This window comes from Mercenaria mercenaria, chromosome 6 (assembly GCF_021730395.1).
Source record: "Mercenaria mercenaria strain notata chromosome 6, MADL_Memer_1, whole genome shotgun sequence".
In the NCBI taxonomy this organism is placed as follows: domain Eukaryota; kingdom Metazoa; phylum Mollusca; class Bivalvia; order Venerida; family Veneridae; genus Mercenaria; species Mercenaria mercenaria.
The window spans coordinates 52,606,132-52,718,516 of record NC_069366.1 but is presented as its reverse complement, the minus strand read 5'-3'; the positions used below and the strand labels follow the sequence as shown (position 1 = coordinate 52,718,516).

The window sequence follows — 112,385 nt, the reverse complement described above, 5'->3', positions numbered from 1 at the left end:
ATATATTCTATGGCGTAAACTTTAAAAATTGTTCTACCCAACCTTTAGTTCAGAGTATATTTTAAGTTATTACATGACTCCTTATAAAAGTCGTCGGTCCATAGTGTGAACTGTTGCTGGGGCTACAATTCAACATTATAGTTTGTTGGGCTATAGTAAAAACTTGAAGAACATAACTGTGAAAAGGTAGATCTAGATCTATTTCTGATGTTATGTAATAAAATCTTCGGACCTCGGACAACAGTTTTGACTATTAACCGAGAAGTTATACAATAAACTCCTTTGTAACAAAATTGCAAAGGAAAGATTCCTGTAATCCAGGTGAATCAACCGAAGCGAGCACAATGACTGTGACGTCACTACCTTGTGTCAGCGCAATAAAAATTCGTTAAGGTCTCACCAAATTTAAATGTTGTTCAAATACTTTTTCAGAAACACATATTTTTGCTTGCACTCGCACCATTGATAAAAAACTAGTGAAATTAAAATTTTGTTGATGTGCTGCCTTTTACGGCCGTCACAATTTGTACGATTATAATTCCAGCATAGTGTGTGTTACATGCACTTGTAATTAAATTCAATTTTCCATTTTAAGACTTCAGTCTACAGTGGACATTCTGGCTTTTTATTCTGGAAATATGTAATCAGGTTTTCAAAAATCTCCTTTTTTTCTTGCAAGTTCTTGCCAATTATATCGATGACCTGTCAACTTTTTTTTTCATGTTTTAAATGTACCGATTGGGCGTTATGTGGTCATTGAATTTTCCTTCTATAGGGGTCAGTATATTCACACATGCAATACTGTAATCAATTACACATTGGAACAGTCTATGTGTGTACACCAAACTAGTCCAGCGAAAGAACCTGAGATATTTACAACCGATTCGTTCAGGGTACGATGTGTGCCTACGGTCATTTAAGAAAAAGAAAACATTGCTTTGTAGTTTTTGATTGCATAAAGATTACATGACTATCTGTTACGGCCGATTTTGATTTTAAGTTGTTGTAAGAATGTTCAACTGAAATATTATTAGTTGAACTTGATTGAAATAAATCTGATTCAACGATGGAAAAAAATCTTTAGATGTGTAGATACCACACTGGTCGTAGCTTTATTAGATCGGATGGTTGAGTGATGATTTTTAGGCAGAACGAGTTGACGAAATGGCACATATCCGGTCTTGTAAGCATGAATTTAGGCAATTTGTACCTGTTTATGTACCAAATAATGTAAAAACGATAGGAGCACCTTGAACGCAAACGATTCGCGCATGTGCTCATACAGCTGAGATTTGTGCCGTTTTCTCTAATACTTTTATACCGTCGGGGGAAGGGGACTTTTTCAGGGTTTTTGTTTTTGAGAATATCGCGTTATATAAAGTGCTTATCAATATAGAAAAACAATTGAAACAGTTCATATTCAAAGAGCCTCTTAAAACGAAGCATGCGTATATCCATATAAGTATTCGGGTTTGTATCTTAAATATCGTCCGACGTTGGCCCAAGGAAATATAGTTCACATCAACTCGGAGAAATATCAGACATACATTGATTGTTGTTTTGAACGACTTTACTGTCAGTTTTCTTTTTGAGTGACATTGTTTACAAAATAAAAATAAAAAGTAGAATCCGAGGCACTGAACGCAACAATAAATCAAACATATAAAAACGACAGATAAAGAAACGAGTTTTGTAATTTGGAAAAGAAACCGCTGAAGGTTCAGAGGTCGAGTTAATGCATTTGTGGTAAGCCAACCTCGCACTTATTATAATTTCAGCTTGTGTAGCGAGACCGCATAAATTACAGCTGTATTCGAGAAGAAAACCTTCGTTTGATAAATATGATTGGCTTATAAGTTTACAAATAGATACAAAAGAGACATTATACAATGTCTGTATATTGCCTCCCTTTCAACATTTTATTTTTACAGTTTGGGCTTTTTCACAAGAAACTGAATACTACATATAGTACACAACATATGTGTTTGACAAGAGGTCCGTGAGCTGATATATCATAAATGGTAACAGAATACTAAATTCTATATCAGTTTATAATACAACAGTAAAATAAGCAACAACGAGCTTAGATACTCTGCCGTCATGCCAGCATGAGGCTGATACTTTGTTTTAAAAATAGTATTTATAAGTCGTGTATGGCACATTAGATTTTAGTTTTATACACAGCGGTTGGCATATTCTGTAATATTGTGACTATTTTGCAATAATACTTTATCAAAAGAACTGTACCTTGTTGTGATATTATATACTAAATGCATGAGTCAAACGTTTGAATCATTCTTTATCCTGTTTAACAGAAGTCTGCAACAACGAAAAAGAAACAACAATGATTAAGACATAAACACTTCGTATATTAATACTTATATAGTCTATACTGTATAAAGGTACAGTTTATTTAGTTTAATAAATCTCCCACCAAGCAAAAACAAACTTTAAAAGCATTGACAGTTACTGCTGTATATGTAGAGAGCTACCATCCACATATCACACCTTTGTTTTCTAAAATCTAGTATCAAAGAGCAAACAGGGAACATTAGTCAAAAATAAGAAATGATAAATTTAAAAAAACCTAAAAATTGTACATTGCAAACATACTGAAAATCCATGCACTATTACATGAGAAAGTGGGCATTTAAAAACTTTTAGTGGTCTCCGTGGCCGAGTGGTTAAGATTGCTGACTTCGAATTACTTGTCCCTTATCGATGTGGGTTCGAAACATCACATGGAGTGTAAAATTCTTCATGTGAGGAAACCATCCTGTTGGCTTACAGAAGGTCGGTTGTTCTATCAAAGTGTCCGCCCACGTTTAAAACAACGGGCAACTTCCGTCTTCCTTTACCATCGAAAGCTTGTAAAGTCGCCATATGATTACATTTTGTCGGCGTGATTCTCTCAACCCAACAAAAATACCCTTAAAAACTTCAAAGTTTGATTTCAAAGGAAATATGAAAATCTTAAAACAATTTGACTCCCATCAAACTTAAAACTGTGCTGAAGTAGCTTGATTGATGGTGATGGAAACTCACATTAATATGTACACAGTATATATCACTAAAATAATCAAAAAAGAGAACAATTCATTGCATTAACTAAAAACCATTCTCTGACAAGATCAAAAAGGTCAGCTCAACGTAACAAATAAAATGAAAAACACAAATTAAATCATTTGCCGTTCTAAGACGATGGCGTATCAAAAACAGGAAGTAAGCTTTATAAGAGACTCATCAGTTGCGACTATTTTGTGATTATTGAAGGGCAGCTCTAATCTTATTCCTAAGAAGTATTTTGCTTCAGTCATGTAATACAGAACTATGATCATAATAATCTTTATAGAAAAAAAGTAGTTCTGTTAAAAATTCCACTATTATTAACAAACCTATAGATTTATCTTTTATTTGTGCCTTAATTACTAACTAAATTTGTCCCTTTAGAAAGTCCTAAAATGTCATGATATACAAATGTACAAACAATTAAGGGAGAGCAGTACCTGTGAATGACCCTTTGCGTAATTCATTTTTCTCTTTACAGAAAATTTTGATACCTAGCTACATTCATGTTACTATCATATATGTCCTGAGATGCCTTTTTGTATGATTAATAATTTGTAACATCTTTCAGTATGGATTATACGGTGGTGGTGCTGTAGGAGTAGCAGTTTGCTGGAATCCATAAGAAGGCTGCTGTTGCCCCATGCCAAAGGTTTGGGAAACTGGATAGTGAGGCGGATTTGAACTTGAATTGAATCCTCCAGTGCTATAATTAGCTGTAAATACCGCTGGCTGCCCATATGCGGTTTGGCCTTGATTGTACTGTGTTGTTCCAACCGTTGTTGGGTACGTCTGGTTCATTCCCTCTTTACATTCTTGGCATTCTTGACTCATGCAGCATGTACCCATCGAACAAAAAGAAGGAATTGTGGCGAATAAAAGCAAGACTATTCCCGCTATGATACATGCAGCAAGTATGATATGTATCTTAAGCTCTGTGTCTTCACCAACAAGAAAAATTACAGCCATCATGATTCCAGATATTGCCAACATAAACAATACATATCCAAGGATCATCTGCGCAAGCGCCTGCAAAATACAACAATATCACGTGACAATCATGATGCTTCCTGCTACTGTCAACCATATACAGATTTTTGTTTTTCTTAATAATTTTGAAATTATTTACAAAGTTTGGCCATTAGTTGCTTATACCAATTTTTTTAAACTCTTCTCACTGATAAGATACATATTTGACATTTTATTATTTCTCTTATTGAGTTTTACAAATAATTTATGTAGAAGACTTTTTTTTTCGTTTCAGTGCTAGGTCAAACGTGTAAACAACAGATAGTAAAATCTGATCTTAAATGTGCGACAGTTTCTTTTCATCTTGCCATTTCAATTTTATCAATTTTTCCCGCCTTTAAGCCAGACAAGGCAATATCAATGTATCCCATCTATACCTTGCAATATTTAGAATAATTAGACACTGTGTATGTATTGAAAGCTGATGTATAGAGACATATTCTCAAAACATGAGTATTATTCGGCATGTTAAGTTCAAGATATAGTCCATCCGTCCACCATCTACTCTTATAATTTCAAAATTGCCCAAGTCAAGACAATAACGATATATGCATAGTTAATACTTTCCTTTTAGTATCACAAAAATAAAAGTATAAAGGTACTTTATCATGTAAGATATTTTTGGAAGAACCATTGAAAGCAATCAAGCGAAATAACGGTAGAGTAACCGTTTGATTGCGTCTGTTCATGAGAGGTGAGTACAGCGGAACTCAAATATTCAAAGATTGTATGTAATTCATGATTCCAAACTAAGTAACACAAGACTTTTGCTGCTGTGAAAAGATCCTTTATAGAAGGCAACTAAGCTACATAATAACAGACTAAATTTAATTGAGCCTATTCACGAGAGGTAATAAAATGTGCAACAACTCTAACACCAATATTACCAGCTTAAGAGAAATTCTATTATAGTAAAAGTTTAAGACTGCTGTTGTTATCTTTAATGAAACCTATGACTCTTCGGAAGATCCTTTGGATGCAAATGTGACAAAAAAAAACCAAAACAAATAAAAAATCATCCTTTTTATTTAATAAAAACACATTAAAATTAGCCCTTCATTGTTTGCGTTAGACGTGTTTAAGTCTGAAATTTTCGGCAAAAAGAAATGAAAATCTAACAGAAATACTTTACTTATTGAAAAGTAATTATCACATTCTGGAATTATTGTTTTAAAGCTTCTATGGAAAGTATCATTAATAATACATTACCGTGCATCGCAATTGTTTTTGAAGATTAGATACGTCATCGCCGTCGTAAGAGGAGGCTTTAGTTGACGTGTATAACCCTAAAATGCCCGCTACCGCACCCTTGAAAAAGGAAATAACGAATTAATTAAAACATGGTTGTCTTCATATTCAAATGGCATGTCAAACTACACCGTGTATAAAAACAGTTACAATATGTCATATTCAATGTGTTCATTATAGAAACTCAGTACATAAAATATGTCTTTCATAGACAAGATGTGCAGTCAATCTAGTCAATCTATAGTCAATATGTCAATATGATTATGTCATAATATTAGAATATACAGAGTGACGAACAGTCAGGCATAAAGGCAGAAAGACAGTCAGCCAGACAATATATTACCAATACTCCACACGTAAAGCCACCAATAAAATATGTATAATATTCATCCTCTTCCTGTTTTACGACTGCTACAATTGCGCACACGAATAAACCGACTCCCAGTAAAAGTTGTGCCGCAGAAGCATACTTCAGTATCTCAGTGGTCTTCTTCCTCTCAGACTTTTCTGTATTATACATGTAACATCATAATCAGTTTAACATAAACAATTTGCATGTTATTCTCAGATGCTCGTGCATGAGATTTTTTTCCGTAGCGGTGGTTATAATGGACCAATCTCTTAAATTAACAAGTGAATGAAGTATTGCCATGCAATACAAACTCCCCTACTGGAAGGCACATAATTATTGTTATTTATAGTAACAACAAAGGGAAGTTAATCCTAAAAAAATCTATATAATATAAGTCCACAGATGACTCTTTACCAGGTAGAGATAAGCCAAAATACACATAAAAATTGGATATAACATGCATGTTGTATCATAGAAAAGTGGTCTCGATTTTTCCCTACAGCCAGTAATAAAAAAAGTTACAATATAAGCTACTTATACTAACAACAAAGGGAAGTAATTCTAAAAACAAGGGTGCCTCATGGTGAACATTTTTGCCAAGTTACATCAAAGTCCCTCCATGCATGAAGAAGAAATGCTCCGAACAAAGTCATTCTTGAATTTGACCTTTGACCTCTTAGTGTGACCATGACCTTAGACCTAGGGATCTGGTCCTTGCGCAAGACAATCCCTCACATGGTGATAAACATTTGTGCTAAGTTACATCAAAATCTCTCCACGCATGAAGAAGAAATGCTCCGGACAAAGTCATTCTTGTATCTGATATTTGGTCTCTAAGTGTGCCCTTGACCTTAGACTTAGGGACCTGCTTCTTGCGCATGACATTCCGTCTCATGGTGGTGAACATCTGTGTCAAGTAATATTAAAATCCTTTAAGGATTGTTGAGTTACAGACTGGACAGGAAAAAACCCTTTTAGCCTTTGACTTCCAAGTCTGACCTTGACCTTTCAGCCATGGGCCCGGGTTTGCGCATGACATGTTGTCTCATCCAGGGGAATATTTGTGTCAACTGATATCTAAATCCTGTTTTGCATAACAAAGTTGTAGACCGAACAAGAAAAAAATTATATTGACATTTGATCTCCATGTGTGACCTTGAACTTTAAGCTAGGGTTCTGGGTGTTTTACATGACACATCATCTCATCATGGGGAACATTTACGCCAAGTAATACCGGTATTATAATCCCTTAACGAATGACAGAGTTATTGACCGGACATGAAAAAAAACCCTGTTGACATTAGACCTCCTATTGTGACCTTGACCTTTAAGCTAGAGGTCCGGATCTTGCGCACGACACGTCATCTAATCATGGGGAATATTTGTGCCAAGTTATACTAAAAGCCCTTAATGAATGTCAGAGTTATGGGCCGGACACGAAACAGACCATGTTTATGCCATGTAAACATTTGACTGCACAGTGTGACACTGACCTTTGAGCTAGGGATCTGAAAGTTGTGCACGACACATTGTCTTATTATGAGGTATATTTTTGCCAAGTAATATTAAAATCCCTTCATGGATGGCAGAGTTATGGACCGGACAGGAAAAAGCCCTGTTGACATTTGACCTCCAATTGTGACCTTCACCTTTGAGCCAGGGGTCCAACTTGAAAGGTCTCATTCCATGAAGTTTCCTGAATTTGTTTTTACGATAATAAGCGAGTGCTCCTGGTTCTATCATACATTCACAATATTGGAGAAATCAACATGTATTTACCCAAAATGTTTTCCTGATAGTAACTTCTGTCGAGCTAAGCTGTGATGAATAGGTTTAGGTTTTAAACACAACAGACGTGATCAGTGTTAAAAACAAAACAAAAAGCTTACCTGCAGAAAACATTGCCCTTTTCCGCGAAAAATCACCTTCAAAACTGCCGGAAATATAACATGACACGAATTTTCTTTGCGAACTGGATGTAAAATACTAAACTGTAGTCTTTCGCAATACCACTTTATATTGATCTTAAGCTATTCTTCTTGATTCCTTTGTAAGTAATTCGAACTCTGTGTAAGCCGATAACATAAAGAACAATAGGCTTTGACGATATAATACCTATTGTTTATATTTTCTTTTATCTAAATAACACGTGATATCAATATTTATAAATTAATTGCTGTTTTAGAATATCATTCAAGGTTCTAAGGTTAGAAAGGGTGACAATGTTATAGTTGTTCTGCACGTTAATAAATCGGAAGTATTGGCGAAACGGCATTTATCCAGATAACTCAAAGCCTGGATTCGTCATACGGAAATGAAAATCATTTTGGTGGCAACCCGTGTGTAAATTTAATAAACGGCAACGTTACTATATTTTTAAAGATAATACATGATACTAAAACGTTTAACACGTCCAAATATTCTCTAAAAAGTTAGCTTGAAAAATGAGGATCTCTTTTAGGTAGTTCTGCACGTTTGATAAACCGGAAGTGATGGCGTAACGTCATTTATCCCGAAAACGTAAATAATGCCTGGATTCGGCGTACGGAAACGAAAATCATTTTATGAATTAAGGGAAACCCGTGAGTAAATGTATTGAAATGGCACTGTTACTATCTTTCTAAAGTTGAAATATGATATCAAAACATCTTACACGTTAAATAATTCAAAATAATGTCTTAAAATTAGCTTGAAATAGGCGGTTCACTTTAATCGTAGCCAAATATCTCAAAAATAAGCACACGGACCTATACATTTTATTTCACCATATTATAGGCCATATGTTTTATACGAAAATTGTTATTTTCCCATATTTTGAAAACTTGTGTGAGGTTACTGTTTTTCAAAACAGAGTAGTAAAATATCAAGTCATGACCCTTATTTTTTTCTTTGCCGAATTTTCATAGTAGGCCCTATATTCCGAAGTTTTGAAAAATCAGGGTTTGATAAAATTCTATATCGTAGAAAAAAAGTTTGGTCCAAACATGTAGAAGTACCTAAAAGGGGAGAAGTTAAGATGCGGTCACGGTGTGTCAAAATTGGTTCATATTATAATGTTTTGTTTGGTATTTCTTGTCAAAATGTGTTATTGTGCATACTAAGGTAAATTATGCATTTGCGCAAGATTTTATATTGCATTCTATTATTATATGATTCCTAATTAAACGTTATATCAAATACTGTAGTTTTTCATGTTGCCTACGTCTATGTTTCATGTTACCATAGATTTACATTTTTCAATATTATGTCAGATTTTAAAATTTCCTTAATCATTTATTTTGGGTGTCACAAAAACACATGTTAAGTACATTGCACATATTTTGAGACAAAATAACATATGAGCCGTGCCACGAGAATACCAACATAGTGGGTTTGCGACCAGCAGTCTGGTCAGGATCCATGCTGTTCGCTTTCAAAGCCTATAGTAATTAGAGAACCTGTTAGCGAACAGCATGGATCCTGACCAGACTGCGCGGATCCGCAGGCTGGTCTGGATCCATGCTGGTCGCAAAGCCACTATGTTGGTTTTCCCATGGCACGGCTCATATGTTTATATATCAAGGTTCTACAAGACTGGAATGATGCATTTTAGGCCGGTTTTATGGTGTCTGCAAGCAGATGTTTTACATCTTGTAATGATTGAGTTTTGATAAAGTAACATGTGTTATCTCATGTTACATATTCTTCTGGCACATTCTTTATATGAATGTCAAAGGTTCTAAATATTAAGTGACACATAGTTTACTAATAGGCCGCACGCGCACACGTGCACACACGTATACATAGGCATGAAAATAATACTTAATATAGTGTATGTTATTGATACTACGATTATTATACTCGATATGGTTATTAAGCACTACTCCGTTGTTCTTTAAAATAATGTATAAAACATTTACCTTCTCTTGATAATGCGCCTGCGTAAGATGTAGCGGATATGTTGATAATGTGTCAGTCAGTCATGTTTCAATTTTGTATCATATTTATATGGTCAATGGCATTTTATGTGTATTGATGCCTCAGCCGAGCTGAGTTTAGCTGAGTTGAGTTGAGTTGAGCTGATTTTAGACAGCCATTAACCCATGTTAATGCAACTGCTTTGGGAAAAAAGTGAATCAATACATGGTAAACTATGGGTGAAGAATGGGAGTCTATAGTAACCAGGGGACTAACATGGTTTATGGAATTTATTAGATAGAAAATTACTGGGTTTGTTTCTCATAGACGGTAATTAAGGTAATAGAGTATCTCCTTTTTGAAGAGTATTCAATTCCTACCATAAACCTACTTTGACTGCAATTTTCAGGGGGGCGTAGGTTCAAACCCCATTGGGACCAAATTTTTTTTCCCATGTTTTCCTTTTCTTCTTGTAAGGTTTTACTTCTTTCAAGACTTATTATGGATGTATTGTACAAGAGTGGAAAATTTTCATTTTATAAGCGATTTTTTGCTGTTCAATGTGAATTTACCTCTGAATCAGGAGGGGTAGAGTTAGACATCTTTAAAAATACTGAGTTACGTGCGGTAAAAGCTCTCTATTTTGCCTTCATTCTTTAGATTACATATTGTGGAAGAAATGCAGGTAGGTTTTACTATTGCCCAAAGGTTATTTTTGAATGAAGTGAGCAAAATTCAAAACAGACCTACAGGATTCGACCTTAATTTTTCAATGTTGGAGTTAGAATTATGTCTCATTAAATATGTTTACTTGAGGCACCCTAGAAAAAAAATGATTTTTACAGTTTTATTTTGTGTTTTATAATTGTTTAACAGTAGTTTGGTGTTTCTTTTATCAAAATTAATGCTGTAATGAATTCTCTGCAGACGTTTTAGATAGTGGCCATCACACTGAATTTTGTCTCTTCTTGAGCGTGTGGAAATACCATAAATTATACAAAATTTACAAAAAACGGCACTGTAAAAGTTGTTTAAAATTTGCAACACAGTGTGAAACATGGTCAACTTTAAGAATATACCAAGCAAAAGCCATTTTTTAAACATTACTATTAGGGGTCCAATACCTTAATTCCCTTTTACCATTTTTTTTTTGTTTTTGGTTATTCAAAATATTGAAAGACTGCCAGTTCTTGTATGAATTCACGTTATCATTTTTACCCCAGTTTTCGCATTTCAATATATTTTAGCAAGCATGCCTTTAATTAAACAGTATACATTTCTGGAACAGTCTGTAAATAAAACAAACAAGAAAATACCTTTATTTTTAAAAATATACTAGAATGAATTCTAAGGGTTCATAGTACCTCTTGTTTGACCATGTCTTTCAATAAGAAGAAGGCAACAACCTTCTCACAAACATAAATTCGCACGTACTGGATGTACGCACACACTGAGAGTATAGATATATCTTGACTAAGGGTTAGGGTTAGGTTTAAGCTAGGTTCATAGTGTATATTCAATTCGTATGTACGTTGAATGTGGGACCATCCGTAGAACGCTGTGTATACAACGTTCTCTCAATTCTAACAACTGTTGAAGATTTATCTTGTTATCACACCGACACAATTATAGGTCATATGGCGACTTTCCAGCTTTGATGGTGGAGGAAGACCTCAGGTGCCCTTCCATGCATTATTTCATTACGAGCGGTCACGTGGGTAGAACCGCCGACCTTCTGTAAATTATCTGGATGGCTTCCTCACATGAAGTATTTAACGGGGGCCCCGCGTGAGGCTCGAACCCACATCGACGAGGTGCAAGTGATTTGAAGTCAGCGACCTTAACCGCTCGGCCACGGAAGAAGTATTAAAAAAGCATTATTAAATTGTGATAATAGTACACAGTAAACAGTATGCAAATTATGCAAACAAACAATTTCAGCACGTATAGTATAAACGTACACGTACAGTAATGGGAGTGATATTACAGTAATCAGCTTGAATACATGTAAGGAAATTCTTACTATTTTACCCGACTTAAAGTCATCATTATGCCTTGATTTTATTTTCAATCTTGTACATTTTTTATTTAAATATTTCTTTTAATCGTTGTAATTTGAGAAGGCAACACTGGCTACTTCTCTTGAAAGGAAAAAGAAAGGATATAGATACATTCTACAGACTGCCAATTAAAAGAATTTATTTTTCCTTTCAAGAGAAGTAGCTAGTTTTATCTTCGCAAATTACGGTTCGTCTGTTTTAATTCAACTGGGCAAGCTATTGATTATACATTATATACAGAATAACGAAGGAGTCTTATTACCTTTCTCCTTTAAATCGATAGTGCAGAAACAAACACATAAACTGTATTTAATAATTAGAATCCGCGTAACAGCGTCAAGACTGGGAAATGAATCCAGTATTCTTCAATGCTGCGATTTAGATATCCGACAAATTAAAATAAGGACTAGAAAACTGTGGTCATATTTTGGTCAGAAAAAGTGCGGTGTCCAAGACCTCTTGACCTTACCATACACTTTTGCCACATTTGACTAAGTTTGGAATACGGGTAACAAATTTAAAAATAAATACCCAAAGAAGAGGTCAATAATTAATTTCAGTTTTGACCCATCCTAAAATAGGACGATGAAAACTATAAACACACTCGCCAGTTGTATTAAACTGGCGAGTTACCCAGACAACGAAATAACTAAACAAAAAATGCCAAGATAATTCTGTTATTTGCCATTTACCAAGCTGATAGAACAGCGGAGCATGCAATTTACGTATTATCAAGATAACGTTTAGTTTAAACATTCTATTGCTCTTTCATATTAATACGTATACTAGTACACGTCTATAATGACTCATAATGCATATGCATGTATGTAATTCAAAAATGGCAAAAAAATTTAACCATAGGTTCAAACAATTTAATATTCACAGGTTTAAATAAATAGGAAATATAGCACGGTGAACAGGAACAAAATCTATTAGTAAGATAATTTTCCCCTCGTGAACTTGAGAATAGTTACTGTGCACCTCAGAAATATGCAAAACGCTTAAATTATACCAAGTACATGTACAATAAAGCTACAGCTCGTAGAAGTAAATGCAGCTTATGTGCACCCCAAACCTTAATAATGTTGGAAGAACATTTTTAATACAACGTTGGAATAAATTAAAACGATGGCAAAGTCAGGCACATGTATTGATGGGTTTGTTATTTCAAAAACATGTATAATTTGAAAGAAGCATCCATTTCTTAAGGCCAACAATGTTCCTGTAATACTGGACCCTTACCCTATTAAACGACAGAGGGTATATATTAGCATTTAGAACATTTAGACTTTATCCACTAAGGGTAGATGATCTGTACTCAAAACAAAATAGTAATTACAAGTTACTACTGCTGTCGCATTAAGACAGCTTGTTTTTTGTTTTGCACAAAGCGATAGTATATAAATCGGCATAAATTTGCATTCTACAAATGCTACTATTTGGTTTTAGGCGTTCGCACTATATTCATAAATTGTATATGAATTGCTGGTAAAGTCTGTACCAAAACAAACCACTAACTACAAAAATAGATTTTAAGACTTTCCCTTCGCAAGGAATATAATAACAATACTGTTTAATTGAATATCATATTATCTGAAGCATGTAATCAATATTATAATAAAGTTCTATCAAGCGTTAGCAACAACTTAATAGTTCTCTAAACATGCTTTGGATATCGTTTATCTGAATTTTACTACATAACGTTGCTAAGAAACATTATTGACAATATAGCCATATAAATGTAATAAGATACTAAGGAATATCAAAAGGCAATAAGCGTATCATACACTGAAAGATAACCGATACGTTAATAAGTTAATAAAGAGTATATTTTTGAGAGCTACGTAGGAAGTAGCACGTATACTCCATGCTTTTGTGATCAAAATATGAAGAGAGAGAGAGAGAGAGAGAGTTTCTATATTAACCTTATTTCTATAACACAAAAGTACATGTACGAAAGCAAAATCAAAAGGTATTAAATATTGATAGGTATAGATATTTCCTTTTTAATTAAGTCTCAAAAGTAAACCAGACAATGAACCTTTGTTTAAATCTAATATTGTTCCGACTTTGTTTCTTACCGAAACACAAACACCACTCTTAAAGCAATAAGAGCTTAATGCCAAAATACTAAAAGATATAAAGTGTTCGGAATAGCAAAATTGCAGAAAACTGACATCACCAGCACCAGACCGTCAACTTATTTTCAAACGCTTTTATGGAGGGCATAAATATTTTATTTACACTCACACAGTTTATATTTCAAAATATCTATATTGAAAACTGTTGAAAGCTCTAGTTATAAACAGAAATATTATAAAATAGTAAATTGCCACGGACACAGTTCTAAGTGGCCGCGATATGAAACGTTATGTTACAAATATTGAGATAGACAAGTAGAGGGAGAAATACTAGAAAATGCATTCAGAAACTGGTGTCTTTTCAGATAATGGACAAAAAAGTGTTAAGCTACTAGTTACATTTTTGGGTATTACCAGGGGCGATTCAATTAACTATACAATTTTGTAACTGAAGTTTAAAATTGAGACATACCTTTAACAGCATGAACGGCTTGGTTCTCGGCAATATCGTCTTATTTTGTATTCCCTGGGTAGCTTTGCAGCAAACAGACAATCGAACATATGTTGAATTGATGTTGTTCACGGCATCTAAAAATACGAACCACTGAAGTGTCGTGCTTGCAGAGTCGATTTTATAACCAGGCAACATTATTTCATCTTTCTCCATTCCTAGTTACGAAAAAGTACGGAATTCTAGAGTTAAAGTTTAAATGATATTACAAATTTACTGGAAAAAAAAAACAACATACTATTAACAATTGATGGAAATATATTCGTATAAGTAAAAAGCATATCTGTTATGTACTTTATAGAATATAAGTTCGACAAGGCATTTCCAGCTTTTGGCAAATCGCGTCTATTTCACGGGAACGAAAATTTGTAGAAACATTACTTCGGTTACATACTTTACTATCCTCAACTTATACCTCATAGGCTTGTGAATCACGAGTTACTTTATTTACGCAGTTTCATTATCTTTTAGTCAGTAAATTGCACAATTTCTTCAGTAAAAGCAATATCTGCTTGATTTAAATGAAATTTCGTCAGAGGACATACCTTGTGGACAGGGGTGTTGTTTATAAATACAATATTTTCCTTGCGGCCACTTTGCAACCGTCATGTCCGTTTGCTGTCGTCGTTTCGCACAGAAGTTAAATGTAACATTTCTTTTGTGGAACGGTCCTCGAAAATGAGGCAAGTCTGGCCAGTTCTGTCTTCCATCTGGCATGAAGTTATCCTGTATAACCAGATTCACTTCCAAGCGCGTCCAACTGACAGTCGTGCGTTCAGGACAACCAAAAACCGTCTCCGGTAGGGCGAAATCGTCATCTGGCCATTCAGAGTAAGAATCTGTGACAAAAATTAAGTAGAGCATTTAATAGGTACGGAGAAACTTGACTTACATCATAAGAGGATGGAGGAAAACGTTAATAAATGCATTTTACGTCTATCTCTGAACTGTTTGATAATAACGTATACAGAAGCAGCCAATAAAACGTCAAATAAATTCTCTTTATATACATGTACATACACAAATAAAGTCGGTTGTCTGCGAAAAAAAAATAATAAAAATAAAAATGGTACGTATTTTATTCTTATCTTTTCTGTGCTATTCCAAACTATGTCTGTCTTTGAATTATGTATCAATTTTTTATATTTAATTCAGTGAGTAAATGCATTTCAATGAATAGCAGAAAACAACTGCCATATAAAATTAAAGTGGAATGCTTGCAAAAGAAACATTGTTTAAAAAGTGATAAATTTCATTAAATGTAGAATCTAATTTCTTTATAAAAACTATTATGTTATTTTGGAAACGCTGAAAGCATCTTACCGAGTTCGCATTCAAATCCTCTCTTGCCTGATGGACAATTGCACGTGCACGTAGTCGTGTTCAGTGTTGCATTATTTCTACAGAATACTCCGAAACATTCTGTAATAAATACAGAGTTTAAGAAATAACTGTGTATTAGTGTGCTATTTCGATATTTTCTGTTTTATTGTTATTAATTAGTAGTGGTCAATGTTATTCTTTGCGATAATGTTAGTCGTGTTATGAACTACCTTCTGAATTTTGATTCATTCATATTTATTCATTAGTATATATATTATGTTTAAGTATTAGCTATAGCAACTCCTATCCCCAGCAAATTCCAAATACATGAATATCTGTTAAGTAACTCGAAGCTCTCTACCTGTGTCCATATTCATCATATTCGAAGTTAAAACTTTTAATCATTGCCATAACTTCCTTTGTGGTGTATCATTTAGCTGAACATTAGCTTTCTGCTGTAGTATATACTGTACTTATGCCATGTCTCATGGAAATCCATTAAGATTTACAATTTTAGAGCAAACAGTAATAAAGCATTTCAAAGTCTTAATCCTTAGCCTGCTGGCGGCAAGTGATTCTGCCTTTGCGACCAGTGAAGACCAAGATTAGCCTTGCAGGCTGATCATGGTCTTCACTGTTCACTATTCAGTCAGTACATTTTCTGTGAACACCTTAATTAATACGTGGTCCTGTAGGCAAATAATACCCTTTGCTGAACTATTTAGCACATATAAAAGTGACATAGGGAGGACTTACCTGGAAACAGATCTGTTTGATGAAATTTAGCATCAATGACTGTGCCACAGAGCAAGAAACAAACAAAAATTAGCATACTGTTTGTACTTCCTCGAAGCCCTCTATCACAAGAATGAACAGGTCTTCGATATACTTGCAGACTAAAGTCAAGGGGCGTGGCTGCTGGAAGCAGACTGAGTTTCAAAAGTTACCGAGAAAAGTCATAAAGTGTAAGCTCAAATTGCAAACGTGTATCATTTTAGTAAAATCACTCCGCGTAAACATTATAGCATTAAAACGGTAATTAATGTGTGCGTTGGTATATTATGTTTAAACAACATGATCGTTTAATAACAGTGATAAAAAGTATTTTTGTCCAAGTAGGCAATAAACAAATGGTTTGACATTTTCTAAATTGTTCAACGTGTAAATCATACGCTTACAGAAACAGGTCATTTGCTTTCAGCTAAGATTTCTTCGTACAAGCTTGCACAGGTTCCAGAATCCAGAGTGGATGGTTTCGGCAAAACACATTTCAAACACTTAAAATTATAGCTTTAACCACTGCATATACAATGAAGCTACTATCCAGGTAAAATTTTAAAAAAATGAACTGTTAGATCTAGTTTTAGGCAATTCTTTGTAGAAAAAAAATCATCCCCAAACAATGTCATGTATGTTAGAAATGTATTTTGACTTGGTATTGGACGGGTATTTCGTATCATTATTATTTTAGATGGAGAATTTCAATTCATGAAACCCAATGACTTTCGTATACAAAGTCACAGAAATGCATACGTATTAAAAATGATTTCAACGAATAAGCGTTTTCATAAACACTGAACTGAAATATTTGAATATAAACTTCTTGTTAGCTAAATTCTAAGTAAATTGAACTCCGTACATGTCTATGGTGTCTATATTATCGTGGTTTGTTCTTCAAATTCTTAGCTGCATTCATTCCTTACTAACATGTACAGGTGGGATCTATGCAAGCACTTGGTCATCTGAAAACTGTGATCAGTTATTGCATGTTTCATTATCTGTATCTATAGGAAAACACTTGAAACATCTGGAGAAATTAAAAGTTCATTTTTCATGCCTCTATCATACTTTTTTCTGCCACATGCATACCATCGGATTAAATAGCAAACGACAGCGTTGAAATGCTGCACACTGAATGACTTGTAAATGGGTGGGTATACGTAAATGCATTCACTAATGTTGATGGTAACGGGGGCACATACTCAGTATATGTATACATGTCTTCGAATAACTTATGATAAACCAGGATTTAGCGTTATATATACTCCTCATCATGTTTGTATGTTTCCTAAACAGTTACATGTATTTTCTGTTTTCTACCCTGTCAAGAATGGATTCGGTGCGGGACTCAACCAACTATGGTTGAGGTAGTCTCCGCCGTTTGGGGATTTTTTTTTATTTAACATTGGGACGTGGGCATATGTTACCTATTTACATTTAGATAAAACACACACAAACACATTTAAAACACATTTACCATGTAACAAATCTTAAACTTGCACCACTGACGTCGAGAGGGCTAAGACGCTTTCCTACGGAGGTGAAGGCACCGGGTTCGATTCCTCGCTACTCCCATTGCGGTGTGTCCTTGGGCAAAGCACTTTATCACTATTGCCTCAGTAGACCCAGCTGTAAATGGGTACCGGCACATTGCTGGGGTAAGGTATAATTGGTTTTAATTGTTCTTAATATAGGGTCGCTCTAAAAGCTCTGCAGAGCTTATGTTCATTGTTTCACAGAGCGACGGTAAATAAAATTTACCTTTATCTTTACTCCTCCCACAAGCTTGGTCACATAACAGGTTTGTGATGATACCACTAGTATTTTAAAACTTATTCTCGGCAACCACCAAGAACTATCCTCCACTGAGTAACTGCGTATTCTAGTGTTTTCATGATGGTAATTATATATGTTTTGCATTAAATAATTGAGAAAATTTAGTAACTACACAAGACTTTACGAAAACATCCAACGTGTTGAGTGATGAATTTGAAGATGCTGAAAATATGATTATGCAAGGATACGTTGAGTTTACTTACATTTAGACAGCTTATGCCAATGCTTCTAAATGAGGACGATAATTTAGAAAAGTTTTTCAGGCCATGAGCTGATGATGTAAAACAGCCGTGTGTTACAGTACAATATTTTATTCATTTTTGCAACAGTGAATAAACGATAATTGAATACAGGGTTCATTATAAGATAAATGGAAACTGATACAAATAGATTGTTTGTGGCCGTTAATGACAGTACTGTGTACTAAAAGAAATGTCAAGGCAACTGGAAACACTAAGGAGGCAATTGAAACTACGACAGGGACAACTAAGTGTAAAAGTAAGGTAAAGAATAATTAATGTACCAAAGAGATATGCAAAAGGAGATAATAACTAGAGGATGCGTTTGTAGAAAAGCGCATGTCTCCCCCAATGCATAATAGTAATAGGCAAGAAGTCAATAGGGGACAGGAGCGAAAGTCAAAGAGACACTGATGGTTGGCTGCAATAGAGATCATCTACTCGGCATGTCCAATCATCCCACGAAGTCTCAACATTCTTAGCTTAGTGGTTCTTAAGTTATGGATTGGATACGGTTTTCCATGTTCTGGCCCCTGTGACCTTGATCTTTCATCGAGTGACCCCAAAATCAGTAGGGGTCATCTACTCTGCATGTCTAATCATCCTATGAAGTTTCAACATTCTGGGTCAAGTGGTTCTCATGTTATTGATCGGAAAGAGCTTTCCATGTTCAGGCCCCTGTGACCTTGACCTGTACTCAAGTGATCGCAAAAACGACAAGGGTCACCTACTTTGTAAGTCCTATCATCCTGTAAAGTTTGAAGGTACTGGGTCAAATGGTTCTCTAGTTATTGATCGGAAACGGTTTTCCATGTTCTGGCCCCTTTGACCTTGACCTTTGATCAAGTGATCCAAAAATCAATAGAAGTTATCTAATCTACATGTCCAATCATCCTATTAAGTTTCAACATTCTGGGTCAAGTGGTTCTCAAGTTATTTATTAGAAACAGTTTTCCATGTTCAGGCCAATGACTATGACCTTGACATTTGATCGAGTAACCCCAAAAATAATAGGGGTCATTTACATATAAGCCCTATCATCCTATGAGGTTTTAAGGTTCTAGGTCAAATGGTTCTCCAGTTATTGATCGAAAATGAAGTGTGACGGAGGAATAGCCCCAGATGACATCCAGGTGCCCGCTCGTGATGAAATGAGGGGCACATGGGGTCTTCCTCCACCATCAAAGCTGGAAAGTCGCCATATGACCTATAATTGTGTCGTTGCGACGTTAAACCCAACAAAATAAAATAAATAACCTTTGACATCCAAGTGTGACCCTGATCTTTTAGCTATATACATTGTCTTATTAAGGGCAACATTTCTGCCAAGTAATGTTGAAATCCCTTAGTGGACGACACAGTTACGGACCGGACGCGGAAGTACAAACAGGCGGAAAGAATGATGGACGGATGGGAAAACGCAATCCTATAGTCCCAGCTGGGGACTAATAAACTACACTAAAACTAAACCAAGTCGCTCACCTGGATGGGACCTTGACCTTTTGACTCTGCTTTTGATATATTTGAACACACATTAAGCAGATTATTAGAAGTAATCACAAAATTACTTTGATTATAATCATTTTTCTTTCGTTACCATGACCCGAAAATGACCATTCATTTGGCAAAACTTGGTAAAGGTCCAACTGATGGCGCTACAGATCAAGTGTGGTGATTTGTTCCATCAAGTGAGTAAGGAGAGGAAGTCGTTTAATAGTTTTTTTTTCTTCTTTTAGCCTGTAAATCCCTTAAAAGGAATAAACTGGAACATTCTGAACAAAACTGAGAGGTCCCTGCAAGGATGCTACAGGCAAATTTTGGTTAAGGTCTAAGCAACAGTTCAGGAGATCAACTTATTTTGTTTTTAACCCTAGTGACCCATAAAACGGGTTAAGCGGATCTACTTTCAAGAACATACTGGAGCAAAGATAATGCAGATAGCTACATACCAAGATTTGTGACGATCCATCGGACATGGGTTATTGAAAGTTGTTTTTTACTTTTAGCTCTGTTGGACCCTAAAAGGGACCAAATGGAACCATTTGAATAACCTGGTGAGATGTCCATACAATGATGCTACGGCGATCCATCAAGAGGTTCATGGCGAGTTTTTTAAAAGGATTTTCTATTTCCAGCGACGCTGGACCACGCCCCCAAAAGGGATCAAGCGGAACCATTTGAACAAACTGGAGTGGCCAGATGCCAAGTTTGGCGACAATCAATGAAATGGTTTACGAGATGTTGTTTCAAAGGTTTTATACTTTTAGCTATGGTTGCTTCTTGGAAGGACCACATTGTTCAGAAGTAGTTCATTTTTTTTAAATATTGAACTCTAGCGGCCTTTAGGTCAAAGCTGAAACATTCGGACAACTCTAGAGAGGATCAGACACGGAGTTTACAGACCAAGAGATCAATCGAGTGGTCCATGAGAAAAAGTGGTTAAAGATCTTTCTATTTTTAGCTTTGGCAAAGCATAACCAGTTGATGAAGCTCCAGAGTTCCACTTCAGTATACTTATGAAAAGGCCTGGTATAATTCTTACCTATGCTTCAGAGATGTTTAACATTTCACGCAGGATGTCGGATGCAGGACGATAGACCATAAATCTTTAGATCACTCTGAACAGTTCAGGTCAGCTAAAAAAATAAAACTAGGGGTTTGGGTAGGGGATTCTATGTAGGCTTGACCTGTTATCAAGTGATCCCAAAATCAACAGGGATTATCCTTAATGGGTACCTAGTCATTTTCAGTGTCCAGGTCACTGTGTCCTTGACCTCTGGCATATTGACCCTAAAAACAAAAAATAAGTGAAATGTTAATGATGGACGATGGAGGGCCAACAATCCACCTATATTAGTACCTCAAGGTTAAGGTGGGCTAAAAACGAAACATAAATATGTTTCAAGAAATACAAAGAAAAGAATTTTGAGTGATACATTTTATTTACAGCCATTTTTTGTAAAACACTTTGCCATTATAATATGAGTCTTAACAAAATCTTATGACCCACTTAATATATAATAATGCAAGACAACCTTTCAAATCCTTTTTAGTACAAAAAGTAAATTTTGGTCCAGACCAATGATAAAGGTTTTTAAAAACATTTGCCATTAACAAAAACAGATGGTTGTCACAAAATGCATGTTTTTATTAAAAATCACTGGGACATTTGAATATGGTAAGCAATACATGTATGACTACAGGTCTTGTGGTTTCTTAACACTCATTTCATTACACTGTAACGTAGCATTTGAATTATTGTTGAAAGTGGGTTCCTGTGTTTATGTGCACAACCTATTAAACTAATTGTTACTTTGCACAAAAAGTTCATCCTATTGTTATTGGTGTTTTGCACAAATATCCCATCACACTGTAGATTCACAGTAAGTTCATCCTATTGTTGATACTGCACAACATAATTATGTCTATTGTTCATTTACAACACAGTAAATTCATTGTGATGTTGATAATATATCATATTTGAATTTTGTTGTTAATTTCAACAATAATTAATTAAAGTTCATCCCAATGTTGATAATGCAAACTATATTAATTCTATTGTTCATTTACACAGCTAGTATTTCAATTTTATTGTTCAATTCAACATGAATTAGAACTAATTTGCACACACACACACACACACACACACACACACACACACACACACACACATCTAAGCACACTGGAAAATTGCATAGTTAATCCCATTGTTAAAATGCACAACAAGTTCATGTTAAATTTACAAAATAACTCCATCCCATTGTTACTCTGTATCAACCTTTAGCACACTGAGTTTCATCTCAAAAGTGAGTATTTTGCAGGCTAATTCTCAGCTTAAAAACAGTTGAACTTGACTTATGATATTATACAACAAGAGGACCATGATGGTCCTGAATCGCTCACCTCTTCCCACATGACCCAGTTTTGAGTATGACATCGTTTTTTCTATTATTTGACATAGTGACCTAGTTTTTGAGCTCATGTGACCCAGTTTTGAACTTGACCTAGATATTATCAAGATAAAAATTCTGACCAATTTTCATGAAGATCCATTGAAAAATATGGTCTCTAGAGAGGTCACAAAGTTTTTCTATTACTTGACCTATGGACCTAGTTTTCGAAGGTACGTGACCCTGTTTTGAACTTTATCTAGATATCATCAAGGTGAACATTCTCACTAATTTTCATGAAAATCTCATGAAAAATATGGCCTCTAGAGAGGTCACAAGGTTTTTCTATTTTTATACCTACTGGCCTAGTTTTTGACCGCACGTGACCCAGTTTCGAAACTGACCTAGATATCATCAAGATGAACATTCAGATCAATTTTCATGAAGATCCATTGAAAAATATGGCCTCTAGGGAGGTCAAAAGATTTTAATAATTTTAGACCTACTGACCTAGTTTTTGACTGCAGTTGACCCAGTTTCAAACTTGACCTAGATATCATCAAGATGAACATTCAGACCAACTTTCATACAGATCCCATGAAAAGTATGGCCTCTAGAGAGGTCACAAGGTTTTTTTATTATTTGACCTACTGACCTAGTTTTTTAAGGCACATGACCCAGTTTCAAACTTGACCTAGATATCATCAAGGCGAACATTCTGACCAATTTTCATGAAGATCCATTCAAGGGTATGGCCTCTAGAGAGGTAACAAGGTTTTTCTATTTTAAGACCTACTGCCCTAGTTTTTGATCGCAGTTGATCCATATTCAAACTTGACCTATATATCATCAAGATAAACATCCAGACCAACTTTCATACAGATCACGTGAAAAATATGGCCTCTAGAGAGGTCACAACGTTTATTCATTATTTGACCTACTGACCTACTTTTTAAAGGCACGTGGCCCACTTTCAAACTTGACCTAGATATCATCAAGATGAACATTCAGACCAACTTTCATACAGATCCCATGAAAAATATGGCCTCTAGAGAGGTCACAAGGTTTTCCTATTATTTGACCTACTGACCTAGTTTTTGAAGGCACATGACCCACTTTCGAACTTGACCTAGATATCATCAAGGTGAAAATTCTGACCAATTTTCATGAAGATCTCATGAAATATATGGCCTCTAGACAGGTCACAAGGTTTTTCTATTTTTAGATCTACTGACCTAGTTTTTGACCACATGTGACCCAGTTTCGAACTTGACCTAGATATCATCAAGATGAACATTCAGACCAACTTTCATACAGATCCCATGAAAAATATGGCCTTTAGAGAGGTCACAAGGTTTTTCTATTATTTGACCTACTGACCTAGTTTTTGAAGGCACGTGACCCACTTTCGAACTTGACATAGATATCATCAAGGTGAACGTTCTGACCAATTTTCATGAAGATCTTATGAAATATATGGCCTCTAGAGAGGTCACAAGGTTTTTCTATTTTTAGACCTACTGACCTAGTTTTTGAAGGCACGTGACCCAGTTTCGAACTTTACCTAGATATCATCAAGGTGAACATTCTGACCAATTTTCATGAAGATCTTTTGAAATATATGGCCTCTAGAGAGGTCACAAGGTTTTTCTATTTTAAGACCTACTGACCTAGTTTTTGAAGGCACGTGACCCAGTTTCGAACCTGACCTATATATCATCAAGGTGAACATTCTGACCAATTTTCATGAAGATCTTGTGAAAAATATGGCCTCTAGAGAGGTCACAAGGTTTTTCTATTTTTAGAACTACTAACCTAGTTTTTGAAGGCACGTGACCCAGTTTCGAACTTGACCTAGATATCATCAAGATGAACATTCTGACCAACTTTCATAAAGATCCCATGAAAAATGTGACCTCTAGAGTGGTCACAAGCAAAAGTTTACGGACGGATGCACCGACGACGGACACCGCGCGATCACAAAAGCTCACCTTGTCACTTTGTGACAGGTGAGCTAAAAATCAAACAACCATTTTCTACTTACAATAAAAATCAATAACTGTACTATCTATATCATCACTGTATAAAAATTCAATAATTCATTATAATCATGTCTAAAATTTTTTTATTATAAACAGTCAAACTACATATGTAATCCCCCTTGTGTATTTCATCCAATGCAAACAAAATCCCACTTCCCTTTTTTTCACCAAACATCCCAATTTTCAGATCACTTGAAATTCGATAATTATCATATTTAAAATTAGTTTTCAATATATGTTGATGCAAATTGAGCAACGGGGATTTATTCTACTTTGCATACCTTCTTTTCATATTGCAGCTCACGAACATGTTTAATGTTACATGAAAAAGGCCCAGATTGGTTATATATATGAGGGAAGTTTTAACTACAAATGCTCAAGTCATACACATCATGACAAAAAAACTTTCTATGATTATACTCAGAAATATCCCTGAAACAAATACATAAAGAAGCTTATATTGTTGGCATGCAGTAATACGCCTCCGGGCTTAACATATACTGGCACAAGGGCCACGTAAGGCACAGCACAGCTGTTTAATCAGCTATTTGTTATATACCTAAAATTTTAAGTGCAGATAACTCTTTCAATACTGGTGACCTATGACTTTTATTGCATATCTTTGTTTCTTAGATGACTGTCCTTCAATACCCAAAATTTGAAGAAATTTTATTATCGGGAAAAATTTTGCCCATCTCATATACATGATATACAGAGACTCTAGCGTACGCCTTTAAATGTGCACACTTCCTGTGACTCCCTAGCATAGTAAACAGGAAGTTGTCATGTACAATTTATGGTAAGGCATGTACCAGTAATAACTTCATTTGTAATTACTTCCCCTGCGTCAAGATTTACTATACACAACACACAAAACACATACACCAGTTCACACTATATAAACCTGTATTATACTTAAAAACTCAAAAGTCATTCTTGGTTAAACACAAAGACACACAAACAATCAATTCATTTAGTACCAAACCATATAAAAATACATGCATAAATATTAAAGTGTACTGAAGTAATTATTTCACGTTAAATTATATATTAACATTTCATTTTCTCAACTCCTTTTCTACTGAAGCCAATTAATAGACAAAATTGAGATTTTCGATGAAAGCGACTAGATTTAAAGTCATGGACATTTTTAAAATATTTTTTTTTACATATTTTATGTGCTAGAGTTTAACTATTCTCAAACCTATCAATTCAGTTGTAAGCACTATAAAAAAAAATCTGTTTCAAGGTTCACATATAATAAATGCATAAAATTAAGAAAGGTACTGCCTCCAATATCAAAATAGTAAAGATTTCAGTAAATTAACATCGAACTGTTTTTGGACATCATATTCATAAATGAGTCCTCTGCATGTATGTCCTTAAGAGTACAAATTTATCGAATAAATTTAGGAAAAACTTTAATTACTTCATTAAAACTTGAGTTGGATTCTTTGTTCTTGTTTAAAATCACATGAATGCTGTTTATTTCTTTTTCTGATCCTGTAAGAACATGAAAGCCGATGAGAAGTCCTTGCCACCATATCCGTGATTTGTCATAGTTCTGTACATCTGATGGGCCAGGGATCCCATTGGTGTCGGGGATTTCATTGCCGTAGCAGCATTCTGGGCTAAACCCAGGTCCTAGTATGAAAAAAGAAAAATATCAAAATCAGCTTTTGCGTAAAAAAAATGAAGACGTGTACATTGTCACAGCAAGTAAATGCACTGAATGAATGGAAAATTGCATATTGTCACATGAAGTAACTAAGTGCACTGAATGAATGGAAAATTGCAGATTGTCACATGAAGTAACTAAGTGCACTGAATGAATGGAAAATTGCAGACTGTCACATGAAGTAACTAAGTGCACTGAATGAATGGAAAATTGCATATTGTCACATGAAGTAACTAAGTGCACTGAATGAATGGAGAACTGCATATTGTCACATGAAGTAACTAAGTGCACCGAATGCATGGAAAATTGCATATTGTCACATGAAGTAACTACCGGTAAGTGCACTGAATAGATGGAGAATTGTATATTGTCACAGTAAGCGAATAAGTGCATTTAAATAAATGGAGAATTTCATATTGTCACAGAAAGTGAATTAGTGCACTGAATGAAAGAACTGCATTTTTTAATTACCACAATAGGCAAATAAGTGCAATGAATGATTGAAGAATTGCATATTGTCACAGTAAATGAACAAGTGCACTGAATGAATGGAAAATTGCACACTGTCACATGATGCAACTAAGTACACTGAATGAATGGAAAATTGCATATATAATTGTCACATGAAGTAACTAAGTGCATTGAATGAATGGAGAATTGCATATTGTCACATGAAGTAACTAAGTGCACTGAATGAATGGAAAATTGCATATTGTCACATGATGTAACTAAGTACACTGAATGAATGGAAAATTGCATATATAATTGTCACATGAAGTAACTAAGTGCACTGAATGAATGGAGAATTGCATATTGTCACATGATGTAACTAAGTACACTGAATGAATGGAAAATTGCATATATAATTGTCACATGAAGTAACTAAGTGCACTGAATGAATGGAAAATTGCACACTGTCACATGATGCAACTAAGTACACTGAATGAATGGAAAATTGCATATATAATTGTCACATGAAGTAACTAAGTGCACTGAATGAATGGAGAATTGCATATTGTCACATGAAGTAACTAAGTGCACTGAATGAATGGAAAATTGCATATTGTCACATGATGTAACTAAGTGCACTGAATGAAAGAACTGCATTTTTTAATTACCACAAGAGGCAAATAAGTGCAATGAATGATTGAAGAATTGCAATTTGCATATTGTCACAGTAAATGAACGAGTTCACTGAATGAAGGGAGTGCTGCATATTGTCAAAGTATGCAAATACTTGAACTGAATGAATGAAGAAATGCATATTGTCGTTAACACAATCATAGTTTCATATCTTCAGCTCATTGTTCAAGAATGTAAGTAAATTTATCCAGTATGTATGTTAAGTTCTTTTATATTCTCATTCAAGTAACAAAATATCAACTGAACTACCCAGATGAACAATTAATACAATTAATTAATCAATTAATACATATATACCCAAATCCTGAGTTTCCGAATCACATTTTTTACTTTTGAATACAATAACCCAAATCAACAATCCCTGAAATGCTCAAACTTGATACCTTTGTCATGAGCGCCGTTCCAAACCCACCCTTGTAGTCATTACTGGATGGCACACCTTCCAATACTCCAGGGCATGGGTTATATACCTCTGATGACCAACATCGCCCAGAGCTCATATTCAATATTTTTGCCAGAAGTTTTGGGTCCAGCCCTAACCTACAATTACAAACAATACATTTATGCAATGGTCCTAGATACACATGTTGGTACATAACTAGAGTTCAACAAACTTGGCTGAAAATATTTCTTAAATTATGAAGTCATTTTCTTTTATTTCTCACAAACACTGACTTCAAGAAAAATCCTGGAAAATACTGTTGAAATGTTCTGTCTCATACAAAAATAACACCCCCTTAGCACTGCCTCCAGTCAATGTATGTAAAACCAACAGCACCGCAATGTGGAGCAATATACATCCGAAGATATGACCTTTGACCCCTAAGTGTGACCTTGACCTTGAAGCGAGGCATCTGAAACAAGCACTCTGCATGTCGTCTGGATGTGGTGAACATCTGAGTCAAGTTTCTTGAAGTTTAAAATCCTTCAAGCAGTTTAAGAGTTACAGAGTGGACACAAAACAAAGTCACATGACCTTTGACCTTAGACCAATTTTCATAAAGATCCCATGAAAAATGTGACCTCTAGAGTGGTCACAAGCGAAAGTTTACGGACAGACGCACACACGGATGGACGGACGCCACGCAATCACAAAAGCTCACCTTGTCACTCTGACAGGTGAGCTAAAAACAGGGACATAAATCTGAAAGCATGTCCCTTGAAGATACACTGTATTCACAGTGTAATGAATGCTACAAGTATATAAAGGACATTTAATTTCATACTCACTTCATTCCGAGATTCATTGTTTCTGAAGTTCCGATCATAGAAATGCCCAGTAACATGTTGTTACAAATCTTTGCTGCCTGAAAAAAATATAACTGCCTATTTATTCTTCACTTAGCACACTATAATTGTTAGTGAAAAACTGCCTAGAATTGCTATAACTAGAACTCTAGACCCAGTTTACACTGCCTACAGTACATATACTTGAAAAAGTAGTTCGTCAGTTGCATCGACGGTATAAACCTCCATTGACTGAATAAACCACAAATTTACATGGCAGGCAGATATCGCCCTGATAAATGCATGGTGGTTGGATAAAATAAAATCAGCTAGTTTTTGAATTTCTCTCAATTTTACCACTAAGTAAGTAAGTTTTGACCCTATTTTTACAACTTAACAATTCTGTCAAATATTTTGATGATAAAATGATTTCTTTCTGTTTCCTTAAACTGAATATAGAGGCCCATAAAGACAGTCCACAATTTCTGTTTGATTATGTATTTTACGAATGCAATTTCAACATTTTCCTCCTGACAGATATGGAAATCCATGTGTTCGTGACTGCTAAAAAATGCCAAATTGGGATACAGAGAATACTTATTTGCACGGAAATTGCTGAGTCCACTACCTAAAGTGGAGGCCCAATCTGTGCAAAGTGTGCATTGTGTTCTATTTTTTTTTCAAAACTGGGTGACAGCTTCTAGACAAAACACACTGTGGTGCTTGTGGCTTGCTATATCTGCAAACCTACAGCAATTGGAGCAGATTTATTTTAGCAAAATCTCTAGATGGTCAGTCATAGAATGCAGCCTTGCAATTTGGCAATTTTAAGTTTGAGCTCAGAGGTAATTAATCACAAGGTTTGGGATCATGAGTCCATTCAGTTTTACTATAGTAGTTCTACTTAAGGTTAGTGCTAGAGGAGCGTGAGGGGTGTTTCATGTTTTAGACTCAAACTAGAGCTGCTTTTGAGAAAAGTGCATGTCTCCCACAACTGCCTAATCATCTGAATAGTTGTGTATCTGAGTCAATCATGCACCAATACATGTATCACTGGCATCTATGTACGGTGTGATTTTTGATAATTCAAGGGCCATAATTCTTAAGTGCCTGGGCCAATCTGGCTACTTATTGAACGTGGCCGAGGAGTTATTGGCAAACACATTTTGTTCAAGTTTGGTGAAGATCGGATGAAAAATGTTTGACTCAGAGTGCAGACAAGTGTGCACAGAGCGATTTTCGGTAATTCAAGGGCCATAATTCTTAAGTGCCTGGGCCAATTCGGCCAGTGCTCCAGATAAGCTTTTTGTGCAATTGGGTATTTACCCTCACTTTTTGTCTGAACTGGGTATTGGAAATTTGAACTGGGTAAAAATAATATCATTACCCAGCCTTTTCAGAAGTAATTGGGTATTTGCTAAAACCAATTGGGTATTTTACCAATCTCGCACTAACAATTGAGTATCTTTTGCTTACAGTATACATGGTATATATCATTAAACAGGATTGACTAAGTACCTAAGTACTTTAATGGTGCCCTTCAATGTTTAACACAAAAATGTATTTAAAATTATAATGAATGTTCCATACTGTTGTTTTCTTTTTCACTTTTAATGCAGTCGGAGATCAGTTCATCCACAATAACCCTAACGATATAGTCACCGCAATATGCATTCTCCCAAAAGATGTCATCCAGTATTGGTGACACCACATCGTCACAAACAGATAACTATCATTGTTGAACAGCAAAATATCGCACTAATTTGTTTGTTTGTGCTGCAACAATGCTTTTTCTGCAAGCTCTTTTACATTTTATCAGCATAAAATTGTTTACAAAGCGTCCAAATAACACAGATCAGCTGACTGAATGGTCCTGTGATTTTTCCGATAAATTGCAACCTGTTCTGCGGTAACGTATAACCAGTCAGTCAAATCTAGCGTTAAAGTGTCGTACCTGTTCTAGTAATAAGGAAAATGCGATACGCAAGCGATTTTTTATGAATTGGGTATTAGGAATTTTACTTGCGTTTCAGTATGCACACTATGAATTCAATTGTGTTTTCTGCAATTTTAATTGCGTAAATACGCAAATATGCGGCTTATCTGAGCCAAGGATCTGCTTGGCCAAGGACTTATTGACAAACACATTTTGTTAAAGTTTGGTGAAGATCGGATGAGAAATGTTCGACTTTAGAGTATGGACAAGTGTGTAGAGTGATTTTCGGTAATTCAAGGGCCATAATTCTGAAGTGCCTGGGCCAATTTGGCTAGTTATCGAACCTGGCCTAGGACTTATTGGCAAACACATTTTGTTCAAGTTTGGTGAAGATCGGATGAGAAATGTTCAACTTAGAGTACAGACAAGATTTGTGACAGACACATGGACACACACACAGACAGGAGTAAATCAATGTCTCCCACACCACTGTTTGGTGGGAGACATAATTAAACTGAGTCTGCTATTATATCAATCATGTTTATTAATCAGACAAAGACTGGTTAAATGGTACAAAAAACATCAAAAGGTTTGAAGGAAAACTCATTTTTCATTAAATAAAGGAAGTACAACAGATTTCCATTCAATCCTCAAGATTTAGTAGTGATAACTTTCTCTAATTAAAGCAATGCAACTGTGAAAACTTGTCAATAAATTAATCAAGGGTCTGATTAAATGTTTACCTGTCCTGTGCCCACTGCCCCACAGTGCACAACATTTTTCCCCATTAAACTGAGATATTCACTGGCTTCTTTGTACGCCGACTCTGGACCACCAACCATAAATGTAAGTAAGGCATCTCGTGCAGCATTCACACCTGAAAAATATCCAACATTTTAACCTTTAGCCTACTGTCAGTAAGTGGTTCTGCCTTTGCGACCAGTGCAGACCAAGATCAGCCTGCACATCTGTGCAGGCTGATCATGGTCTGCACTGTTCGCTATTCGGTCTGTAAATTTTCAATGAACACACCTTTGAATAATAAATGGTACTGCCCAAATTGAATGGTAGACCAGTCCATTTAAGAAATTTAGCAGGGAAAAGGTTTAAGTAGTTGGCTTCAGATTTATGTTAATTTTCTCAGATTTCCATTAATTTTGAAATTTCGTCACACTGGCATTAATTTTTGAATTCTTTTTCCAGATTTCCAATAATTTCTGAAATTTTGTCAGATTTCCATTAACTTTTTTGAAAATTTGCCAGATTTACAACATCTTTATAAAAAATTTGTCAGAACTTTGTGGAAAGTAATCTTCTGAAGACTGGGAATATACCGGTAATCTAATATTGTCTTAAAAATTCACTGCAAAAACCAAAAACTTAGCTGAGTACACAACAGAAAGACTGCTTTACCTCCTGACACAGGTGCATCCACAAAGGAAGAACCCTTTTCCTCTGCTATTCCTGCCATAGACTGTGACACAGATGGATCTATGGTACTACAGTCCATAAGAAGACTGTTTTTCTGCAAGGTGCTAAAAATGAGATATTTGACGTTAACTAACGTAGCACAGGACTGAGAATGGAACAGATCATCTAACAGATACTACAAGTAAACTGCAATTTTGGATTTAAAAATATGGTAACCAGACATATGTCATTTGTAATTTGTTCTTTTTGTAAAAAGATATTTCGATATCCCAATATCCCATGAATATGGGTGCCCCCACTTCCTGTCACTGCAAATGGTTTAATGTCTCTAGGTGAAATATTTTCTAAGACAATCAGCCTATAAGGATTGCCAGGCTGTAGGCCAAAGCATTTTCTAGTTACTGATATGAAACCAATATGGTACCAATAGACAGACAGACAGAGATATACAAAAACACAAAGGCAATGAGCAAAACAGTATACACCTCTTCTCCTACTTTGAGCACAAAAATCATTTAATCTAAAATGCTGACAATATACAAATTTAGCCTTGGTAATAAACTGACCTACAAAGATTAAAATATCAGAAGAGTAATTAAGAAAAAAACTTTTTGACAGAAACATAATTACTACACCTTAGTACCACTAAGATTGGCACATAAACTCAGGAAAAAAACTTTTAATATTCACCAAGACTGTTGTGGATTATAATGTGAACAAAATACTCCGAAAGATTACCTGAAAATGCCATTGTCTCCTGTATATACTGTCTGTACATGAGCACTTTCTGGTAACATGGTTACAACCTTGGTGGCTTCTGAGGCAACCTCTGCTGGTGAGCCGGCTGCTGCAGCACCTGGAATCAATAAATCAGATCAATGTTATTCTTGGGTTTTGGGAAAAGGAAGGGATATGTAGTGAGAATACAAAAGCAGAGATTTGTTGCTATGCAATTATTTCTTTAATTATTTTTTAATTTAACATCACACCGACACAGTGATATGTCATACCGGAGTTGGGTAGAAAGACTCTAGGCACTTTTTTCATGCATGGCAGGCACTCAATCCTCGATCCTTTATAAACCAGCTGGGTGGTTTTCTCACATGAAAGAATTCTACACCACAACAAGATTTCTAACCCTAATCGGCAACCAGCGAGTGGCAAGTGGTTCGGAGAATGCACATATCAAACAGTAAAATCTCACCCGATTCCTTTAAACTGTTGACAAGATCTTTGGAAACGTCATACACAACCAATTTATGGCCTTTCTTTATCAAGTTTCTGGCCATATGACCACCCATATTGCCAAGCCCAATAAATCCAACCTTTCCTGGTGCCTAAAAGCACAAAGAAAATCCAAAATTATGTTTATAATAATTGAACCTAAGCTAATTTAAAAGGCACATCCAAAATACACTTTACTATAATTGAATCTAAGCTAACTGAGTAATATGACCTGGAAAAAAATCAAGCTACAACAAAATCATTTGGAAAAGAAACTAACTTTTTTCAACCTTTAGCCTGCTGGCGGCAAGTGATTATGCCTTTGCGGCCAGTGCAGACTAAGATCTGACTGATCATGGTCTGCATTGTTCGCTATTCAGTCAGTAAATTTTCAATGTACACCCCTTTGAATAATAAATGGTATTGCCCAAACTAAATAATAGACCAGTCCATTTTAGAAATTTAGTAGACTAAAGTTAAAGAAGGAAATTCAGTAATTAAAAGGTCAACTGACAGCATTTGCCAATTCCATTTTACTCTTTCACAGTATTGATAAGTTTGTAAAAGCTGAACATAGGTGACAGTTATAGGTGATTATCTATGGGACATTAACCAACTGGAAGGGATCTGCTATATTACAAGTAGCTTGTTACCCCAGTAGATGGCTATGTAACCAATGAAATTATTAGGTGGGCCGGTGGTCTAGTAGTAACATGCTTGACTATCAATCCAGAGGTCCATGGTTTGAATCCCGGTCCAGGCACTGGAAATTTCTGAGATGCTCTTGAGTGTCTCCCACCTAATTTAGAGGCCTGTACTGGTTCTTCCCAAGAAAGATGGCTTCGTGGGTATCGGTGCTATATGCTGGTCACGTTAAAGAACCAGACTGTCTATTCACAAAGAGCTAGGCTAAGTTAGCCGGACAAGTCTGTATCTAAAAAGGATTTCTCTCTATCTGTTCTGGGGTCTTTATCTCGATCTGTCCCTCTGGTCAGATCACTCTGTGTCTGTACTAGTAAAGGATGAATTTCGCGCCCTGTGTGGCTGTATTTGCTATATGTAAAGCGCCTTTGAACGTGTTTATCATGAACAGGGCGCTATATAAATCTGGTATAATAATAATAACCACATGTGCATGGCTTATTAAGACAAGAGACATGCTATCTATAGACAGAGATTGACCATACTATCAGTGAAATATTACCCATTAAAAAGTGAATGGTTATGTCACAAGCCAGATGTTACCCTAAAGACAGGGAATGGCCATATAACCAAGGGAAGATTTCCCAATTATGGACAATGACAAGTAATATTACCAGTGTGATGTTACTCTAAAAACCATGACTGGCTACATTACAACTGGCATGTTACCTTACAGTGACTAGCTACATAACCAGCAGGATGTTACCCTATGGACAATTATTGACTATTTCTCAAGTGGGATGTTTCCTTTACACAGTGACAGTTACCTTTGCGACAATAATTATAGGTTAGTAGCTTTAACGGGGAATAGAAACGAGTATGTAATAATCATCAATACTACAGGTGGGATGTTTGACAGTGAATAGCTCTATTACAAGTGGAATTTTACCCATATAACCCTATAGACAATTTGTTGACATAGTAGAACTTTGTATATAGTCAATGATTGTAGTTACCCTTATGACAGTGATTGACAATATTTAATACAAACGAGACATTATCATGTAAACAGTGCCTAGGTATATTACAAGTAAGACGTTGCCCTTAACACACTGACCGGCTATATAACCAACAGAATGTTACCGTACAGATACTAAGATGGTGACTGGTTATATAAAACTGGGATGTTACCCTATCGACACTGGCTGGTTGTTTTTCAGGTGGAAGGTAATCCTACAGACTGTACGTAACAGTATGTACTTAGGTATGATGTAACGTAACAAGGCAGATGTTACCCTATTTAAAGTGGTTTATCTATGTTTTCAAGCATAAATAACTAGAGAGATAAAAACATCTTACCATTACTTTGGAAGAACCTGAAAGACAAGACAAAAATACTAAATAATTACTATAATCATGAATTCTGAAATGTCTAAGTTGTAACAGAAACATTTAAAGGTATCTTAACATATCAAAAACATATCTTTCTAATAGATTTTTGCCTCCAGACCAATGTTATTTTTTTCCAAACTTTAATAAGGTCTTTCCTAATTTTACAAAAAAATTAACAACAGCTGTCAGAAGAAACAGAAGTGTCAACAATTACAGTGTTGGATAGTGATTCCAATAGGGCATACCTAAGGAAACTATAGTCCCGACCCGTGACTCCAACTACCTCCCACAAAGTCACATGCAATGGCTTATAAAAACTGGCATAACTCAGGTACCAGTGTCTTTCCAACCATGATTTTTAACATAATGATGATTTAATGGAGGAAAGAAAAACATTTCCAAAAGGCAGTGGCTAGTGAACCATCACCGGTGCAGCAGACCCGAGGTCTAGTGCACCGTCATTTTTGTTATATATAAAATATAGCCTTTCTTTAAAGTATAATTATAACATCTTATCACCAGTAATATGTATGACCATTATTAAAAGGATGAAGTAAGATAAACCTTGATTTACCTTTTAATTTACTGATTTACCTCAATCTTCACTCTTCGGCAATATTATTATTATTATTATTATTATTATTATACCACATTTATATAGCACTCTTTTCATGCACTTGTACACGTTCAAAAGTGCTTTACAGAATAAATTGCAAAAATACAAACAAATACGTATACAAAGATAATGCATTCCACTTTAACAAAAATCATGAATGAAAACAAGTATAATTTAAAAAACAAGATAAAAAAATAAATGTATCGGTCAGTTAACAAAATATTGTACAAAGAAGTGGGTTTTGAGCAGGCTTTTGAAAGCAGCTAGCGTGTCAGCTTCCCTGATTTTGACAGGAAGAGAGTTCCAAAGCTTTGGAGCAGCGCACGAAAAGCTGCGATTGCCATACATCATGGTATTAGAAGATTATTATTTCAGATTCACTATCTCATGATCAGAGCTGCCACCACAAAAGACAAACACTCCCAATCCAATCATTAAATAACTTTAACAAGCAATCCAACAACGCCTATATTTGTAGACCTTCATTCATTGTCTTAATTTAATCTTTATTGCCTTTCACAGTTTTAGTCATGGTTTCGTGAGATGCAGCTATTGTGATCAATAATATAACAAATATTGAAATTATAAACAGTTTTCACCGTGCATGTACATTATAAAATATTTGCTTGCAAGATATCAATATTTCCGAATTTACGGTCCCATGACATAATAAATCTGAAATTAAGATTGAATTTCAATTTTGATATGTATACTTACATATAATTATATCCAAATACAGACAATAATTACTTTTATTTATTCGACTTAAATTGACAAAAATATATGGTTTTCATGAAATTTAAAAAAAAATCAAAGAAATTCATTCTGTCATTCGGAAATATCTTAATAAATTAGGACTACTAACATTGCCAAAGAACGAAGATCAGCGCTTGAGATAAAGCCATAAATTAACAAGTAAGTCAAGGTTTATCTTATTTCATTCTTTTAATTATGTTCTTGCTTATTACTAGTGAAAATATCTTTAAATTAAACTTTACATAAAGGCTATGTTATATATATATTAAAAATGACGGTGCACTAGACCTCGGGTCTGATGCACCGGTGACGGTGCACTAGACCATGGGTCTGCTGCACCGGTGACAGTTCACTAGCCACTGCCTTTCCAAAAAGCAAATTTTCTCTTGTGTATAGTTTTGTGCAACACCTGACATGTCACATCATGAGCATTTCGAAGTACCTGAAGTAAGACTAAGTCATCCACTAACCTAATGTATGTTGTAAATGAAAACAAAGGACAGACTTTGAAATGTCTGAACTCATCTTGGGACCTTAAACTTTGACCTAGCAATCAAGTTCTTGTGCTCTCATAGACAAGCTTGAATTCAGTTCTTTGAATGTTTATTAAGTTATGCTCTGAACTAAAGATATGATGGAATTGTCTCTGCTGTAACCTTGACCTTTGACCATTAATTGCAATCAAATTAAAGAAGTAATTATGCATAACCCTGAATATCTGGGGGAAAAGGTGTCCTCAAAGATATTCCAGAATAGGCTTGTTTTTATTATTGTTATTGCACTAGACACTTCCTTTTATATATTTTGCATTCCGAGATATTATCGACAGAATTAAGGTGACTTTGCTTAAACTAATAAGATGTACCTTAATTAGTAAATTAGGCTAAATTGTCATTGTTGAAGTGAACTACAAAGGTGACCCAATAAAAATAAATCAAATACAGTGCTTTAGGGTATAGCGGATTTTAGGGTATAGAGGATAGGTTGATAAATTTTATATTTAGACTTGAATTATTGTATAAATTTTCATATCATTCTTTTACTGGCATGCAAACAGACATTCTGACATACATTTTAAATATTTGCTCGTTGTGTTATTTTTCATATGTCATCAAATGTAAAATAAAGCTATCCCCTATAGACTAAATCAGTGTATATGTAATAAACGTCAGTGAATGAAAAGTATTTGATAGAAATTTAAAAAGCTGAATGTTTTTGAAAAGAGAATACATTATTATTCTGATTTATAGTAAAGAAGTCTTGGAAAGTTTGTTAAGATGTGGATTTTAAACTAATAATGTAAAAAATGACCAAAGCTATCCTGTACACCCTAAATCAGCTCATATGTAAACAATGGCGTGGAGAGAAAAAACACATGAATTTCTATGAAAAGCTGACTGTTTTAAGAAGAATAGATGTTTTCTGTCTGATATACTAAAAAAAAACTATTATTGTCATTTCTTTGAATTGGAATGCAGGAAAAATTAGTTAGCTATCCGCTATACCCTAAAGCACTGTAAGTAAATCAATTAGTTGACAAGTACTGCTTTTGTATCAGATTAAAAATTAAATGTATTATCTACACTATGCATACTAGAAAATGTTTTATTGCAGCTACTTCTTGAAGCAATTCGTGCTGGAACTGCAGATAGCACAACTTTTCTTCCAATCGCTGCCATGGCTGAAATTGATGGTACCTTAATTTTGTGTACACATTAATTGTAAAGCGAAAAATACTGGGAACCAGCCGCCACGGTCCAATGCACTCTTTAATTTTCGTACCATTAACAGTTCGCTACAAGATTTCTTCGGAGTCAATATTTTCGTACATTCATTATTTATCTGTCCCTTTTACATATCGGCTGCTTGTTCTCAGACAACAAAAACGTGTAAAACTGCGATTTAACAATTTGCAGGCTACCGGACTATTTAGTTAAACGAGGAGTATACATAGATCCAGTAGTATAGAGAAAACACAGAAAGCAACTAGTCTGTCACACTGATCTGTCTAGCAATACAGAATAAACGTGTGGAAGAGTCTAAGAAAGCGACAACAACATGAGTAAAGGTAACACAAAATCCGGACAGGGTGTGAAATTGTTTACGAACCTTGTACAAGTGACAGAAATGGTTGGGAAACTGACAAAAAAAGACGTAAAACGTGTAAATATACTCACCTGCGGTTGTTTTTCTCTGAATGTCAAATGCACCTGTCAATATTTTGCCCGCCCAGGGGGGCGGCGGGCCGACCCGGGGGAATTTGACATTTCAAAAATTTTGTTGTCTAAATCCCCACCCTAGGGACAACCTTTTTTGTCTAAATCCCACCCTAGAGCCTGGTTGGTACATCAAATGTTTGTCAAATTCCCGCCTGTCGGGAATGGTCTTCTGTCTAAAGTCCCGTGTATGCCCGCCGCTCCCCCGGGCGGGCAAAATATTGACAGGTGCAAAATAACAGTGGGTTTTTACGTTATTTTGAATTCTGTGAATTAGTTGCGTGTGCATGCCTCAGGTGTGTGCATGCATCTATCTGCATTTACCGGTACTCTATTTTCGTATCTTTCGAATTGGTGAAGTTATTGACGGTATTAAATGGTCATGTCTTTGTTTTAACAGTTCATCGACGCAATTTTAGCCGTTATAAAAGTATCACTGGAATTACAAGAAACATATCATATCTTCACTCCGGTAGGCCCCCTACTTTCGAAACCGGCGATACCAACGCATCTTACAAAAGACGTGTCTGGAATTATAATAATGCTAATTACGAGTCTTTAAACGAGTCCATACGTAACACTGACTGGTCTTTCCTTAGTTTAATCATATTTTATTGTAATCATCACACAAGACATTATGGTAATGTACATCAAGACACTATTATACAGATACATATGTAAATATATATATACAATAGCAAACTATCATTATACAAGACATATATATTACTACTGTACATTAGGAAGTATTCAGTAACTTTGCGAATGTGCGATAATACAAAAGGGTTGGACCACAAGTTTTACCAACATTAGAAATCGGTCCGTCCCTGGCTGTCAAATTAATGTTAGATTAAACTAAATGGCGGGTTTTTTGTTTGGTCTGGAATGGAAAAAATATATATGCTTAACAAAATATAATTTTAAGTTATAAACTTACTTATATAGAAGAAGAGTTAAGACAGTAAATTTAATAGAAGAAAAGCAGGGAAAAAACAATCGAAAGAAAAAAAAAACAACAACAATAAAACTAACACAGACAAGCGTAAAATCAATCAGTGCACCTCATCGCATCCGCTGCAGAATACCCACATCCAGCCCAGCCCAGAGCCTTCTAAACAGATATATAGTCAAAAGATCAGGAGGCAGTGCTAGTGAAACGACGTGTATTTTTTATATAACTTTGTACTTCTAAAAACAAAGATTTGTTCTCCTCAATAGTAAGTGAATCAATTCCATGAAGTAATTTGTGAGTACTAAGAGGATGAAATCTTCGAGTATTGATAAATAACAATCGACGAGCATCGGCATAATGGCTACATTTAAAAAAGAAATGTTCCGCATCTTCAATACCATGTCCACAAGAGCAATCGGGATAGTCTCGTAAATGGTTATAAAATAAATCATTGTTTAAGTTGCTGCATCGGTTTCTAATACGAGTTTGAACTACATTATAGAATCGTTCTCCTATTAGATAAAAAGACGGAACAATTGGAGATTTAAATTTACTCTTCAATTTGCTCTTAAAAGATGTAAGTGTGTTAGCATTGCGTGTCGGGAGGTCAAGGTTATTCCATAGTTTTACTGAATCGGGTATAACTGATTTTGAGTAAATTTCGAGACGTCTAGGCAATGTTACAAAATTAGTGTTGTTTCTAAGTTCGTAGTTGTTAGAATTGTGAACTGTTGGAGGAAAAATGTCTATAAGGTAATCTGGAAGCAGTCCGTTATTTCCTTTATAAGCTAATATTAATTTCTGCATAATTCTACGGTCTGCAAGAGAAACCCAGCCAACTTCAGTTAATAAATTTTGAATGGAAACGGAACGAGTCAAACCAGTAACAATGCGAGCTGCTTCATATTGAAGTTTTTCTATAGTGTCCTTTTCATATTGAGTACAGCTATCCCATACAACTGAAGCATACTCGAGTAGAGGTCTTAGATACGATAAATAAATGTTGTTAAGAGTAGACCTTTTAACTTTGAATTTTAACATTCTCATCGAGCCGAGTACTTTTGAAGCTGAGGAAGTGATATTGTTTATATGGGTGTGCCAAGAGCCATCATGACTTATTGTAAGACCTAGATGTTTGTGATCGTCAACGAAGTTTAGAGGGGTATTATCAAAGGTTAACGAAGGTTGAGCTATATCTCTAAAGAGAAAAACATGACTTCAGTTTTAGAAGGATTGAATTTTACAAGCCATTGACTTGCCCAACTGGAAATTTTTTCTAGATCTGAATTTAAAACAGTTTCCATATAAACGGAGTCTGGTGAAGATATAGCAAGTGAGCTATCATCGCGAATAGTCTAGCGGTACTTATAACAGAATCAGCAATATATTTACGTATACAAGAAATAAAAGAGGGCCCAAGACCGATCCTTGAGGTACGCCTGCAGTTAATAACCTATTATTTGAAAACGATTGCCCTACAAATACTTTTTGCGATCTATTTTCCAGGTAATCTGTTATCCAATTGACCAAGTTTCCTGAAATACCATACTGCTTCAGTTTAAATATAAGGCCTTTATGCCAAACTCGGTCGAAAGCTTTCGATATATCACAGAAAACCATACAGGTTGCTTTCTTCTCGTCTAAAGATGTACAGATCTTGTTATATATATCTACAAGTTGGTATACAGTGGAGTGTCCAGGAAGAAATCCTGACTGATTTTTATATATAAGATTATTGGGTGTTTAGATGATTGTACAAATACTTAAAAATCACTCGTTCCATTACTTTACCTACGCAACTGATCAAAGAAATTGGTCTATAGTTAGATGGTAAAGATTTTTCTCCTTTCTTATAAAGCGGCATTACATTAGCAATTTTCCATGAAGACGGGTATTTATTTACGATGAGAGATCTATTGAATAAAGTACAAAGTGGCTTAGCTATGGTTTTCGAACATCCCTTTAACATTTTATGACTAATACCATCAGGCCCACAGGCTTTGTTGACAACTAAGTTATCTAAAACGTCAATTACGTCTTGCTCAGAAATAGTAAAGTGGGAAAGAGTTGTATTAGACTTTGCAACAAACTCAGGTAGAACAGAATTGGAATCGTCGAGAGTTGATACTGATACGAAGTAATCGTTTAAAAATGTAGCTTTATCTACGTCAGAAATAGCTGTGTCATGATTTTCGTTTTCAAGGGGCGGAATTTCTTCTTCGGCTTTAGAATTTTCTTTGACTAGCATTTTTACTGTTTTCCAGTACTGTTTAGGATTTGTAGAACTTAAATCATTCATGGAAAATTCAAGAGTATTATAAAATTGTTCGCGTAGGTGTTTTTTCATATTATTGACACGATTTCTTATTTTCTTGTAACATTGCCAATCTGATGGTTTCCCAGACTGGATAGCAATTCGCTTTAAACGATCACGTTTCCTAGATGTAGTACGAATAAATGAATTATACCAAGGTCTGTCGTTGGGGCGGATTTGTATAATTTTAGTAGGAATGCATGTTTTAGCTAGATCTAAAAATGTTTTTTCAAAAAAAGATGTGGCTACGTCTAGAGAGTCTGAGTTAAGAGCTGACCAATCAGTGGTGTTTATCGAGTTATTTAACTTTTCAAAATCGGCTTGGTGGTAGTTCCACACTCGGCGGGTGTAACATGTCCTGGCCTGGAAACTGCTTTTTACATAAACATAAGTAGCAAAGTGATCGCTTATATTTGACGGCGTTTCAAAACTCCAGAATCCAGCGGTATTACAGTATTTGTTAATGCAATTACATCAATTAAGGTGCTTGTACTGTGTGTTATTCGAGTTGGTGTATTGATTACATTTGTCATATATTAAGAATAAGTATGTCTCTAAATTTACGATTTGTTACATTTAACTGATCTTCGTTTATATCGCCAACTAAAATAATATTATCTGATATTTCTAAGGCCTGGTCAACAAGAACATCACATCTTTGCCAGAAGTCGATAGCAGAGTTTGGTGGCCTATAGACTGTAGCAATAATAAAGTTTTTATTATGATCTTTTATTTTAATACACAGAGATTCCGGTAAAAATAGTTTCAAGGTCATTTAATCGTTTTGGTTGTAATCCTGAATTACAATATACTAGGATACCACCTGAGTGTGATGAAACATCTTTCCGAAACATATTTCCTAATCCTTCAAGTTTCATCTGCAAGTCAGAAATATTTTGCGATAAGTGAGTTTCGGTAAAACAGATAACATCGAAGTCAAGAAAATTGTCTTTGATATAATCTAATTTGTTGCGAATACTCCTTATATTCTGATGTAGTACAGAAAAACAACCATTGGATTCTAGACTAGGCCCAGGATTGGGATGGACATCACCAGACAAAAAAATAATTAATCGCGTGATCATTGCATAATGAATATTGTCTAAGATCAAGTATAGGGGGTACATTTTTAAATTAACAAAATCATCAATATTTGAACGAGCAGAAGTGTCAATCAAAGACACGTACATGAAAATGAAAGCAATAGAGCTATATGAAAATTTCAAACTCGAGTTACATACAAGTTGGGTTACAAGGTGTAACTTAATAATGATGTCTCGATAGAGAAAATGCAGGTATTTCGCAAAAAACGAACATAAATTGTAACTAAAAAATGCAGCTTTTATACAAGCACGCCCCCTAAAGTAATGCAATCCGATCGCCATTCTCCAGGCTCCTAATTCGTTACCTACGAGGATACAATGTCAGGGTAGTGAGGTCGAAGAATGACGAACGGATGCATAGAATGGTTAACAGAAAACAACCGAGACAGACCAGGACGCGGGGACACATAGATGCAGCAGGAGTACATGAGGGACAGCACGATTCAAGAACGCTTGTTACACAGTTCATTGCAATATTAACTATTGAATTAGAAAGAAATAAGAGAAGACAAACATTAACCCGAAATGAGAGAAAAAAGGATTGAAATATCATCAACTGGAAATAAATTATCTTTTTACTATTTGGATATTTCTTACACTTATCATTACTTTTAAACCTTAAATTAATACTAAATGGTAGTTTTTATATTTTTTAGTTTTAGTTTTTTTAAAAAAAAAATCTACTAAGTTGAATCTTGCTCAGGTATTACACGTAAAATTCATCAACTGTTACAAAAAAATATAAAGAACAATCCATCACATACTTATACAACGAATAAAATAAATAAATATAAATAGTACATGTTTAAAAATCATATCATTCTGAGTATATAGTATATAATATACGCCAGCCGTATCAGGCGAGAAAAAAACATAATAAAAAAAATAATTAATCGCGTGATCATTGCATAATGAATATTGTCTAAGATCAAGTATAGGGGGAACATTTTTAAATTAACAAAATCATCAATATTCTCAGTCAAGTACCCTTTTCTTTACTTATCTCCATTCGATTTCAAAATTATTAATCTGCAAATCGAAATAGCAAGCAAAGACAAAATAAAAATATACAGTACAGTTCATTATATCAAGATAGATAAGCCTACCAAGCATAAGTTGGCATTTTTGTCCTAATAATCTCCCTTCCAATCAATTTATTTCATAATCCTTTCATTAACCTACAACTGAATATTTAAAAAGAATATCTCACCAAGTACGCATGAGAAACAAATCTAAACAAACAGAAACAAAGCGGTATTTCTCTGTACGATTTGGGCAATATTATAGTCAATTCCTTCGCGTTTTTACAAGCATACCATTTTTTTAATTGAAGGTAGATATTCGATACTTTTACAGAGAGAAATAATAAAGTAGAATTTTAGTATCACTCCGTATTTTATATACGGATAGAATTATACAACACATTGCCACTTATTGTATTACATACATTCCTACCTGTAACTCTGGTATGATTAATAATAATACTAATTCAATACTAACTTGTTTTGGTTATCAAGTTATAGTAACTGGTTTAGGACTTTCCAGTTGTATATTTATAGTATTTCTCATGAATATTGGAAATCCAAATTCTATTATAACACTATAACTGTATCAGTGTACATAAATAGCAACGTAATTTCGGGAGTACATAACATGTATTCATAATGGTATAAATACGAACTATCACATTTTATGATAAATTGTTGTCATGATTTATAATAGTAATATGGCATATGGAGTGATACCACCTCGGGTCGTAGACAATAACAAATGTATAGGTGAGAAAAAAAAAACGAAGCAAAAAATGTAGACGTGGACTACGGATCATAAATAATAACTAGTGAATTTACAAAAACTGTTTGAATGAATGTAGAGCATAGCCGAAACAAAAAGCTAGATCTGCATAGATTTACAATACGGATAGGAGAAAAAGTAAACAAAAAAGTGCAGTTTTACATATATGGAAAACAATGTACATGTAAGTATATACACAACAGATGCCGTCCGCTACGACGACCGATTATCATACATTTCTGATCTAAAAATTAGCAAAAAGTGCGTTGCCTGTGCATGGAAAATAATGTACATAGGCGTAGGAGCAGGGGGGGCCAGCGGGGGCCAGGCCCCCCCAAAGCTAGGAGAGGGGGGGCCAAAGTATAGTTTGGCCCCCCGAATATTTTGGAAAAGAGATATAAATTGCAGTCTAATATAACATTTACTTAGCATCATATAATTCTTTTCAACCTGATTTCTGATTTGCATTTGGCCTTCCCTTGTATTCTGACTAAAAATGTCTCTTTCCGTAGTGTGAGTACTGAAATCTGTACGCGCCACGCCAAGAATCTTTTACATTTTATAAAAATAATATATCATTGAGCGCAATCATTACAGTTCCGGTTTGAGCGTCTGCAAAATCAATGTAGGCCTAACTATTAAGCCTGTTTACGCATGTAAACGTTATGTATTTTTTTGTTTTTCATTGTCCATTCAAGGGAAATAATATTTCCACAACTTTATACCACAATTAGACAAATGCAGTGCTAATTGATTGTATGTCCAGGGCTTCAACAGAAGAATGTAAAAAAATGGCACACTTAATTAGAACAATACATAATATGACTGATTAAGACAGTTCAGTGCCTAGTTGTATGTGTATCATCAGAATAACTCAATGATTGCTAAAACATAAAGGTTTGAGGGGCCTATGGCCCAATTAATCCCTGTACAAGGCTTTGAGGCTTTGTCACGAATAATGCACTGAGGATACCTTGCCGCTAACCCCCCCCCCCCCCCCCCCCCCCCCCCCCCCCCCACAAACCGCCGGTCGAAAAGGTTTGGCCCCCCCATAGTTAAACTCGCTCCTACGCCCATGATGTAAATACATTGCTCAACGTAAGTCACTAATGTCGACTGCTACAACGACCTAAAAATAATATTGTCGTCTGTTAAGATCTGCTACTGGATAACAAAAACTACATACATATTACTAATTACAAATAGTGAAAAGTGTAGTTGAACATGGAATACTATGTAAATGTATGTCACCAATGAATTGAAAAAGTGAAAAATGCTGTTGAACATGAAAAACTATATGAATGTATGTCACCATTGTCGTCTGCTACAACGACCGTTTATCGTCTGATACTGGGAAAAAAAAGATTATGCAGAACAAGAACTATATAATTTATGATCATAGGAGTGCAGTTTTTTTTTTATTTGCTTGAACATAGACACATTGTATATACACTAATATTGTCGTCTGCTACAATGACCGTTTATGAGACACTGGACTATTTTCACTTACAGATTACAGGTAAGTTGATTAGTTTTATATAACGGTATTTTTCATAATAGAAAAGGCGAGTTTTGATAATACCTTATTCAACATATAAATATAGGTCAGACTATTGTGGAATGTAAGCAAAAGCGATGAATACCTTCTTCGGCATAAAAATATAGGTCAGACTATTGATGAATGTAAACAAAAATACAAGGTATCACTGTACTCAGTCCCATGTGTTTATTGCTTAATACAGTTAATACGTACTTATTTAGAGTGTGCTGGAAGTGGCTTTCCTTCTTGAATGCACTGGATATCGTACATGTCTCTGATAATACACTTGCATTTTTATTTGGAAGCTGGGCTTTTACTCTACATCCAGCTATCCATGTTTTTTCTAGTACCTTTGCTCGTACAAGTTGTCGTGCTTCGTATGCTAATTTCTCACGCAAAGGAGTCAGGTTTTCCATCACGAATATTCCGCTACCGAAGGATTTTCTTGCCTTGAAAACACGATCTCTTGCATCAGAGTTTGTGAATTTTATTATAACTTTGCGGTTATAGTTATCTTTTGGTTTGCCCTTTCTGTGGCATTTGTCGATGTCCTCACTACTTAGACGCACATTGCATGTCGCAGCATGGTTCAAGATTTTCCTTGTTACATCTTCTGTTATTTCACCTGTGTCCCCTGGGATGCCTGAGATGTCGAGGTTCATTCTGCGACCGTATTGCTGGAGTTCATCTAGTTCTCTTTTTGTTTCATTAAGTTCGTTTGTCAGGGATACATTTGCAGCGTGTAAAGTTTGAATATCCTCATTCAACTTTGAGGTTTCTGCCTTGATCATAATGTGAACCTCTTTCGTAAGTTCATCTTTAAGCTTTTTAACTAGCACTGGAATTATTCTGTCAGCCAGCGCTTCTATATCAGTTTGAGACAATGAACTCATGTTTGGTACTGATGAAGAAGTAACGGGTGTTTCAGTATCAATATCGGTATCAGGATAGTCAAATGGTTCAAAATACTCAGAATCCTCCCCACTGTCACTTCCACTTGCAACTCTGTATTTTTTACTGGTTTTAAGGTGACCAGGAGAGGATTTATTGCGCCTTCGTTTGTTGTTCTGTTTGCGCGGCATTAATTCCCGATAACAGTTATACAGTTATTGTATTTTTCGTGATAAATGATCACCGTCAAATGATTAATTTCCAGTCACTATAAATATTCTCAACATATTGTGCACATTATATCCTTGATATCTGACTCAATTCGGGTTAAATTCCAAAAAATCTACATTTTTCTTTGTTGGTTTACAAAAATGCCGCCATATTGTTTACAACCGGAAGTGCTGTCTTTCCTATATACGCAGTGAAGATATAAATTCGGCTACTTTGAAATTTACCCAAACGTTCTGCGCCGCGAACTTATCTGGCGTCGCCATTTTTTAAATTTTAATCCTGTGAGATGTATATGCCGCTTCTTTCTGTAGTAGGAAAACTGAGCGTGCGCCAACTAGCACTGACTGTCGTCCATTATTTGAAAAATACTCAAATAATATGACAGATATTTAATTTTAAACTCTATAGATCTAGTCCTGTCGAGTGTACATTGAAATAACATCAGTAAAAATAACTATCTGATGCGTCGCTTATTTTCGAAATAGTAAAAAAAGTTCGCGATTTTCTGGGACAACCCTCGTAATTCGCTGCTAGATTTCTTCGAATTCTTTTCGTATATTCATTTAATTACTTAGCTGTCTTTTTTTTATTTGCAGTGCTGGAACAAAACACTAGTAAATATTGCGGTTATATAGGCTACCAGACTGTTAGATGAGAAGGTAGGTGAAAAATCGGACAACAAATGTTTGGACAGGGAGGTGAGGGGTGGGGGCAATTTAAAGATCTATCTTTGCCGAGTTGGTATCAGGGTGTGTGCAACGTACATACTCGTGCATTTGATATTTGGTTTACTATTTTTTTTACATATTTTAAGTGACTGGAACGGAAACTACGAGTTTAAGATAAGAGGCCTAGTTTGCAAGTCATACAATTTCAACTGGCACGTTGATTCGGTACCTTTCTAAACAAACTTTGACTAGCAAACAAATTGTCTGTCTTAATAAATCCCTATATAATAACCTACATAATATATATTGAATATCCAATGTATATGTCATATATTTAAAAATAAATACGACCGACCTTCGTACATGAACTTTTTGTAAATACTGGCATCGTATTGAGATATCGGAACTCTTATCTAGATTCACCCCTGTATGTAAAGACCATACTTGAGAAAGCCGTAACAGTGGTTTTAATGTTAAGATGGCCTTTATCCACAGGTTAAAAACAAACTGCAAATGTGACATTGGAAATAAAACAAGTGGTCATTAATGAGAGCCGGATTGTCTTTGCTCACAAAATGGTCTGTATCCCAGGAATAATGTTTTTTAAGGTATTGTGGACCCGTAATGACAGTAGGCAATTTCCGTGTAATAACGTATTCTAGTCTGCAATATGTGGTATTCTTCGGTCGTAAATATAGCTCAACGCACATAAAGCTTTCCGTAAAAAGCCGAAGAATGCCGAAATCACATACGGATAATACCGAATTTGCCGATTGTCATTACGGGTCCACTACCTTAATTTCATATTTATTTCAAATCTCTTTCAAGGTTTCAAATTGTCTTTGTTAAGGACCTTTGCCAGGAGAATGTATTGAATGTTTTGTTGATTATTATAATAAATATTTATTTTTGTCACGAAAAATGTACATCGGACACCACAATACAGTGACTAGTCATCAACTGATACCTCAAAACATTGCACACAACTTTGAGATTTATTGTTTTCAGTATTCAGTCGGTAAAAATCACCAAAATAATTGGAAAAATACTATATATGTTAGTGAGTTCTTAAAATAAAGCATCGATTTTTTGGAGTACCGTTGGCTAACAAAAGTGTCTGTAAATATCAATTAAAGTTAGACTATATTGTGCAAGATGGCTGATGGAACAGGAAGCCGAGGATCACAGTCCGATGCCAGTAAAACAGGTAAAATTTTACGGTCCTTAAAGAATTGCATATTAATTTAGACCACTGTAGTATTCTTGCGCCAAATTGAAAGGCGTTTTGTGTATTTTTATAAGTTCGATTTATTCTTTATGCAAACTTTCAAATTAGTTTGAACAGACTGCACATTTTTCTTGCAACAGTAACAACAAAATAACAACAACAAATAAGACAATTTTTTTTTTAATTTATACATAGCAGGAGTAATATCACGAATATTTTCTAGACCATGCTGACCAGCTTTGACATCCCCTTAATCTTGTTTTTATATACGTTACCTTACATTCACATTCCTCACTTTCATTTCCTCTCCCTTAGTCTAAGAGGAATTCTTTTATTTCAGATAAATGGCTTTCTTTTTACTTGCAATAATATGAACAAATTTACTATATTTACTAACGACGGTAATGCGCCCGTTTACAGACATCGGGATAGAGTTGCATCGGTGGTTCTATAAAACCGTTACGTTTTGGATTTTCCACATGGGTGTTTACAGTAACATCCTGTCAACGTTTGCCTTTGATGTCCCAAAATTCTTATAGAATTTAATTATAAAGCAAACGATTATTTTTGTTGGAAATATAACTGTATTTTCATGCTGAATACAATTTGTGCCGAGATATTCACAAATGGAACCAGTGTTTGTTAAAAAAAAATAAGAATCATAAAAACACCTTCCCTATACCTTTTGTAACACAGCTTAAAATGAATGAAATTTCGTATGATAAAATCCAGCGCGTGTTTAATCCATATATAAAACCATTAAATTTCTTCAATTACATCTTTAATAGCGGTTCATAAAACTTAAATGTCATCAATACTTCTACAGTATCAAAGCCTTTTCCCAGATCAACGTGTGCTTTTACACACGACTTAAGTTTTCAAATAAACATAAATTGTATATAGGACATTATACCCATCAATACGTATCCGTGACAGTTTTGGAGCCGTTTACAGACTGAATCTCAGTTTTCAGCCCATGGTATTAAGACTAAACATACAACCCACCCTTCTACCTCACTAAAAACAAGTTCCAAAATTGCAAGTTCCCTCCATAAAACACCAGTTTCCACTATGTCTATGCAGATATACCTTAGACATACATATAAATCAACTAAAATTAGCTTCAGCAATATCAAAGATTGAAATAATTACAAAAAAAGTTTAATCCATGAATGTGGCGGATGAATTATGAATGATAAAGTAGTGCAGCTAATGGTTACATCACTAGTTAATTGTATTAAGCTATCTAGATTACATGTATGCAAGTTCCTGTTTCATCTGAAATCGCACAACTTTCAATTTTGATCTAAGTACATCTGTTTCCCTCTATAAGTAGTCTTTTTCATGTTTTCCGATCGGTGTTCTGTTTGGACAATCGTGACTTTTTATTGAATCCTAAACCGCGATGTACGATGGTACGATGACGAAAATGCGATGGTGCGATGGCACGATGATGAAACAACGATGGTACGATGGTGAAAACGCGATGGCACGATGATGAAAACGCGATGGCACGATGATGAAATCGCGATGATGCGATGGTGAAATGTCGATGTAATATCGCGTTTTCATCATCGTACCATCGCGTTTTCACCATCGTATCATCGCGTTTTCACCATCGTACAATCGCGTTATCACCGTCGTACCATCGCATTTTCACCATCGTACCATCGCCTTCCGGTGGTCATGCGCAGTGGTACAGTATATGTGTCAGTAATACAGGCTTGATACAATCTCATTTTCACATTGCATTATGTACCTTCTACATCCTAACAAGAATAAGCTGAGTTTGAATAATATCATGTGACTATTACACCCAGCTTTTTATTTACTTTCATGCATACATAAAATACAAAGGACGTGGCCTTGAAGATTTTACACAGTTTTAATGAGTTGAGCACTGAACATTTTGTAAAACATTTTACAAAACAGCGGAATCTAAATGGTAAATTTCTTCTCACAAAGTACATTGGGATACATTCATCTATTGTTGACAAAAATTCAAGTGCAGGGAACTACGCATTTCTAACCGGAAGGCAATGGTGCGATGGTGAAACCGCGATGATACGATGGTGAAAACGCGATGGTACGATGGTGAAACCGCGATGGCACGATGGTGAAAACGCGATGGTACGATGGTGATAACGCGATGGCACGATGGTGAAAACGCGATGGCACGATGGTGAAAACGCGATGGTACGATGGTGAAAACGCGATGGTACGATGGTGATAACGCGATGTTACGATGGTGAAAACGCGATGGTACGATGATGAAAACGCGATATTACATCGACATTTCACCATCGTACCATCGCACCATCGCGATTTCATCATCGTGCCATCGCGTTTTCACCATCGTACCATCGTTGTTTCATCATCGTGCCATCGCGCCATCGCGGTTTCGTCATCGTACCATCTCGCATCGCGGATTAGTATTAAATAAAAAGTCACGATTGTCCAAACAGACACCGTATCGAACAGACGACTTTATACGGGTTCGTATAATATTCGTACGCTAATTTTAGCAGACATTTCATTACCTCTAATAAACAGTCTGCAGTTTTGTACTTAGCTGCGTTGTGCTTGTCCATTTTTCCAAATATTTGAAGTGGGTCCTCGCTTCATTTTCACAGCAGTATACATGAACCCAGTAAAATTAATACAAAATATTGAGTTGCCTTTCTGAATCATATTCAAAGGAAATTACAAACTTGAATCGATCAAATAAAATTCAAAACTGAATAGCTGTATTATTTATTATAAAAATACCACCAACTACAGATTACAGGGATCAATATCCCTTGGTAAAGAATTTAGAAGCCACGATTTATGTCAACTGGTAATTGGACCATATTTGTTTATGATTAAAGTACACTAAATATTCATGGACGGTTAGTTACATTCAAAATTAATTTAAGTTGCTAATTTATGAACCAGATATTGTTTTTTTTCCATACGTACCATTGTAACAATATAAAAAAGAAAAGGAAAAGAAAAAGGAAAAACAAAACGGTAAAACAAATCATTTTCACAGTTAACCATCAGAATTGAACTGTTTCAAGAGGAAATCAGCGGTTTCTTATCTTTATTTTTATTTGGTCTGGAAAGGGGACAGGGGATTGTTTCACATTTTTACAAAGGGTGAGACTGAAAACTGGTTTGTAAGTAGAAACGAGTTTAAAGTACATTGCACGTGGCTCAAATACACGGGTCGTCAACATTTTAAGACTGTATAAAGACCACTCGGAACTGATGATAGTGTTTAATGTAAAATGCTTTCAAAGATAAGTGAAAACGATCATAAATTTAAAAACACCGAATCTGTCGTCCAACCAAATCTTAACAATAACTGACTTCCCAATGAATAGATGCAAACCAGATAACGGTATTCTTTGGTAACTTTAACATTACAGTAGCTGTATTTTTGTTTATACATTTTTAAAACCGTTTAATTCTTGTGTTTACTTCCCGTCAAACGCAGGTATTTAAAAATCGAAGGTCAATATCGACTAAGCTTAAATCATCTCTACCTATGTAAAACTGAATTGGCTATTTGCGTCTTTGGCTAAACATTTAATTTTGTAGAGAGGATGGAAATGAATCAATTTTGATCTGTAAAGAAAATTTAAATGCAAGATATAGATCTGGACAAAATGTAAGGAGATATAGTAGTCAATGTTTAAAGGATAAAAAGGAGATACCTTTCACACAATAAAACGTTTAAAATCCGAAGTGAATTATGGATTAAATGTACATGATATTCTATTAAATAAATCACAGGGTAAGATTTACATTTCTTTCAGATTTATACTGCGATATTTTTCATTAAACGTTATTTGTATCTTATATAAGATTTCTCAGTGAGTTTATGATATATTAGCGATCTTCGGTGTCGATGTCCACCTGTCACTTTCACTGTGACCATATGATGTTTCTGTTTAAGAATCCATACAATAAATTACTGACGAAGTGAAATTTAGCATTATAATGATAAGCAACTAAATTCAAACATACGTCTAGGCTAAAAAAGCAAGGAAAATATCTAGTAGGAAAAAAAGTATCTTTTCAGGAGTCAGCCTCCTAAAGTCGCAACGCTATTATAAAAGTATTTGTATGGATTTATACATGATTAACATGTATACAAAATTAAAACATAGAGACAACGAGAACAAAAAAACAACAAAATACAAACAAATACAGGAATACAATGGGACATCGTCTTTGAAGGGTCAGAGAAAAAACACTGCTTTGGAAATTAAACTGGTTTGTGATGCTCACATAGCCGGAGTCTTTACTGCAAACTTGTTCCAATGTCACTGGGCAGAATAGATAAAAGTTGTCCCGGCAGGTGAATACCAAAGAACATAAAACTGCTCTCGCAAGCGGACCTAAGGAACCATACATGCATGTTTGCGGAAGACAGAGCATCAAAAGAAGCACCATCAGGGCCCAGTGAAAGAGGCCAGAAGACAGATTTCAAAGTAACTCAGGCGGGCGACATAAAATATCAGATATTTAGCGTATATCTACATCGTTAATAATTATATCAAAAGAACAACTGAATCTGTATAAGTGATAGTATAACAATCAATTAAGTGACAAACATAAAAAGAAGCTTGTTTTTATTTATAGGAATACTTCTAGTTATCGACATGAAGACGGAATTCGGTGCACCGCAGCACCAATTAAGGGATCTGAAGCTAAATATATCATGAGAATCGTTCCAGGCCTACTGTTGGCTGCCGACATGATAAACAAAAATTGCATAAAAACTCGAGAACACCGTATTATAAAGTTATATGTATATGAATCGTTTTAGAGCTGCCGTTAGCTTTAGACCTGAAGATGGATTTTGGTGAGAAGAGCAAGGTTATGGAGGTGCTGAATAGAGCGTTTGCAGGCTCTGTAGTGGATAAACATGTGGCTTCAGCGGCTATTCGGGAATTTGAAGGTATATATATAAAGATCACGTATAAGTTATAAAGTCAAAATGTCGCAGTTTTGCGAATAAAACAACCTTGAAAGACATAGATCTATTTTTGATTAAGTTTATGCCAAACATTAATGTTATCAGCTAAATACCAGTATTTGTTTTCGTATGGGTAAATTTGAACAGAATTACTTAAGCAAATGTGAAATGTCATATAAGAACCTTTACAATTACCATATAATTTCAAACTCGTATTCTGTCAGTAGATTTCATATATTTAAACTGAAGACTTCAATGCTCAAATATGTCAATAAAATGCTGAAATAGGACTGTTGGACGACTTATATAATCGACCTCCAAAGTGGGAGATGGTTACAATGAGAAGGGCTGAAGTAGAAAATATGAGAGAAATCATCAAGTATCAGGACAAGAAAATACGGGACATAACTGAACGGTACGTATTTAAGTTCTGTAACTTTTACAAAATAAGGATCTGATATAAATATAGCAACTTTTACAAACCAAAACGGAGGGTACAAAATATAGTAGAAACCTTCAAGTACCAAAACAATATTTTCTTCTCGATCTTTTTTTAATTATATACATACATGAGCTGCATGTACAGCTGCGGCGTTAATGAGTGGTACATATTCAAATACTGCAAAGTTTAACTTAGAACTTGCAAAATATAATGAACTTTATTTACGCAAGTTTTTATATACCTGTGTAAACTTTTAGAAGCTTTTGAATAAGTTCTAGGTACGTTGAACTCTCATGCAATTTCACTCACAAATATGTCCAGAACGGGCGTTTCATTAGCCTAAAGGTCAAGTGAAAAGACCTGATCTTAGGTAACAAAGTCAAAAGTATTTCAGCTGAGAAAACATAAACAAAATGTATGAGTTAACATGATATCATGCAAAACTCGCACTTAACTCGCACTAATAATCATTTCATGACATCTAATCGGGGAAAATTGCGTTTTAAAGAGCGTTCAAAGAACGTGATTGTTTCAGCATTTTTGTTAAAACTAAAATGGTTATTTAGTATTATCGAATAAATAGAAGAAATATGTTTCATCTTTTGAGCAGGGTGAATCAGATGAACCGTGGAGAGACACCTAAACATCCATTGCTTACTGACAAAGAGAAAATGGATATGACAAAAAGGTTTGATCTAGCGGATAAGTTCAACTCAATATTTGACAATGAGTGGAAAGCCGCATTTTCTGAACTTCAATCAAACATGAGATGGAGAGATCTGGAGTGTGTCTATTCGCTTATGAGAGTTGTTCGAGTAAGTATAATGTGCTTGATATTTGCCCGGATCGGCTTTCCATATGAATTTCGTACATTAAGGAGGTAGGTTACCTTGTTACAAGGGTAAATTCAAATTAGTTGAACCGCAGCATTCGTTTGTATTTCGTGTAATATGAAGTTTTAACTGCTACAATCTCAATTTCGTTTGTCTTTGTCCCTTCAAGTTCATTTTTTATCCAGGTTTGAAGAGCATACCCTCCAAAGGTATTTCATATTGAAAGAAGAAGGAAAATACGGATATTTAACACTTTTCAGTGTATTTTAATTTCATTGATATCCGTAGAAGTCTGCATAATTGATAATTTTACTAATATGCACGTTAGCTTTCTAATATAAGCTTAAAATGTATATGTCGCGGGGCTCGTGTTTCCATGGTAACGCATTTTCTCTCATTTTTAAACAACTATGTATAAAAATAGGGGTTTTCGACGGCTTCAGTGACATTCTGTTAATGACCAACATGGAATATTTGGGTAATATTATTAGCAAAATACCAAGCCCTTTACATGGTACCCTATTTTTCTTAAAGTTTAAAGTAACCATGGCAACAAAGATGTTTAAAATAGCTTATATCTTGCTTTTTGTCGTAATTTCTTATAAAAAGTATTGAATAAGATTATCTTTCTAGTTGATGTAGCTTTAAAGCATATTATTTCTAACGTAAGTTATATTTTCGTGTTATCTGCATTTATTCAAACAAATTTCACGGCTTAGAATACTTACAGCAGTACCCCTCGTCTGGAATTTTTCATGGAAAAATCGTTCAGCATGCTGCTATTATTCTAATGGATATTGTTGAAATGAAAATAAAAAGCCAAAGCTGTGTTTCTTAAATAGACCAGTGTCAACGCTTTTAAATTTTACATTTAGATACATAGGTCACGGGCTTCGTTTCCATGGTAACATCAATTCAATTCAAGAAACCACAATTTTCTACTGAAATTTGAACAATTTTAGATCTTAGTTTTAGTACATAAGTAACAAATTATCAACGGAACCTGAAAAATAGGTATTACAAATCAAATTGCTAGATTTTCTATTTGAAAATGGCCGTAACAAGTAACCTTTCACCCAACTATATTCCAAATAACATTGCTTATCATCATCCATTTTCTTACATTCCGCATAACATTTCAATATAACTACATAAAAGAAGCAAAATATTAATTATTATTCAGAGCAAAAGACTCATAAAAAATATTTCAGCAAATAATGGTTATTTGAAAATAGTTAAAATAAAGAAAATGCACAGAATTACGTACTTTCAAGATAAAAGCTAACAATTTTGCGCGGTAACTGACACGTAACGTCATGACGTCAATGACGTCATTTTAAGGCAACATTGTTTTGAAGCGTTTCTGCGGCAATTTATACATTATTTCTGCATTATTAAACCATAAAGCATCAGATCGAAGACAGGTTCATGATTTGCTTTCAGAAGAATGAATATACAAACACATTTAGTTTGTCGTAAACGTCGTCGTAAATCGTCACGTTAGCTTCCGGTTGGACATGCGCACATACAAATATAAAGGTAACCTACCTCCTTAAGATGATCATAACATATTTACACAGAAGGCTGGTATAAAAAAGTGTTTAAATAATGTCCACGTTCTGTGCCAGTACTAATAGTGTTTTATGGTTTCGTCCGGAAAAGAGTCGAGTCAAAAAACTGGGACATTACAATAACCAGTGATCAGTTCCACTGCACTATTATGTAATTCTATTTTATTGTTAAAAGCTGCTGGAATGTCATGTCTGGGGTCATCTCCAGAAAATTAAGTAGTCATATATTTGCTAAACCTGTAGTTATAATATATTACTTTAAACACAGAATGATACTGATACTGAAGGTTTCAAAGTACGATACGATTACACCTTTATAAGATTGTTATGTTTTAGCAAAGAAATCATTTTGTTACAGAATGCATGTGATTTGTGTATCAACCTTGCTGAAGACCAGATGGACAAAATGCTGTTGAGCATGGAGGAGAGCGTGATAGATCCCCTCAATGGAAACGGAGGAAAATTGAAAAAAGTAATGGAGGACCATCATGAGATGATACAGTGGTGTAAACCAGTTAAAATATCTAAACAAAGACAAATGTATACATTCTTAAGTCTTTGACAGTTATTTTCAAAATCTATCTAAACATATTTCCTGCATTTAGTAGTATTTTTCCAACAGTTTGGCTGAGCGGCGTTCAAACAGCATGTTGGTCTTAATAGCTGGATTTTTTTATATATTAAACCTGATTTACTCACCAGAGTGTCTAGATCTTTTATCGTTATGTTTCTTAATTCTAGGGTCTTGGGAAGTTTCAGTCAGCAAAGGTATACATTACATATTTTCATCAATAATTTCATGGTAAACATTTATTGTTCTAGATATTTCAGGACCACATGGGTGTTTATTCTGACGGCATGAAGGTGGCAGAAAAATATGCACTTAAATACAGAATAGAAAGAGCAGAAGCATCGGTGCCAGCAGTTATTGAAGTAATATTATGTTTCCGTGTTAAATCTTAGACTAGTCATAGCTTCTATTCCGTCTAAACAGCTGATCGCATGTACTGACATGCTGCCGTTTGACTGAGGCCCGATAGGGATAGCCGAATTCAGAGCTCTATGTCTAAATCTAATCTTAGAGCAGTTTACTGATTGGTCAAACTCTTGGTAGTAGATTGAAGTTTAAGAGATGGGTATCTCGCGGTTCTCGTTGTTTAAGTTTATTTAATTATACGTACTTCTTCGATTACGCAAAGCAATTCCTTACCTTGTTCTGTGTTAACTCTGTTCATCAATCTACTCCTGTAGGGTTTAATTAACCAACATATCAGTCGTAGTGTAAATAAAGAGACAGCTCATGTCTGTCCACTGCCGCCTTTCTGTTAATAGGATAACTTGATTTTTGTTTTCATATAACGTTGAAGCTTTTTTAAATAGCTCTTTTTTGACTGTGAGGAAGTTTACCAAGCTTTAGATAAAACACGCATGTTTATTACTTACCTTTCAGCTGTTTATGGATTCAAAATTGCGGGCAATAATTGACCCAAGTCAACTTCGAAGAGACATGAGGCGATATATACAGAAGATTGTAGAACTTGTTTGGCTAATGACAACATTAGATCCGCCGATGCGACTTTATTGGCAACAACAAACGGAAAGAGTCAATATTGATTTCTTTGACGTTTATGACAGGAAAGGTGATTTTGTGAATCAGACTGTTTGGCCAGCGGTTTTTATGCACAACACTGGGAAGATAATTTACAAAGGACAAGTTTTAGCGATGTAATTTGGTCAGTGGATCTTGTAGTTATGGAGGACAGGATTTTAATGGACGTAGCATTTAGGCACTTAAAGTTGTGATTTAGATATATGTGGTCAAAATAAATATGATTGTTGTCCGCCGAACGTTTTTCTCCCATATTGTCCATCTTCGATTACTTTGTAAGTTTCAAGCTATTTGTAAGGACAGTTTAAATAACTTTCTTAACGTCGAAGTAGAACGGTTATATTCCTAATTTTCTTTTGGTATATTAACTGTCTTTGTTCACAAATGGAGCTGAAATGTCACCCAATACCCACAGACTGAAGAAGCAGTATGTGACACAGACTAGTGAAAACAACATTCTCTGTAAAATAACTTAAATGGATTGGACATCACATATGATATTTTCACATGTGGCGTCACAAATTAAATCGAGGAAACAATTTTCGCACAGGTGACACAATCACATCTTCTTTCGCTTCGTGTAAACATTTAGCAGGCAACATTATACCTAATATTGTTTAAAAATATCAATTGTTTGTAGTGGTATATACGTATTTTATTACAGACCCGTTCCTATTCCCCGTTAAGTTACACTGGTACCGGAAACGTCAATATTTTTCCATACACTGACGCTTGAATTTCATATCGGGTGCGTGACGTAATTCTGTGTTTGTTGTTGCACTATTTTTTTCTATTTAGTACAGTATTGTCAATCCTATTCAGGCTATTGAACAAATATATGATATTTCCTTTATATTTATACGTGTAGATGCGTATGTAATAAAAAGGTTATTATCTTTGCATAGGGAAATATGCACTCGTTCTTCAGCGGAAGAATATTGCGCTCCTAAAGTCGCGCAATATTTCCGCTGAAGAACTCGTGCATATTTCCCGATACAATATATCGTTAGTTTACGTGGGTATAGTATATAATCTATCGTAAGTTTATTAGGAAATAATCTACCGTATAGATATATTTCTGGCCCTTTGGAATCATTGAGTCCAAGCAATATTCCGCTTAGACTTTACGTGAAGAGTGTTGTACATTTGAGCTGCACCATGAGAAAACCAACTGAGTGCATTTGCGACCAGCATGGATCCAAACCAGCCTGCACGGATCCATGCTGTTTGCTAACGGTTTCTCTAATTGTAATAGTCTTTGAAAGTGAACAGCAGGGAACCTGACCAGACTGCGCGGATGCGCAGGCTGGTCTGGATCCGTTCTGTTCGCAAATGCTCTATGTTGGTTTTCTTATGGTGCAGCTCATTTCATAACCTCTCATAACGCAGTCAAACTGAGTCTGCTATCATGTTGCTAAGATCTTCTTACAAATTTGATTTTATTTACAAGGATATAACCTATCGTATATTTACTAGGGTACGTATATTTAGTTTACAACCATCGTAAATTTGTTGGGACATAATATATCGTAAGGATATTGGGGTATAATAAATCGTTCTTTTCTGTCAACCAATAAAAAATATAAAATAATTGTTATCCTAATTATATGCAAGTAACTCTTCCTTTCTCATCACCAAATCAACTCATCGGCTGCAAAATCTTTGCTATGTAGTTTCTGTATATGTAATTATATGTTTTGACAACAACATTTATGTTAAACAGATATGTCTTTGAGTACTTTCCGTGTCTCTTGGAAACATAACTGTATTTGTTACATAAGTTTATATTTATCATGTTAGTATATGTATATATGTATATATAATAAATAAAGCTATATTTCCCACATTTGCAACGTTCTTTCAACCTGTCTAATATTCATTGTTCATGACAGCCTTTGCAATTACTTAAGAAAGCACACCTGTAATATTTTTGTTTTGTTTTCTCTATTGAGTTACTGAAACGATGCAGTCGAATTACCGACAGTCCACTTGAAGAATGAACACTATGGGTGTTAGAAATTTCAAAATAAGTCAAACATTTCAATATTCCTGAACTGCCAAAACAGAATAATCTGTGTTCTAGGCGTAAGTCACGGTCTTAAAAAATTAATTTTACAGATAGGCCAGATTTATATACACTGTAATTATAAAATCCGAGAACAAAGAGTGGGTCAGGCCTTGTTCATACGATGATAGTAAATGTTGATTAGAATGCAAGTGCTAATTCTACGGAAGCGTGAAAGTGCTATTTATATACGTTTCATTTGTGTTTCGGAAATAAGCAGATTTCGAAGATTGAATAAAGAAAGAAAAACCTTTGTCAAGGAGTCGGTAGTGTTTTCGTGTATAACGCATTCATTAACTGACTTTGCATGCCAACCCCTAGTTTTGGGACAGTGTCATACTGAAATAGTGATAAAACAGGGTATATCGGTATGTAGGGAGACAGTAATTTTTGCTAAACGCTTAAGCATTATTAAATACGAATAAAATGATGTTCAAAACTAACACAAAGCCTAACAGTTTGAATTTATAGTACTTACTTGTGGCTTACAAACCAATTTTGTGATTTTACTATGTGTGTTTCAATCTGAATACTAGTACTTACAGCTCATTCATTTATACAGATTACTATTTACCTACTGTCGCTTAGTGCAAAAATATTATTTTCTTATTGTTTTTAGCTACGTTACCTTAGAAAGTAGTAACAGGATCATTTTCTACTTAAATGGCATGTACGTGCAAATGGCATGTACGTGCATCTAATCAATTCACTGCCTGTAAAATGAAGCTATGCATTTTAAAGAAAAGCATTCTCGTTTTTCCCTTTATTGTACTCAGTATTTGTCTTTATTATTGACCTGACGGTGATGATTTGTATTGCAATGACCACCTGTGACATTAATTAAAGAATACACCGTGTGTCGAGCCTGCATATATATGTTTTATAGTGTTTTCATGTATTCATATATTGGACGTTAATGGTAAAAATATGGATGGAGTTTAAAAACGTTATGACGAATGTTAACATATGTATATATTTTAAAACAAAAATAAAAGACACATTCTTCAAAATGACGATCTGTTTTATACATGACACAATTATCAACGTTAGAATAAATCATTAATATGTAATTGCTAATAAGATTTGTCTGCTAATCGTGGATCATTTATGCAGTTAATAGAACTATACATGTGGTAAGAACATTTAGAATTCCTAGAAATCTATGTATTTTAGTGGAATGAACTAGATTGTCAACACATTTCTTTTCAAATTTTGAACATTATATGGTTATTGTATATTGTTATTCTAACACTTTTAAGATTTTCTTTTATATTAACAAAGAAGGGTGTTACCGTGTATTGTCTTGTCGATTAAAACACGTTTCGCAAAATGACATACTTTTGGCTGTTCCGGTGTACTCCGTCCATTTACGCCTAAAAGAGATTCCAGATTAGTATCCCTCCTTGGTGTAATTCGAACGTGTTAGAATGGAAATAGATTTTAGTTTTGCGTGCTTTGTTGGGAAATAAAATACGTTGTTTTTTTTTCCGTTCAGATGCGTCGTAATTTGATAGATTACTATATGTCGTAATTAGACAGATTACTACGCATCTGGCCCCGTGTTCACAAAACATTTCAGTCTCAGCTGAATTTGATAATGAAACTTCATTTGTCATTTATATCTAAATAGCGTGATTAAAACTAAATTTTAAGTTAATAACGATTTTCAAACGACTTTTCAGTAATGATGGTCAGTTTCAGTTGGAATTTTACCTTGAAGTTTTAGTAAAGCTGATATTAAAATTTCAAACTCAAACTCAGCTGAGACCGAAAAATGTTTTGTGAACACGGGACCAGAATTCAAAACCGTGTTTTATTTGCCAACAAAGCACACAAAACTAAAATCTACTTCCCAATTATAATCGACTGCGAATATTTCAAATTTTTTGGGCATATTTTGTAAAGGGTCTGCAAAAGTTGTCTTTCCTATGGTTATTGTTACCACGAGCCAGATATTTCCAGTGATATATTCTTTTTCACAGAATACTTCAAATAATGAAATAAAAAAATAAAAAAAAACAGATTGTTTTCTTTTAAGTAATATTTTATTATAGTAGCTTATGATTTTTTTGCACGTGAGCCATTATACCCCGTGGTGTAAGACACGGTTTTCCAGCATAGAAAAAAAAACACGGAGAAATCCTGCCTGCATAAAAGTTTCTGTTTTTGGGCTGTTTATCTTTTGTTCCTTCGAAAAATCAACTATCAACATTTCCTGAATTTATGCTGGTGCAAAGTACCTTTAAATGATAATTCTGCTTAAATTCTTATTGCCATATCTTTAACTTCTCGACGAAGTGCTTAAAACTATGTCACTTAAAAATATAAGTGCCACACTGCAGTTGCCCATTGCCACACTACCGCAATAAACCATATAAGGTGGCGCAGTATGTCAGCCACAAGGCCTATTGTCGCTTCCGGCATAGTGGGTTGTAGCACAGCATTCTGTTCGTTAACTTCCGTATTCTGTTGTCGGCTATTTCCGGCGTGACGTCGACGTCATGACGACACAATTAACCCTATAACAACCGAAACAAAAGAACTGCAACAGAGTATGATCGGAATCTGAACAATATTCATGGAAAAATCTTCGGATGGTTTACCGATATCATCTCGAAATTCATCAGCTACAAGGTAAAATTATTTACAAGCATTCGCGTTAAAACAACAAACAAACAAAAAAGCAAAAACAACAACATCATTTAATTTGAACCGTGCGAAACAGAACACTTAAAACATGATATGAATGTGGCGGCATGTTCTGATGCTTTGTATTCTTTACTTTTAATTAACATATTTTTAGGTAAGGGTTTGATGTGCTAAGTCCACAATTCCATCATTATGAAAATTAATTCATCTCTTCTAAGAATGAACAGGCAAAAATCATAGCACACTGCAGCAAGTTTTAGCCATTCTTCAATAATAATGTCTTTGCAGCGGATTTTATCGAGTACATCGATTAAACCTGAAGTTCTAAGTGTCAAAAATCATCAAAAATCCTTGTTATTTCGTTGTATTTACTATAAAAATCATTTTTAACATCTTAACCTCGCAGTATATATTTATAAAAAACAGATAAGTAGTACCCGTAAATATCTTCAGATATATCTGTGAATGTGTTTTTTTCTCAAGAATTTTATTGTTATCTTTATTACTATTATTATTATTATTATTATCACCACCATCATCATCATCATCATCATCATTATTTCTATCATAAGTTAGAGTGAGAGATGCATGAAAAACAGTGTTTAATCATTGTTATTTTAGTCAAGGGATGGGGGTGAGGGAGGGGGTTGTGCGTATGTGCGGGTTAAGAGGGAATCTAATATTAATGTGAAAAAATGAAAGGGGTGTAGCATGGGTTTTTTAGTGTGTGGGGTGGTGGGGGAGGGGACGGGCTATCGGGAATACTAAGAATCCATCTGAGATGTAAGTAACTTCGAGTGATGTAAAAGTTTTTTGTTGTTGTTGTTTTTGGAAGACGGGCGCATGGTGGGATCTGGAGTGGGGTTAGATGTAGCGGGTGGGTGATGCGGGATACTAAACCAACCTATACACAAATAATATTTACATATTTAATATATACATTAAGAGTAAGAATAAAGTAAAAACGCTTTATATGAGAGGGGATAGAAATTGTGCAGGAGGTAGGTCAGTAGGATGCGAGGGTGCGGGGGTAGAAAAAGTGGAGGTAGGGGTTAGAAGAAAGTGATGGATGCCGGATTAAGAAACAATATGAGTTATAAGTCAAATTGAGAGGAGAGCCGTAAAACTTCCAGTAGTCAAGCTAACATGTTCTGTACAGTCAAGTTTAATAATAATAAGTAGCGCAGACATTTAAAAATAAGAAACATTATATTCAATAAGTATGGCAGACCGGTTTGCCATGCTAAGTGCTAAATGCTAAGTTTATAAAATCACATAAAATGACAAATGTATATTGAATGCAAGATGATTACTGCTCATTGTGAAACAGTAAATCCAATATTCTTTGTGGTTATTTTAGTAAGAGCTCAAAATATCACAGTTCTGCGAAGATGGATGAATCATCTCTTAAATGGTCCCTGGCCTTGCACAACAGCTTTGTCTCTTTAGAAACGTTTCTGTCTTTCGTACTTATGACCAGTAGAATCATTTTTTTTTTTTTTTTTTTTTTTTTGCTCCGTATAAGACTGATAGAACTTGATAATTATGTTTATTAATATTGGAGTTTACAAGCATTTACATTTTTTTTAAAGAATTCGGCAATAGGTATTTGGCATTTATATTCCGCATTTAGCATTAGATATTGACATTTATCATTCCGCAGTTAAAAGAATCTAGCATTTAACATTTAGCACTTCCGTACAAAATTTAGCGTTTTCCAATACATTTTTCACATGTTGACGTCATTGGAGTGAAATAAAGCCATTTCATAATTTTATCATACCCCACTCATTATTTCAATTGAATTTTAGAGCTGTCCTTGTCTATAATAGGTAAACATATAGAAGAGATTTTGGTGTTCTAGCAGGAAATCTAACATGTGAGAAAAATTTTACATAGAGGATATTTGTTTGTTTCAGTGTGAGGTCAGTGAAAGTATCTTTCACGAGTAAACATGTAAAAATGTAAGATATATGGTGCTCATAAGTGAAAGATACTTTGATCTTACACGTAAAACAGACAGTTTTTTATTTCATGTTTCGACTAAAGCTACTGAATTTATAGTTTCTTGCCAATGATAAATATCTTTGATATTTTTCACTGTGTAAATGCCAGATATATTACACTCCAAAATTTCGATAATTTACTGAAAAACATGTAATAAATATTTTTATTATATACCTATATAATTTCTTTCAAAAATGCAGCTTATATTTAACAAGTGAAATTGAACAGGCAGAAAACAATCCGTATTGTTCATTTTGTATTGTGTGTTGTCGGACTATTTCCATTTTTAAATATGCATGAACAGATACAGGTCTATAAAAAGTGCACACAAAATCTAAATGCATTTCTATTTCAACATCGACAAACATTTAAGATTTGTTGATTATAAAACAACAAACAAAAAGGTGGAGGTATATAATAAAAGGTTCATTCAGCTCGATTTGGGATCTTGTATCGGCTCTCGTGAATTTTGTCAGATCGGATCACACTCGATCGTGACATCCGATCTAACAAAATCCACTCGAATCGAATACAGCATCCCAGATAGAGCTACTATAATGATAACCTGTACTAGATTGAATGATGTTTCTAAAACATCAATATTTCATAATAAGATATCTATCACATAAAATGAATTTTAAAACAAATATTCTAAATAAAATAAATTTATAAAAAAAATATTGGGTATACATGTAGAATAGTGCTATGACTGAAATTTAACTTTTTTGATCCTGTATAATTGATCTAGTGCGGACCCTCACAGACCCGAGACCGATGCAACATGTCCTGATGTTTTGCTTTTACCGTCTCCACAAACTGGAGCTGGGATCCCTGCATTATCTTCGACCTCTGCAAAAGACTTGCATGTTCCTGGTATGTCTTACTTTCTTTTATATCTGTGATTCAACCATTTGAACTTAATTGTAAGCATTGTGATATTTATAGATTCATATAAAAATGAAGCAGCAGAATTATCAATTAAACAATTTAAATAAGTTTATGTTCATATGCAAACTTGTATTCAGTACGGCTCATTCTAATATAAACACATTTTAATTTAAATATACCCTAAGTTTTCCAAAGTTATTTAAGAATAACGTGAATATCATTGTTATCATACCTTGGTCAGCTACCCTTCAATTGAAATATATGTATACATTTTCTTCGAACAATTCCAGTATGTTTTCAATATTAAAGCAAGAAAATTAGTGGTCATTGAATTATAAGTCTATGTTTACAACTGCTGTATAGTGGAAAGATGACTATTTATAACAATATAGGAACGCATCATGATTTTTATTAATAATATTCGAAACAAGATTTTTTAAAAATAAAAATGAAAACGAACTGACGTTTTGTTCTTCAGGATCAGACAGTTCTGGCTGTGAATGCATAGCAGACGGCATGGCACGTGGCGTCAAACGGAAATATGATGAATATAAAAACGAGACACTTACATACACACGACAAAAAGCATGCTGTTATACGCATACTGCAATTCCTCGTGGAGTAAAACGTAAATTTGCTTCTGATCATTCAGAGCAACCAAGAAAAAGATTTAAAGCGGCACCACCGGAAGTGAAAATCGTGCAACCTGAAACTGAAAATGAACCTTCGGTTTCAAACAGCACTTCTGGTGATGGCAGCAAAAGCAATGACAGTTCTGACACTGCAGAGTCTAAAGACATTTCACATTCGCAGCCTGGAGAGGGCGCTTCAAAAGATATATCAGACGAGGAGTCATGTGACGCACAAAACGAGCAATCTGACGACGAGATTTCATGTCCAAGATCCTGCGTTTGTAACATCGGCTACAGCAGGATGCCCGAACCGATTGAACGCGATCTTCCGACAGCAATACCCTTATACCGATGCTTGCTTATCCGCCGTTTATACAGCCTGTCCAATATGAAATACACGTGCTGTCAGTCTCGATGTGTAAGAAGGTACCCACGAGAAAGCGCCATGCGCGTCAGTTTGCGTCATATGACCGAGGACTATTATGATTCAGATCTACGCGTCACCAGATATTCGTGGGGTGAGTGGAAGGAGTGACCTGGGAGTTCATTATTTAAGTCGACAATTGATATTTTTGTTTACTTCATGATAAACACTTGTGAAGAAAGCGACAAGATAAAAAAATTAAATGAAAAGAAATAATCATTTCATTAGTATTTCCAAGAAAGATGTAATACCAAACATATTGCCAAGTTTCATCGTGAAATTTTGAGATTTTGGAGTAAATTAAAACGTTTAATAGAAGCCACCCCCTACCCATTTACAGGGCTAAATTTTGCCCTTATGGACCCTTTATTGTATATTTGGGTCAAAGTTTCACCTTTTTTGCATCATTTCTCACTGGAATTCTGAAATATCATTCATTCCGTCATGAATAAGAACCAGAAGGATGCATTTTGTGCATTTTCTGACATGCTGGAGACAAAGTATTGGCTTTAAAATCCCAGAAATCGCTGCTGAAATAGGCGCATATTTGCTCTCCTCCGCGCAATAAACATCTACTTCCGGTTTCGATCTGCAATTTTCCTTCCTTTTCAAAACAGACCAAGTATTGCATGAATACTGTCTGTACTTTTAATCTAATTGCCAATTTCTAATGTTAAGGAGTGGCCTGAAATTTTATTGTTTTAAGTGACAATTCATATTTTCTGTGAAGAAGATCATTGCTCCAGATATTTTTCTATAAATTATGATGACTTATTCAGGAAAACGCCTGAAAGTGCTGAATAATGATTATTTCGCCGTAGTGATTTTCCATGTACTTTCCTTTTCAAAATAGACCCATATGCCATCTTGTGAAAGTACTGTTCACATAGGGAGACACGACACGAAATATTAAAAAGTGTTAAATACTTATGTCAATTTCAAGTGTAAATTATCACTTTAAAAACAATAAAACATGGGATCTCCCATATAGTGTTGTCGTTCTTCCACTTCCGCTTTAGAAGGCAAGGAGGGCATGTTGGGTAGAGATTGTAAAAACGTTGTCACACCTGTATCTGTTCTCCCCTTTGATATATAGAATGACATTTCCACTAATAAATACAGCTATGGTTTTAAGTTTAAACCTATATCCAAGTCAGTCAAGATAAGAAAACAACTGTCATGAACAATACATGCCAATGTGTACAATCAATACACATCTGTAATGACTGACTGATCTGTTGGTACTTAAATAATTTTAAATCCTTCCGCACAGAAATTTAGTTCTGCAGAAAACAGACAAAACATCTGGTAACGACATCAGAAACGAAAAATAAAACACATTGTCAATATATATATTTGAAAAAGGGATAACTTCAATTGGGAACTTCTCAAATTCAAGAAACTACTACAATTTATTTACTGATAGATCAATGGAAGAATAATATGTGTTCATCCATATTACTTAACGACAATACAGTATGGTTATTATATTAATAGCATGATCTGGGATGCTGTTTTTGGCTCGAGCGAACTTTTCAATGGTTAAACAGGTTATCGATGTTAAAATAAGAGTGTAGATTAACATAACTGTGACAGGTCATGCATATGAAATTAAAGTAGTCCGGCAACATGCAATGTAAAAGGTATGATACGGATTGTTTTCTGTCTGTTGTAAAATACAAGCCGCATTTTTGACAGAATTTATATAGGTAAATAATAAACGTGTTCATATACATCTGTTCAACTACAGCGTTTTCCCAAATGGTATCCCAAAAGTACATGCAAAGAATCGTAGCAATTTTAGAATTACGACCTCCGGAATACGTCGTATTTGGGGTCCCAAGATTCAAGTGAATTGGAATGCAATAGCTGCATATGTCTTCGTTTAAGAACACAGGTGCCGCATTGGAGAGCAGTTTGCAGTTCGTGTTTCGAAGTGTTTTGCAGTTTAGAATTCGAAGAATAGTTTGAGCATGACTATTTGAGGCAAAGAAGTCAATGTCACTATGTTGATAGCCTTTTAATTTGATTGTCGTCCGGTCCTTCCACTTCAGCAATTACAAACTTGCAATCAAAGCAAACCAAAAACACAAAATTTGTCTAATTTTACTGATGCCTCAATTTCAGGCAATCAAAAATGTATACTCGCCGGATTTTAAGACATCCTCCCCCTGTACACACCCGCCCTTAATATATTGTTTCATGGCGAGGATAATATATATTTTCAAGTTTCAATTCCAAATTTAAAGATGACTTGAATTATATCACATGCAATAAAATTATAGTTATACTTGTATTTCACTGTTACGTTTACGCCGTTCCAGAGCGTGCAAGTTTGCAGTTAATCGTACCCCGATGTTGTCCATAAAATACCTTTTAATTTCGTGTTTGTGTATTTGAAAAAAAGAACTAAGTCATTACAATCGCGAGCTTTGTAATGTTGGGGAATACCCGGATAACTTTTAGACCGTCTCGGATATTCTTCTACTTATATTTGCTGTTTTCATTGAAAAAACACCCCACCCGCGTCGGTGAAGGGCTCGATAATCAGCATACGTATGTCTTATATTGATGATGTATACCGAGTTTAATTTCAACTGGATGAAAACTGTAGGAGGATTTGAGTAAACTGGCAACATATGCGGCTGTAATATCATAATGCTAAAACACAGGTCAAACGCCAAACTCTGATCTGTCCCGACAACATGCGCATGCATATATATATATATATATATATATATATATGTCCATCTGATATTGATCTTTACCACTGAAAACTGCAGAAGTAGTCTGGTACACAAACTAGCGTGACGGAAAGATGGAATGGTGGACAGACGGACTATTCAAACACTTCATGCCTACCGGGGGCATAAAATATACATTTGTTTGTTAATAAAATCAGAAATAAGGTCACGTATCCCACCTATTTATGTAGTTAAGTTGATCCTAAAAAAACTGCAAAAAAAAAATTTATATATAAATCTAAACGCTCTGCAGGCTACTTTTCTTCAATTTTCAATATTTCAAATTCGCTGTAGTCCTTTACGTTTGCACGGGAATTTCATGCCCCTATTTTGTACATGTTTGTAGCTGGCATGGCAGCTTTAACTCTACTTTCACTTTAGTTGATCACTTACATAAGCAGGCCTTAATTATCAAATTATCAGTGATGTCAGATTGATTAACCTACTGATCCTCAAAAACAAGAGGGATCATTTGCTGACCACAGGCACTCATTCTATGAATTCTGAGGATTCTATGTGACGCGTTCTTTAGTTATCGCGCAGAAATAGTTTTCATTCTTAAGGCCATTGTGACTTTGACCTCTGATTATATGACCCCAAACACAATAGGGGTCATCTGGTGACCACAACATATCGTCATCCGAAGTGTGAATGCAATAGGTTTTAGTTTATGTATCGAGTTGAAACCATTTTAAGTCTTGATGTCACTATGACCTTGACTTTTAGCCTATTGACCCCGAAAACAGTTAGGGTCCTCTACTGACCACATGCAGTAATATTGTGACGTTTGACTGTAATAGGCCAACGCGTTCTTAACTTATTGAGCGAAAATATGTTTCAGCCTCAAGGTCATTGTGACTTTAAGCTTTCATCGACTGGTTCTTAAAGCGACTGGAATCATTTACTGACCATATGCAATCATCCTACGAAGTTTAATGACTGTATGCCAAAGTGTTCTTTAGTTATTGAGCAGAATAGTTTTCAGTCTCAAGGTCATTGTGACCTTGACCTTTGCTGTACTGAGCCCAAAAACAAAAGGGGTCACCTACTGGAGTTTGAGAGCTCTTTAGTCATTGAACGGGAACCGTTTTCATTCTAAAGGTCACTGTGCTCTCGACCTTAGATTTACTGACCTTATTACCTTAGAATTTATCTTACCAGTAAGATACTTCTTTTTAGAAGAAATCCGTTTGTTTCACCTTTAAAAATGTGAACTGCTGTCAGTCTGAAGTAACTTGATGGGTCTGCCTAAGGAATAAGTTGTGGGCTGGATATAAATCAAATAGAGATTTTCAACATACTTCGATGCGGATTGCTGATAGCGGACTGTGGGCTTGCAGTAGGGGTTTTCTGAAAATATTTTACGGCTCACTTAGCATGTTTTCCTAAATATTTTTTGTTTCATTACATGTATAGTAACTTTTGTTTCCACTGTGAAAATCAGTGTACTGCAAAATCATCCGTTACAATACAGGGACCCGTTTTACAAAAGATTATAATTTTCATTATAGTGCCCTAGCTCATAAGTATGAACTTTTTAAACACATTTATTTGATATGAGATAACTCGTAGTGTTTTTAAAAAGTGCCGTTAATTCAATTTTAAAGCAAACCTATATTATTTTTATGTTCAGCTCATATTCAAAGACTGGCATACAGTTTTATTTTGTCCGCAAAGGAGAAGAATTCTATAAGACTTATCTTTCATTCTTATCTTTCCCTGTTTTGCTTTCACTACAGTTTGCAATTGACATATGTACCAATATATGTAAATGTACTCTATTTTGGGAATAAATATATTTAAACTAAGAATGGCCGAATGGTTACTATAAATCTACTTAAAATGATCTTCGTGAAACATCTTACACCTAAGCTCAAACTTTGTCCTAAGTAGGCTTCGTGACATGGGCACCAGTTCTCTGCTAATTGACAATCCTGGATCGTGTCGGTCCGGATCATTTCTCCTTCTTTGCTGTGTAGTAAAACAAACATTTTTGGACACAAACTGTGAATTTTTCAACAAAATCACAACAATTTCAGCTCTGTATTTCTCATGTTCAACTGTATTCAAGTCATTTATGACTAGAAAACAACTGACATCAACAATGAACATTTTTGCTACATTTCAATGTTAACAATCACTGTAAAATTCTTCATACGCATCTGTCAAGGCCGTTTAGTCCAGAGAACTTTTTTAATCCTTCCGCACAGAAATGTGGTCCTGCAGAAAACTGATAAAACAACAGTTAAAGACATCAGAAATGGCACAATATTTAAACAATGTCAATAAATACATTTGAAATGTAACCAATCAAAACAGTGATGGCTTCAAAATAGAGACTTCACAATTTCAAAGAACTACTTCCTAGGATACAACGACCCGGAAGTACTTCAATACCGGGGTGACACCGGATAGAGTACAGGCTATATAAAACCCATGTAATCGCAATTTTCAGAGGTTCCGAATCTATTTGTTTTTCTAGAAACCAACTATTCCACTAGACAGATGTCTTCATGTAAGATGCCTCTAAACTAAGCTTGACACTTCGTTGCATTTAAGTCGACTTCAAGTAGCATGTTCTTCATATACCCATATCAGCATACATTTTGTTTGAATTTGAGACAATTCTCGCGTTTTCTGTCTTCTAGACCATAGTATGATACGATTCGAACGATACGACATACGGCACTTTAATGCCTTGGTTCGAGGGTACCACTTCACCTCACGTTTATGTATTAAAACAAAATACAACCTGTAACAGGGATTTGAAGATATCGGCGGTCTCTATCAAAACAATTTGGATTTTATTTTGTCTATCAGTACGATCTGTGTACTTGTTTTCTTGCCACCAAGTAAGAAAAACGTAAAGCAAATTATAATTTAGAAAAATAATAATAATTTTAAAATAAAAACCATTTGTTTGTTATGCAGAATGAAAACTTGAGTTCGCATACACTTTCATACGGAAGGGCATTAGTGCCAGGTGCATTTTATTAACTAACTTGAAATTTCGAAATACTTAACTTGAAATTTCGAGATACTAACTCGAAAGTTCGAGATACTAACTCGAAATTTCGACTTACTTACACGAAATTTCGAGTAACATAACTCGAAATTCCGAATTAGTAAGTCAAAATTTCGAGTTAAGATCTTGCCCTTTTATCCGCAAAATTTGAACGTTTGTCCGTCTGTCAAAGGGCAAAAATGTAACGGACGGCTTTTGACTCTTAGAAGTGGAATCATCTATTTACACATCCATATATTGTACCCAACATGTAGGGACTTGAACATATACTACCATACATCAATGTATGACCTACCATAGCCTCTAGAGCTACTCAATTTCAAACTGTATCCAGGTTATATACTTTCATTTACATTCAAAGTATGTTCAGGTGGTAGGGGCTCGAACTAGGTCGAAAACCTTCCAGAAATGGTCAAAATAGTGAAATATTCTAAGTTTGAATACTTCTCGGCCACCTTCTACGACCTCTCCTCAAAATCTAGATCTGTCCAGGTACCCGATCTATGTGGTGGAGATTCACATTACCAGCATTGAATACAAAGATTAATTTTATGTACTGATTCTTTTATTTTTAAATTCTCAATAATTAGCAAGTAATTTTACAAACAAAATCTTTATAATATAATTTTAACGCACCTTTGTCCAAAGTAAAAGACTGTACTCTCCTTTTTGTAATTTCCTAAACGAATCTCAAAAAAGCGGCTAATAACATGTGTATTTATAAGGCATTTTCCCGCCGAAAGACAAAATTGTACAAGAAAAGTATGAAAATCATGAAAAGTGTGAATTTTTCCCGCCTTTAAATTGATAATAATGAGGAGCAAAGACATATAACAAATATTATGTAATGAGAGGAGCAAACAATACAGAATAGTTACATATTAACATTTGTTCATTATCCTTCAATATACTGACATGTACATGCTTACAAATGAATGTATTCTTATACATAAACTTTCTCAAAATAACTTCATTACGTCAAAGTAACATTTAAACAAAATACAAAAATATCGTGTGTTTCACGACACTCCCGCCAAGGAAAGAAATAAAGTGTTCAAAGATTATTAACACACTAGGCATACACAATGCAATGTAAACAATTGTTAGTTTTCTGAATAAAACCATTCATCGGTGATAAGAAATCTTTCAATATGTATGACCTCATCATTTCTATATGTATAAACAGTTTGAGCTGTGATTGACTGCATTACTACGACTCTTTTAATGTTTTCAGTCGTGTCTACATTTAAAATTTGAATGTCATCAGGATCTGACTCTATATATTCTTCTCTGGATATTTCATCATCATTTACTACAATATCTTCATCACTTTTTTCATTAGTCATTTCAACACTTTCTTCACAATCATTCTCAGCTATTTTATCTTCTTTATCATTAAAGTCACTTTTTATGTCTCTGTTTATCACTATGTTGTCATCAATATCTTGCTCTGTTTCATCTGCAATCATTATATCATCAGTTTCATTTTCACACCAATCATCTTCATTCAGCTTCTTGCCATTATTTTCAACTTTGTCTTCCTCTTTTCCTTCTTCATCACTCATATCTCTCTGGTAGAGCCTACTATATAATTCATCAAGATCGTCCGCATGTATTTCGAATTCCATTTCCTCATTTCCACTCTCTGTCTCATCTTCGTAGCTTACCTTTTCTCTCTTTTCTTCTTTATCCTTTACACACACACCATCATTTTTCTCTTTTTTCTCTTCATCAATCTCATTTTCATCACCTACTGAAACACATTCCTCACTTCTGGAAACACCACCATCACTGCTTGAATCATTATCATCACTGCTTGAATCATTATCATCACTGCTTGAATCTTTATCATCACTTCCTGAATCACTGCCATCACTATTTGAATCACGACTATCACTACTAACATCCTCAGTCATCTTTTCACTAACATTTCGAACCACTCTTCTGTCTTCCATGCTCTCATCTGAACTTATATCTTCATAATATCTGGCCTCCGCCTGGTTATTGTTGACTTCCATTAAACCAAAAATTGCTTCTGAGCTAGCGTCATGACTGTTTAATTTGTGAACAAACTTCAAATGTCGTGTCAAGTAGCTTCGTCTGTTGAATTCACTTGAACAACGCTGACACTTAAAGAAGGTACTTTTAAGATGAACTTCATTTGTGTGGCGGGTCAAATTCCTCTTATAAGCAAAATGCCTATTGCAGATATCACAAGTAAACATCTAAAAGTATAAAAAAAAAAAATATATATTATATTACAAATACCAATAATTGAAGTGAATAAAACTTCAAACTCTTTTATAAATCTCACAAGGAATATCACTATTACCGAATATGTATCACAAAAAAAAAACATAAATGGATAATCATTACATGTTTTGATCATTGATACTCCATAACCCATACAGAATGTAATCATAGATCAAATTTCACACAGAAAAACGATTTATTGCCAATAATAGTATTCTCAATGAAGACATACTGTATGTCAGCTCACAAAGAATTACACTATAACTGCGTATGTACAAGACATATAAAACCAATTAATTGATCATCACAACATATTTGGATCCTTTAGTCTCGGTATAATCCATACATGAATGTAATCATGAAATACTGTCTTTACATTTTACACAACAAACACTTCGTTCTATTTGATAAAGTCCTTCACATCTAACTGAAATCTAGATCTCTACATAAAATTCCTAAAATATCACAATCATAGAATATATAGCACACATAAAACATAATTTCATATATACAATATATTTGGATCCCTTAGTTTCCAAACAGTCCAAAACATTTAAGCATAGGACACTGTCTTTGAATATCACAAAACACTTTACTTTACTGAATCAGTTCATCTGAACGGAATTCATTTAATCATTATTAAACAATTCCTTGATCTTTCTTTTGGCATCATCTGAAGCTTTGCGAGCAAAACGATTACTTGGTTCCACAAAGGAGCGCATAGGTGCGGCTCCTTTTTGATCATCTGCCAGTTTCTTCATCTCGGAATATCTCTGGCTGACACACTCAACTGGGTATAGCAAATTAAGAGGTCTGCCAAGAACTTTCCCAGTCGCTGTTTTTACTTTTGCAGATCTAATCTGCCCATCCCGACTTTGAAGTAACTCACAAATTCGTCCCATTCTCCAAACTCCACGTGGCAAGTTTTCTTTAATTAGAACCACATCTCCAACCTGAGCGCAGTAAGGTGATTGTGTTTTCTTGGATTTCAGTTCTGACTGCATTCGCTCACGAAGGTTTGTTAAGTACTCTTCTCTCCATATCTTCCAGAATTCGTTTAAAACATGTTGACCTTTTCTCCAAATTGACAAAAGTTTTACACTTGTACTTTCATACGGTGAATAGTCAGAATCCATGTCTTCTGTAGTTGTTGTTGGAATGCCAGTTTTCGGGTTCAAACTCAGAAAATGATTTGGTGTCAGTGTAATATTTGAGTTAATGTCATCGTTGACATACACCAACGGTCTTGAATTCACTGTTGCCTCAACTTCTTTCAATAATGTTTGCATTTGGATCAAAGTAAGGATTTTATGACCTAAAGATTTACGAAGAGATCTTTTTACAATTCCAACCAATCTTTCATATGCTCCTCCCATCCATGGAGCTAATTCAACGGTGAATTTCCATTTTATTCTACAATTTGCAACATAAGATTGCACTTCATCACTTGCACAAACATTTCTCCAAATGATGTTTATAGTTTCACTTGCTGATTTAAATTGAGATGCATTATCACTAAGGATTTCTGTTGGTGTACCTCTTTGTGATACAAAGCGTTTGAATCCAAATAGGAATTCTTCTGCAGACATGTCTTGTAAAAGCTCCATATGGATAGCTCGAGTAACCAAACACGTGAAAAGACATACCCATGTTTTTCGTGGTCCATCCGTTGTCTTAATTAGGAGAGGTCCGAAATAATCTAGTCCAATTCTTGAAAAGGGAGTTGATTCTTGTACTCTTGAAGACGGCAACGGTGAGAATGGTGGCATTTTGTAAGGTCCACCTTCAAAATATCGACAAGTTCTACATTTCCGTAACACAGATTTCACCACGGAACGTCCTTGTGGAATCCAGAATCTGAATCGTATTTGAGAAAGTGTCTGGGAAACACCAATGTGAAAATTTTGTTTATGAATCTTTTCAACAAGCAGGACTGTAAACCAGTCACTTTTTGGGAGTAAAATTGGTTGTCTTGCACCTTCTGTCAATCCAGAATTTTCTAATCTTCCTTTACTCCTACAAATTCCGTCTTCATCGATGAAAAGTCCTAGCTGTTTTTGCAGTGTTGTCCTTTTCATATTATATATTCCAGTGATAGTTTCACTGAAATGTTTCTTCTGTAAATACATGATCCACATTTTCTCTGAAGTTTCCAGTTCTTTAGATGTCAATAAATCACTTTCGCACTGTTGTTTCCTGATTTTGTTTATGAATCGTAAGGCAAAAGCAGTAACTCGGAGCAATTTGTCAACAGAAGAGAACTTTGTACATTCTATTCCAAACGGAGCGCAGATACAGCCATGGGCGAGTTCGTTATGTACTATATTTGAAACTAACAATCTTTCTTCGTCATGAAAAACAGTTTCTATTTTTTCTGACATACGTTTCTTTTCTTCACTATTTTCTATGTCTGTATCTATATCTTCAACATCTGTTTTCTCTTCTTTAGGCATTTCGAAGCTTTCTGTTAGCCACGTTGGACCATTCCACCAAAGTTTGTTGTTGTATAAGTCGTTTATTGTTGCTCCTCTCGTTGCAACGTCCGCTGGATTTTCCTTAGAATGTATATAACTTATCCTTGTTGCATCATAAGTCTTGATCTCCTTGATTCTATTATTCACGAACATAGGTAGAGTTCTATTTGTTTGCAACCATCCTATCACACATTGTGAGTCTGTCCAAATATGTGAGCCATTTATCTCAAGTTTCAATTGCTCCTGTACAAATCGCAAACACCTCACACCAATTAAGACACCCATTAATTCTAGCCGTGGAACTGACATTGTTTTAACAGGTGCTAACCGTGATTTGGCAAACACAAGATCAACTTTAACCATATTACTACTTTTCTGATGAAGGTATATAGTTGTTGCGTATGACTTCAGAGATGCATCGCAAAAGCACAATAAAGTGTATGTAATATGCTCCTCATGTTTCATTGATAGGCATCTTTGGAATGAAAACTTGGAAATCTTGCTTATGTCTGAAATTATTTCTGACCAAGATTCTTTTATTTTTTCATCTTCTATCACATCATCCCATGAAAGACTTTTCTTCCAAAGATCTTGTAACAGTAATTTTCCTTTCAGCAATGTAGGAGCATACATTCCCAACGGATCAAATACTGACGCTATCACCTTGAGAATAAATCTCTTTGTCAAGTTACTGTTCTCACTTTGGATGTTAGGACGTTTAATTGATAGTGTATCAATTTCATAATTCCAAGTATGACCAAGAACACTTGTATCTTTCATTTCAGCTCGATCTTGCATTGCTATTGAATTATTCACTATGTCACTGTTTGATAGCCATTCCCTTAAATTCATGGAAGCATCATTGAATATGTCCTTAGCTTTCAAATATAGTTCAATAGCACCTGTTTCTGATTTTGCCCCTGTCACAACGTTGTCAACATAGATGTCATTTTTAATTTGATAAGCTATCTCTGTTTCATAATTTTCTAAATGACTTTCAACCGTCGCACCAAGTAAAAATGGACTCGATATCACGCCGAATGGTATGCGACAGAATCTAAATTCTTGTATATTTTCTCTATCAGTTGACGGATTTTTGCATGATTTTAACCAAAGGAATCTAGTGACATCCCGTTCACTTTCTTGTAAGCCTATTTGAAGGAATGCCTTTTCGATGTCCGCTATGATAGCTATATTATGTAGGCGAAATCTCATCAAAAGTCCACATAAATCATGGAGCAGTACTGGTCCTCGATACAAGCATTCATTTAAACTGTTGTATTCTGGTTTACATTTAGAAGAAGCATCATAAACTATGCGTACTTTTGTTGACTTTTGAGGATTTATCACTGCATGATGTGGTATATAGTGTATCCTATCTCCTTTAGTATCATTCACTTCCTCTATAATTCCTTTCCTTAGTTGCTCCTGAATAACAGAATCATACTTTTCCAACAGTTCTGGTTTATTTCTTAACCTTTTAACACACGATTTTAATCGCCCAAAAGACAGTTCTTTATTCACTGGCAACACTTCTTTCCCTTCCTTCCAAGGCCATGTGACGTAATATCTTCCGTTTTCAAATTGTAAAGTTTGCTTGAATTCTTTCATGATCTCTTTATCCTCAGATGTAACATTGTTATCCACAACACCTATTGCCTCAGTGTTCCAAAGATCTTCGAATTCCGGTTTCGTAGGAATTGAACTATCAATACTTTGAAAACCTTGTGTTTTAGTTCCACTGTTTCCGTATGTTAAAATCAACATATTTCTTTCGCTTCCTGTTTCATCACAATTTTCGTCTGTTCTTCCTGTAAGTAACCAACCTAATTTAGATCCAAGCAGGTACAAACCAGGTTGAATTTCAATTCTTTGAGACAATATAATATCAAGATAGAAATCATTGCCTATTAGTAATTCAACACTAGAATACTCACAGTCCTTTGGAATAGTGTCTGCTAGATCTACACTATTGATTATGGTTTTTACATCATCCTTTTTCAACACATTTATTTGTCTCCTTTGAATAGTCCCACTTATGACAGGAACAATGTTTGCACTTATGTTCATATACTCCCCACTTTTCAATTTCAGACGTATTGTTGTTGATTGTGTGCGAACTGTTTTTATATCTTTGCTTCCAAATGTCACCAACTTTATTTCTTCCTCCTTTTCTTTCTTTAAGTTTAGTTTCTCTGCTAACTTCTCCGTAATATATGTCCTTTGTGATCCGCAATCTAAGAGAATTCTCACTTCAGCACATTTGTTGTGATCAGGACTCCCGACCTCTGCTTTAGCGGTTTGCATCAACACCATCTCTCCTGAAGATACCATTACATTTTCTTCAGATAAGTTAGCTACCTCAGTAGGTTTTTCATCTTCATTTTTGGCTTGTATCGTTTCTCCTGATACACTGACTGTTTCTCTCCTCGCTTGACCTTTGAACTTTTTTGGACAAAGACTTCGGTGATGTACATTTGATTTGTCACAGTAAACACATATTCTATTACTTTTGCAGTCAGAAGATGTGTGCCCTTCTCTTAAACATCTAAAACAACACCCCTTTAGTTTTGTTTTTCTCTCATCAATGGTTTTGTATTTAACACATTCATCACTCCAGTGATTCTGGTTGCAATATCTACATGTCCTAGCAGACTGAAACGAAGAACCGTGTTTTTCATTCACAACTAATGCTCCTCCTGAATAGTTTGTCGTGGACTGACCTTTATAACCACTGAAATTACTCAAAGGTTTACTTATTGGAGGTCTTGATTTATTTACATATTGAACTGAGTCACCTAGAGGTTTTGGTTTGTCAGATTTTTCTCTTGAAACTATGTACTGACGGAGCAAATCACGCAAGTTTTGAATAGACCACTTATTGTCAGCACCTTTCTGTAGTTCAAGTTGAAGAAGAACTTCACTGGGAAGCTTGCTCCTAATCATAGACACGAACACGTGTTGTTCTAAATTTTCATGCATCACTTCTAAACTTCTTAAATGACGTTCAATCTTGTCAAAAAAGAATCTCAATCCTTCTGTAGTATTCTTTGGTGGTATGACATTCATGATACCTTTGTAGTGTAAATCAATTATATCCTGTTGGTCGCCAAATCTTTCGCGAAGAATCTTAATTGCTACACTATAATTCTCGTTTGATAATGTCAAACCAGCAATAGCACTTCTGGCTTCACCCACTAATTTTCCCTTTAAATAATTGAACTTATCTACAGGTGAAAGTCTATCATTTTTGTGTATGGCACTTTCAAAAGAATCCCAGAATTCAGTCCATTGAAGTCGATTTCCATTAAAAGAGACCATATCCAATTTTGGCAATTTCACCGTGTTTGCACTTTTAATCTTCAAATTGTGTTGTTTTTCGAAAAACTGTTGTTGTATCTCCATTTGCTCCTCATTCCTCTTTTGTTGTTTTTCAAAAAAATCTTGTTGCATCTTCATTTGAAGTTCACACATTTTTTGTACTACAGTATCAGCTTCTTTATTTACCTCTGGTTTCGGTTCTTCATTTTGTTTCGTAATGTCTTTTTGAACGCTTTCAATTTTATACACAACACTCATTGCTTTATCCTGCAAGACTGAATCATTGTCTATCACTGTTTGTAAGAATTCACTATCACTATCTCCGATGGCTAGTGCAATTTTTTCAGACTGAATAGCCAGCTTTTCCATGTAAGCATTGATCTTTAACTTGCATTCCTGTAATTTGTGTTCTAATTCAGTATGTTCCTCGCTTACCATGAATTCTGATCTAGATACCATTAGGTACTCTCCATTTTCAATCTCTTTATTCAGAAAATTATAAAAACGTGTCCGTACACCTTTTACATATGACAAATTAGTATCTCCCATCATGAATTATTCACACCTGTATTCCACTTAATGAAATAGAATTGATATAAACTATATCATAACAAAAATGTACTCACGTTTCCTTGTTATTTCTCACTTAACAATTTTCAAGTGTCGTATCCGTTCTCCCTGTTTTCTTTTCACAACTAGAGGTCACCAGTCTTTCCACTTCCAGAATTTTACATCACTTGCATTTTTCCCTTTGAATCACGTTTAAAATTCCCTTTGGAAACACTTTTTATCCGGCTCGCGGGACCAGTTCAATGTGGTGGAGATTCACATTACCAGCATTGAATACAAAGATTAATTTTATGTACTGATTCTTTTATTTTTAAATTCTCAATAATTAGCAAGTAATTTTACAAACAAAATCTTTATAATATAATTTTAACGCACCTTTGTCCAAAGTAAAAGACTGTACTCTCCTTTTTGTAATTTCCTAAACGAATCTCAAAAAAGCGGCTAATAACATGTGTATTTATAAGGCATTTTCCCGCCGAAAGACAAAATTGTACAAGAAAAGTATGAAAATCATGAAAAGTGTGAATTTTTCCCGCCTTTAAATTGATAATAATGAGGAGCAAAGACATATAACAAATATTATGTAATGAGAGGAGCAAACAATACAGAATAGTTACATATTAACATTTGTTCATTATCCTTCAATATACTGACATGTACATGCTTACAAATGAATGTATTCTTATACATAAACTTTCTCAAAATAACTTCATTACGTCAAAGTAACATTTAAACAAAATACAAAAATATCGTGTGTTTCACGACAATCTAGGTCAAACTCATAACTACACGTTCATATAGGGTATGTCTATATTTCATTGCCATATCGGCTTAAACTAGGTCGAAAACCTTCCAGACTTAAACACTGTTTAGTTTATACTATTTTGTTTTAGCTCGACCGTGATGAAAGCTTCAAGCTTATTGAAACCCCTCTCGTGTCTGTTTCCTGGAAAAAAACAGTACTGGTGTCATATGAGAAGTCATAGTCGTGACCCCAGTGTGGCTCGAACCCACGACCCATGGATTGAGCTTAAATACAGTACAACCTCTCCAGAGCGGCCCTCTCTTAAGCAAAAGCCTCTCTATAACAACATCAAAATTTCCCTAGGCTAAAATATACTATCAAATTACCTCTCCAGAACAACAACCTCTACATAACAGTCAATATTTGTATCTCCCAAAAGGTGTTGCTCTACAGAGGTTGCACTGTAATGATATTTTTATGAGCAAATGCTGCCCATTCATCTTAATCATATGACCCTGTAGGCCTTCCTGATGGGTACACCAGGTACCTAATCTTGGCCAGGGCCTAAACATCAACGTTAACTATTATAGTTAGTGACTCGAAATTTCGAGTTAATAAATAACATACATCTTGCACTAATGCTCTTCCGTACTTTCGTACAAAAAAAAAATGTAATTGTTTTTCATTAATTTTAGATAATTGTTTCGTGAAAAAAATAATGATATAGTTCAACACTTTGTCTAAATATGCATGAAATTCTTACACATGTATCTTATATTCCTGTCGGAACGAGCTCAGGAACGTTACCATAGTTTGGCAAAATATTCTAAATTATGTTTAAAAACATTCCAAAAGGAATAGCCAGGCTCGACCTGGAAGAGGTCTGAACTTTAGTCAGCGTATAAGGTCATACGTCAATGCCCGGTAATATTTAAAATTTGTATTTATGGACAGTCCATGCACGGAATTGTCACGAGGATTAGAGTTTTGTCTTAGTCGACTTTAATGACACCGTTTGAGTAATTCTGCCTAGTCCTTTGATACAACCAGCTTTGTATTCTGGACTAACTCTTTACCATTATTAACAAAGGCATTTTTATCGAGTACCCTTTCATACACTGTATGTGGCAGGCTTTTCAATGTAAAATGTTCCTACTACTTCACAATTGTGAAACGGCTTCTTCACAGTCAAAAGACGGCCTCTTCACATCTGAAAAGAATACACAAATCGACCATTTTCGTGTTTTCTGTTTCGTATGCGGTTTTATACTGCTGCAGCTCGAAGGAGCGAAATAAATTGTTTCTTGTGCTATATAGTTTGCATTAAAATGGAATTTAAAGGCTGGCTTACTGAGAACAACCTGGACATTAAGTCGGTTGATCTTTTAAGTGAACATAGAATCACCTGTAAAAATGCATTTAGCTTATTAACAGATGACACGATACAATAACTGACCATTTCGCAAAGAATGTTTTGTTAGGATAATGTTTGTTGTTAACTGACGCAGTTAAGAGATGCAAATCAACGGGAACAACTGAAGACAGGTCTGCCGGTGTAATGAAGTATTTCGACCCCCATAGAATAACGACCCCTGGTCATTATTCTATAGAAAATGTGACTCCTTTCCTGTAAAATATTGACTCCCCTTATAAAAAGCTGACTCCCTTTGAAAACTCTATAGAATAACGACCCCCGGTCATTATTCTATAGAAAAACTGACCCCTCCAAGTAAAATACTGACTCCCTAAAGATGTCTCCCTTCGAATCTCATAGAATAACGACCCCGGTTATTATTCTATAGAAAAAGTGACTCCTTCCATGTAAAATACTCACTGCCGAAATTACTACACTCATACAATATCGATTCCCGGACATTATTCTATTTAAAAAAGCTACTCTTTCCGTGTAAAACACCGGCTCCTAAAAAGACTTTCGACGATAATATCTATTAAAAAGTGATCCCAAATAAACCTAACGGACAATTTTACTAGATCTACAACTCTAATACCCTCCATTGCCAATAGTTAACATTTTCATTGTACTACTACTACTGGTGCCGCTACTTCTATTGCTATTACTACATGTACTTCTTCTTCTTCTACTGCTACTACTACTACTTCTACTACTACTACTACTACAACTGCTACTACTGATACTACTATACCTGCTTCCACTAATACGTCTTGTACATCTACCTCTTCTTCTCCTGCTGCTGTTGTTGCTGTCACTTATTCCTCTGCTGCTGCTGCTGCTGCTGCTGCTGCTGCTACTGCAACTGCCACTGCCACTGCCACTACTACTACTACTACTACTACTATTACTACTACTACTACTTTCTATTGTTGCCGATACCGTACTTTACTGCCCTGCTAAGTATTGCAACTTCTATTAATACTAAGTTCTATGCTAGCAGTTTCTTGTGCAGTTTTCTTCTGAAGAATTACTTCATACCGAAGTTTGCAGGGATTATTGACACTGGTGTGTTTTGTGAACGTATTGTGAATTGTTATTTTCCTGAAAAAAATGTATACACCAAGATACAGCGTCTAGAAATAGAATCCCTTTTTTCCGTTGCGGAATGCTCTGTTTCTGTGTCAAGTGATGGTATCTGGGGCTAATGGTCAAATGGAAGGACGGACGGACGGACGGACGGACAAGGGCAAATCTATATGCCCCCTCCCCCGAGTGGGGGCATAAAATGCAGCAATTAGGCCTTAGATACATGAGATATCACTAAATTTGACCAAAGGACCGGGAGTCGTTTTTTTATGGGAGTCAATATTCTTCGTGAGGTTCAGTTTACTTCACGTAGGGGAGTCATAGTACTATGATCTGGAGGTCATAATACTATGACCGGGGGGTCACTTTTTCTATAGAATAATGACGGGGGGTCATTATTTTATGGGGGTCGAAATACTTCATTACACCGGCCGACAAGATTCTCCAGTTAGCATAACAAGAAGATCAGCAGGCAAACAAAGGTAACCCCGGCTTAATTATTTTTTTTTTCACCGGAAAACAAGTCAAAAGGGAAGCAGATATGTGACTTTCTGACACTAAAGCCTAAGCAATATTCATCTCAGGTCACATGTTCTTGTGGGACTTTGAATTAAAACTAAGAGATGAATCTAAGCCGAAACTGGACAGCGTTTCGCCCTGCCAGAATAGTCAGTCCTACGCAGAACGACAGGAGCTCAGACTCAGATACGGAGCATGCACAGAAAATTACCACGAAACCCGCCGGTCGAAAAAAGAAGTTCGATCCTCGCACAAAGAAATTTTGTTACATGGAATTAAATGCGGATTTTCCACCATAGACGAGGATAAAATGTTTACAATAACCTTAAATGAACGTGCCACTGAAATTATTGCTACAAACCTGTAATCTAGACCAATGAGCATTTATCTTCTAAGTTCTGATGCCGCTTTGGGCTTCAAATGCTCGATGAAGTGCTGCACTATGACACTTTAAAACATAAGTGGCGTACTGCGTTATCCCTTACTATGCCAGTCACCATACTGCTGCAGTAAACCATATGATGTTGTGGTGTATGCCATATAAGGTGATGCAGTATGTCAGTCTGTGTTCGTATCATTCCGTATTCTATTGTCGGCGATTTCCGTGACGTCGACGTCATGACGTCACAAATACTTCTATAACAACCGAAACTACAGAACTGCAACACAATATGATTGTACTTTGAACAATATTATGGAAAAATCTTCGGATGGTTTACAGAGATCAATAGGAAATGTGCCAACTACAAGGTAAAATTACTAACAGCCATTCATGTTTTATTTAAAAATTTATTGGATTTGAACGGCTCAAAATATGAATAACTATATTATGAATGCCGCGGCGTGTTCTGATAATGTTCTGATATTCTTTTCTCTTTTTTTTTTCATGTGAAAGAAGCATTTTGCAGTAATTGCTTACATTTCGCATTTTAAAACAATAAACATTTATAGTTTGGCAATTTCCATTCGACAGTTAATATTTGACAATAATAGCGTTTTGCATTAAACTTTGGCATTTAGCATATGACGGTTAGCATGGCGCACCGGCCTTCCGTTTAAACTATTTGTTGTTCTTTTAGTAAATATCGTTTTCACATATCTCTGACATTGTGGGAGTGAAAAAAAAGCTAGTACATAATGTTAATATAACAGCTTGACATTGACGTTTTAAGTATAGAAGATGTAGGTCGAACTGACTTTGTCTAGAAAAGAAAAAAGTTTCAGCATGAAAAGCTAAATTGTGATAAAAAGAATATTACATCTGTATTTTTTCCACACTGAATTTATCAATAAAACGAGTCGAATATAATCGATAAAATCGCATTTTAGACGTTTATTCAACTAGTTTATGAAATTCAGTATGTAAACCCACTCAAGTAATATAATCTATGTATTCAGTATATTTTATATCGCATGAATATTGTTTGTATTTTTGCACTAAGACACTTATCATAAAAACCAAATATTAAAACGGAACAAATTTTGTTCTATGGTTATTGCTACTAACTTAATAAATAAAATCCATTTATTATGTTTTTGCAATATATGGCATAAAGGTTAGATCCTCACCTTTGACGATGCATATTAACTGTTAATATTTGTCTTCTCTTGATAAAAGTAGTCACCTATCACATATTATGTATGATGCTGTAACAGAACCATTTATTGTTTATTGTGTTTTCAAATCCGTCATTTAGATATTAAATGACAGATTTCAATCAAAGATATGTGTTGGTTTTTGATTTACTACGCCATCAAACAGAGCTCATAAGATGTAAGATATATACCTTGGTTATATGGAGCTGATGCTACGAAGCTTGCATAGATAATATTTATAAAAGATTGAATAAAAATACTGAATACAGAATATAGCAACGAATGATATGCAATTGTCTTACTCAACTTAAAATCAAACTTATGTATTTATTTTAGTGCGGCGGACGCTCACAGACCCGAGACTGATACTACATATCCAGATGGTTTGCTTCCGTCCCTGCAAACTGGACCTGGGACGCCCACAACACCTTCAACTTCTGCTAAAGATATGCATATACCTGGTATATTATACATTACGTTTTTATGTGTAAATCGTTACGGTGATGGGAATTGTATTATAGATTCAAAACACGAAGCAGAGAGATACTTTGTATTAAAGGCAAACTTTGTTTTAAGTTCGTATGCAAACTCGTATGTTTATCGTTTGAATAACATGTCATTCTGGTTAGATTTGTCCCTTTAAAAGTGGCATCTCAAGACTTTACATGAAGGCCTATTCATGAACTTCTAAATAATAAAATAAATAATCTGTCTTTTATTTTTTGTCATTTCAGGATCAGACAGTTCCTGCCATGAATGCACTGCAGACGACCTGACACGTGGCGTCAAACGGAAATATGACGAATATAAAAACGAGACAACTACATACACACGACAAAAAGCATGCCGTTAACGCATCATGCAGTCCCTCGTGGAGTAAAACGTAAATTTGCTTCTGATCATTCAGAGCAACCAAGAAAAAGATTTAAAGCGGCACCACCGGAAGTGAAAATCGTGCAACCTGAAACTGAAAATGAGCCTTCGGTTTCCAACAGCACTGCTGGTGATGGAAGCAAAAGCGTTCCGAACAATAACAGTTTTGACACTTACTCTGACTCTGCAGATTCTAGAGACATTTTAGATTCGCAGCCTGTAGCGAGCTCTTTAAAAGATAAATCAGACGAGGAGTCACGTGACGCACAAAGCGAGCAATCTGACGACGACATTTCATGTCCAAGATCCTGCGTTTGTAATGTCGGCCACAGCAGGATGCCCGAACCGATTGAACGCGATCTTCCAACAGCAGTACCCTTATACCGATGCTTGCTCATTCGCCGTTTGTACAGCCTGTCCAACACGCAATACACGTGCTGCAAGTCACGATGTGTAAGAAGGTACCCACGAGAAAGCGCCATGCGCGTCAGTTTGCGTCATATGACCGAGGATTATTATGCATCGGATCTACGCGTCACCAAATACTCGTGGGGTGAGTGGAAGGAGTGACTTGAGAATGTATTGTTTTAAGTCGACAACTGATATTTTTGATTATTTTGGATGGCTAATTTTAAAGAAAAGATAGCATATCGACAAGTTAAAAATTAAACGAAAAGAAACTGATTATTTCACCAGTATTTTTCCCTATACTTTCTTCTTCAAAAATAGACCCCGTATGATATATGACAACTTTTGAGAGTGCTGTTTGCATAATGAGAAGCGCCGTATTAAAATGTCTAAAGAAAGTTCTGTGGAACGTGTAAATTATTACTTTATTAAAGAAAAGGGAATATCGCATACAGAGTTGTCATTCTTCCACTTCCGGTTTAGAATAGTAGAGATTGGTAAAAAGCAAGCCTAAAGGTCTCGGCGAATATCATCTTGCCTAGGTTCATAAACTTGGATATTCATCTCATCATCATCATACAATCACGACTTCCTCAAAGGAAATGCATTTAGGAAATAAATTGTGGTTTAGAATGTGACATTTGGGTATGTTAAACTTATATGATTTAGGCATGTTTAAAGCATGTAGATTTAAGAAATTAATATATTTCATACCCAAATAGAAATTAATAATAAACCGTAATTAATATTTCATGTTCTCATTCTTTAACATTAATTAAATGATCAAATGTTGTGGTTTTTTTCGGAAACAACAAAATTGTCAACTAAAGTTTCCTCTCATGTAGTGGCACTATGTCATATTGGTGTACAGAGTAAACCCGCTAACAAAAAGACATAAGGCCAAATACTTTCAAATAATATTTTATTGCTTCAAATTTCAGTCATACATGTAGAAATGGCAGGCTTATTTTAACAATTTAATATATGCATAATTATAATTCAAATTACATAAAACCCAAAGGGTCGGACCACAAGTTTTGTCAACATTAAGACATATACATTCTAATAACAAATTTGTAAAACTTGAAGAAATACTTATGTCTGATTACATCAAATTACAATCACAGATCACGATTACATCAAGTTTACTTACACATTCTTATTAAGACTGTCTTCATTGTAAAAGGGTCGTAAATACTTCGTCGCATATTTTATTCCTTAGTAATAAATAAGAATTTGCTCTACATCAATAAATCCATTTCCTCACTCATATCGGCCATAAAAATGATTATTATTAATTATTTTATGTTTTCCAGTGAATTATAGAGTTTTCTTAGTGAAATAAAAGTGATAATGCACAGTTTTGAAACAGTAGATTATCATTTTTATTTTTCACTGTTTTTGCCGAACTAGTTCCGGTCCTCCGTCGCGATTGAAGTCAAATTGTATACCGAGCGTTGTGAATACCGGGGACCAAAATGGCGATGACGTCGTTTAAATGACGTCATTTGTGTTATGCTTTCTGCTGACCTTTCCCGCGATTTTCGACATTTTATAAATTACGCAACAAAAGTAGAGTTTTACACATGAAATAAAAAGAAAAATTTTTTGTGTCATTGAAATATCAATTTTATTTCACTCGTGAGCACCAAAAAAGGTTATTTTCACGAGTGGCTACGCCACTCGTGAAAATATCAGTTTTTGATGCTCATTTGTGAAATAAAATTGATATTTCACTGAAACAAACAAATATCCTCTATATCTATACTAGTCTTATAGCCCTTTCAATTGGTCTAGATGTAGTCACATAATCAATGATAAAATGTCCTATTGACTCAAAGTCGGAGCCAAAAACACGTATTGACCTCCAGCTGTGTCGTCATCATGGTTTGACGTCAAAACAATGTGACGTCGTATACAATTTCCTACGAAAAATTACAAAAGGCTGCCGATGTTTATATTTAATTTTTATACTTATAAGTAGGTTGCGCCCTCGTTCGATATCGCTTTTATCAGGTTGATACATCCTCATATCGATCTAACCCAAAAGGCAAAAATTGTATGATATCCAACTTTAAATTTCAATCAGAGGTGAGCATTATAATTTTACAAAACATACTTTATATCAAAACAAGAAAGAATATCCTACAGGGAAAGCCACGTTCCAAAAACGCGGCCTCCCCAAAGACACACACGAACAACACTCGCACACTACACACACACAAAATAAACACACAAGGACAAAACAAACAAATACAGGAACACAGTGGGGCACCGCCTTGGAACGGTCAGTGGCAAAACCACCACTGGGGAGTTAAAACCGGTTTATGGTGCACCTAACCTCACTCTTACCCCCACTTTGTTCCAAAGTCACAAGACAGTGTAAATAAAAGTTATCCCCGCCAGGTGAAACCCTAACATACGTAAAGGCAACAGAAGGCATGAAATGTAAAACACAAAAATACTCTTGTATATATGTATATAAAAATGCAATCCTTAAGAACCTAAAACGTATGTACTCAATGCCTTTGCAGAAGACAGAGCAACAAGGGAATCACCCTTAAGGGCCCGACGAAACGGGCCAGAAGACGGAAATCATAATAGCTCAGTCCTGGTGGGATTTAAGAACTACTAATCATAGAGTCCTCCACCTGTTCCGTCGGACACAATCAAAGAGGAAAGCGTAGCGTCCAACTGTAAAAGGGCTGAATACCAAACATGCGGTGTGTCTCAAAACAGTTGGGTCATAACCTCTTTTCATAAAACGTTTAATCACCTTACTAAATACAATTGGAAAATTGCCATGACCCAAAATCTTACGAAGTTTGTAAACCACATCCCCATAAAAAGCGGGTTTTGATATACCTTCTCGCAGAAGTGTCTTTAAATTGCTATTGTATTTCAAAATCAAATCTAAATTACGATAGTAAAATTTGGAAAAGTATTTACGTAATTTATAATAACGGTAGCCCTGATGAAGAAGCTTATTTGTAATATATAATAAAATCTGAAAAGTAGATCCCTCGGAAGCACCGAAAACAAGGCAAACAGTGAAAATTGCAGACTCGGTTTGATTGAGTCTGTTCATGAGCAGTAATGGAAAATGCAACACTGCCCACGCCCCCTAAGTTACGTTCATTGAAATCCTCAACATGACTAAACGCTCTTGCAAACCGAATTAACTGAGAAATATATACCCCATAAAATGTAGCCTGGGGTACAAGTCCGGTTTTGACCAATGAGACCAGATTTATCCCTCTGCTTGTTCGTTTGTCAGGTTGCAAAACCTGGATTCAAATCTGCAAGTTTTTTTTTTCTAATTAAACTTGGAATAGCGGAAGAGGACTGTTTTGCACGTTATTATAAAAATAGGACCACAATTTTTTTTATTGAAAATTCAAAAATTGCAATAGAAGACATGAACTATGTGAATAGGCCTGCAATAATTCAATAATATAAAAAAACATATTTCTGAAACATATGATCATAAGATTATCAGGAACTGTTTACAATTATTTTATCTGTTTGACTATTTGTCCCTCATCTGTCTGAAAAATATCAGCTATATGGTAATTTGAGAAGTGCAGTGGTATTTAGTATATCAGGAGATGTGTGCCAAATTATGGGGGGGGGGGGGGAAGCGAATGTAGCGGTTTTAGAAGAAAGTTTTCATTTGTATCAGGTAGTGGATGTAACACCTATGCACCTTGTCATCGGCCTATTATATCGGGATATGTCATTCTTTGAAACAATACACATTTTGTTTGATTTGGTATTTAAAGCAACACATCATCTTTAATTGTAGCAAAAGACTTTGATATTAAGCAGAGTTTCCAGGTTCATTTTATAAACTTAAGTGGTTTTTGTGGAACCTTTTCTGTGTAATTAAGACTTTTCAGACATGTAGTTTATAGGTTTGAGTGTTGCCAGTAGTTTCCTTGGTAATTCGGTTTCACACCCAGCAATGATATGCGAGAACGGCGGTGGTACATGTTGAGTAACCTTGCATTCTTCTGAGGTGACATTGTAACAACACGATGCTCCACTACTGGCAGTCTTTATACGCCAGAAGCCATTCTGTCCTCCAAAAGTCTCAGAACGTACAGTTTTACTATTTTTATTGTCCCACTCGGTCTTCATGTGGAAGCATATTACATTTATGTCCTCTTTTGGAACACTCTTTCCCAACTTTATTTTACGCGTTTCTAAGTCATATTCGCCGATCAAATGGAACATCTCTGTTTCAGTGTCTAATTCATTTGCACCTGTCGTACATCCAGTTGCCACTACCGCACTTTCACTGTCATTTTCCCCTATCGTGATTCCAGTATCTTCCTCCGTACTTTCATCTTCAGTTTCCCATAGGGTACTACCAGTATCTCCTTCTTCTGTACTTTCACTTTCCCATATTGCACTTTTAGTATTTTCTTCCGTACTTTCATCGTCAGTTTCCCCTACCATACTTACAATATTCCCTACAGTACTTTCAGTATCAAGTTCCGTAGTTACACTTTTAGTTGCCCTCACTAAGCTTTTAGATGCCTCCGCAATGCTGTCCTCAACGGCCACAAACAATATTTTCTTGTCCGTTTCTATTGCACCGATATCATTGATCTTGTAATGCACTGTGTCTTTCGATAATCGTCTCTTACTGCAACGAGGAAATATAGAATCTTGCTGGATAACAACACGTGGCTGTTCTGAATCACCAACACATGACGTGAAATGATTGAATAGATCATCGTGATCATTTAGAAGCATTGGCAAGAGCCTTTTGCTTTTTCTTGAAAGCTGTCCAAGTGTAAGTAAACACAAATTCTCCGCGTCTGAAATTTCTTCATCTTCATCATAAATTTCAATACTAGATCTACGAATGTTTTCGAATAACCGAGTCTGCTTGTTATATTTTTCCAGTATTATGTCTGAATACTGTGGATAGGATGAATCATCATCATATGTTGTGTATAAAAGATAAAGATCTCCTTTCAATACATTCAACGTACAGTCATGTCCATCTTCAACCCTTCTCTCTATTTCCTGTAACATTCCACAATAAAAGACAGAGTTGGAATTATAACTTTTGCCCGACCAGACGCACGTTTCTAAATCAAAACTAAGGATTTCATATGATTCACCAGTTAGAAGAATTTTGTTTTCAAACATGACGATGTCACACACAAAATTTCCTTGCAAGAAGTAATAGCGAAAGTTTTGTGGGAGTGATTTTATCCATTCTCTATGCAAGGTAACCAAGCGATACCATATTTGACATCTGGGTTCGTAGACGCAAATATCGAGCACCTGCATTTCTGAAACATCAATATCCCCGTCATCAATATGAAGCTTTCGTTTATCCACAGCACCAGACTTTGTAGGCGCACTTTTCCTACCCGAGACAGTTAGCAGGACACTTTCATTCCCATCCAAGTTTACTCTACCAGCCTTGGTAATTACATTGTTTATTGTTTTTTCAAGATGTCTAAGCAGCTCGGATACCTCTTCGTTGCATTTTGAAGCGTTCTCCAGATCAACTAAAATTTTCCCAACAAACTGAACTTGAACACTTACATGCAGTGGAGCCTGTAACAGTGCTCCATCAATGTATCTTAATATTTTCAAACCTGTTGTTACGTGGTCTTTTGACAATGCCCTGCAAACCCACTGAGAAATGAACTTCAGTAAAGAGAAACACTCGATAGACTTCAAAAATCCGCTATCACATAAATCTGCAAGAACAGCTGGAGAAATGTCAAGAGTACTTTCTTGATGAAGAATATAATCGTGGAACCTTGCTCTTAAAAGTCTACCAGAGGCTGTTTCCGTTTCAATCAGATTATATGCTTTGCTTAAAATGAAATAACTCAGACATGTCTCAACTGTTAATGTATCTTTTATATAGTTTTCACATTTTTCCAGCAGTAAATGAAACTGAAAGTAAGAAGACAACTTTAATAAATCTTCAATATTGTTTGGCTCGATAGCAATGTCACCTCTGGAGACGAAAGCATCAACGTCTTTTAAAATATCAGCACTGTTGACAACTTCTGATATATCTACTTCTTCCTTCTTTGAATCTGCAAAGTCGCCTTCAAATAATGCTTTGAAATAGTCGCTAGCTTTTATTAGTTTTTCTCTATTTACTGTCACTGACGTTTTTCCAACTGAAATCACGATGATTTCTGTCTCTTCGTCACTTTCAGTTTTATTATCATTTGTGCTCTCTTTCAAGATGTTTACGCTTTGTTCTTCAGACATCTTCAGACATCGTAAGTGGTCAATGACTTATGGCTTTTGAAGCTGCGTTTTGTTTCTACAAATGAAAAGGGAGATTGCGAACCAGTTCCTGTAAAGAAAATGATGTTTAAATATTGTTCTATCTTAATAGTGTTGAGCGTTCAAATATTTGAAATCGCAAAAAAATAAAATCTGACATTGTGATGCGTCACAATAGAATAATAAGATGTATCTCTTAACACCCTAATCACACAAACAATGCTATTTGAAAGGTTAATTGAATAGATGAAAATATCTCAAACTGCATGATTACTTGGACTAAAAACTTGAGGAGCCTGCCCGCTTAGCTCAGTAGGGAGAGTGCAGATCTACGAATAGCTGGGTCGTAAATTCGATCCCCGGGCGAGGCGTATGTTCTCCGTGACGATCTAATAGAAGACATTGTGGCTGAAAAAAATCGTCCTCCACCTCTGATTCATGTGGGGAAGTTGGCAATTACTTGCGGAGAACAGGTTTGTACTGGTACAGAATCCAGGAACACTGGTTAGGCTAACTGCCCGCCGTTACATAATTGAAATACTGTTGAAAAATGGCGTTAAACCCAAAACAAACAAACAAAAACCTGGAGGAATATATCGAAACGAAATAATCGCAACCATTTTGTACATTTGTTGACACCTCTCTTACAATAAAGGACTCTAAAAATAATCTGTGACTGGATTAATTGTACTTTATAAAGTTGAGACCCTAAAAACATAGATGTAAAGACAAAGAAGAAGTAAAACATGTACCTGCACTAAGAATGTTGTTCTGCTGACCTTTTAGTTAGTAAAATGATACACGCATGAGAACATGTACCAACCTGATAAAGTGATAGATAGAAAATTATCAAAACACTGATTAGAGATGACATATACTAAGTTTAAAAGTTAGTACAAAATATGTGAAGTGTCGATCGATTTCAAAATCTATTTTTAGACTTTGCAAAATTGAATTCATATCTATGAAAAGTGGATATAGTACTCGTTCTGGCGTGTTGGTGCGTTTGCAGGGCGCCAGAACGCCGGGACGCCAGGACGACAATTATACGCGCCAAGACGACAAACAAGGCATTTGTCGTTCTGGCGGGGGCGCCAACACGCTAAATTGGGAAGTTGTCGTCCTGGCGTTCTGGCGTCTTAGCGCGTTTGCAGGGCGCCAAGACGCCAACACGCCAGGACGACAATTATACGCGCCAAGACGACAAAATCCATATTTGTTTTGGCGCGTTCACTTGTCGTCTTGGCGTGTTGGCGTCTTGGCGCCCCCGCCAACGCGCCAACACGCCAAGACGACAAATGAATTTTGTCGTCTTGTCGCGTATGATTTGTCGTCCTGGCAAACGCGCCAAGACGCCAGAACGCTGTGACGACAACTTCCCAATTTAGCGTGTTGGCGCCCCCGCCAGAACGACAAATGCCTTGTTTGTCGTCTTGGCGCGTATAATTGTCGTCCTGGCGTTCTGGCGCCCTGCAAACGCGCCAACACGCCAGAACGAGATGGCAGAAATCAGCCACCATGATATAGGGTTTTTGTAACTCTATTTGTACTGATTTTAAATGGTGCAATGTTATAGTATAGATCTAAAACATTCTTAAGCATGGTTATAAATATGATACGTTTTTGAAAGTTGATTCAGTCACTTTCAGGGTATTACTGGATTAGTTTTGAAGCGAATAACATTTCTGTCTGTGCATTTAGCAAAATATCTTTATTTCATATAGGTCACCTATCATATCTATATCGTTTCACCTATCAAATTGAAAGATATAACTGATCAAAATTTACTATACTTCTGTCCAGTCACAAATAATGTAACGACTTAACCGCGTACAATGTTTTTTCTTTCAAATAAGGCACAGTACTATTTAACTAGACTGGCTCCTGATCCTATGTTTGTTCTGTCATATTTCTCATATATATGTTTTCTTCATCAAAAGTGGAAGTAACTCCAGCAGGTTCTTCTATAATAACATTTTTTATTGCCCCTGGCTCCAAACATAGGTATGGTTTAGCCATCAGATAAAAATGTGCTATTTTAGAGGCTTAAAATTTACTTACAAAATATTTGCAGTATTTATAAAGAAAATAACCATTCAACCAGGGAGCCATGCTACTATTTAACCTGCTCTTTTGTGACCAGCGTGAAGTTAACAATAGAGCAGTAACAGCATTAACAGCAGTATCACTGCTATTACCGCTTTAATGTGATGGAAGTAGCAGTAGCAATACTGCTATTACTGCTGGAAGTTATAACATTAAGGCTGTAACTGTAAAACAATTGCAGCAACAACAGTATTACTACTATAATTACTATTGGGAGTTATTGCAGTAACAGTAGTAATACTGCTACTACTGTCGGATAGTTACAGAAGTAACAACAGTAGCTGGAGATTTTACTAGATATATTATGAAATTAGTTTTAGCAATTATTGCATTATGTGCCCTCGAAAAAAAAAAGTTAAAATCTGTTTAAATAGTATTTTTTTTAATTTTCTTGTCACGGAACGGGCTTGAACCCCTGTTACTGCTGTAATTCAAAACGTTCAAGAGGGCGTGAGGATGTACAAAACTATATATGTATATATATTACTTGTATATTTCTTAAAGCGTATAGTAGATATTACAGTACCGGACGGCGGCATACTTAAAAAGAACTTCTCATTACGACAACTGAACATGTTTAGGTAAATTCAGATTTGGTCCATTTAAGTCATTATCGTGGACTGTATTATGTATAAAATGAAATCGTTTAAGGAAATTAATGCATAATGTGCTGACGAAAAACGTTCAAAATGTTTAAAATAATGATTTTGGCAGAAAATGGGCTTTAATCCTTGTTACTGCTGTAAGTCAATGCGTTCAGTAGGGCTTGAGGATGCATTGAACCACGTAAATATATTCCTGGTATGTACGGCTAAAAATTGTATATATTTTATTGTCGGAGTATTTTCAGGATGCCAACGACATACTTTCAAAGAAGGCCTTATCACGAAATTGGAACATCGACGAAGAGCGGTGAAATATGTTGAAAATTTTAACATAGATCAATTGTAGGTGTCTAAATATGCGCTTGAATCTCGTTACAGCTGTAATTCGAGGCGTTCAGGAGGGCTTGATAATGCATTGAACCATATGTGTTTATTGCTGATATGCATGCCCAAATAATGCGTGTGTAGACATTTTCCCAATACATAAAACTAAAACCTTGAAATTCACAACGAAAGTGATCTATATCTTTTTTCAATACAAAAACCAATAAAAACTATGCCACATCATAATATGACTCATTATACCATATTTCATCAACAACATGGTACTACATTTTGGACTACTTCACATGTAACACTGAGCAGTCGCTCAGGTGTAAAGACAGTGCTTTAAGAAAAACTTTCTTTGCTATAAAAGTGTCAGTTTCACTTAAATTCTACCAGTAACCTAAATCTATGAAAAAAAAAATACCAGTTTCAGCTTGTTACAAACAGACTTCAAGGCTTTAGGGTTTTTCAATAGAGTATGTCAACGCGTCAAATTTCATCTAAAATAGCTGTCGCAGCATAATTTATGACCATCTTCCTGGCTTAGGCTTATTCGTACCATGTTTTATCATTCTTTTACCCTACACACAAGCTATATACTTTAACTGTAAAATGTACCATGTCTTACGTCTGACACCAAGAATTTAACATTATCATCAAGTTAAACTTATATATTAAAAAAGACCCAAAACAGTGAAAATGTAAATTTTGTAGTTGTATTACATTATTTGCTGCATCATTGCAATGATTTTGCCATGTTCTATCATAATCTGTCCAAACTAGCCGATTTATATCCTCATCTAGTTTTAATTTATACACTTGCTCATCTTCTAAGTTACATTATACTAATTCAGTTCCTTCTTTTTTTTTCATATAAACAATTAAGTCTTGAGACCACATTTCCAAAACTTTACTGTTGAGAAATAGCGCGTATATATGTACCACGCATTTTCTAAAACCTGGAAATTTACAAGCAATAAAACTAAGCGGAAAATGTAACTGCCACATCACTTACATTTTGGACTACTTCACATGCAATATTGAGTAGTCACTTCCTATTTGATGCAAACAGTCCTGTACAATCGAAAGCTACGGTCTTTTCATTGTTTTCAAACAAAATTCTTTTCGTAGTAATGATCCGTCGAGATGAGTCGGATTAATTGGGAAATGCTATAAATACTGTCTACTTCGCATTAGACTGCCGTATTGCTATTAAAATCAATAGCGACGGTACATAAACAGAAAACCATAAGAAAAAAAGTTTAATGCCATATGTTGGGTTAATATATGCTTGCAGTTTACTGCAATTAATGTGCATTTCTTTTGTTACAAATGTTAGACATTTATCTTAAACTGGAGTATTAAATGGATTTTTGGATAACTTCTAATGCTAACCTTCTAATTTTAACAAATAATAGTTGTTCAACTTCGTTATTCATAATGGCTATTTCTTTTCTTTTCTTCGGTTTTAATAAATGAAATAGCTCTAACACTGTCAAGGGTAGTTGGACATTTTCTCTATTTCTCTGAAAAATGTAGGATTTCATTTTTTATTTTCATGATTTTGCTATATTTCCGGATTACTAAATAGTAGACACCAACTATTTTTAAGATAACATTTACTGGGATACTTAGAGCTTTTAAGAACCAAAATAGTCGTTTCCGCATATTTTGAGTGTATTGGCATTCCAAAAGTAATACTCATACATGTTAAGAAAATCACATAACTTGAATTAGATTATTCTACACACATAAATACTTGTTTGTTGAAATAAGATGCTTAATGTACTGTATATGTAAGGAAAGCTTTTTTTTTAAAACTTTTGAATCAATATTAAACTTAGAAACGATGTGCTCTTTTCATTTGTATTGTTTTCTTTATCATAAATATCATACCATTTAAATTCTCTCTGTAATGTATCTTATATCAATCACTACATTTGAAACAAGAGCTGTCACTAATGGTGACAAATGCCCCCGCAGCACCTTGACCTTTGACCTGGTGACCCCAAAGTCAGTAGGGGTGGTGTACTCAATAAGTACTATCAGCATGTGAAGTTTGAAGGTCCTGGGTGCAGAGGTTCACGAGTAAAGTGCCTTCATGCAAAAAGTTAACGTTGGCCCCTGTGACCTTGTCCTTTGACCTGGTGACCCAAAAGTCAGTAGGGGTGGTGTACTCAATAAGTACTATCAGCACGTGACGTTTGAAGGTCCTGGGTGCAGTGGTTTGCGAGAAGTGCCTTCATAAAAAAGTTAACGTTGGCCCCTGTGACCTTGTCCTTTGACCTGGTGACCCCAAAGTCAGTAGGGGTGGTGTACTCAATAAGTACTATCAGCGTGTGAAGTTTGAAGGTCCTGGGTGCAGTGGTTCGCGAGTAAAGTGCCTTCATGCAAAAAGTTAACGTTGGCCCCTGTGACCTTGACCTTTAACCTGGTGACCCCAAAGTCAGTAGGGGTGGTGTACTCAATAAGTACTATCAGCATGTGAAGTTTGAAGGTCCTGGGTGCAGTGGTTCGCGAGTAAAGTGCCTTCATGCAAAAAGTTAACGTTGGCCCCTGTGACCTTGACCTTTGACTTGGTGACCCCAATGTCAGTAGGAGTAGTGTTCTCAATAAGTACTATCAGCATGTGAAGTTTGAAGGTCCTGGGTGCAGTGGTTCGCGAGTAAAGTGCCTTCATGCAAAAAGTTAACGTTGGCCCCTGTGACCTTGACCTTTGACCTGGTGACCCCAATGTTAGTAAGGATGGTGTACTCAATAAGTAGTATCAGCATGTGAAGTTTGAAGGTCCTGGGTGCAGTGGTTCGCGAGTAAAGTGCCTTCATGCAAAAAGTTAACATTGGCTCCTGTGACCTTGACCTTTGACCTGGTGATCCCAAAATCAGTATAAATAGTGTACTCAATAAGTACTATCAGCACGTGAAGTTTGAAGGTCCTGAATGCAGTGGTTCGTGAGTAAAGTGCCTTCATGCAAAAAGTTAACGTTGGCCCCTGTGACCTTGACCTTTGACCTGGTGACCCCAAAATCAGTAGGGGTGGTGTACTTAATAAGTACTATCAGCATGTGAAGTTTGAAGGTCCTGGGTGCAGTGGTTCGCGAGTAAAGTGCCTTCATGCAAAAAGTTAACGTTGTGACTAACGAACGAACGAACGAACGAACTAACGGACGGACAGTTGAAAACTAATATGCCTCCCTTATTATTATTATTATTAAATCTAGAATGTATTCATAACATAACTAATTTTTTCAACAAACATTTCTTTCAAACTATTGAACATAATGCCGTGATTCAGACTATAAAGATATTTTACCAAATTTGCAAATAGGAGAAGTCCTAATAAAAATTTTGCTCAGATATTAGTAACCCAACATTCCTCCTATATATTAACCTTTTATTATGCCCCCCTTCGAAGAAGGAGGGGTATATTGTTTTGCAGATGTCGGTTGGTCGGTCGGTCGGAATGTAGACCAATCCGTTTCCGGATGATAACTCAAGAACGCTTGGGCTTAGGATCATGAAAGTTGATAGGGAGGTTGTTCATCACCAGCAGATGACCCCTATTAATTTTGAGGTCCGTATGTTAAAGGTCAAGGTCACAATGATCCTGAATAGTTAAACGGTTTCCGGATGATAACTCAATAACACTTGGGCTTAGGATCATGAAAGTTGATAGGGAGATTGGCCATGACCAGCAGATGACCCCTATTGATTTTGAGGTCAGTATGTTAAAGGTCAAGGTCACAGTGACCCTGAACAGTTAAACGGTTTCCGGATGATAACTCAAGAACTCAAGAACGCTTGGGCCTAGGGTCATGAAAGTCTACAGGGATGTTGGTCATAACCAGCAGATGACCCCTATTGATTTTGAGGTCAGTATGTCAAAGGTCAAGGACACAGTGACCAGGAAAATGGTTTCCGGGCAATAACTCAAGAATGCTTGGGCCTAGTGTCAGGAAAATTGATAGTGAGGTTGGTCATGACCAGCAGATGACCCCTATTGATTTTGAGGTCATTAGGTCAAATGTCAAGGTCACATTGGCCTGGAACAGTTAAACGGTTTCTGATCTTTTTATCCAAAACCACAGGGCCTAGGGCTTTGATAGTTGGTATGTAGCAAAATCTAGTGGTCCTCTACCAAGATTATTCAGATTATTTCCCTGGGGTCAAATATGGCCCCACCCCGCGGGTCACATGGTTTATATAGAATTATATAGAAAAAAATTTGAAAAGCCTCTTGTCCAAAACCACAGGGCCTAGGGCTTTTATATTTTGTATATGACATCATCTAGTGGTCCTCTACTAAGATTGTTCAAATTATTCCCCTAGGGTCAAATATGGCCCCGCCCTTGGGGTCACATGGTTTATATAGACATATATAGGGAAAAACTTTGAAAATCTTCTTGACCAAACCACAAAGACTAGGCTTTTGATATTTGTAATGTAGCATCATCTAGTGGTTCTCTACCCAGTTTGTTCAAATTATCCCTCTAGGGTCAAATATGGCCCCGCCCCGGGGGTCACATGGTTCATAAAGACTTGTATAGGGAAAAACTTTGAAAATCTTCTTGACCAAACCACAAAGACTAGGCTTTTGATATTTGTAATGTAGCATCATATAGTGGTTCTCTACCAAGTTTGTTTAAATTATCCCTGTAGGGTCAAATATGGCCCCGCCCCGGGGTTACATGGTTCATAAAGACTTGTATAGGCAAAAAACTTAGAATCTTCATGTCAATAACCTATCAAATTTGGACCACATGTATAGTTTTGAGTGGCAAGATGAAGCTTGACATGAGTTGACCTTGATCTTGACCTAGTGACCTACTTTCACATTTCTGTAGATACAGCCTTCAAATTTGGACCACATGCATAGGTCTGTGTACTGAAACAAACTTTGACCTTGTTATTGACCTAGTGACCTACTTTTACATTTTTGAAGCTACATACTTCAGATTTAGACCACTTGCTTAGTTTTGTGTTCCGAAATAAAATATGACTTTGATTTTGACCTAGTGACATTTTTTTCACATTTCTCAAGCTACAGCCTTCAAATTTGAATCACAATCATAGTTTTGTGTACCGAAATGAACTTTGATCTTGAGATTGACCTAGTGACCTACTTTCACATTTCTGAAGGTACAGGCTTCAAATTTGGACCACACACACAGTTTTGTTTTTCGAAATAAAATTTGAACTTGATTTTGACCTAGTGACCTACTTTCACATTTATCAAGCTACAGCCTTCAAATTCGAACCACATGCATAGTTTTGTGTACTGAAATGAACTTTGATCTTGAGATTGACCTGGTGACCTACTTTCACCTTTCTAAAGGTACAGGCTTCAAATTTGGACCACATGCATAGTTTTGTGTACCGAAATAAAATTTGACCTTGATTTTGATTGTTTTGTACCGATATGAAATTTGACCATGATTTTGACCTTGACCTAGTCTTGAAATTTGGAACATTCAAAAATGGCTCAGTGGTGGGCGCCAAGATCACTCTGATATCTTGTTAGGTTAATAGATTAAAGGTCAAGGTCAGATTGAACCAGAACGGTAGAACTTTTGTTTACAGTGAGCATATAATTTCTGTTCCTTGTGCAATTACTGAATGCATCAAGGGGGGCATTTCGTGTTCGACGAGCTCTTGTTTAACCTGTTCGTACATATTCTGCTATTGTCTGAATTATAATAATAATTATTATTTTACCAGATATATATACCGCTCTTTTCATGATAAACACGTTCATAGGCGCTTTACATTACTCAAACGTAGCCACAAAGGGCGCGAAATTCATCCCCTACTAGTACAGACACAGAGCGATCTGACCAAAGGGACAGAGTAAGATAAAGCCCCCAGAACAGGTAGAAAGAAGTCCGTTTTAGATACAGGCCTGTCCGGCTAACTTAGCCTAGCTCTTTGCGAAAAGACAGTCTGGTTCTTTAACGTCCCCAGTGTATAGCACCGATACACGTGAAGCCGTCTTTCTTTGGAAGAACCAGTACAGGTCTCTTAGTTAGGTGAGAGACACTCAAGAGCATCTCATGTTTTTCTTAATGAAATACAGGATTCTTTTAAACTTGGTCATCAGAGTTAAAACCTAGGTCACATTGTCAAATCATACAAAATCATTTTAATACTTTACGTGTCATACTGTTTACGTGAAACCTGGCCAGAATGTTTGTCTTTGATACATGATATATACGAAATGACCAGAATGTTTGTTTTTGTGAAGTATATGCCAAACTATGTAATATGGGATTTTTTTCAAAAGAGGTCACTAGGCCACTAGGTCAAATCATAGAAAAGACCATAGGACTATAAATGAAGATGTCACAAATTTGATACCCGGACGTGCCATGTGTTCTGCTTGATTATTTGACAGAGATAAATGTGTTTGAAGTCATCAGTCATCTACCTATCTGCTAAGTGGAAAGTTGTCACATCCGTCAGAGGTTCGTCATACGTCCGGTATGCGAGAATGGTCAGCTGCATGCGGAGAACAAGTGAACAGGTCGCAGACTTCCCCTGGACTGAGAGATATTCTCTCGATCTAAACACTGTCTCTCGTTCGAAAGACAAAATGGTTTTCCATCTCAGTTTTCAGAAAAGAAACATGAAATCATTATTAAAACAACCATTTCATTACAGTCGCATTATTTATTCATTTAAACAACTTGTTATTTCAAGTAATATTTTTACAAGAAACACGTTTTCATAGAAGTAAAATAAGCATTAAAATGCTTCAACAAAATTCCCAAAATATTTGGATTTTGGAAATTTGATAAAAGAAAGATGATTTTCTATCTTTGAAATAAATTTGCGCATTCTAAAATGAGGGTTTTTAATAATCTTTTCATTGATTTGTATTTATTAAGCTAATTTGAGTCTTTCGGACTAAAGGCATTTTGTCGTTCGATTGAGAGACAATGTTTAGATCAAGAGAATGTCTCTCAATCCAGGTGAAGTCTTCGACCTGGCCAATACTTGTGCAGAATCCATAATGTTTGACCGCTGTTTTATAATTATTGTAGTTAAACATAGAACCAATCAGCCAAACAAACATCTTCCCTAAAATGTTGCAGTATTGTTGCAGTACTGACTTGGTCTCCGCAAAAATTACAATGCGGCCGCCGTTGCCAAATGATTAAGGCCGCTGACTTCGAATCATTCGCCCCTAACCTCTGTTGGTTTGAAACCTAGCTAAGGGTGAATCACCTTCGTTTGACGGAGCCATCCAGCTAAGCATTAGGGCTAACATAAAAAAAAAACGAACTGAAAAGCTAATGTAGAATTTGCTGGAACAACAAAAATGTTCGAACACTATATATTTTGTCTTCATTGTACTATTGAATTCATACCATTTCCCCCTATTTCAGCAGTTCAGTTATATGGGAACATAAAAAGAATGTTTCCGTGTAATTTATTACGGTAATAGCTTGGACGAAAAAAAAAGATTAATGAGCCGTGCCATGAGAAAACCAACATAGTGGGTTTGCGACCAGCATGGATCCAGACCAGCCTGCGAGTCAGGATCCATGCTGTTCGCTTTCAAAGCCTATTGAAATTAGAGAAACCGTTAGCGAACAACATGGATCCTGACCAGACTGCGCGGATGCGCAGGCTGGTCTGGATCCATGCTGGTCGCAAAGCCACTAAGTTGGTTTTCTCATGGCGCGGCTCATTTGTATTGTGTGTACGCCGCTTGCAGAGCACGAGCGCAGGTTGGTATTCAGATATTAAAGATAGTTAATCAGATTTGGGTCAGCTAATGAAAACTTTAACAACTAATCATTTTCATTTATTTGTGTTCACTTAGTTCTAACTCTTTGAGCTAATATGTGGGCCATGTAAGAAAGATGGTTATCAAGAAGAAACTATCATGTACTGTGACGAAAGTCAGGAATATTGTAACACCTCCAACAGTGGGGACTTACCATTTTCTTGTTTTCTTGATCCTAGTCAATGTTGGCTGGGATTTTTAATTGTCTCTGTGACATTTTCTTGTCATCCTTAACGACGTGTTTAAAGCTGAAATTTACAATGTGACCATTTTGACTATTTTTTTGGTCATTTTCTTGCCTTCTATAAAAGGGCCAGATTTGTGACCATTTGGGTCACTCAAGTTCTGAACAATAAGCTTAAGGGCACTGTTTGCTAGTCCTGAGCATGCATTATATTGAAGTAAGAACATTTTAACATAAAGCTGAAGTGATTTTGATATTCATTTAGAATATTTATTTTTAGAAAATCTTCTCAAGTGAATTTAATACATAAGCCTGTCTTATTGAAATGAATGCTACTGAAGACATATACACTCGTCTTTAGAAGTTATGGAAAGTCTATGGGGTCTTAATGTTAAATAATTGTATTGATGTTTTACAAGTCCTCACTGCTGAACTGTGAATTTTTTTAGGCCTTTTGAAATATATTAAGTAATTAACAGAGTTTAATGTCCTAAAAGTGCATTTCGTTACGTTATGGAAAGCTAACACTGTCTTCTTCATTTATACTGAGTTATATGATAAACACTGTATGGTATCTTGTGAATTGCTAAAGTTCATTTGAAATTTAATGTGATTCGTGTAACATTTTATTCATTGATACTTTGACTATGAATTATTTGTGCAACTTGTAATACAATACACAAATTAAACTTCTTGAAAATTAAGTGCAGTTTCATATTTCTTGTATAATTAGCTCACCTGAGCAATGCTCAGGTGAGTTTTTCTGATCGCTCGATGTCCGGCGTCCGTCGTCTGTCTGTCGTCCGTCTGTCGTCTGTCTGTCGTCCGTCAACATTTAGCTTGTGTATGCGATAGAGGCTGTATTTTTCAACTGATCTTCATGAATTTTGGTCAGAATGATTATCTTAATGAAATCTAGGCCAAGTTTGAAAATGGGTCATCTGGGATCAAAAACTAGGTCACTAGGTCAAATCAAAGAAAAACCTTGTGTATGCGATAGAGGCTGTATTTTCCAATTGATCTTCATGAAATTTTGTCAGAATGATTACCTTGATGAAATCTAGGTCAAGTTTGAAAATGGGTTACCCGGGGTCAAAAACTAGGTCACTTGGTCAAATCAAATAAAAACCTTGTGTATGCAATAGGGGCTGCATTTTACACCAGATCTTCATGAAATTTAATCAGAATGTTTGTCTATATGAAATCTAGGCCAAGTTTGAATATGGGTCATCTAGGATCAAAAACTAGGTCACTAGGTCAAATCAAAGAAAAACCTTGTGTATGCGATAGAGGCTGTATTTTTCAACTGATCTTCATGAAATTTTGTCAGAATGATCACCTTGATGAAATCTAGGCCAAGTTTGAAAATGGGTCATCTGGGATCAAAAACTAGGTCACTAGGTCAAACAAAGAAAAACATTGTGTATGCGATAGAGGCTGTATTTTTCAATTGATCTTCATGAATTTTGGTCAGAATGATTGCTTTGATAAAATCTAGGTCAAGTTTGAATATGGGTCATCCGGGATCAAAAACTAGGTCACTTGGTCAAATCAAATAAAAACCTTGTGTATGCAATAGGGGCTGCATTTTACACCAGATCTTCATGAAATTTAATCAGAATGTTTGTCTATATGAAATCTAGGCCAAGTTTGAATATGGGTCATCTAGGATCAAAAACTAGGTCACTAGGTCAAATCAAAGAAAAACCTTGTGTATGCGATAGAGGCTGTATTTTTCAACTGATCTTCATGAAATTTTGTCAGAATGATCACCTTGATGAAATCTAGGCCAAGTTTGAAAATGGGTCATCTGGGATCAAAAACTAGGTCACTAGGTCAAACAAAGAAAAATATTGTGTATGCGATAGAGGCTGTATTTTTCAATTGATCTTCATGAATTTTGGTCAGAATGATTGCTTTGATAAAATCTAGGTCAAGTTTGAATATGGGTCATCCGGGATCAAAAACTAGGTCACTTGGTCAAATCAAATAAAAACCTTGTGTATGCAATAGGGGCTGCATTTTACACCAGATCTTCATGAAATTTAATCAGAATGTTTGTCTATATGAAATCTAGGCCAAGTTTGAATATGGGTCATCTAGGATCAAAAACTAGGTCACTAGGTCAAATCAAAGAAAAACCTTGTGTATGCGATAGAGGCTGTATTTTTCAACTGATCTTCATGAAATTTTGTCAGAATGATCACCTTGATGAAATCTAGGCCAGGTTTGAAAATGGGTCATCTGGGATCAAAAACTAGGTCACTAGGTCAAACAAAGAAAAACCTTGTGTATGCGATAGAGGCTGTATTTTTCAATTGATCTTCATGAATTTTGGTCAGAATGATTGCTTTGATAAAATCTAGGTCAAGTTTGAATATGGGTCATCCGGGATCAAAAACTAGGTCACTTGGTCAAATCAAATAAAAACCTTGTGTATGCAATAGGGGCTGCATTTTACACCAGATCTTCATGAAATTTAATCAGAATGTTTGTCTATATGAAATCTAGGTGGAGTTTGAATATGGGTCATCTAGGGTCAAAAACTAGGTCACCCGGTCAAATTAAAGAAAAACTTTGTGTACGCAATAGGGGCTGCATTTTACACTAGATATTCATAAAATTTAGTCAGAATGATTGCCTTGACGAAATCTAGGTCAAGTTAGAATATGGGTCATTTGTGGTCAAAAACTAGGTCACTAGGTCAAATCAATAAACAACCTTGTGTATGCAATAGAGACTGTACTTTTCAATTGATCTTCATGAAATATGGTCAGAATGCTAGCCTTGACGAAATTAAGGTCAATTTTGAATATGGGTCATCTGGGGTCAAAAACTAGGTCGCTAGGATATATCAAAGAAAAACGTTTTGTATGCGATAGAGGCTGCATTTTTCAGTCGAGGTTGATGAAATTTAGTCAGAATGATTGCCTTGATCAAATCTAGGTCAAATTCGAATGTAGGTCATCTTAGCTCAAAAACTAGGTCACTAGGTCAAATTGAAGAAAATGCTTGTTTACACTTAAGAGACCACATTTTTGATGCAATCTTACTGAAAATTGGTCAGAATATTTGTTTCCATGAAATCACTATGTCAAACATGTTTACACTGTTATGGTTGTTTCTCAGCTGAGCGGCCTAGGGCCATCTTGGCCCTCTTGTTACCTTTTCGTATCTTACCGAGTTTTTACAGTAAAAAGGGATCATCAGAGTGAAATAGTAGACAGTGTGCTATTTATAGCTTCATAAATTGAAGCAGCAGGACCATCTATTGAAAACAAATCTTTTATTTATGTTCGTATGAACATTTTATGATTGTCATTTGAACAACACGTCGTTCTGGTTAGATTTGTACCACTAAAAATGACATTTTTTTCCAGTATGTTTTTACAGTTAAACAAATTAGTGTTTCTCGAATCATAAAACTATGTTTACGACTGTTTAACATTGAAACATGTCTATTACAAAATTAAATAATACATCAAGAATATTCGCATCTAAAATTTTCATTTCATTTATAAATTATAATAAAATGAATACATTATAGGCTTTTATTTTCAACATTTCAGGATCAGATAGTTCCAGCCATGAATGCATAGCAGACGACCTCACGGGCACGTGGAGTCGAACGGAAATATGATGAATACAAAAACGAAACACATACATGTACACACACACACACACACGGCAAAAAGCAAGCCGTTATACGAATACTGCAATTCCTGTAACAAAACATTTTCTCTATTATCGTCACTTATGCTTGAAGCGGGTTTTAAAATGATAAACTCCTTTGGCTTACAGTGGACAGGGGCGGGTGATGCGAGGGAGGGGGTCCTGACCCCTGGGGTCTGTGAAAAAAAAAGATCAAAATGAAATCCATGTCAAATCTTGACGAATCCATATTATAAAATGATATTTTCAAATTTAAAAAGACAACCGAAGGCATGACGACAAATCCTCTTCCGGTCACCAGAAATCCAGTAGAAATACGGAGTCGCGGGCGGGTGCGACTGTGGGGAGGATTCAGAGTACCTTGAACCTTTCGATTATCACGATACCGATACTGAAACACCTGTTACGACTGCTACTTCTTATTCAGTAGATCTACCAAATACGAGTACATTATCCTAGGCTGATATCGAATGATTTCTGGCTGATAGAATAACACCTGTGTTAAAATTAGTAAAAATCTAATTAATTCGAAACATTAAAAATAATGAATATGAAAGAGATCCAGACGTATTTTAGGCAGACACCTCCAAACTTAATGAGCAAATGCAACCTTTGCACGCTGCAAATGCATCCTTAACAAATGAACCTAATGAAATTAAACGAGCGCTTGATGAACTCCAAACATATGGTAGTAATATGAACCTCGGCATTTAAGGCAACCCAGGGGGACACAGATGAGGTATCGTGTAAATCCATTTTCGCCTTACGGACTTCATTGTCACGGAAACTTTTCATTCACCTGAATCTCGAATCTTGAATAATAGCAATTGATGAATTATGGTGCTGTTGAACAGGGCAAATTGGCATTAAAAAACGTTAAATGTTGTTAAATTGTCACATATATACGGTATAAGATTATAACGCGTATACATCTATTAAAAAAATAGAAGGTCCAGTGAAAGGATTTACAAACAGAAAAACAAATTGACCAAAAAACAAATTTCATGTAAACACATTTCTGCGGAATATCAATTTGAAACTTCTTTGGCCGAAACCTCTTTTGTCGCTGAAACATTTTATTCAACCTTATCTTTTTTTTTTTAAAAAAAAAAGATCGAATTATAACAATTTTATTTCACAGCAGACATTTGCACTTTTATTGAATCACAATTTCCGAAGTTCGTGCAAATTGAACGACAGAATACGATAGGAAAATAATTATCCATGATTCGATATTTGCCGATCATATTCTGTGGTTCGTTTCGAATGAGCTCCGAAAACAATTAACCAATTTCTTGATAAAAATGGGCATTATTGCCGTTTTAGCAGTGTTCTACCCTTACCTTTTATCTTTAAAGAGTTTCGGTGTGGGTTAAGAATTCATTCGTTTTATAAAAAAATCTGTTCTTCGGACTGTTCTTTCGTTTGCTTCTCAGAATAATCACCTATCAACATTTATGAATTAATGTTCATGAAAAATACAACTTGCGTTTGGTCACTCGGCAAAAACTCTCGTTACTATATGTTCGAATTTTCGACGAACTGCTGCACTGTAACATTTACCCTTTACCACGCAGACTGCCTTACTACTGTAGCAGGCTTGTTAATAATTACTTGCAAAAGTAATTGCATTAAATTAGCATTAGCATTACTCATGTTTGTCAAAATAATGCATTTAATTAGCATTACATGGGGTGCATTAGCATTAGCATTACTTTTTGTGAATCATTGAATGTTATAATCACATGCACTATTTGTTTGTTTTTCATTTAATCAGTTTAGTTTACCTAGGCCATCTATAGTTAAATACATGTATGACTTTCTTGTTTTATATCTGAAATTTCCTTTTACCATTACTTTTGGAAAACACTTATGTTGAAGTACAGCGTTCATGAGAATTTTAATTGTAAGAGAAAGCTCAAGTACCTGTTTAATGGCTTCCTAACAGCCTAATTTGACATGACATGTAAAAGCTAGCTGCCTTAAGGTCCAGTAGCATACTGTTAATTCATGAAAAGATGTCAAAAGATAACAATAGATTCTGTTTGATATTTTGTTTAACAAAACTAATTATGTCACACTTTAATGGCTATTATAAATTTGTAGCTGTCCCAGGATTTAAATATATAGTTCAAAATCTTTCAGGTGTACACTGAAAAAAATGGTAATTATATCATTAGACAGTTTAATAAAATCATACATTAGAGAACTGCTATAACCTGTGTTAATAACAGCATACGCATGTATTATGGTTTTTTTTTCAGTGATACAGAAAATAAAGCCTAAGTAATGCTAAGCATTACCATTAGCATTACTAACTTTAGCATTAAATTAGCGTTATTTTTAATGCTAAAATTGTAGCATTAATCATTACTTGGCATTATTTGAAAAAAAAATGCATTACTAATGCATTAGCATTAGCATTAGCATTAGCATTACTACAACCCTGTACTGTAGTACAGCAGTATGCCATGTAAGATGCAGCGGTATAGCTTACAAGGTAGTGCAGTGTTTCATAAATCTCAGCAGTTTACCATATAAAGTAGTGCAGTGTCATTAGTAAGTGCAGCAGTATAGCATTTAGGCGGAGCAGAGTTTCATACATTACTGCAGTATGTCGTATAAGGTGGCGCAGTGTTCTACACTGACGAAATATGAAAACGCAACAAACATATGTCTGAATATAATTATTTTTACAAAAAAAAGCATCACCTTAAATGTTCAACACAAACACATCTCGATACTCTATTCCCATTGTGTTAATTTCAAATTCTGTTGTGCTGATTAAAGTTGAACACAATAGGTTTATAGAGTATCGAGATGTGTATGTGTTGAACATTTGAAGGTGATGCTTTTCGTAGAAAAAAATATATTCAGGCATATCGAGGGCTCAGCGCAAATCTATTCTAACTACATATTTTGGCGAAAATGAGATTTTTATATTTTTCACAATGTTTGTACATAATACATATTGTGT

At 35.3% G+C, this 112,385-nt stretch overlaps 5 protein-coding genes across 5 annotated transcripts; 1 reads left to right on the top strand and 4 right to left on the bottom strand.

The window, feature by feature from the left end:
• Nucleotides 1-3,131: 3,131 nt before the first annotated feature.
• On the bottom strand, nt 3,132-7,711 carry LOC128558134 (uncharacterized). Its single transcript, XM_053546990.1, has 4 exons — nt 7,585-7,711; nt 5,687-5,850; nt 5,305-5,403; nt 3,132-4,095 (listed from the first exon to the last, which is right to left on the bottom strand). Exons 1-4 carry the CDS (start codon nt 7,595-7,597, stop codon nt 3,634-3,636), a joined length of 738 nt encoding a protein of 245 aa, XP_053402965.1. The 5' UTR covers nt 7,598-7,711; the 3' UTR covers nt 3,132-3,633.
• Nucleotides 7,712-25,810: 18,099 nt separating this feature from the next.
• On the bottom strand, nt 25,811-38,112 carry LOC128558133 (3-hydroxyisobutyrate dehydrogenase, mitochondrial-like). The gene is made up of 9 exons (XM_053546989.1): nt 37,994-38,112; nt 34,995-35,011; nt 32,974-33,106; nt 32,508-32,625; nt 31,752-31,873; nt 31,082-31,215; nt 28,406-28,482; nt 27,559-27,715; nt 25,811-25,998 (listed from the first exon to the last, which is right to left on the bottom strand). The coding sequence occupies exons 1-9, from the start codon at nt 38,076-38,078 to the stop codon at nt 25,840-25,842; spliced, it is 1,002 nt and encodes a 333-aa protein (XP_053402964.1). The 5' UTR covers nt 38,079-38,112; the 3' UTR covers nt 25,811-25,839.
• Nucleotides 38,113-49,193: 11,081 nt separating this feature from the next.
• Nucleotides 49,194-59,348, top strand: LOC128558132 (uncharacterized). The gene is made up of 7 exons (XM_053546988.1): nt 49,194-49,315; nt 54,156-54,287; nt 54,594-54,720; nt 55,358-55,562; nt 57,510-57,623; nt 57,974-58,084; nt 58,602-59,348. Exons 1-7 carry the CDS (start codon nt 49,264-49,266, stop codon nt 58,878-58,880), a joined length of 1,020 nt encoding a protein of 339 aa, XP_053402963.1. The 5' UTR covers nt 49,194-49,263; the 3' UTR covers nt 58,881-59,348.
• A 14,949-nt stretch (nt 59,349-74,297) lies between these two features.
• On the bottom strand, nt 74,298-75,212 carry LOC123526872 (clumping factor A-like). The gene has a single exon (XM_045306121.2). The coding sequence runs from the start codon at nt 75,210-75,212 to the stop codon at nt 74,298-74,300; it is 915 nt and encodes a 304-aa protein (XP_045162056.2).
• An 864-nt stretch (nt 75,213-76,076) lies between these two features.
• LOC123524210 (uncharacterized) lies at nt 76,077-81,791 on the bottom strand. Its single transcript, XM_045302256.2, has 2 exons — nt 78,480-81,791; nt 76,077-78,296 (listed from the first exon to the last, which is right to left on the bottom strand). The coding sequence occupies exons 1-2, from the start codon at nt 81,789-81,791 to the stop codon at nt 76,077-76,079; spliced, it is 5,532 nt and encodes a 1,843-aa protein (XP_045158191.2).
• Nucleotides 81,792-112,385: the final 30,594 nt, after the last annotated feature.

What these genes read in the sequence shown, in the direction of transcription:
- LOC128558134 (XM_053546990.1), bottom strand. An exon ending in GCTTTACGTGTGGAGTATTG is followed by an intron (nt 5,404 to 5,686) that starts GTAATATATTGT and finishes TCCTTTTTCAAG; the next exon opens with GGTGCGGTAGCGGGCATTTT. An exon ending in AAAAACAATTGCGATGCACG is followed by an intron (nt 4,096 to 5,304) that starts GTAATGTATTAT and finishes TGTATTTTGCAG; the next exon opens with GCGCTTGCGCAGATGATCCT.
- LOC128558133 (XM_053546989.1), bottom strand. Translation starts at nt 38,078, where the DNA reads ATGGCAGCGATTGGAAGAAAAGTTGTGCTATCTGCAGTTCCAGCACGA. An exon ending in GGAGACAATGGCATTTTCAG is followed by an intron (nt 31,874 to 32,507) that starts GTAATCTTTCGG and finishes TCTCATTTTTAG; the next exon opens with CACCTTGCAGAAAAACAGTC. An exon ending in GGGCAGTGGGCACAGGACAG is followed by an intron (nt 28,483 to 31,081) that starts GTAAACATTTAA and finishes TATTTTTTTCAG; the next exon opens with GCAGCAAAGATTTGTAACAA.
- LOC128558132 (XM_053546988.1), top strand. Translation starts at nt 49,264, where the DNA reads ATGGCTGATGGAACAGGAAGCCGAGGATCACAGTCCGATGCCAGTAAA. An exon ending in GTCCGATGCCAGTAAAACAG is followed by an intron (nt 49,316 to 54,155) that starts GTAAAATTTTAC and finishes GAATCGTTTTAG; the next exon opens with AGCTGCCGTTAGCTTTAGAC. An exon ending in CGGTGCCAGCAGTTATTGAA is followed by an intron (nt 58,085 to 58,601) that starts GTAATATTATGT and finishes CTTACCTTTCAG; the next exon opens with CTGTTTATGGATTCAAAATT.
- LOC123526872 (XM_045306121.2), bottom strand. Translation starts at nt 75,212, where the DNA reads ATGGAAGTCAACAATAACCAGGCGGAGGCCAGATATTATGAAGATATA.
- LOC123524210 (XM_045302256.2), bottom strand. Translation starts at nt 81,791, where the DNA reads ATGGGAGATACTAATTTGTCATATGTAAAAGGTGTACGGACACGTTTT. An exon ending in AAAGTCTTTCATGGGATGAT is followed by an intron (nt 78,297 to 78,479) that starts GTGATAGAAGAT and finishes TACCTTCATCAG; the next exon opens with AAAAGTAGTAATATGGTTAA.